This window comes from Myotis yumanensis, unplaced genomic scaffold, assembly GCF_028538775.1.
Source record: "Myotis yumanensis isolate MYYU_CA2020_CCGP unplaced genomic scaffold, mMyoYum1.0.hap1 SCAF_2, whole genome shotgun sequence".
NCBI lineage: Eukaryota > Metazoa > Chordata > Mammalia > Chiroptera > Vespertilionidae > Myotis > Myotis yumanensis.
The window spans coordinates 15,343,666-15,484,332 of NW_027223753.1; the positions used below are offsets into that span (position 1 = coordinate 15,343,666).

The 140,667-nt window shown below is 56.6% G+C and overlaps 1 protein-coding gene across 2 annotated transcripts; it reads right to left on the reverse strand.

The window, feature by feature from the left end:
* Positions 1-7,723: 7,723 nt before the first annotated feature.
* Positions 7,724-68,310, reverse strand: RUNX3 (RUNX family transcription factor 3). Of its 2 annotated transcripts, XM_070404379.1 has the most exons (6): positions 67,884-68,307; positions 35,356-35,624; positions 33,367-33,523; positions 24,966-25,070; positions 15,408-15,566; positions 7,724-10,586 (listed from the first exon to the last, which is right to left on the reverse strand). In XM_070404379.1, the coding sequence occupies exons 1-6, from the start codon at positions 67,939-67,941 to the stop codon at positions 10,042-10,044; spliced, it is 1,293 nt and encodes a 430-aa protein (XP_070260480.1). In that variant the 5' UTR covers positions 67,942-68,307; the 3' UTR covers positions 7,724-10,041. The 2 variants fall into 2 exon arrangements, with proteins under 2 accessions (XP_070260480.1, XP_070260482.1); XM_070404381.1 differs by lacking the exon at positions 24,966-25,070 and having other exon boundaries at positions 67,884-68,310.
* Positions 68,311-140,667: the final 72,357 nt, after the last annotated feature.

Genomic DNA, 140,667 nt, shown 5'->3' on the forward strand with positions numbered 1-140,667 from the left:
GGGAGCTTGACATTCCACAGGCATCACCCAGATCCATCATGTTGACATCGCGTGCGTGTTGGCTGCTAACAGCTCATAGCTACCCCTTCTCTGGAGAATTGCTTTCTGCCCAATAGTAGGGATCTTACCAGGGAGGTTACACCCCTCCAGGGGGTCAGCACCCATACTATCGGGCTGGCTGAGAAGGTGGGGGGGTTCAGTGGTGAAAGTCATGCTCCAGAGGCCCCTGTGAGACCAGAATGAGCCCAGTCTCCAGCCCAGACATCAGGGATTAGCTTTCTTCCCTGCTCTGCCCCACTCCCCTCATTTCACTTTGGAAAGCCCACCCCACCAACCCCCCAGCTCTGCTCCTGGGCAACTGACCTAAGAGAGTCCCTGACGATGATCTTATGATGGGAGCAGAGTTAACATGGCTCCCAGGGCAGGGCCGTGAAGGTGCCCTGCTGCCCCTGCCACGTGAAGGCAAACTGCATTGGCTCCCCTCTGTTGTTGGGCATCATGAAGAAAGTCTTTGCCAAATCAAGAGCTGATACCAAATTCCAGACACTCTGTTGACTTGCCCCAGTACAGACACCACATTTAGCACAGTAACTGAGATTAGGCTGCTCCTGTCTAAGCTCCTGGAATCTGCAGTCCCCTCTCAGAGGGACCTTCCCTGGTCACCTAGTGTCACTTTGTAACTCCCAGGCTTCCTCCATCATATTCTCCCATTTTATTCTTATTACTAGAGGCCTGGTGCATGAAATTCATGCATGGGTACAGTGCCTAGGCCTGGCCTGTGATCAGAACCATCTTCCCAGGCCCTGCCCCCCACTGCCACCCAACCCCGGTTCCCTGTTAGCTATCAGGCGATCAGAGCCTGCAGCGGGGTTGGGGTGGGAGGGGTAGGGGGGGAGGGGGAGAAGACACTGAGAGGTTGGCTGTTCTCACCCACTCACCAGTGCCCTGTCCCCTGACGCTGGTCACCCTCTGTGTGTGGGGTGACTGGTGGGATGGGGGCCTTGGCCTGGTGCTGCCCAGGTCTACTGCCACCCACCCCCAGATCCCTGTTCACCATTGGGCGATCAGAGCCTGTCAGCCAGGGAAGGGACTGAGAGGTTGACCAGCAGGTCTCGATAGGGTGATCAGGGCCTGCATCACCCTATCCTGTGTTGAGCGTCTGCCCCCTGGTGGTCAGTGCGTGCCATAGCGAGTGGTTGTTCTGCCATTCGGTCGATTTGCATATTACCCTTTTATTATATAAGATTACTATTTTAAATTATTTTTAATATATTTTTTAAATTAATTTCAGAGAGGAAGGGAGAAGGAGAGATAGAAACCTCAATGATGAGAGAGAATCATTGATTGGCTGCCTCCTGCATGCCCCTTGCTGGGGATCAAGCCTGCAACCAGACATGTGCCCTTGACCGGAATTGAATCAGGACCCTTCAGTCCACAGGCCACACTCTATCCACTCAGCCAAACTGGCCAGGGCTCCCATTTTATTTTTTATAGCTCTAATTACTACCTGAAATCATGTCATATATTTATTTGTTTGTTTATGGTCTTTCTCCAATGGGGGCGGAAGCTCCATGGGCTGAGGACTTTGACATAATTACAGCTGCATCCCACGCTCCAACACTGTAGAAAGCGCTTCCCCGGCCTGTGTCAAATGAATAAAGGAGCAGCCAATGTTCTTCCACGGGAAGTAGACAGACAGGCGTAAAGAGTGCTTTCTGTAGAGATTCTAAAGTGGAGGCCATTGCTGAGGGCCACTGGGTGGGAGAAAGCAGGTCAAGGTGGGCTGTCTTCCAGGTGCTGAAAATGCCCTTGGCCCCTCCCAGCCCCTCACTGGCTATTTTTTTTTTTTTGGTTGGGTCTGGCGCAGACCTCAAGGAAACATAACATTTTTAATAAAACCTCAGAGTCAACAAAGCCGAATGGTCTCGGGTGACCCTCCCGCCCGCCCCAGCTGTTGACTTTAGAAGCCAAGAGGTGGGGGTGTTGCCCAATTCCTGTGAAGTTCAGGGAGATATAAGCTAGAAGGGCCTGGCCCGTTTTATGTGAAAAAAACAAAACAAAACAAAACTCGTTGGGTCCTGGAAAGATTCCACCGCCAGCCAGAATCAAAGGTCCATTCAGAGCGACAGAACTCTTCACATTCGCTGCTAATGAAAACCAAATTTCTCGTCCCTCGGAGCCTTTCCAGGGGCTGCAACTGGAAGGGGCTGCCGCGCAGCGCCGGGCCACCCCTCCCGCCACCCGGAGGGCCCCACTGTGCTAAAATAGTTTTATGATAATATGGGGCTCGTATTTTTCTAATTTCAGGCGTCGGTGATTTAGGACTGAGTTGTTTTCATGGAAAAAGAACTGGAACTTGTGCGAGACGGGGAAAGCCTGCCACCTCGGCAGATAGCCCCACGGTGTGTGTTTCCAGGCCGAGGGCGCCCTGCCGCAGAGGCCGGGCCTCATTCACAGGGCGTCCCCATGAGAGGGTCCCGAGACAGTGAATTCTGTATTTTGACTTCAAAATGTGTGAAATCTTAGAATCACAACTCAGAAAGGCAAACAGATCACTCTCAGAAGCAGAGAAAGAGCCGTAAAGACTTGTGTCTTTTCTGCTTCTGCTTATAAAACAACATTTTCTTATTTCTCTCTCCTTTCTGTCTTGTTCCCCTCGATGATTTGTCTTTATAGCAAGCTAGAGGCCCAGTGCACGAATTCGTGCACGGGTGGGGTCTAACGGCCCACCCCAATCAGGGTGGGAGGGGCCAATCGGGGGCAGGGCCAGCCGGGGGGAGGGGCTGAGGGTGGTTGGCCGTCCAGCCCGCCCCCTGGTCGAATTCCCGGTGGAACTCCCAGTCAAGGGGACAATTTGCATATTTGCCTTTTATTATATAGGATATAAGTCATGGGAAACAAACTCAGGTGTGTAAGAAATATTACCTTTTTCCTAAAGTTAACTTAATTTTTACTTTAAGCCTCTAATACCTTTAGCTGATGAGAAACTTAAACTCAACTTTTTCAGGTATTACTCTGTCCTTATTAGGATTGAGAGGGGATTCTGTTCTTATGCCTCAGTTTTCTCATCTATAAAATGGGGATAATGGTAGCCCTTAATGGGCTGAGTTTAAAATGGTAAGATTTTCAACATGGGTTATCCGGGAAGGCTACCTGTAAGAGGTGACATATCAGCTAATGAGTTGGCTAAGCATGCTCTTGAACTCTGCTTAGATATTTATCAAGATCTAGTAGTTCAATATACTATACCTCTAACAAATGTGCTCATTTTAGACAACTTGGAAAATACCAGGAAATAGACTATAAAGGACAAAACAACTATAACCTGTCTTTCTAGTGATTTCATTCTAGATTACCTTTATTTCTATTTTTAACTTATATTAATTGAGATATAGTATATGCAATGTGTACCTAGCTAGAAAAACATGTTTATTCCTATGAAAACATTTATATATGTATAGAAAATAAAGGTCTGGATGGGAAATAAAACATCCGTAAAAATATTAACTATTGTTATTTTTAGGGGAGTGGGATTATGGGTAATTCTTCTTGTGCGCTTGTTGGCAATCTGTATTATCTACTTCTTATCCCACAATAATGCATTAGTGTAGTTTTAAAATCTAATATGTTCACCTGGGCACCTCGGGCTCAGAGTCTCACAGTCATTACATCTCCGGGTCACGGAGGAGAGTTGGGAGGCTGGACCAGACTCTGAGCCGGACCTTTCAGTCAGAGAGGCTGCACGTGGCCTCAGGTGTGTTCAGGGGTTGTCATGAGCAGGGCATGAGGCTTCACTACAAACCTGTGGGGTGAAGGAGTCAGGGAGCGGGCAGGGCTGTTGTCACTGCACAGTCAGAAAGAGCAAAAATATTACCAAGACCTTGTCCACAATGGTCCCATCAGATGCCAGGAGCTCTGAGAAGCGGAGAGACACGTAAACCCGCGGTGGGGGGCACAGGGTCCTTCCTGTAACGTCGGTGCTAAAGGTGCCTTCGGAGCGCTCCGCTCCGCTCCACATCGTCTTGGGCGAGCTTCATCCTCCTTTGCTCGGCCCATTGCGGCAGCCTGTGACCAGGGCTCAGCCCACGCTCCACACTGCACGGCAACCCCCTCGGACACGCACCCATCAGAACGTGCCTCCACTCCTCAGCTGGGCTCCCCAGTGCCCCGGACCAAGTCCAAGTCCCTCAGCGTGGCCTCAGCCCCCATGAGCTGAGCCTGCTCGCCTCCCCTACCCCATCGCCATTATCCCACCGTCCTCTCTAGCTCAGCCACAGCCCGTCCCTCCAGGCCATGAGGTTCCCTCTACTTAGAAGGCCTTCCTGCTGCCTCTCTGTGGGGTGACTGTCTACTCACTTCTCCACCTTGTCCCCCCCCCACCCCCCTCCCCCGTATCCCACGGCTTAGCATTGTTTTCCTGTCTGTCTGCCCTGTGGGCTCCTCAAGGGCACGGCTGTGACTTGTGCGCCTTTCCTCCTGCTGTCTGGCACCTGGGGGTGGGGCGTGGCTTGGGTCTCCGTTGGGTGAATGAGTGAATGAACCCTGGCCAAGGCCTCGCAGACACCAGGCCCACAGAGCAGAGGGGGGTGGTGCGGCCCAGACAGCTGCCACCCATTAGGACACCCACGAGGCCCACTGTTCCCAGCAGTGGGCAGGGGCACAGAGGGAGGGTGGCTCCAGAGAGCTGGCCCTCGGCTGGCCCCTCCCCTCCGCCCAGGCTTCCTCCTGGCCCGGCTCAGGGCGGGCTCGCTCTGCGGGTGAATATAAATATATAAAACAAACAGTGCGCGTTCGCTGCAAGACTAAAAATAGGAAGCCTGGAATCCGGCCGGCTCCGCTAGCCGCTGGGCCACACAGTGCGGTGCGAATGTGGGGGGATATGGCCCCTCACCTCCTCCCGGCTCCCCAGCCCTCGTGGGGGGAGGTTGGGAGCACCCTGGGTTTCCATAAGGAACAGTTCATTCGTTCTCTCTGGCTCCCCCCACCCTTGTCCGTCTGACAGCTCCTTTCATTAATGACCCCAAAATGAACCAACCACGGAGGCGCGGTCCCTGCTCACATGGCCAAGCTGGGTGTCTGGTGGGGCAAACAGCTGCCCCCCCACCCTGGGCCATGCTGGGGAGATCCGGGTGACTGTGTTTATGGGGTGCATCTGGGGCAAAGGAGGAGTGAGGCAGGCCAGGGTCTGGCCCCGCACTGGGACAGCCCCACAGCCGTCTCCTCGGCCCTCAAGGTTCCCTCCATCGTCTCAGGCCTGCAGAGCCCTGCCAGGACCTCTGTTCTCAGCGTCCAGGGTCCAGGCCGAAGCCGTCTCCATGGAGAAGCCTCGCAGTGCAGGGCTGCTCTCTGAGGCCGGGGGTGGGGGGGTGCGCGGCAGGTCCGTCTGGGGCCATTTCACTCCTCAGGAGTGGAGGCCCCCCTGGGAGCCCCAAAGGCCTGTACCACCTCTCCCAGTCTGTCTCCAGCCAGTCACGGGCTGTGGGGGTGTGGGGTGGGGGGCTCAGGGGGCTGTGGGACTGTGGGGGTGTGGGGTGAGGGGCTGTGGGGGCTCAGGGGGCTGTGGAAGCTGTGGGGGTTATGGGGGCTGTGGGTTGTGGGGGTGTGGGGTAAGGGGCTGTGGGGGTTATGGGGGCTGTGGGGGTTATGGGGCCTGTGGGGGTTATGGGGGCTGTGGGGGCTCAGGGGGCTGTGGGGGTTATGGGGGCTGTGGGGGTTATGGGGGCTGTGGGGTTAGGGGGCTGTGGGGGTTATGGGGGCTGTGGGGGCTCAGGGGGCTGTGGGGTTATGGGGGCTGTGGGGGTTATGGGGCCTGTGGGGGTTATGGGGGCTGTGGGGGCTCAGGGGGGCTGTGGGGGTTATGGGGGCTGTGGGGGTTATGGGGGCTGTGGGGTTATGGGGGCTATGGGGGCTCAGGGGGCTGTGGGGGCTATGGTGGTTGTAGAAACTTCAGACACTGCCCAAATCGAAGCGACCCCTAGAGCCTCTGGAATGGAGCTGGATCCAAGGGCCCCTGGACGCTGGAACAAGGTGGCCTCCTCACCTGGCCGGGCCGCTTCATGTCTAAGCTCCCGCTGGCGGCTCCGGGAGGCTGGGGTTGCTGGGCCAGGGATGCCACCCTTCCCTTTGAGCAGAGTAAACCCCTGCCCGGAAGCAGAACCTGGAGGGAGCATGGGACCGGCTGGCAATTCTGTTGCATACCTGGCACACAGTAGGTGCTCATGTAAGATCTGAATAAAAAAAGAGGCTCAGAGAGGGACAGGGCTCCCCCCCCCCCCCCCCCGCCAGCCACACAGCTGAAGGAGGAGAGAAAACCCCCCTTCCACATTAAGACCTTTCCCCAGCCCTTCCAGGGGCTGGGAAGTTCTAACATCTCAGCTGAATTCTGGCTGCTATGGAGGCAGCCCCTTCTCACCCTTGTCTGGAGGGGAATCCACGCTCTCCACCTGCTGCCACCTGCAGGCTGCTGTGGTTACTGCAGTGCTCCCCCCCAGAGACCTCAACCTGTGTGACCTGGGGTGAGGGGCGGGGTGAGTCCCAGCCTTCTCCGGGCCGGTTTCCCCAGGAAGCTGGGTGGGCTGGTCTGCACCTGGTGGGTGAAGGTGATGGAGCTTTGCGTCAGGGGCTCTGGAGAACACAGCTCCCCTCCCATCAGCGGTGGCATCGAAGTGTGGCTGCGGGAGGGGCTCGAACTGTGGTCCCCTCATCATCCCCGTCATCCCTACAAAGTGCCCGCAGATAAACTCACAGACGGAAGCAGCGTGTCCGCCTGCAGACGCGGCTCCAGGACCAGCCCCCTCACTCAGAGCACATCCCAGAGAGGAATTCTGCAGCCATGGCTGGTCCCTCGGGCAGAGGGGTGCTGGGGGGTGGGGTGGGGTTCAGCTGGGGAAAGGCAACTTCCTGTTGGGTGTTGGGTTTCAGGCAGACCGACCTAACTGCACAGGGCTAAGTCTTGGGACTCGCTTTTGAAGTGGGTACTTTCACTTGGAAATAAGGTCTGTTTTATGAAAATTCCCCTCCACCAGTCCTGACGGGCCAGGCAGGGTGGGCCAGGCCTCCTTGGCAGCCCCCCCACACCACACACCCACAGCCCCCACCAGCAGGCTGCGGTCCTGGCCCAGGGAGATGTGAAGCCAGATGACACCCTCTCTTTGCACCTCAGTCTCTTCATCTGCAAAATGGGGGAGCTGACCCAGCTGTTCACGCCGCAGTTGATGGCTGCTGAGTCGCTGCTCTTCCAGCTCGGGCCCGAGAGCGGCTCCCACCCAGCCTGCTTTAGGCTCCAGCAGCTCTGCCCTCCCCCACCCTGCGCGTGGGAACACGCTGCGAGGGGTGGTTTCTTCCATTCCCTCGTGAAAAATCCGGGGCCACGTGAGAGGGAGAAGGGGTGGTGGCACCTGAAGACCGGACATCCCCCTGGCGCCCCAGCCGCCCCAGGAGGCCTCAGTGGCCGCACCTGCCTGGGGTGGGCTCAGTGGCCATTCCCGATGGAGCGGACGCAGGGGGGCCACGGCGCTGGGGGTCTCCTCAGCAGGGGGCTTAGTCCTATTCCTGCCCAGGCCGAGGCCCTGCCCCATTCCTCCTTGGCCACAGTGGGGGGGGTGGGAGGGGTGTGTGTGTCTCCATCCGCCCTCACCCCCAGCACACAGCCCTAGGAGCCTGGCATTGGATCCTTCAACACACCTCAGAGTTATATTATTATAACAAATCAGTCACAATTCCGTTTACAGTTAAATAATACAGGAGTTTACTGCACAAGCAACTTGTGCATTAAAAACAAATACACCAAGCAAATTATAGTGCAAAGCAGTTCCCACCCCTCCCCGGCTCTGGGCGGTTCGATGGGAGATGTGAGGGTAGCAGGTACCAACACGTCAGCATGACAATGTGTCACACGGACCATACCCGCCACCAGGCGACAGCGAGATGGGGTCCGACCTCCGTCTCCGTGTGCTTCCTGTCAGTGTGTCCGCCGAGCATCCCTTTAAAGTAGCCTCGTCAGCGAGGACCCATGTCCACAAGCCCAGGCTGTCTGCGCCCGCTGTGGGCCTTAGGACTGGCACAGCTGCTGTCATGTCACTGTAAGCCAGGGGGTGGGGGGTGGGCCCGTTTCTTTCCTGTCCCTGCCTTTACCAGGGCCTGGATGTCAGGGAGGGGTAACCCCGGGTGGGACTACACAGTGCTGGGCACTGGGAACCGGGGGCCAGACCCCAACCACAGAGCACGGGAGCGAAGATACGAAGACGACGGATTTGTAGCTGCTTCCTGAGAAGGGGTGGGAGCGCCCCTGGGTGGAGGGAGTCAGCAGGAACCCCCAGCAGCGGATCTGAAGAGATGGCGACTGCTCTTTCCAGTGAGGGCAGGACAGGGGAACCAGCAGGAGGGGTCTGAGTAAGGAGTGAGCTCACCGGGACTTCCTAACCTGCCGGTGTGTGTGTGGGGGGGGTGGACGGAGGACGGGCAGGCCAGGTGCTATGACGGAGACACTTAAGGGGCCTTTCGCAGGGGAGACTTCCCATCCACAGAGGATGTGGCTGAAACAATGGCGGAAAACCACATGCGGCCGACTCCCGAGTTCTTGTGGCCTTTCCCACGTGGCCTTTCTAGAACCAAAGAACTCGGGAGCGGGAGTCCTTGCAGCCGCCCCTGGGGCAAGGCGAGCCTTCCCACCTGCAAACTGAAGGGGCAGCCCCGGGAGGGCGTGGGGAGCCCTTTCTCCCCTCTGTCCTGCCTTCACCTGGCCACGGCTCGGCCCCCTCACAGCCCCCCCACCAGGACGCAACACCCAGAGCATCCTCTCGGACAACCGTCTGAGAGCCACCGACGTGAGGCCCCAGCATCGCACCGGCCTTTCCCGGGGTCCCCACCAGGCCCGCCTTTGGGGGTGTTGGTGGGGTGCTGCCGAAGGAATGCGGTGGCCTCCTGAGGAGGCGCTGAGGTTGGCGACCACGGCTTTGCCTGTAAGAGGCCGTGTTTGAAAAAGTTGGAAGCTCTCCTAAAATTACTTTAAAAACTAGTCTTTGTAAGACGGCTGTGGACCATGGTTGGTTAGTGGAGAGCAGTGTGGCTGGGCCTTCCCAGGAGGGGGGTCGGGTGTGCACAGCTGGGCTGGCTGGACCGAGTGCGACAGGGACAGGGACTTTGCTCTCTGAACTCACCCCGGTGCTTTCTGTTAGAACCGCTCTGGCCTCTGTGCTCTCTCCGAAATTGCAATTCCGAGACCAGCGTGGGGTGAAGGAGGACCCAGGCCCCACCCAGAGAGCGGTGGGTGGGTACCTCGGGCTGGGAAAGTGCACGGAGGTGCCACCAGAGGCTGCAGGTGCCGCCAGAGGCTGTCTACACTGGGCCTGGGGCCCACAGGCAGCTGGAGGGGACGGGGCTGCTTAGCTGTTAGGAACTGTGGGGGGACTGGCTAGGGGGTGCTCTCGTCCCACTTGTGCCAGTGGTGTTTTGGAACTCTGGACGGGCCCTTTCCCTAGAACTAGAGAACTCAGACACGGGAGTCCATGCAGCCTGCACCCTTGGGCGAGGGTACAACGAGGGGTACCCCTCTGAGGGTGGGGGACCTTCCAGTTCTGCCTCAATTTGTATAAATGCGGAGGAAGGGCTGGGCCCATGAGGTGCAGGGTCTCTGAGGAAGGTGGGGGTGGGGAGGCCTGTCCAGGGCCCTGCAGACAAGAGGCCAGACTGTGTGGGCAAACGCTGCCTCTCTCTGGAGCAGAGATGGTCTCTGCCCTCGGAGACCCGGGTCCTGTGACACTGGGCACAGCCAGGTCACCAGGGCAGGAGGCAGCAGGAGGATGCTTTTCCCACAGGACAGTGGGATGAGATGACTAGGATCTGGGCTCGGGGTGGGGGCCCAGGGGCTGGTCCTTACCCCTCTGTACAAAGACACGGCTGGACTGGATGCTCTCGGAGCCACCCACCAGCTCTGGGCCCGGGTCTCATTCCTGCCTGAGCCTCGGAGCTGGGCCAGCCCCTGGCCGGGAAGGTTCCGGGGTCCCTGCCTCCGTCGGGAGAAGTCCGCTTTGCCCCGGGAGGTCAGTAGGGCCTCCACACAGCCTCGTCCATGCGGCCCGGCGTGCTCAAGGCAGTGGGCGAGTTGCTGTGGCTGCCATCGGCCTCCACGCCGTCGCTCTGGCCGCCCAGGCTGGGGTTCATGAGGTTGCCCGCGGCCACGGAGGCGGCGCTGCTGGTGCAGGAGGCCAGCATGCGGGTGGGCGAGCGGTCGCCCCCACCGCTGCTGCCGGCCACCATGGAGAACTGGTAGGAGCCAGAGGACGCACCGTAGTAGAGGTGGTAAGGGGACGGGTTGGTCTGGAAGGGCCCGCTCTGGTTCTGCGGGGCCCCAGGGTACGGTGGCGGGAGGTAGGTGGGGTGGAAGCGGCTGGTGGCGGGCATGCTGGCCACGCTGAGGCTGCTGATGCTCGTGCCCGAGGGCGTGGCGCTGTAGGGGAAGGCGGCGGACATGGTTCCCGGGTAATGCATCCTGGGGTCCGGGAAGCGGCTGTCCGTGAGGGTCTGTAGCGCTGGGAAGGAGCGGTCGAACTGGCGGGGGTCGGAGAAAGGGTTCAGTTCTGAGGTGCCTGGGGGACAGCAAAGAGGACCATCAGTTGCAGCTGGACACCACCCCAGCAGACTACTTATTTTTTTTTTAATAGATATTTTTAATTGATTTCAGAGAGGACGGAAAGGGAGAGAGAGAGAGAGAGATAGAAACATCAATGATGAGAGAGAACCATTGATGGGCTGCCTCCTGCACATCCCACACTGGGGATGGAGCCTGCAACCCGGGCATGTGCCCCGACCGGGAATCGAACCGTGACCTCCTGATTCATAGGTTAATGCTCAACCACTGAGCCACACAGGTGGGCCCTAGCGGAATTCTTTCAGAATGTCCTTGGTTAAGGGGGTCAAATGCAGGGTGACAGGAGGAGGCTGGGTTTCGGGTGGTGAGCACACCATAGGGTATATTACAAAGCTGTATGCCTGGAATGTATCGATCTTATTAACTAATGGTACCCCAATAAATTAAATTCAAAAAGCAGCTCTGGCTCTGCTCTTACTGCCTTGGCTGCTGGGGGGTGGGAGCCCTCCTGACCTGGTAACGGTCCTGCCTGGGAAGCAGGTGGGCAGGTACCCGGGCCGAAGGCGGCCACGGGCGCCTCCCGGGCTGATAGGGAAGGGGGCGGCTCTTCTCTATCTTCTGGAATCCTCTTCACAGCCTGGCAGTGCAGAGGCCTGTTGGGGGGAGGGGGCGTGAAGGTGGGCCCCCACCAGGGACAGTGCCGGTCTGGCCTGGCAGCTTCTGCCTCCCTCTCTCCTGTTAAGAGCCGGCAAGCCTGTGGGTGTGGAGAGGGTCTGAATGGCCCTGTGAGAGGGATTTGGAGCCTGCTTTTTCAGATAGGGAGGCTGAGGCACAGGGGAAGATTAATTTCCTGGATGTTGCAGAAAGGACTCAAACTCCTCATGGTTCCTCTGCTTTCTGCTTTGCTGGGCTGCTGTGCTGCCCACACCTCTCCTGCCGGGGGCTTGGTGCGGTTATGTGAGCTTATCCCTGTGTGGTGGGGTCAGGCCCAGAGGATGTGTGCCGCCCCTCCCCGCCGGTCCACACACACATACACCTCACCCTGGGCCTGTGTCTCAGGGCTGCCTGCATCTCCCTGGCAGCCAAGTGAGATGGCAGCCAGAGGGCCTCGGTGGCCTAGACCCTGCCCTTGCCAAAGACGCACCAGTGTCCAGCCCAGGCTCCGCACTGGACTCCAAGACAAGGGCATCTGAGCCTCTGCCTGCTACGTTTGCATTCAAGACCCCCAAAACCTCAGCATCCCAAGGGGTTCTGGGATGGAGGCTAACTCCCTTGGCAGGAAAACTGAGGCCCAGAGAAGGTGAGGCACTTGCCTAAGGGTCACACAGAGCACTGGACCTGGCACAAAACCCCAGGGTTCCAGTCCTGAGCCCCAATATGGGCCTGAGAGGCAGCTGTCCCGTCTCTGAGGCAGCACAGCACAGCACAACGGTTAACTGTGTGGCCTCTGCAGCTGGGTATCTAATCGGCTTCTGACACTTACTTGCTGTGTGTCCTTGGGCAAGTCACTTAACCTCTCTGTGTGCCAACCTTCCCGCATAAGAAATGGAGACAGTGACAGATCCTAGGAATTAAATTAGTTAATGCACGTACAGTGCTCAGACTGGGCACAGAGGGGAGGCCTGATGAGGGTTGGCGCTGCTGCAGCGGCTGTGACAGTCTTGCGCTGGGCTCCCAGGACACCCATTCAGGGCCCTGCAGAGAGGATCCCCTGACCCTGAGCCTTCCTTACGTCCTGGCCAAGGGGTGACTCTGGCAGCAGTGGGGGGTGGGTGAGCCCCCAGCAGTGGGGGGTGGGTGAGCCCCCAGCAGTGGGGAGTGGGTGAGCCCCCAGCAGTGGGGAGGGGGGTGAGTCCCCAGCAGTGGGGAGGTGGGGGGGTGAGCCCCCAGCAGTGGGGAGGGGGGTGAGCCCCCAGCAGTGGGGAGGTGGGTGGGTGAGCCCCCAACAGTGGGGAGGGGGGTGGGTGAGCCCCCAACAGTGGGGAGGGGGGTGGGTGAGCCCCCAGCAGGGGTCCCGAGGAAAAGTCTGTCTGGCACCAACCCCTCTATGCCACCCCACCAAAGAGGATTCAGGGAGACCAGCCTCTGGCCCTGGGCAGCTCCAGGTTGGCACTGCCACTGTGACTGAGGCGTGGCTGAGCACAGACAGCTGCAGGGGCCCTCAGGTCTCCTGCTTCTCAGATCTGCCTGAGGTGCCGTGACCTCAGGTGAGACCTGTGGGTTCTCTGGGCTCTGGGCTCTGCTTCCTCAGCAGCGGGCTCGCGCTGGTCCTCGCTGTGGGTCAGAACGGAATGATGCTCCCTGCTCAAGGTGGGGGGCTTGGAGGGCAGGGGTCCTCCTGGAATGTCTGGTACCCTCCCTACTGGGCTCCTTGGCTGGTCAGTGCTGCCTTGAAGCCTAAGGGGCCAGAGGTGCCTGGCTCCCCACTCTCAGGACCCCAGAGGTCTCGTTGGCGCCCCAAACACAGCCAAGCACGAGGCTGACCCTTCTGCTCTGAGCCCAGGAAGTGAGTGCTGTCCACTGACAGGAACCCCACTCTCAAAGTGAAAGACCCCAAACAGGGACCCCAGGATGACACAGCAGGGCTGCGGCCCAGGAAACAGGCCGGGCAAGGTGGACCTGGTCTGGTGTGCGCGGCCCTTGGCGTTCACATGGGCTCCAGGCTCTGAGCAGGGCCTGCCCAGACGGCCTGTCCCCTCCTGCCGCCCCCACCCCCGGGGTGGTGGGGAAGTGTCTGCCCTTAGGACCCCTGAGGCTCCTGCCCCCCCAGCCCCTCCCAGCCCAGTAGCCCCAGGAAACCGGAGCTGGCTGGCTGTCGAGCAGCCAATCCCAACACTGGAAGGAAATGTTTATTTTCTTCTCCAAATTGCCCCAGCTGCTGCGTGGTGGCTGAATGAGCCCTTTGAGCTGTTAGAAGCCCCCATTGTGGGCGGCCACAGCTGGGGGGGCCTGGGGCTGGGGTATGGAGGGGATGGGGCCTCGGCACTGCTTGCCAGTGACCAAAGCCGGGGGTCAAAGCTATTAACAGGCACCAAGAGAAGTGGTGGTGGGGTGTCCTGAGGGGGTGCCCAGGATGGAGTCTGAAGGCAGAGGCTGGCCCCACCAGAAGGGGAGGGCCGGTGAGAGGGCCAGAAACCCAGCCCTGCCTACACGCCTCTGAGGCAGGTACCTCCTTCTTCCCATTTTGCAGGTGAGAAAACTGAGCTCAGAGAGGTGAAGTGACTAGCCTAGGAACACACAGCCCGTGCCTGCAGAGGCAGAGTCCCAAGCCCGGCCCATCTGATTGCAAAGTTCATACTCCTTCCCGGTCCTGGTTGTCAAGAGCCCTTCTGCTCATGCCAAAGGGGCCAGGCCTGGGAGGGGCGGCCCGGCTGGGTTGAAGGGCCACATAGGCGGCCTCAGCCCAGTGCTGTGGGTGGTCAGGGAGGGGCGGGGGAGCCCTGCCTAGGGTGCAGCAGAAGGGGAAGGACTGGGTCAGCTGCATCCACACAGGCCCCACCTCTCCTCCCAGCCTCAGCGTGGAGGCAGGAGCTCTACCTGCTGCCTGGCTAGACCCGGCCCTTTGGGGCTGGACAGAGGGTGGGGAGCCTAAGGCACCGATTCCCCAGCCACTTCCACACAACTGTGGGAGCTGCTGAACAGGAAGGCTCTGTTCACCCCCACCTGCTGGATTCCGGGGCTCCCTGGCTGGGCCCCAACATCCCAATGGGCCCCAGGTCTGCCCCTGGCAGGGTAAGGACTGGAGTGTTAGGCTACTGCACCCGACAGACGCTGAGGGAGACAGGAGCACAGACAGCTTCCGGGCAGGGGTGGGCATGAGCCCGAGTGCAGAGCACCTCCCACTGCCTCTTGAGGTCAGGCCTCCGCCCCACAGCGCCACACCCAGCCCTTCCTTCTTGGCCACAGAGCTGCTGTATCTCAAACTCGCTAGCCCAGAGGCTCGGAGCAGCTGGACCTGGGGCCCCTCCCCACCTCACCAAGGCCCCGCTTCTCAGGCCAGACGGGAGGGCCTATGCTACGGGGCTACGTCAAGTCTGTCACCATCACTGATCGGCCAAATGGGTTCTAACCGGGCCCTGGAGGACCGAGAAAGAACGACACCCTCGGTGCATGGTGACGGCCAGCCCTCCTGCCTCCGTTCAGTACCGCCGCTGCGTGCGGCTGTGCACACTGGCTGACAGCCTGGAGAAGAGCGACTGTGCATCATCCAGGCATTTACTGAGCACCTGCTACGTGCATCTGTCTGCTCGGAAGTCCTGCCTGAGATCTAGCTCTGAGGGTGCCTGCTGCATCCACCAGGCAGTGGGGACAGAGACCGCTTTAGGGGCCTCGGCCCAGAGGCCTTTCTCCTCCTTTCTGTTTGGTCGGGTCCCTGGGCCACGGGACCTTTCCCAGGAGATGCTGTGTATCTCTCCAGGGCTGCAGCGTCCCTTACCGTTTACACACTTTGAGGGCAGTAACAGCACTTGAACGTGCAGAGGCACCCCACTCTCCAATGAGAAAGCTGAGCTTGGAGGGAGGTGCCTCCAGCAGGGACACGTCTGCCACAGGCTCCTTGGACAAGTCATACCCCTGTTTTAAAGGGTGCACTAGGAGAGTAACCCCATCTCCCCAGGGACACCGAGCTGATCCTGGGGCCAGGCACCAGCATGGCACGCGGTGGGAGTCAATGAATGTGGGCAGTCCAAATGCACGCAGAACCTCAGCCAGGCCCGGGCCGGAGCACCACCCGGGCAGGGAATGGCCTCCGGACGGGCTTTTGGCCTGGAGCCCCAGGACCACGTCCAGGTCCTGGCCCCTCCCCCCGCCCGTGCCGTACCTTGGATGGGGGTCTGGGCCTGGCTGTTGAAGTGGCTGGTGGTGCTGAGCGAGCCGCGGGGGCTGGGCATGCTCGGGGTCACCCGCATGCGCACCCGGTCCAGGTCGCCGAAGCGGTCGGGGAACGCCTTGGTCTGGTCCTCCAGCTTCTGCCGGTGCCCTGCAGAGCAAGGGGAGCCCGTCAGCAGCTGGTCCCCGAGAGTCTCGGGGAGACAGAAATGCCTCCTCCGCCGGGATGTTCTCCCCGAGGTCTAAGCTCGGGCTTCTGCACGAGACCCTCAGTCACAGCAACCTCCTCCTCGGGTTCTCCACAGACTTTCTGCAGAAAACGGCCCTAGGTACTGCCCCGGGGCGGCCACAAGGACCTACCTGCCTTCTTGAGCAGGGCTACCCACTCTCATACCTGACCCTCCACAGCACACTGTCTGGCAGGAGGGGAAGCTGAGGCCACAGGCATGGGCAAGGGACTCCAGCAGGCTCCCGTGGGGATCAGGAAGAGAACCAGGAGAGCTGCCACCTTCTGCCTCCCAGCGCCCCAGGCCCCACCCCACCCCCGGGAGGCGACCCTGGGATGAGACTGTCACTCCCTCCCGCCCCGAGTCACTCGGGACCCACAGGCCTTCTCCTGTCAGGCCTCAGACAGAAGGAAACGATTGCCAGGACACGGAGCAAAGGCCGTGGGTGCTTCTGACGGGAAGGTGGGGACAGGGACCAGAGCACCTGGAGGAAGTGCCAGCATTTCCCGTCACCTTCTTCCATGGCCCGCACAGGAGGAGCCCAGCCGCTGCTCCCAGGCCCGAGGGTGCTGCAGGCTCAAGGTGGCCATGCCCCTGCCTCGTGCAGCCAGCAGAGCCTCTCTCAGGGTCCTCGGAAGACATGGAGCTTACAGGGACCACACGACCACACACACACACACACACACACACACACACACACCCTTCTTCAATGACTTGCTTTACATTTCACAAGCAGCACACGAACATCTACAAAAATAAAAGCATTGCAGACAGGTCCGTGGCTCCTGGGAGCCCCCCTAAGCCCCTCCCCAGAAGTCCCCGTGTGGGGTCTTTCCTTCCAGCCTCCGTTTCACACGCCTGGAAACACAGAGCAAGTTTCTTGTGGAACTTTCCTGAATGGGCTCAGCCTGGCCGTGCCATTCTGTAATTTGCCTTTCCAGTAGCGTACCCTGGAGGGCCGCCTCAGTTTTCTGACCTGTAAAATGGGGAGGATAAGCCAGCCCCAAGACTACAACAGAGTTCCCACAGGAGCCCGAGGACTGCCCGCTATGCCAGTGGGCGTCCCTCGCGCCTGCTGCTCACATTCACTGGGCACTGAGTTTACTCGGCCAATCTTCTCAGATGGACACTCAGGTAGTTTCCAAATTTCCTACATGATCCCCGCACGTGCGATACTCCCAGGCACAACCCTGTTCACACCGTGTGTCGGGGGTTTGTCCAGGCAGAGGGCTGAGCATTCCGGGGCTCTGCTGCTCAGCCCGACAGGAGGCTGGCCATCTGCACCAGCGACACCGCGGGAGAGGCCAGGCAGGCCAGGGGCCCTTTCTCCTTTCACAGGCAAGAGAAACTGTGGCTCACGGAGGTCACAGAGTGAGGAAGGGGGACGGAGTCCCTGGATCCCTTGGAAAAGAATGCGGGGAGGAGCCCAGGGAGAGGGCAAGGCCTGCCTGAGGTCTTAGGGGTGCAGTGATGCGGGGAACTTCCTAGACTGACAGGGAGAGAAGAGAGAAGTAGGTGGGAGTTAAAACTGAATCCTCACCATCCTTCCTGAGGCCTGGGAAATGGCATCTTTGGGGAAAAGTGTCGACCACCATTGAGAATGAGGGGAGAGAGTCAGAGGCCTAGCAAGGGGCCTCACTGCTGGTTTTCAAAATGGGGGTGCAATGGGTTCCGGGACCCCAGACCCTGTGCTCTCTACACACCCCTGTCGCACGCTCACATGGGCCTCTGAGAGCCCGCAGAAATGGAGCAGGAGTCCTGGGAGCCACGCTGGGCTCAGCAAGACGCCAAGAGCCAGGGAACCCACTTCCTCCTCCTCCTGGGAGGCCCCAGGCCTGGAGTCCAGGGGACACTCGACAGCCGGAATGAAACCACTCGGCCTCCAGGCAGGGCCCCGCTGCTGCCTCCTAGGACCCTTGGTAACAACAGGACAATATGGGTTGGGGGTGAGCTCAGCTGGAGCCAGGGCCCCAAATGCAGATGCCTATGGGGGCTGGCAAGTCAGGTAACCGAGGCACATGGGATGGGTGGGGACGGGGCAGACCAGAGAGGATGTGCCTTGTAAGGGGGGTAGTCACCATCAAGTACAGCAGACTGGTGCTCTGATGGTGTGTGTGTGTGGGGGGGGGGGGGGTGGGGGGGGGCGGGATATGGGCTCAGTGTTGCCAGAGCTTCTGAAACCGTAAACCTGCTTTTATAGGAAATCTCCCATATTTTATATGTTGGCAATTAATTCAAATACTGAACTAAAAAAAAAAGCGCCAAACTGAGCACTTTGTAGGATGTGTCCTGCCCAAGGGCGGCCAGTTTGTACCCTCCAAGTTCAAAACTTCATTATCTGGTTAGGTGAGAAGGCTCAGCCACCAAGAACTGGTTAACGTGGTTTCCAGGGGCGTGCCGAAAGGCCCGGCCTCAGCCCTGGGGGGAAGAAACACCGAAGATGGCAGCTGCGAAGTGGACAACTGGGGGACGAATGGATTCAGAACCATCTCAAGGCAGGACGCGGCGGGTGGACCTGGAGGCCGCAGGCTGACCTGACAGCAGTTGGGTGCAAAGGATCCGGGTGTCTCAGCCACACGCTTGATGTGAGCCAATGGGGTGACACAAAAGCTGGTGCAAAACCTCAGGCCTTGTTATGATCCTCACGGGCGAATGAAGCCCCGCTTCTGAGTCACACTGTGTCCCAGGTGTTTACAGTGACTCTGCGGCCCAGCAGGAGGAGGGCGGGGTTCACAGAGGCCGGGGTTCGAGGCTGGGCCCTGCTGCTGGCAACCTGGTGGCCTCACTAGTCACACTCCCTTTCCTCCACCCGAGCCGCAGTGTCCCCATCATGACACCCTCCCAGGCTGTGGCGCTGGCCAAGCAAGTTCTGTGAACGCTCTCCACCCACACGGGTCCCCGCCACCGCGCCCGGAACTTCTCCCCCCGCTCGTTCCAAGGGAGGCAGGGCGGTCGCCCTCACGTTAGAACAGGACACCAAGGCCGGGTAAGTCGCGTCTCTTTGTGTCTGGGACGCAATGACAGGACAGCAGAGCCAGCACTGTCGTCCAGAACCCAAGAACTCCAAGTGCTCTTTCTCCTGACACTTTCCTTTCTGCTCCCATTGTACAGATGGGGCCACTGAGACCTCACGGTGAGACCGATGCTCAGTGCTTGGTCTGGGATAGAAATCAGGTGCTCTGGCCCCTGAGCACATGTTCCCACCATGCATGTTCTGCCTTCACATCGGACAGACTTGCTGGAGGAGGGGATGTTAGCAGCACATGGGGAATTGCTTCCTTGCTGCAGGGAGGGGCAGAGGGAAGCTGAGGCGGCTCCGCATGGCCAGGGTGCCGGAGAGTCTCAGCGCCACGGGCCCGGGCCTTCATGTTGGGAGCAGAAGGAACTTCCTGTGCCCCAGGGGAGGAGATGGGGCTGCGGAACGGACCTCTTTCATGTGGCTGCCCACAGTGGGAGCGGGCGGGGATTCTCGCGGTGCCTCCGTTTCCCCTGCACAGGCTGCTTACGGAGCCCCTCTGGCTCGGGAAGTCTCTGACTTAAGATTGCAGGGATCAGCGCTGGCCAGACTGGGACCCCAGAATGAGAAGGCAGGGTTGCTTGCTCCAGGGCCCACCTACCACCACTTCCTGCTGCTGCCACCGTGCCAGGGTTTCTCGAGTTTTCTCTGCCTCCACACTTCAGAGCCACAGCTCAGGCACAGCCCCGGCCAGGAATGCGTTCCTGTCCTTTGGGGCTCAGCCCAGGAGCTGCTCCTCCAGGAAGGCCTCCTCCCGGCAGGAGCCCCAGCCCCTCTGCAGGCCGGGAGCAGTGGCCAGCAGTGGACGGAAAGAGCAGCGCGCTTCTGGGTGCTTCCTCCACGCCTGTGTCTGAGCAGGTGACACGGCATCATCCCACCTGGAGGTTGACCACTGTCCCTATTTAAGGTGAGAAACAGCCTGGAGAAGGTCAGTGACGCTTCAGGTCCCACGGGAAGCACCGCCCACCTTCTCTTCCTGAGCCCATCCTGCAGGGAAGGAGCCTGGGCTGTGAAACCAGGGGCTCCAGACACGGTGCTAGGGCCCAGCCCAGGCTCAGGCCAGAGGGGCTCCCGCAGGCCCGGGAGGCTGGGCCTGGGGAGAAGATGACAGTATCAGTGGACTTTCTCAGGAGCCCTGCCCTGCTCTGGAGCTCAGCGCCGACAGGCCGGCTCCAATCACGCCCTGCTCTATCCCTCCCAGTCCCTCTTCCCTCCTGGGACTCAGTTTCCACACCTATAAAATGGTCATCATCTGATCAACTCCTGAGAGTGAGGAGGAGCTGAGGACAGAGCACTCTGTGGGGAGGACAGGGAGCACTCGGCGCCCAGGACTGGCTCAGGCTGCCTGTCAGCCTCCAGAAGCTGGGCTCTAACCACTGACAGGCCCTCCAGCGTCACCAAGCCTGTGGTGCTGCTGTGCGAGACTGCCACGGTCACCCCATTTTGCAGATGGGAAAGTGGAGGCACGTGGCCAAGGTCAAACCTAGAAAGGTCAGCACATTGCATGTAACTTGGCTGCTAAGGTCGTGGCCTCCAGAGACCTCCAAGAGAAGGAGAGCAGGGTTGCCTGGCATTGAGGTGCGACTGGCAAATGGCCAGCTCAGTGTCCTGTCTCGGTGGCACGGAGGGGGCCAGGAGGCCAGCAAAGGCAGAGGGCAGGGAGCAGAGGAGCTGGGCAGGGCCACAGGAACAGGGTCATCTGTGGGGAACAATGTGGGCACCCAGATGAAGCCACTCGGCCGCCTGGCCAGGCTCTGGTGCGGCCACAACCCAGACACAGCAGCCACTGTCTGCCCAGCCGAGGGGTGGGGCACCCAGGCCCTAGGCCCGCTCTGCGGCCTGTCAGGAGATTTACACCCGACTCTTAACAACCGCATGGAATCGCAGGCGGGTGCTGGGCCCCGGGTGGTCTGCCGTGAATCGGCCCCCTGTGAGCAGATGAAAGCCGGTCGGTGGCTGGCGGGGGGCCAGCGGGCAGGGAGGCAAGCTTCTCCTTCCCAGGCCTGCAACTGGGGTTTCCAGCGGCCTGGGCTTGATTAGGGAGCCAGGGAGGTCTAAGGTTAACCCCTTCCCTCCTGCTGGCACACTCCCCTGGGAATCAGGGGGTCCGGGGGCTGGGGCCAGGAGCCGTTGGCTCTTCTCATCTGGGGCATCCCTCCGCCTCCCCACACCTGGAGCTGAGGACAAAACCGGCAGCTTTAGCTTTTCCCGCCGCCACAGTGACTGCTCACCTCCTTCGGGCCCTGCTCAAATATCGCCTCTTCAGGAGGTCTCCCCGTTCCCCCACCCTGCCATGTCTCATCCCCACACGCTGCCCGCTCACCCCCGACTTTCTTTTCTTCACAGGACTTCATGTTACCTGAAATTAAATCAGCTAATCACTTGTTTACTTCACTTATTCCATAAGTGTTTATCGAGCACCTACGAAGTGTTCATTTCTGTATTCCAGGGTCTATACCAAGTGCCCGACAAAGCAGAGGAAGCACCCTCACCCTGTGGAACGTGTGCACGAGTGGGGGAGATGAGAAAGCAAGGAAAGAAATGAGTGGGCTACACAGCTTCTTAGAAGGTGCTCGAGCTCAAATGGAAGCCGGGAGGTATAAGGCGGTTTGGGGGGATTGCTGTGCCTGTGATTTGAAACAGGGCGATCAGCAAAGGGCTCACTGCAAAGTTTGCGGAAAGACTTCGGGGAGGGAAGGAGTGAGCCATGAATCTGGGGGTGCCCGGGGGGTGTTCCCGGTAGAGGGAATAGCAGTGCAAAGGCCCCGAGGCAGGAGTGAGACTACCCACTTCGAAGACCAGCCAGGAGGTCAGCATGGGGAGAGTGAGGAGGAAGGCGTTCGAGAGGAAGACAGAGGAGTAATGGGCACAGATCAGGCGGGGCCTTGTTGCCAGGGTGATAACAGAGCTGTTTACCATCTCTCCCCAGCCCTGTGTGTGAGACCCATCTGCTGGGTTCACTGAGGTGTCCTAGCTTCTAGAACAGTGCCTCCTCACGGGAGGTGCCTAGGAAAATATTGGTTGAAATCCTTCCATGTACATTTTTGGGAAGGGCCCACAGGCAAGATGCCAGGGCTGCCCTCTCTCAGCCTCGGGCAGGATTAAGAACCTGGGTCCTAGCCTTTCAGGTACCAGCACCTGCTAAGCCTGGAAGACGTGGAGCACGCAGTCCCCAAACTGTGGTCCACAAGAGTCGCCAGGCGCTGTCCTGCCTCCTGCCCAGATCCTGGATCCCGCTCAGCCACCTTCCTTATAACAAGCCCCCAGCGACTGTGAGGGACACCAGTATCGAGAACCTCAGAAACCAAGGCCACACAGGCAGGAAGCCACCAAGCCAGCCTTCCAGCCCAGCCGGCCACCTGGCTGCAGCTGGGGCACGCTCTGCAGGGCACTGGAGGGGAACGACCCGGCCACAGAACCCACAGCGGCCTCAGAGATCTGCAGGCTCCACTCCTTGGCTCCCTGGACCAGCTCCTACTCCCCTCCCACTCCACCACGGGGGGCACAAAGCAGGAGAAAGGCCCAGAAAGAAAATCCCGACATAAACCATGAGGGCTCCTGAACACTTCCTGCAGGAGGGCAGCTGGAAGCCGGATTAATGCCCACAAGAACTCCCCCGAGGAGATGCTAATATCGCCCCCATTTTACAGATGAAGGTGGGAAGGCCCTTCTAAGTGACTTGCTGGCCTGAGCCCCGGGCTGGAGCCCTGGGTGCACCGAAGCTCACCCTTGAGCAAGTGGCTTTGCCTCCTGGCCTCTCTTCCTGGGGCCATTAAGGATCAGTTAACTGAGGCTTTGCCCAGGGCCTGGCACTCGGCGGGGCTGGGTGACCGGCCGTGGGGAAACTGAGGCCCAGAAGGTCACAGGCGGAAGGCCAGGCTGGGACTGGAACCCAGGTGCTGGGGAGACCTGACCTGAGGGCTGGGCAGGGGCTGGGGCAGGGGAGGGGCCAGCAGGTCCTCGGGATGGAAGACCTGGAGAAGTGCCTGCCTCCCCCATGGCCATGGCTGCTCTTTCCTATAAATGAGCTTTTGTTAAGGTTTTATTGGAACAAGTCACTTTAAAACCACTGATCTGGCCTGTGCCACGGCCCAGAGAGGGGCACCATCTGCCTCAGGTCACGCAGCAAGCCTGGCCTCTGACTCCAGCTTATCTCCAGGCCTGGCTCCCCTTCTCGCTGCCTCTTCCTGTGCCACCCACTCCCCCACCAGCTCACGCCAAGAAGGGGCTGTCTCAGGTGTGGGGGACCCCAGGAGAGACGAGCAGGCAGGGGGAGGCCAAGTCTTCACCCTCATCCAGGGGCCTCAGTGGGGGCCGGTGAGCAGCTCTGGGCTGGGCGGGCTGAACATGGAGGGCTCTGAGGGATTCCAGGTGCTGCCCGGCCCCTGGGAACCTTCCCACCAGGCTCCACGCCCCGGCTAACATGCCTCTCCACACTGGGTGCTCACTGCTTTGTGCCGCATCAGTCACACTGAGCCCAATGGTGGCTCCCGTCCGTCCTGATTCTGCCCCTGGAGACTCAGAGTAGAATATCGCCTCCTTCGACAGAAACTTAGACCTCTATTGCCATGGCCTGGGGTTCCAGCAGCCACCCTAGTGGTGGTGGTGATGGGAGCCCAGGGAGATGGCCCAGTGCCAGAGGTAACAGAGCACAGTCCAGTGACTCACAAGGAGCCTCCCTCTGCTGCCACCTGTGGGCACTGACCCCCAGGCCTGCAGGGTGGGGGGTATTCTCGCGCTTCCCGAAGGAGGCAGCTGATGCCCAGAGAGGTCTGCAACTTGCCCAAGGTCCCCCAGCCAGGCAAACTGGCTTAGACTCTGCTGTCTGCACAAAGGCCTGTGACACACAGGGCTGGCCAGCCTTTATCACCTGGAGATGCTGGGGAGTCAGTGACCCGGCTCACCGCTGACAAAACTGAGGCCAAAAACAAGACACGACTTGTTGGAGCTATGAAGCCCAAGGCCAGGGCATGGACACATCCATGTCCAATCCTAGCAGGAATCTGACCAGACCCAGTGCCTGCTGGGAGCTGCCTGCCTTTGGGCCTGATGACCACATACGACAGCTCAGGGGAGGCCGCAGGAAGGAGTCCTGAGAGGCGGGAGAGAACTCTTCCAGGGCCAGCTCTGAGCCTTCCCCGGATGGGCCAGGCCCGATTCCCAGGAACGGAGGCGTGGGGCCAGGCCTGGGCGCCCTCCCTGACCACGCCCTGGTAGTCACACTCCCGTTGTGAGCCTTGGGCACTGAGAGACCAGGAGCTTGTCCTCCTGCCAGGCTTCTCCCTCCTGAGCTGGGATCAAAGGCTGTCTCTAGGATCCTGGACGCCTCCCCGCCTCCCGGAAGCTAAGACAGTGTGAGGCCCCAGCCAGGACCTCCATGTCCCCAGGCCTGAATTCTCTCCTCACTGGGACTGGGTGACCCTTGGCTCTGATATCACGAGGATCTCACATGAGACAATAAATGCGAGAGGGTTGTCTAAACTGCAAGGGGCCACAATTACAAAGAAAGACAAGGACAGGGTAGCTCTCAATGCACCAGCGAGCGTGTGCGAGTGAGGGGCAATCCAGACAAGAGCTCTGCTCAGAGCTCAAGAGCAGCCAGTCCAGAGATGGCAAGCAGGTTCTCTGCTTCATTCGTTCATTCATTCATTCACTCACTCACTCAATCACTCTTTCACCCAGTGAACACAGGCCTCTGCCCACTCCGTGGCCGCTGCCCCTCCAGTTCCCTAATCTGAATCTGCAAACCCCAGGCCCTTCAGCAGAAGCAATGAAACACAAACCCTCTTTGATGCTAAAATGCACGGACCAGGGCTCCCTACACACAGCAGGTGCTTGATAAATATCTGCAGAATCAAATTTGCATTCCTGATCTTGACACTGGGTCCTGGGGTCAGCATGCCCGGCCCCTGGGCGACCTGAGTAAGTCACAGACTCAGATTCAAAGAAAGAGTTTCCAAGGAGGGGACCCGGCCTCCTTCAGCTACTGGCGGAGGAAGCTGGGGTGGAGCAGAGCACACCGGCCCGGCCCCCAGCCCCATGCAAGTCCATACTCCCCAGAGGCTCCCAACGGCGGTCACCCCATGGCAGCGGGTCCGCTGATCCTGTTATCTCCCTTCCCAGCCTCCTCACCGGCCTCCCGAAGTCCAGGCCAAGCACAGAGGGTTTGGGGGTGTAGAGCAGAGACCACATCCCCGCCCCCCGAGTGCTCCCAGAACCCAGTGCCGTCTGTCTGACCTCGCTGCTGCCCTTCTCCCTTTGGACCCTCCTTCCCTCTCCCAGGGGACTCAGTGGCTCGGGCACTTACGTCTGGGCTCCCGGGGTCCATCCACAGTCACCTTGATGGCTCGGTGGTAGGTGGCCACTTGGGTGGGGTTGGTGAACACGGTGATGGTCAGTGTGAAACTCTTCCCTGGGGGGAGTGGGAAAAGGCAGGAGGTTGGTACCTGGAGCCACTCACAACACGCTGGTCTCCCCAAGAAGCCCCCTAACCTTCCAGAAGGGGCAGGCCACTCTCCTTTGAACCTGGGCAGAAGACGGGGCTCTGGGTGAAGTTCAAACTGCTGGGGTTGGCACTCAAGGCTCCAGGAGGTCTGGCACCAACTTTATTTTGCCTCCACCTCCCCAGGCTGCCCTGGCATATCCCTCTCTGTTTCTTATCCTGTTTGTGTTCCTTCTATGCAGAGACCCCTGTGATTTGGGGGTGGGGAGCAAGGACGGAGAGATTATATATGTGTATGTATGTGTGTGTGTATATGTATGTATGTGTGTATGTATGTGTGTGTATGTATGTGTGTATGTGTGTGTGTGTATATACATATATAGTCCCCCCCGAAAGTAATTAATGATTTTTACAGAGAATTATGAGAACATAAAAGATATAAAAAAGAAGAAAATGCCCATAATCCCACTAGCCAGAGATAAACACTGTTACAGCTTGGGTGTTTTCTCCTCTGATCCTTTTTGTGTGGGTAAGCACATTTAAAAAGTTGCAGTGATTCCAATATATATACATATATTTTGTACCCTGCTTTGTTTTTCATCTAACATCACATCACAAGCACTTTCCCGTGTCATTACAAATTCTTCATAAACTTCATTTTTAATGGCTGCAAAATATTTGAACTCATAGGAGCCTCATCTTTTATTCATTCATCTCCTTACTCTTCGGCATTACCCTGCCGCTGATTTCTTACGGTGTGTGCGGCTGGGGCTGGAAAAGGGCTGATTTGGGAGCTGCAGACATTTCATTTGTAGACACAACTGTTATTTCCAGGACTCTGTTCTATTTTTAAATAGGCATTTGGCTCCAAAGTCTCCATTCAAAATTCCTGAGAGGGGAAAAAACTTTTAAAATAATTTATTTTTTAACCATTTGAAATAAAATGAAAATGACCTTCTGCTTATAAGAGTCTTTGTCTGCATCTCTGCTGACTTCCTCAGCATAGATTCCAAGAAGTGGCGTGTGAGTCCATCGGAGCAGAGGGCTGGGACGTACTCAGGGGCACGATCTCTCGAGAGATGGGATGGCTCTCCAGAGAGCCACTGTGATGGTGTGAGGCCGAGTGTCACCCTGGCGCCATCGGCACCATCTATTGAGGTGGAAGATCTTTTAAATGCTCCTGACTGAATTAGTCTTTTTTCTAACACTAGTGAGAATGAAGCTTTTTATGTTTATTATCTGCCCTAACCCAACACAAATAATGGCTTCGTGTTCTTTTATAATTTTGTATTAAAGTTTTGGTGCCTTTAAAACATCATTCTGTAGCCTAGCCGGTTTGGATCAGTGGATAGAGTGTTGGCTTGGGGACTGAAGGGTCCCGGGTTCGATTCTGGACAAGGGCACATACCTCGGTTGCAGGCCCTGGACCTGGTTAGGGCTCGTGCAGGAGGCAACCACTTGATGAGTTTCTCTCACATAGATATTTCTCTTTGTCTTTCCCTCTCTCTTCCACTCTCTCTAAAAATCAATGGAAAAATATCCCCGGTGAGGATATAACACACAAAAGGCCATCCCTCCGTAATAAGCTCGTTAACACCTTCCTGTCCTGTTTGTGGCGATCAGCTGCCCCGTTCGTTCGCTGGCCTTTCCGTTTCCCTCTCTGGTTCTGAGCTGGCTTGCCTTTTCATTTCTTTCTCTGGTTTGTGATTGCTCCTATGTTTTTTATGTTTAGGCAGGTTGCCCTGGGTAACGGGGCCGATAAAGGTTTGCCTCTGATGAACTGTGTTCTCTTTACTTCCTACATCTATTTCTTTGATTCTTCGAGGGAAGACTACTCCATATAGTAGAAGGGAAGGATTTTTTCTCAAAGGGCAACCCCAGTTTTCCCAGCACCTCCCTGGAATGTGAGCACCCCCTGCCTGCCTGCTCTCCAGTACCATCAAAACCTCCTCCACACACATGAGATTGGGAGGATGTGGGGGAGCTTCGCCTCTGTCTGAGCACCCCCATCTCTGGATCCCGGTTACAGGCTTGGAGACTTCCCAGGGGCAGGGTCATTGGCCCGGGGCACCTGTGTCCCCCAGGGCTGCCCGAACGGACCCCTCTGCTGTCCTTGTGCCCCCAACGACTCTCCAAGGCGGCGGGTGGGTTTGATAGCCCACCTCACAGGTGGGGGATGAAAACTCGGAGAGACCGACAGCCTACAGTCCTCTTTGCATTGTCCATTCTCAGTGCTTCTGAGTGCTTCTAGGCCCAGATACAGGAGACTCCAGACCAAGGTCACCTGCCAGGCTGCTGGGGCCACACCCAGGGGCCCACGGGCTCTGAGACATCAGGGCTGGGAGGATGGGGCTCAAGTACAAGGGACTGGACCTGGAAAGCGCGGGCCCCTCTGGGAGAATGTTCCTGAGCCAGCCGGCGAAAGGCAGGGATGCAAATGCCCCAGGGTCCCTGCCCCTGGAGTCCCCGGTCAGGGGGACACACACGGCCCCTCACTCTCAGACCACAGGGGCACTTTCCGTGATTCCTGAAAACAGGACGTGCAGAAGGGCTAGGGAAATGGCAGCAGGTGGGCTGGGGCTCCCTGCCCACTCTTTCCGGGGACCCTCCTACTGCTCGCCCTCACTCTGAAGTCATTTCCCTCCTGGGCCCCCTGCCCCCAACCAGTCAGGCGCTCTCCGGGGGCCCCTGGGCCTCTCTGTCCATCACGTCCTCGGTCCACAGGGCACCGACTGATGAGGCGTTTGGGTGGACAGCGGCCAGAGGGCTGCCAGGCGGTGGGCCCCAAGCCTCTGAAAACCCTCCTTTTATCACCTCACCCCCCTCAGGTCTCCACTGAAAAGTCACATGCCCAGCGAGGCCTGCCCTGGCCGTTTTCTCTAAAGTAGGAGTCTTTAACTTGACTTGTCCAGCCTCCTCTAGAACTGAGTGTGGCCGAGAACCGGGATGGGAGAGAAAAAGACAGGCCATTGTATTGTCCCTAACCTCGAAATGAAATTTAGCAGCCCTCTCGAGGCTGAACATAGGCAACAAGCCACAAAGCATCACAGAAGTCCCTGCGACCTTGTCACACAGACGTCACAGGTATTTACATATCGCGTTACCGACGCTGCAGAATCCTCTAAATAGCTCCTACACGCGTCACCACCTCAAAATCATGGTCGTCATTGCTGGATCTTATTACTTAATATGCTAACAAAGCGGGCACATTTATCACAATTTTAAAAGACAGCTCGCGAACTATGTTTTACCATAATTGGTTCCCAGTGTCATCTTTTATATTTTATTTTGTTCCTTGAAAAACATTATCCTGAGACTGTCAGAGGGGTCCACAGGGTGGAAAAAGATGAAGAAGCTCAACCAGAAGCGTCATAAACCTTCCCTTGCTCCCTGACCGAATTTCCCCCAAATGCTTATTACTTCTCATAATTCATCTACTTAGTTGTCTGGTCTCCCAGTATTAGACTGCAAGCTCCCTGGAGACCAGAATTTTTGTGCTTTTCATGGCTGTTTCCCAAGCCCCTAGGACAGCATCTGGCATGTAGTAGGTGCTCAATAAATGCTTGTTAAAGGAATGAAGGGCAGAGATTACTGCTCCCATTTTATAGATGAGAAAACTGAGGCAGAAAGGCAAGGAGGAGACCAGGTCACACAGTCTCCAGGCAGAGGCCAGGAAGGTTAGAATATGATGGAGCCAGCCCCTCTACACAGATACTAAGGGCCTGCTGTGAGAAGCCCCTCTCCCCATCAGGCAGCAAACCACAGGACACCGGAGGTCACCAGCCCTCCTGGACAGCTTCCTCTCAGTTTCCAGGCCTGGCCCTAACCCTCCCAGGCACTCCCAGAGAGGCTGGGACCTGGGAGCAGGAGTGGGAGGGCGGAGCAGGTAGCAGGTAACAAGGGACAGGGACCCCTTGAACCAGGGGTGAGGAAAAGCTGTCTCCCCGAGTGGCCCTCACCCCTCTCTGTGCCTAGCAGCAAACCCATCCATTATCTCTCTTCTCCTCTTGGAGGAGGAAGCTGAGAAAACCAAGGAGGTGGACAACGTTGTGCAGGAACCCCGGGCAAACTTGCAACCAGCCAGGAGTCTAGGAATTGTAAATCAAGGCACTCCAAGGGCTGGCGATTGGAGGGGGAGCAGGAGGGGGAGCAGTCCTCGTCTGGAAATAGCTGTGCCTTGGGGCTCTGAGTGGCTCCAGACATTCCAGACACGCCTGGGGCCCTGAACCAATCAGCACACACGGCTGGGTCTGGCAGTGTGACCTTGGGCAAGTCCCCTTCCCCGTCCCTCTCAGCCAGGGTTCCTGTGGGAGGTGTCCCTACCACAGGGCTCATGGGTAGCAGGAGGGGACCTGTCTCGGGAACCTCTGCGTTTCTCAACATTGGCCAGGAAGCCGTCTATCTCCTCCCCACCAGTGGTCCCCCTATGCCTGCAGCTCACACCTTTCACCCCAAATCTCTTGCCACACACTACGGCAGGATCTTTTTAACCAGTTAACGACAGTTTGGGAACTGAAGCTCTTTTCACTTCCCGAGGTCGGCAAACCGCGGCTTGCGAGCCACATGCGGCTCTTTGGCCCCTTGAGTGTGGCTCTTCCACAAAATACCACGTGCGGGCGTGCACGTACAGTGCGATTGAAACTTCATGGCCCATGTGCAGAAGTCGGTATTTTGTGGAAGAGCTGGTATTTTGTGGAAGAGCCACACTGAAGGGGCCAAAAGAGCCACATGTGGCTCGTGAGCTGAGGTTTGCCGAGCCACAGTTTGCCGACCACTGACCTAGGCCCATGGCCGCCTCCTAGAGGGCCTTTGGGGGATTGTGGTGTGTGATTCTCAAGAGGTGGGATTGCTTTGGGGGGGGGGGGGGGGCGGGTGCACAGGGCTGTGAAATAGTCATACTTTCTGTGCATGAAAAACTTGCTGATAAAGATGATCTGAGCCATGAACTGAACTAAGTTTTGCATAAAACAAGGTAAATTTTTTTGTACACTTTTAACGTCTATTGAATTTCCCAGGAGGAAAGATAGTCTTAAAAAAAAAAATGTGTTCAGAACTTTACCAAGAATTGTTCACAAGTTCAGAAAATCATGTCATTGACGGCAGAGGGGGTTCAGACTGAGTCATGTACACCTCACAGCCTGTCACAGGCCACCTACCAGGGCCGGAAGCGCCCATCCATCAGACGCTGTGGTCTCGCCCAACATTTACATATTCAAATGGATATTTTATTATAAATCACTTTCCCCATTTTTTATTAGGGCTATGGAATTATATCGGCTTTGAAACTGCGTAGGTAGGTGGGCTACGGTATCTACATTTCACTGTGAGATGGCAAAGGGCGTTACACATTACTGAAGGGGGCGCTGCGCCTGGGAGGGTGTGGGCCTGGGCCTTAATCACGGCAAGGGACACCGATGACTTGGTTTCCTTCCCTTCCTGTTCCTGCTTCACACCTTCAGTCTAATCACGAGAGCTCTGTGCTGCTGGGGTGTGCATGTCTTTCCTGGAAAGGTATCTATCTTCCTGGAATTAAGATGGAATCAAGGAATTGAAAGGCAAGGAAACAAGCAGAAGTTTCCATCTGGCTCCTTGGCCCTGGCAGAGGTTGGAGAGCCAGGGCAAGGCTCTGGGTCCCCAAACCTGTCCCCACTCCTGAAATGGCCCAAACCGTCCGTGTCAATCACTGACTTGTTCTCTCCGAGGGAATTTCCCACTGGGCAGGATGGGCAGAGCCGACTCGAGAGGCTGCTCGCCACAGGAGCCCTGCCGCCCTCCTTCCTCAGCCACCCGCCTCCACTTCTCCCACTCAACAATTCACACCTTCTGGGTTTCCCCCACCCCCGCCCAAACCGCACCAGAATCAGAGAATCAGTGACTGTCACCACTCAAAGGGACTTCAAAGATCTCTTCTAGTCCCAGGCATTTGAAGTAACAAAATCTCTATCATGTATCCAGCTCGCAATAGTTGTCAACGGAGACACTTGTACCAAGTTCTTTAGCCCTGACGAAATCCCATGAGGTAGGTACCAGTATGATCCCCATTTTACAGATGTGGAAACTGAGGCACAGAGAGATTAAGCCATTTGCTCAATGTCATCCAGCAAGTCACCGGTGGAGCTGGGGCTGAACCCCAGGTCGGATGTTTTAGAGCCCAGGCTGTTGAATACCATGAGCCTCCCAGGCCTAGAAGTCCTGTCGACTTCCACAGGCATCAGAACCTCAACTGAGGCCTCTTCCTGCTCCCCAGGACCACCGAGACTGGGGAGAGGAGTGCAGCCTCCTGCATCTATTTTCCAGAGCCACAATCCAGCCTCCACTGTGCCTGCTCTAAGAGTGGGCTGCCCAGCAGGCCTTATGGGTGGGCACAGGTCTGTGGGCATAAATGCCACAAGAAAATAATTTTCTTTTTTTAAAAATATACTTTTTAAATTGATTTCAGAGAGGAAGGGAGAGGGAGAGAGAGATAGAAACATCAATGATGAGAGAGAACCATTGATCGGCTGCCTCCTGCAAGCCCCACACTGGGGATCGAGCCTGCAACCTGGGCATGTGCCCCTGGCCGGAATCGAACCTGGGACCCTTCAGTTCACAGGCGGACGCTCTATCCACTGAGCCAAACCAGCTAGGGCGAGGAAATCATTTTCAGCAGCAGAATGGCCAGGCAAGGTCTCAGGTAACTCAGAGAATCATCATCTCTTCTCTTTCTATATTGCACCTCCTAGAAGAGGGGGTGCGATGCCATGTTCCTGATGCCGTGCTGGGCCCCAGGGACTACGCTTCCCTTCTGCCTGCCCCCTCGGGGATGCAGCTATAGCGGGCCTCCCTCTCTGCCACCGCCACCTGGGCTGACAGACGGGGCCACCGCCCCACCGCCCAGCTGCATCCGAGCAAGCCACCGCCAGGCAGTGGCAGCTAGCGACTCTCCACTCTGGGCGGGGGCTGGGATTAAGTTGCAAAGGGCTTGAGATATTGGGGATGACAAAAGGGGCTTGGAGACTAATTAGGAGCAGCAATGAAAGCTTAATTCATAAAAGCAAACATTTTCCATCCATCAACCTGCAACCAGTTAAGGGCAACTGTTTGAAAGAAATCTGTGCATGGGGAAGGGAGCCAACAGGAACAGGAAATGTTTGAAAGAATGTAAACTATTTCAGTTTCATAAAAAGTAACAAGTAAACAGTTATTACATGCAAATAATGCCCTGGTTTTAATTAATGCTGAAAAGTCAAAATATGTTTGACATTTGTATGTATACACTGAATGGCTGAAGAGGAAAAAATGGTGCCCAGGTGCCCACTTCCTAGCAGGGCTGGCGGCTCAGAGGGACCTAAACCTTGAAAAGGTCTTGCTTATTGGTGGTGAAAAGCACAGTTCTGCCTCGGCCTCTGTGGAGGCTGGGGCCAGAGGGAACCTAGCTTACTTTCTTAACAAAGCTGGAGGGGCAGGCCAGGTGCTCAGGGAAGGGCACTCCCCAATTTTCAGCAGGCTGGTCTTAAAGGGCCAGGGAGCCCTCAAGTCTCCGTTCCTCCCCCTTCCCCTCCCCCAGGCAGGGTTTCTAGGACTTCTGCATCCAGAAGTGGTGATGGGTTTCAGGTCCTCCTACTCAACAGCTGTGCCTGATCCTGCCTTCCTTCATACTGCCCCGGGGGCAGGTCAGGCAGGTAGGGTGGCACATCGACCTTGACTCTGGGGCGGGAGATGGCAGCCTTTGAGCTGCGCTTTCCAGTATTCAGCATCCTGTACTGCATTCGTTTCTTTTCTAAACCACGTTAAGGCTCAAAGGGCTGGGGAAATTGTGGCTTTGGGAGACCACAGCTGTGGAGAGGCAGCCCCAAAGTGTGGGGGAGATTCTGCCCCAGTGGGGAGAGTGGCTGGGGCGCCGGGTCCCCGAAGACCAAGGATTTGTCCTCTAAACCGCCTGCCAAAAGACTTAGAAGGCCCTTTTTTGAGCCTGTTCCTCCTCCCCCAGCAGCTTTTGTGAGATCAGTGCACTCAATCAGGAAAGGGAAGGCATGGCGGGCTCCAGGAGTTAAAAAGCACCAGAGACTAGGGGGTGGGGGGGGGGGGGCGATGACAGCTTTTCCCTCACATTTTCAGGGGGGTCTAAAACATCCTAAGGGGTTGCAAACTGCTGTTTTAGACCGAATTGGGCATGGACCTGTTTCTGGGGCTCCCACCGGGACCCCTCATTCTCAGCTTCCTTCCCCCCAACCTTTGCTACGGGCAGTGGCCAGTGCTGGGCTGGCGCAGTCTCCCTCCCACTCACCTCGCCCACTGCGGCCCACGAAGCGAAGGTCGTTGAACCTGGCCACCTGGTTCTTCATGACGGCAGAGGCATTGCGCAGTTCGGCGGAGTAGTTCTCATCGTTGCCCGCCATCACCGTCACCACCGTGCCATCTGGCACATCCCCCAGTGCCACCACCTGAGGGCAGGGGGCAGGGGGACAGCTTAGAAAGGTAGCGGGAGGCCAGGGAAAGGGGGGGAGGGGCTGGGGCAGGCAGCTCCCCTAGGTGCCAGGCGCACTGCGGATTTCTCAAATGCGGAGTGGAGAGGAGGCTTACGAACAATAGAGACCGCTCCCTCCCCCTCCCCCCAAAACAAAAAGATCTCCACCTTCCGAACCAAAATCCTAGATAAATTGGTGAAGCCATGCCCCGGGAAAGCATCCCTTCCATCCATTAAACCTAAGGGAGAGCTGGGCACCAGTGCAGTCACTGCGACGTAGGACGCAGCTTCCTTCTTCCCTTTGCTTGTGAGCAAAAGAGGAATCAACACTGCCTCTAGCAACCCAGTCTCTAACGTTAAAAAAACAGTATCAACAACAATGATGAGGGGACCCAAATAATGTAAGAGCCGTTTGGGGTCTGATGTTTGGCCCCAACATGTGGCCTCAGCCCAGTGTGTCGGCCTCTGCGTAGCCTGAATTCGTTATGCAGGGAAAATGCAAAACAAGCTGTCCTTTTGAGAGGGTCTGTCCAGAAAACCCCTTTAAAGCGCCAAGGGGCTTCTGATAGCAGGAGGATGCACCTGCTGGGAATTTCGGGGTGGGGCTGGAGGTGCCCCCTAATATCGTCTCCCCCAAGCCTCACCCCTCGGAGCTCGGAGAGGCAGATGCCTTTTGAAAAGGAATCAGGCTGCAGACACAGTCACAGCCATGCATTTGAACGTGGCCACCGCGTGCAGGGACGAGGGATCCAGATGGTAAAAATTTCAAGGAGAAAATGTTTGGGGTCTGATTAAAAAGGCCAGATTTCCTGTCAACATCCTGTCTTCTTTTAATTTCAAAGATTCCTTTTAAGCTCCAAGTGACAGTAAAACCTCCGATCTGAGGATTAAAGTCACAGGGCCTCCGCCTGCCGGTCCCCAGGAGCTTCTCCCCACTGGTGTTTTAAGATGTCACCCGGGAGACCTCAAAGAGCCACTCATCCTTTTTTTTTTCCTTCCAATTTGGAGTCGTCTTAATGGGAGCAAGGCCGGCAGCCACCTCGGGCACCGCCACCCCCAGCCGCCGGCCCGCCCTGCCCTGCCCGTTCTCACGGCAGCTGCGAGAGGTTTAGGGGAAAACCAAGTCGTTTTCGTTTCATCTCGCTGCCCCCTTAAAAAAAAAAAAAATGAAAATGAAACAGTCGCCTACTCCCCGGCAAAGAGAAGCTCCTCTGCATGACTGGGGGCTGCCAGGGGTGGGAGCACCCCCAATCTCTGCCTAACATTTGGGATCCCCGCAGCAACCGGTTAGGGACAGTGTCTCTGGTCCCGGCCCAGAGCCGCGCGGTGAAGGTTTCTGAAGCGGGAGGTTGAGGGTGTGAGCAGGAAGTGTTGCTGAAGCTGTGCAGGAGGAGGGGTGCCGGCAGGGCAGGGCAGGCCTATCCACCCTCCGCACCCCACCTCTGTGTCCTCGCCCGGGGCCCCGGGCTCCGCTTCTCCCCTCCCCGCAGGGCTGTGTCCGAAGGATCCGGGTTGGAGGGGGGCCCCATCGACCCGCTTCCATATCAACGTTTCTCCCCAGGGCTCCCCGAAGGTGGCGGGGGCATGCCTTCCTACAAGTCACCAGTGCGGGGTGCACCCCAAAGGAAACGCCTGCGTCTCCGGGTGGAGCGCGCCCTGAGACCGACCGGGCTGGTGGCCCAGGTCCCTGGCTCTGGCTTCGGGGTCGCGAGCACGTCCCCTCCCCTCCGTTCCCCGGCCCTGGCTCCGGCAGCGCGGACGCCCGGCGCCCCAGGGACCGTGTCCTCCCTCCCCGGGCCCCGAGCTCACCTTAAAGGCGACCGGCAGCGTCTTGTTGCAGCGCCAGTGCGATGGCAGCACCGAGCAGAGGAAGTTGGGGCTGTCGGTGCGCACGAGTTCGCCCGCGTGGTCCGCCAGCACGTCCACCATCGAGCGCACCTCGGGCCGGGCGCGCCCGCCGGGCCCCACGGCCGCCTGCACGCTCAGCGCGCCGCTGTTCTCGCCCATCTTGCCGCCGCCGCCGCCGCCGCAGGGGAAGGCCGTGGAGGGAGGTGTGAAGCGGCGGCTGGTGCTCGGGTCTACAGGAATACGCATAACAGCGGCCGTCAGGGCGCCGGCCGGGCGGCGGCGGCGGCGCGGCTCCCCCGGGGCAGCCGGCGCGGGCGCCTCCTCCGCCGCCGCTGCCGCTAGAAGCGGGAAAGCAGAAGCGCCCGAGCCGGGCTTCGGGGCCCAGGGGGCGGCGCCCGGGGACGCCCCGCCGGGCCCGCCCGCAGCGAAGCCTCGCAGCCCCGACGGCCGCGCAGCCAGCCCGCTAGTCCCGCATCCTGGGCGCGCGGCCCCGGTGCGGCCGCCCCGCGCGCCGGTCCCGGCAGCTTCGGCCGCGGCGGGGCCCGCGCGCCCTGTGCCGCCGCCGCCGTCTTCCGCCCCCGCAGCCCGCTCGCGGCCGCAGCCCCACAACAAATCCTCGAGAATCAAGTGGCGGTGCCGCGGCCGCCCGCGCGCGGGGTTAGTACCCGGGGCCCGTGGGGCGGGGCCGGCCGGAGCGACGCGTCGCGCAGCCAATCGCAGCCCCCATCGCGGGCACCTCGGCGCTGGCGGGGGGAGGACGGGACCGCCGGAGGCCGCCCCACCCGGAGGGGCGGAAGGCCCCGCCCCGAGGAGGACGCGCGGGGTTGGCTACCCCCACGCGATAGCCCGGGGCTCCTCGAGGGTTCCGGGGAACTGGGCCGCGGCTAGAAATGAGTTTAAAACACCCGAGTCCTACCGAAGGCTCATTTGCCACTGTCTCCAGGGCGCGCCTCCCTTTCTCTCCCCCTTCCCCGCTGCTTGCCTGCGGCCGGGCCTCCCCCACTCCAGCTGCTTTCGGCCTGTGCAGCCTGCACCCCAGTGGGGAGCCGCGGGGACCCCAAGGCGGGTGACATCGCGCGCGGTGCTGCCCCCCCCCCGAAAGGCTTCTCACCGCCCCGCCCGCACATTATTTTGACCCAAGAGCTTCCACAGCACAAGAGAGTAAGTGCACACCAGCGGCCTCTGCAGCTCCCAGCCCCGTGCGGCTGTGATCCCGGCCGCGGAGGCCCCGGTGTGAACCGGTGTGAACCCGGGGACAGAGGGAAGGGTGCCCCTACGGGCCCGCATCCGGCTCGGGGGCGACTAACCCTGTTCCTCAACGCTCTCCTGCCACACAACTGCGAAGACCGCGCAGGCCTCGCTGAGTTCTTCGTGGTGGAGGTCAGCGGCTTGTTGAGAAACAGGATGGGCCTGGAAAATGCGAGTGCTTTTCCCTGATCTCCCTCCCCTACCCTCCCCCCCCCCCGCCCCCCGCAACACCAGCCCCGGTGCTTGTAACCACGGTCCTGCATCGTGGAAAAGGACGCTAGTTTGTAGCCAGAAGAAAACGTGTGCGGAGAACGGGAATGGCTGCAAAGTTTCAGAGGGAATTTACTTCCTCCACGTGGATGCAAACTGGCTCCCGCGGGTCCAAGCCCACGTCTCCCCGGACGGTGCGCTCCGGCCGCCGCGCCGCAGGAGCGCAGGCAGCTCCGCCGAGGCGTGGTCTGCGCGCCGGCCCTGGCGAGTCGCTCCCACTCCCCGGCGCGGCCCAACCGTTCCCGGGGCTTCACGTCAAACAATCCCTTCCTCTCCTGACCCCTGAGCCAGGCCGGCGGGCCTGGGGACCGGCTACAGAGGAGGGGGGAGCAGGAAAAGATCAAGACCCATTCACTCTGGAGGATGGCCCAGACGCGCTCCCTGGAGTGCGGGGAACGCACTGGTGCCGGCTGACCCCGCCGTTTTGGAGGCTGGGACGAGTATTCGTTGCTCCGGGCCCTCGACAGGCGCATAACGACGAATTTCCAAGCCCCAGGCGCAAAGCAGCCTCAACTCCGATGGTGACCGCAAGATCCCGCCCTGGGTCTGACCCTGGCCCAGCGGTCGCCATTGCGTCGTAGACAAACGAAATCAAGCCCAGTGTGCACGGCAGAGCAAACGGAATCCGGGCCGGCCTCGACCCTCCGGAGCGCTGGTCCCTGCCCCGCTCGGAGCCTCCGGTCAGGTCCTCGGGCCATTTGGAAAGCAGGGACGAGAGGGCCCTTGTCTGGACTTTCCAGAGAGCCTTCGCCGAGGCCCGCGCGCTCTCGGGAGCGCTGGCACTAGCACCGGGACCAGAAGAAAGCGGGGGACCTGGGCCTGGGTGCGTCCGGCCTCTCCTCTCGGTGCCGCCCAACGAAAGGCCCACTGCGCCGTAGCCAGGTAGGGCCCGGGCCAGGTAGGCGGTCGGCGCGGGCTGCCCTGGAGCGGCCGTGGGGCCAGGACCCCTTCCTGTGAAGTTTGTAAATTCAATTTGTCTAATGGTTTCGGTTTGCACCCGTGCCCTTACTCGCCCCTCCGCCTGATTTCTCCCTCTCATCCGACGGGTGGTTTACAAATGGGTTTCCTGAGAATGGGGCTCCTGTGGGCCTCGGCACCTGGCCCAGGACCCGGATCAGCACCAGCCCCCGGGAGGGCGCTCGCTGAGGTGCGCGCGGGAACCGGGGGACCCCAGTTGTTGGCGCTCGGGTCCCCAGCCGGAGGTCGCCGGAGCCGGCGGAGCGGGAGCAGTTCCGGGAGCCACCGCTAGTTGGCGCCTGCACTCTGCCAGCCGCGGAGCTGCCCCGCAGGCCTGCGCACACATGTGCGCCAGCTGCGGTCCGGGTGTCCGGGCACGGGGGCTCTTCTAAGAGCTGCCCTTTCTGGACAGACGTCTCGCCGACCCCTCATCGTCTGTGCGGCCACGTCTCGAACAAACCTTACTGGAGGCTGCCCTCCCCGCCCCCATGGGCATAACACTTTGGCACTCGCGCATCCTGCGTTCGCATCTCAGAACCCGGGGGTCCCTGCACCCTCCGATCAGCAGAACATTCTTCCCTTTCCTGTCCTGTTCCGGGGGAGGGCGAGGGTGAGTAGGGCGCACGGAACAGACCAATTTCGACCTACTTCTTCCCCATCCTGGACTAACACACCTAGCGTTCTCTCTCCCCCCACTACTTCCTCTCCCCTCTCCCATCTCCTTCCCTCTCTCCCTCCTCTCTTCCTCTCTCTTTACCGTGGGAAGATAGTTGGACAGTTCCCACTCCCCTACCTGGGACACGTGGATACCCTCTCCCTTTTCCATCTTGTAGGGACAGCCATCTCTTCTCTCCCTTCCCCTCTAGACTGATGGGCAAACACCCTGCTTTCTCCCAAATGGCTCTCACCTAAGAAGGCCCTAAGTTGTCCGCAGCAGGGTGAGGAAGACAGGAAGTCTGGTCCTACCTTGGCCGAGAGCTGGGTAAACAGGGACCCAGCCTGGGGCCTGCAGAGCCCTGGTTCTGGGGGGCCCTCCTTCCCCCAGTGTCCTTCTCCCCTGGGAGAGGCTGCGAGGGTGAGAATGACCCTGTGTCAGGAAGCCCTCCTCCTGCCCCCAGAGACGCGGTGTCTCGGGGTGCACTCTGCATGCTGTCCTGGTGCTCCCTAGTTCCTGGAGAGTCCTGATGCTTGGGGAGGGTGAAGGAACCCCCATATGTGCCAGACAATGAACATACATGGAAAGCCTTCTAAGAGGTCCCATGGTTGCGGAGGGAACTGGGGTCTGCAGTTTCACTGCCTGAGTTTGACTTCTTCCACCATCTACTCTGATCTAGAAAATTGCTGAAACCCCCTTGAGCCTCATCTGTGTTCTCTGAAAGTCGGGATAATAATACTGGCCTCCTCGTGTGTCAGGTGCTTAGCACCGACCTGGGACATAGGGGGTGCTCCGTCCATGCGAACCGTCTGTCGTTACACTGTTAAAATAAGACCGAATCCCTCCTTGTCAGGGGCCTTGGGCAAGTCCCCTCCCCGCTCTGGGCCCCACTCTTCCCAGTGTGAAGTGTCCAATTCTCATGTTCAAAGCCTGCCAGGTCCTGGAGCCTAGTCCCTGGCCATCCTGCCCCCTGGGTTCGCCTAGGGGCTGCCTGGGGAGGTGAAGACTGTGGCCTGGCTTCTGACAGGGGCAGCGGCAGGAGGGCTTCCATCACCCATCACAGGGCTGCCTGTGGCTATTGACAATCCACCTTCCCCGGCCTCAGACCCTCACTCTAGAAACCCACTGGTCCCCACCCCTCCCCCCCTTCCCCCACAGGCAGACATTTTTCTAAGTAGGAACTGGCCTCAGCTGACACTGACAGCCTCCTCCCCCTCCGACCCTCCCCAGGAGGCATCTATTCCCTTTATCCGGAGTCTCACAGGAGCCCCATCCAGTGACCAGTGCAGAGGACTGTCTCCGGGAAGCTAGCGATTTCTCCCACTCTGGCCTCCACATCTCAGCTCCGGAGGGATGCGTATCACCGAGTCACCCTCCTGCCTGGCGCCCTAGAACTCCAGGTGGGGCGTTGCTATCCCTCTCGGAGCCTGTTTCCTCTCTGCGAATGGAGGTTGCTCTACTAGCTCCGTGTTACAAATCCGAGGGATTCAAGGCCCCATCTAGGAGGGAAGAGGCATTGAGTTTCACCGGATCTAAAATTCCATCAGTTGTTCCATGTGAAAGATAAAGAAAGGCAATGCTGCTAATTAAACCAGCACTCCCCGGCTCCTGGTTTCAGAGATATATTCATACATATATGAGTATACATGTATGTTACTTATCATAGGGATTATATGTAATACGATACATAAAATGTATATCAAGTTAGAAAGGGTCATAAAAACCCGTATTATGCTTGAAGGGTTGTTTCCTCCGGGTTGGGGTCCCTCACCCCAGAGAATCCAGCTCAGAGCCATCCCTCCCGGCAGCCTCTGGAAGGTTCCAGAAAGTTCAGGCAGACAAGTGTGCTTCTCAAATTACACAGTGTTTTTTTTTTTTTTTTTGGTTTGTTTTTTTGGAAAGGGCCAGACTCTGAGGGGAGGAGGGGGAGCTGGAGAGAGCACTGTGGTTAGGATACAGCTACTGGCTCCGCCATTGATGGGCTGTGTGACTTTTGCATCGCCCTGGCCGGTGTAATGGGAAGAACAGTGACAACCAGGTTTGCTGAGGTGTCACCGTGTCCGGGCACTGTTTGGGCTTTAAGTCCCATCCTCACAGCAATTGGATGTGGGAGGTATTAGACCCATTTCAATGAAGAGGAACATGGCTCAGGGATTTCTGGGCTGAGAACCCCGACAGGCTAAAAGCCCCATCTGGCTCGCAGTTTGGGGAGCTGCGGCGCCACCTGGCTATGCACATCCTACTCCTTGATCAAGAAAGTAGTGGGAAGAGCCAGGTATACAGATGTTGAAAGTGCTCAATACACGTGGTGGGGGGACTAGCGGCAATGCAAGCGGTCGGGCAGCTGCAGACTTGGAAATGAGCTGACCCTTCACACCGGGGTGGGAGGCAGGGAGGGTGCTGCGGGGGCCCTCCCGCCGGCTGCTCTCCTTCAGCCTGGGAGCCGCCTGCGGAGGGAGACCCAGTTACAGGCCCACTTTACAGAGGAAGAAGCGAGATGGAGATTGAGGTTGGGCAAGGCCAGGGGGCCGCATGGCGTGGCCCAAAGAGGGCTTTCTGACCTTTGCCAGCTGGGACTCCTGCCCACCAGGGAGAGAAAGGGCTCCTCACATCCCCTCTAGTGGAGGAAAGACAGAAGGACTTCAGGTTCAAAATGCCTCCAAACCTTAGCCAGGTGGCAAGAATAGGAGCCAGTCAGAAGCCAATTTTTGGAGTAGGCCTGGAACCACAGGAGTAGGATCCTGAACTCTATCAGTGTTTTTCTATCAACAGTTAAGCTCTCATGGCAGGCCAGGCCTCACCCCACACTTTCTACGTATTTATGCCTCAGAGTAATCTTAGCATAAGATTAAAAAAACCCTGAAGACAGAGAGGTTGAGTCATTTGCTCAAGGACACACAGCTGGGAAAGTGCGGAGCTGGGATTCCAACCAGGCAGCCTGGCCCCAGAGCCCACGTTCCTGACCACCACGCTCTGTTCTCATGGACGAGAATCAGATGCTTGAAGTTGCAGTCATGGAACAGAATTAGAATCCTGGCAGGAGAACTGTGGGCAAGATGCAGAATTGTATAATGTCAGACTCAACAGGGCTCTGAGATATCACCTCCCAATCTCCTGTTTATCCACTGGCGGAGCAGAGGCCCAGGGAGGGGAAGGCTCCCACTCCAGGTCGCAGCCTAGGCCAGGGGCAGCGTCTGGAACCCCCTCCTGCCACCTCCTGCCACCTCCCTGCGGCCTCGTCTTCAGGGCAGGCCCTCCTCACCCCACCGCCCACCCAGCGGCTGGGGGGCTCAGCCAGTCCCATTAGGGGTTTTCCACCTCCCCAAAAGGCCCTAATGACTGTCAGTCCTTGTGAAGCCTTAATTAATCTCAGAGGCCGGTGGCTCGGAGGAGACCGGGGGCTCGGGCCTTGCGCAGATGAAGATTACGGCTCCATTTCATGTGGTGGCGAAGGAACGCCTCAGACATTCCTGCCAGCAATAAAAGCCACATGGCTTTCCAGCGTCGCCCTTGGAAAAGAAAAAAAGCGCAGCCCGCTGCGGAAAGAAATCAGCTCTGTGCTGTATGCATGGCAGGAGATAAAAACGGGCATAACGAGGCGGGGAACAGTTGGGCTTTTATGCTGCCTCCCATGGCCACGGCGAGTGGCAGGGCCCGGCAGCCGCGGCCCAGCTGCGGCCCTGGGGAGGGTGCCCTCGGCGCAGGGATGGAAGTCACAGTGCGAGGGCCTCGGCCCCTTCCCGGGAGCTGGGCTGGAGCCGCCCCAGATGCCCCACAGGCAGGACCAGCTCCCGGCCTGGGACCCAGGCCGTCACACAGGGCCCTGCTCTCAGAAGGGTGCCGTGCTTGGCCGAACGCTCTGCCATCACTGCCTTGAATTTCTTAAGACTTTTTGAACAAGGGGCCTGCGGTTTTGTTTTGCACTGGGCCCCCCCAATGATGTAACCGGTTACCCCATCAACCAATTGCCACATGTCTCCCGGCCCCTGCCACCTGCCCAGGCCTGGGGGGCAGTGTTTCTGAGCACCTGCTTTGCTTACGTGGTCTGAGATGAACTTCAAACAACCTTGTGCACTGAGCAGCTGTGGAAACTGAGGCTCAGAGAGGCCTCCAGGTGGCAAGAAAGCCCAGATTTGGAGCCAGGGACTGAAGTCAGTGTCTGACCCACTCCACATTCTGCAATATCCCATCTTCGCCATTTCCCCGGGGGAGGGGGGTGATGCATGTGTCAGGCTTTTTTTAATTCCAAAATGACAGAAGGGATAGCTGAGGCCAAGGTGCTCATGGTCACACACGGACACTGCCGAATGGGGCACCCAGCACCAGGCTGTGCGGCAGTGAACCTGGGCCTGGGCCTGGGCCTGGGCCAGGCTCCATAGGGCCGGGGAGGCGTGTCCCAGTTTTACGGTTGTTTGTTCCACTTATGCATTTATTCGCTCTCCCTATGTGGCTCAGTGCCTCCGTCAGGCCTGGGACGTAGCAGGAGTCCTGGCCCCTGCAGCTCTCTGCTCTAAACATCTGCAAGTCCTTCTCTGTGACTTCCCCTGCTCTCCTATGCTCAGTTTCCCCTGCCACTCTCCTTGGTTGGGGAAGCAGTTGATTGGGGCTGAATGGAGCCTAAGGACCATCATGACCTGTAACCGGCGCTGGGCCTGAGGCTCATGGACCGAGCTGCTGGGTGACCCTGGGAAAATCCCTTCCCTCTCTGGGCCTCAGACAGCCCATCAGGGAGATAAGTGCATTGGACACACTTGCTCCCCCGGGTCTAGAATTCCATGCTCATCCATGGAAGGTCTGGGAGGACGGAGGCCCAGGAAAGGTTAGGGACTTGCTCAGGGTCGCACAAGATGGTCACTGGCGGTTGGACCGACTCCGAGGGGCTGCCTGCAGGCCCAGCTCTTCTCTGCAAAAGCCTTGGTCTAGTCCCCCTCCCTCATGCCCAGCCCACCCTAAGCACCCAAGCCTGGAATCCATGGCTAAGGGTCCTTGGTAGGAACCAAAGACTCACTTTAGAAAAAAAATGTGCCTGAGGATAGCAATGTCTTTTTTCCCCTCATTCACATTCAGGCCTCTCCAAGCCTCAGTTTCCTGTATCACTGTTTCCATAATAAAGGGCCCTTTTCCACTGGTTATAATTCGGCTAGAAAATGGGGAGGAAGGATCAGACTCTAAGCTCTGGGGAGCAGGTGAGGGAGAGAGTGCTGGGAAGCCAGGGTGGGAAGGCTCCATGGGACCCCTGGCACACAGGGTGTGCACACACTCACACACACACACACACACACACACACCTCTTCTCGTGGGCACACCCACAGCACACATGCTCATGGGCATACCCTCTCACACACACTCACCGGCGACTCACACTTCTATGTGGACAAGCCCTCATGGAGGCAAGCACTGTTACGATGCAGCCACACATGTAAACACGTGTAAATGTACGTGTGGACAAAGACACTCATAAGGAGACATGCACAGGCCCAGTAAGGTAGACGCAGGCACAGGCACAGGTAGGCCTTCATTTAAGGCTGCATCGACGCACACACGGGCAGACACACACACGGGCAGACACACACACGGGCAGAGGCACACGTCAAGGTCATGTAGACAGACCAGCCTGTGGACGGATCCACACACAGACTCTGAGGCACGTGCGGAATCAGGGCTGAGAACATGGCTCTGTAATCCAGGTCAGCCCTGGGCGGAGTGGAACCCTGGCCATGCAAGTTTCTGCTTCTCCTTAATTCAGGGGCATTGGCTTTCAGGCAGTTTGTCGGCCTCAGGTTTGCAGACACTCCCCCAGCATCTGCCTTTTAACCTTTCCCGCCCCTCCTCCCCCCCAGATGTCTAGGAGGCAAGGAGAGTCTGCCCACGGCCTGGTCCAGAGAACAGTGGCTGTTACGAGGGTGGCTGTTACGAGAGGGTTGCACGTAGGGTTCCCTGAGAAGGGGATGTGAAGGGGCTGCTGCCAGGCAGTGGGTGCTTTGAAACAATAGTCGTCACAGTTCAACAACCCCCCTGTTAGGGCCCAGGTGACACCTCCAGGGACCTCAGCATGCGGAATAGTATTGAAACCATGTCACATGATGAACTGGTAAAGCAACTGGGGACTTGGTCCTGGAGAAGAGCAGGCCTGGAGGCTGAGAGCTCCACTTTCAGATCCATGAAGAGCTCCTGGGTGGCAGGAGACCACATGGGTGCTGGGGACGGAACTAGGGCCCGTGGGTATTGGGCAACATACGAGGAAAAGGAGCATTGAGAGCCAACCAGAGAGAGAGGATGAGACACATCCCTCCAGAGGCAGAGAGCTTCCCGTCATGGGAGATATTCAAGTTGAGGCCAGGATATTGTAGAGGGAGTTCAAAGTGTTGGAGGGGGCAGGAGGCTGGACCAGATACTGACGTCCAGCGCAGGGTTGGCTCATAGCAAACATTTATTGATCAAATGAGACCGTGAAACCAAAGCTCCATTTATAACCTGATAATCTGCAATTCAGTGCATAGCAGCTCTGAGTTCCCACCCTGGAGTCTTTACCTTCTGGCTGTGTGACCTTGAGCCTCCTCAAGCCTCAGTTTGCTTGTTTTTTCATCTGTAAAATGGGGAGAATCAACCATCTTTCATGCTCTTCTACCCCCAGCCCGCCCCATAAAGCTTCTTCAGTAGCTTAACAGCTCACATCCCTATCGCTGCCTTTTAGTGCAGCCCACCATGTCTGCTCTTATAAGCAGAAAATGACACTGAAAGCAAAAAGCATCCACACATGCAAGAGAATGGTAATACAAAGGCCAGGAGAGTGGTTCTCCCCTCCCACCATAGCAGGGGGAAGGTGAAGAGGGAATGTGATTTGGGAGGGGAGACTGGTGGGAGTCCTAAGGTTCTATCAGAGGGGCTTTTAAAAAATACATTTTTTATTGACTTCAGAGAGGAAGGTAGAGGGAGAGAGAGATATAGAAACATCGGTGATAAGAGAGAATCATTGATCGGCTGCCTCCTGCACGACCCACACTGGGAATCGAATCATGACCTCCTGGTTCATAAGTTGACGCTCAACCACTGGGCCGTGCCAGCCGGGCTGGACGGGTTTGGTAAAGCTAAGTGGTGGGTAGATGAACATCTGTTTTATTATTTTTTTCTAAACAATCTTTATATTTATGGTTACCATATTTTACAATAAAATATTTAAAAAGGAAAGCAAAAGATAAAACATAGAGAAAGCTCCCTTCCCCCAAACCTCTGAAAAAAGAATGGACAAAAACGCTGACATTTGCATAGTCACAGCAGTGCCCGTGGTACAGCAATGCTGTGAGTGTTTATTCTTGGCCAAGTCACTGTTTCAACCAGGTGGTCCTGTCCACCAGGTCACTCTCCGCTGAATCATCTGGTGGCCCCTGAAGCCATCCTCATTATGGCAACCCCCCCCCGGGGGGGGGGGGCGTTTTTGGATACTCAGCTGCTGCTGAGCAATCTCCCTATGAGCCTCTTAAATCTTACCAAAGCCTTTCAGGTACATCATTGGACTAGTTTATAGGTGAGGAACTGAAGTTCATCCAGTAAGTCTCCTGAACCCAGCCAGGAAGGGGCAGAGCTGGGATTTGAACCAAGGTCTATTGATGCTGAAATTGTGCCCTGCTATCTGTAGCAGGGCCAGGCCCCTCAATTATAATAGCTAATGCTATCTACACTTCACATGTATTAATTCATTTAATCCTCGCAGCCGCCTTATGTGTAAGGTACTCTTATTATCGCTCCCATTATAACACTAGGAAAACTGAGGCACAGAGAGGTTAGTATCTTGCCCCAGTTTACACAGCAGGTGAATGTCAGAGCTGAGCTTTGAACCTAGGCAGCCTGTGCTGCCTGGCCTGGCCCATGGGGAGCAGAGACACCCTGGAAACAAGGCACAGCTGTTACCCAGAGTCCGCAGATGACCCCCAGGGACCACAGGTCAGCAAGGGTGGGTGGGGGGGGGGGTGGAGGCATGCAGCTGGGGAGATCTGCTCCCAGAGTGACGCCAGCCCTATGCCATGAGCTGTGTCCCCTCCGTGCTGACTAGGCCTGTGGCCCGTGGGGAGGTGCTGAGGATGTGGGCAGAGCCGAATAGACACCAGAGCAGGCTCATAAATCGCGCCTGGCATGTCTAGGCCACAGGCGCAGACACTGGGCACCCTTTGTCATTTGCTGTTGGCATGACTCTGTCACTGGCAGGAATGTGTGCATCTCTGGCTGAGCTGGCTTCTGGGAGGGGGTCATGGGATGTGCTCAGACCCAGGGTAGCGGGGGCTGGGCCCTCTGACTGCCCCTTTTCTGGTCCTCAGTCAAATCAGGGTGACCTTGAGAGTCTCAAGGTCTTTAGCTCACTGAGGCCTGGCCCCCCTCAGGGGCACAGGGGGAAATGTTCCAGTCCTGTCCCCTGGGAACCCTGCACTTGATGGGGGAAGAGCTGGGATGGGCCGGAAAAGGAGAAATAAGACACACATGGAGGAGGAGGCACCAAATTCATTCAGTCAGCAAACATTCATTGCGCACCTACTATGCGCCAGGGGTTCTTCCAGGTGCTGGAGTTACAGCAGTGGACAAGGCAGCCAGGGCGCTCCGTGGAGCCTGGATTCCAGCAGAGAAGGCAGGAGATAGAGAAGGAGGCAGATAAGTAAACACACCAAAACTCAACAGCGTCTTCTGATGGTGAAGAAAACAGACTGAGCAAAGGGATAGTGAGGGGCTGGGTGGGCGGGTGTGGCGAGCGGGTGGTCACTAATACTTTAGACAAGGTGGCCAGGGAAGGTCTCTCAGAGGAGCTGACATCGAAGCTGAGACCTGAAGGTTGAGGAGGACGTGGGTAGAGGAAGGGAGAGGGATCTGCCGGGGGTGGGGGTGGGGGGGGTGGTCCACTGCTTGGCTTCTCCCACAGGCTTTCTGCCCCCTCCTCTCCACCGGGCACACCCACCATGTCTAAAACGTTCTTCTCCCTTTTATCTCTTTTGCTTCTCCCACAATAGCCCCAGATGGGGTGAATTTTTAAAAAATCCTCAGCCAAAGATATGTTATATTGATTTTTAGGGGGGGGGGGGAGAAACATTGATGTGAGAGAGAAATATCGATCAGTTGCCTCCTGTATATGCCCTGACTGGGGATTGAACCTGCCACCTAGGTAAGTGCTCTGATGGGGAATCTGACGGCCACCTTTCAGTGCGCGGGCAACGCTCCAACCAACCGAGCCACCCGGCCAGGGCCAAATGGGGTGCATTTAAGTAGCCCGCTGGCTGCTGCGGAAACTGAGGCAGAGGTGGGTGGGGCTCACAGAGCATCACTCAGTGTCTGGATGCCCGGTCCCCACCATGGCCTGTAGCTGCTCTGGCCACCCCCTCATCTAGCATGTTCTTCACCCACAAGCCCAGGCAAGCTGCGGCCAGAACGGAGTCAGGCTGTGGGCACCGCTCCCCAGAGGTCACGGGGCTGGCACCGTGGGCTGCTGGGCAGGGCCGGGAGGGGCTGGGCGGGGGTCCGGAGCGGAAGGCGCCCAGCGCTGATTGGAACAAGGTGGCGGCCCTGGGAGCCCAGCCGGGCTGCATTGATCTTGCCCGGTGTTCCAGCCACCAGGCGGGGCCAGTGCCGGGCAGGCTGCCGGCTTTCCCAGGTGTGGGGACACCCTGGGGGAACGGCTTTTCATGTGGTTCTGGGGTAGGTCTGCCACCCAGCACGTGGGGGAGGCCAGGGCGTTGGGGGGCATGCTGCCGGAGGGGGGTCTGGAGACCCGGAGTCCCACAGCCAGCCAGCGTCGGGCTCCTGGAGACACGGTCACGGACTCTGTGCTCCGAGAATGTTCGGCTCTCGGTCGTCAGAGCTCAGGTTTATCCGAGCGCCGGCTGTGTGCCAGGCACAGCTCTGCGCATGTTCTGGGGCTTAACTCCTCATCCTCACTCCACCCTAGGAGGTGGGTTCTAGGATTATCCCCACTTACGGACGGGGAAACTGAGGCTCGGCCGGGTTGAGCAACCTGCCTAGGGTCGCCCAGATGGAGGTTTTGTCTGGAATGTGAGACCCCAAGCTCAGAGGGTCTGGGAGTGTGGGAAGTGCAGTGGCCAGGGCTGGGAGGACCGTGAAGATCCTGAATCCAACTGAGTCCAACTGAAGATCCTGAGTCCAACTCGCTCGTGCTGGAGAAGCAGGTTGCGGGGTGGGGGTGGGCGGGGAGGGGGGCCATGGCTTCTCAGGTCACAGGTGACCAATAGCCAAGGGGAGTCCAACGTCGGGAGCTTGGCTGGTCCCTGAGGGCACTGGCCCCCCTGACCCTCAGCCAAGACCTAGTCTCCTACGGTCACCAGCCTTCCTGGTTGGTAGCCAGCAGTTTCCTGCTAGCACACTGGACGTTCTCTTAAACCCCCAATCCTAATCCCTCATGTTGCAGGGAAACCTCTCCCTTATCCTCTCGGACTCAGAGGAATTTGGCCTTTGAGGTGAACACTCTTGGAGTGGGTGTCAGCTTAGCAGAACGGAATGGTGCTGAGGGCAGGGGTTGGGGCCGTTGAAGGCCAGGAGTGGGGAGGGGCATCCCTGATTCTTCCTTCCAATCAGCCCTGGGGGGCTCTGCATGACCAGCCCCTTCCATCTCTCTGTCCTCATCTCCTTCCATTCTCCCCTTCCCTCACCCTGCTGTAGCCACACTGGCCTCCTCTCTGGGTCTCGACACACCAATCCCACCCCCACCGCAGGGCCTTTGCACATCCTGTCCTTCTTTTTAAAATATTTTTATTGATTTTAGAGAGGGAAGGAGAGGGAGAGAGAGATAGAAACATCAATGATGGAAAGGAATCCTCGATCGGCTGCCTCCTGCACGCCCCACACTGGGGATCAAGCCCCCAACCTGGGCATGTGCTCTGACCGGGAATGGAACTGTGACCTCCTGGTTCATAGGTTGACACTCAACCACTGAGCCACGTTGGCCGGGCTGCCCTTATTATTCTGTCTGCATGGCTCCACTGTCCACCTCATTCAGGTCCCTGTACCCCCTGTGCGATGCCTTCTGGGAGCTTCTGCGGTAGGCAGAATAACAGCCACAAAGATATCCACATCCCAACCCCTGAGACCTGCGAATAGGCCACCTGACAAGGCAAAGGGGACTTTGCAGGTGTGACGAGGGCTCAGGACTTTGAGATGGGAAGGTGGCTCTGGGTTATCTGGGTGGTCCCAGCATACCGTGAGGGTTCTTACAAGTGGAAGAGGAGGCAGACAGAGGGAGACGTGATACGAAAACTGATCGGAGAAGCAGAGAGATGAGGACTTGACCCAGTGTTGCTGGCTGTGAAGACCGAGGAGAGTGGGCAGCCTTAGAAGCTGGACAAGGTGAGGAAACGGATTCCCCCAGAACCTCCGGAACACAGACAGCCCTGCCAACACCTCCATCTCAGCCCAGAGAGACTCACTCGGGGCTTCTGGACCCCCCAAGCCGTGAGATAATAACTGAGCTGTATTAAGCATGGAGATTTGTTACGGCAGCAATCGGAAACAAATGCCCTCTCCCCTGGTGTCCGTTCCTTCAGCACGTTTGTCACCGCCTGATAGTCATACCTTTGCTTAGGAATTGTTGTCTCTCTCCCCCGTGAGAGGGCAGGGTTTTTATTTTGTCATTTGGCATTTCATTCCCAGTTAGAGTTGCCAGATTTATTAAATTAAAATACAGAACACCCAGTTAAATTTGAATTTCAGGTAACCAGCAAATGCTTTTTTGTTTTTTTGTATCACATTGTCCCGAATGCTGCATTTATTCATCATTTGTCTGAAATGCAAGCACTCTGAGTGTCTTGTATTTTGTCTGGAAACTCTATCCCCGGTGCCTAAAAAAGTGCTTGGGTTCACTCTAGGATCTCAATAAATATATCTGTTGAAATAAATAAATGAAGGAATGAACACTAATTTCTAGCTTAAAAATCCTTTTGGCTCTCAGGATGCCTGCAGGTATACGTGTAGATGATAGCAAATAACAAAAGCAACCACCCTCATAGCCCTTCGCACACGCCAGACACTGTTCTGTGCGCATTACAATTACTTACTCGCTCAGGTCTTGCGGGAACCCAATGAGGTCATTAGCCCATTTTCCAGATGAGGAAACTGAGGCCCAGGAGGTCGGGTGACTTGCTCAGTCACACAGCCAGTCAGTGACAGAGCCAGGCAGTTCAAGACCCTTGAAGAACCTGGCTCACAGGACATCCTAGCTTTATCTCCGGACACACTCCCCTCCACACGGCAGATTCTTCAAAGGCCCATGGCGCGTCTGCACGGGGTGCCCTCCCCGTTCTCTGGCTGCAGAACTCTCGCTCGCACACCAAGCCCTGTCCTCGTGTCCCTTTGGTGCGAGGCCATCTCTGACCCTCCCAGGAGGATTTGGCCCCCTCTCCCTACCACCCCCACGGCCCCTGGTTGGAATGCATTTTAAGGACTTGCTGTGGCGCCCTTTTCTCCCCCAGACGGTGACCGCCCTCTGGACAGACATGGGTCACTTTCAGGTCTTTGGCCACAGAGCGTAGAACCGAGCCTGGCTGTAGGGGGGTTTCCAGGAACCTTCGAGGCTGAACAAATGAGTGAGTGAGTGAGTGAGTGAATGAATGGACATCTTTCCCACTCTGGGCCTCAGTTTTAGAGTCTATGAAAGGGGAAGAACAATCTCTAACAACCACCCCCCCTCATCTCTTAAAACAAAACACATTGTTTTCTGATTATAAGAATAATACACATTCATTAAAGAAAACATTGGAAAATAATAAAATTATGAAGAAGAAAATTAAAACCACCCCTCGTCCTGCCACCCAGAACAGTTGTTAACATTTTGGTTTTGAGACTTCTGGTATTCGTACTCTACGTATAGATTTAATTTCTTCTCTCCCTCTCTCCCTCTCTCCCTTCCTTCCTCCCTTCCTTCTTTTATGATGTTGGGATCATATAGGATATGCTGTTTTGAACCTGCTTTCGAAATGCAACATATACTGTGCATCTCCCCATGTCGTGAATCCTGTTCCTGATGGCAGGGGACGTGCCTGCACTGATGGGGCGCGATGGGGATAGAAGTGGGGAGACCCCCCCCAACACTGGCGGGACCATTGTGGGGTCCCCTCGTGGTGGGCTCTCTAGAGTGTTTCTGGGCTTCAGTCGTGGGGACACTGCCGGGAGCACCCTGGCGCGGGTGTCTCAGCCACGTCCCTGGTTCCTCCCGTAGGACAAGTTCCAGGGGAGCCCAGTGTGGGCCTGGTCGGGCTCTGCAGCCCCACTCCCACCAGCAGCCTCGGCCTCCTGGGCTTGGCAGGAAACCGCGGAAATTATTTGGCCTCCTTTGAAGAAAAGCCCCATTTACACCCAAGGCCTCCCTGGTTCCATCTTGGCTGAAAATATCCATTTATTCAGCCATTTGTTCACATTATGGGCTCGGGCTCATGGTTTCCGTCTCAGACACTCGGTTCCAGCCTCAGAGAGGACCACAGACTGAGGGCGCTCGTGACCTCAGGCCTGTGTAGTCATCACACTTGTTCATGATTCATTGAACGCTCCTCGTACCCGGCCCTGCGCCTCCTGGTGTGTCCTCACAGTCACCCTCAGAAGTCGGCTGCCTCGTCTTACGGGTGGGGACGCCGAGGGTCTGAGAACTAAGGGGCGTAGCTGAGGCCCCGGAGCAGAGAAGCAGGGCCCGGCACCCACCCCAGGCTGGGCTGACTGCGGGTGCGGCTGCCTCTCCCGCCCTCCCAGGGCTGCACCTGCTCAGACCACTGATTCTGCCCATGTAGGTTACTGAGCTGCGGGCCTTGTAATCTGGGGGTGCAGCGACCCTGCTCCATTACACCTGCTGCCTGCTACCCGAGGGGGACACAGCTCCAGCCTCACCGGGAAGCAAGGACCGAGCTTTGTCCCCAAAGCTGTCCCCTGCCCTGACTCCACATGTGTCCTGGGAGGTCACTGTGCCTCCTCTTCTCCATCTGTAAAATGGGAGCTCAGGGACTCAGGTGGCCGCCTCTTGGGCTTGCGGCGGCTTGAGCAGAGCCGAGGTGATCCTGAGTCAAAGGGAGAAGAACTCTGTCAGACGGGCCACCTCACCACGGGCGGCCAAGCCTGAACTTTGGGGGGTTGGAGTGGGCAAGTCTCAGTCCCAGGCTAGGCTGGGAGGACCTGACAACCCCAGATGGAGCCTTCCCCCCCACTCCCTCCAGCCTCCCCAGATGGGCAGCTATTTTTTAACCGGCCCCACAGGAAGAAGAGGCCCGAAATGAGTTCAAGGGGTTAACCCAGGCCCCTGGGGGCCCTTCCTATTTGCATCCTCTTTCCCCGACCAGCCAGGGCTCGGTGTGGCCTTCGCCTGGAGCCCCTCGGAGCCTTCCAGAGCTCCCAGAACATCCGCCTGTTGGAGCTGGAAGGTCCTGTTGGCCCAAGTGTGATGGGTGAGGACACAGAAGCCCAGAGAGGGCTGGCCAGGCTGCCTTCCCCACTGCCGTCTCTGCTGTGCATTCCCACAGGGCCAGGTCACACCCTTCCCCACCTTCCTGGGGTGACCCTGCCCCTCCCAGCCTCAGTTTCCCCACCTGGGGCCTGTCCCAGACAGGAAACCTCCCCGTCGGTCCCGGGTCTCCTCCAGCAGCATCAGCCCAGTGGACGGAGCCCGTGGACAGTGTCTGGGGACCCCCAGAAGAGAGGGACTTCGTAAGCAGAGAAGCGGAGACCAGCCTGGGCAGGGAAAGCAGCTTCAGCCTGGGCTTCCCTCAGGCCACACCACCAGGTGTCCCTTGGTCCCCACAGGCAGGGGTTCCTGAAAAGTGGGTTGTCTGTCGCCGTGGGTGCGGCCTCTGATGTGTGTTATCCTGTGTGGGGGTGTGTGCTCCCATGCGGGGTGGGGTGGGTGAGCATGGGGGGTTGGCGGGCACAAGGTGAGGGTGGGACCAGACTTTGGTTGCTAAGCTGGTGACAGAGGCCCCACCACACCCATGGTTCCTACCCAGAACCTCTCTGCTGGTGCTGGTCTAGCCTGGAGGTGGGATGCATAGGGAGGAGGGGCATATCCAGGGGAGAGGCTTGTGTGGGAGAGGGGTGTGTGCAGGGGAGGGGTGCATGTTGGGAGGGCACAGAGCCCAAATGCTGTGAGGGCCTCTAGGAAGCTGGAACCCCAGTGAATGCTTGAGGGGAACTGACTTGCTTCCTTCTATTTATTGTCTATTTAAAACAATACTCTTCATAAATAACATTATTCACACACACACACGCACACGCGCGCGCGCACGCGCGCGTGCAACACAAGTAATATGAGCACAATGAAAAAGAACTTGGAAAATACAGAAAAACACTTAAAAAATGTTGAAGCCTGAAATCTTAGAGCCAGAGTGAGTATCTTTGAAGGGGTAGGGGGTGTTCAGGGTCTTAGTAGAATCATACTTATTCTCACATACTGAGCATTTCACATGGGCTGCCGGCGGAGCTGAGCACTTTAAATGTTGCCCTACCTACTTCTCCCCATTGTACAGATGAAGAAACTGAGTGAAAGGGAGGGGAAGGATATCCCTCGGGCAGTAAGTGGCAGAGCCAAGATTTGAACTCAGGTCCGGTAAGCTAGCTGTTCTCAGGGCCCAGGCCTTGGATCTCTGGGCAAACTGTGTCCACTTATTCTTCCTCCTGCAGTATTTACCAAGCCCTCCTGTGAGTCAGATCTGGCTCAGTCCTGGGCACTCAGCCGTGAACAAGACAGACACAGCCCCACTCAGCCCCCACATGGCCACAGACCGAGCCCCACCCTTGACCACAGCTTGATTCCAAATCCAGGTTGTGGCTGGTTGAGCTACGATCCCACCTCCCCCAGTCAGTAGAGACCTCCATGAGCTTTTCACAGGCCACAATGTGTCTAAAAGCCAAGGTCAGGCGATCCCCCTCACCAGGCCCATGGTTCACCTGGACAGGGAGACCCTCCACCACCCCCTCAGGCCCATTACTCTGGGCCAAGACTCCTGGGGTAGGGGCTGAGCTGCGTCTGCCCCAGGCCACCCCGACCAGGGCGGGCGTAGACGCTCAGCTTCCCTCTCGCATTTGGCCAAATGGGCCTCTGCATGGGCTGCCCGGGGAGCATGAGCTGTTGCAACACCCCGAGCAGCCCCAGGCAGCATTGCTGCGCTCAGGGCAGCCACTGGGGGGCTTCCCTGGCCCCAAGTCCTCAAACTGGGTCTCCTCTTCCTGACAAAGGCCCAGAGGCCCCAGGATACCGGGGAACGGAGACTCCTTCACTCGCTTGGGAAAAAGCAGCATGGCGGGTCTGGTCTGGACTCCCCACCTGCACCATGTCTTTGGGGGCCCTGCATGTTCTCCCCAAACCTCAGTCAAGACCAGCTACCCAGCTGGCGGCACCCAGTGCAAAATGGAAATACGGGGCCTCTGATCGGAAAGAAGGAAACAAGCCTTTTTCGTCCCCCGCCGTCCCCAGGCCTGCCTTGTGTTTTGTAGCCTCTCTTCCTTGGACCTGGGATCTTGTGGGGTGAGTGCAGACCTCACAGACACGGGGTCCCCGCCCCAAAATGCGGCAGATGGGGCACAAGCCCCTGTCTTCCCCAACCCGCATTCCGCCCTGCCCATGTGGGGTCCCTGCTGCATCAGACATCACTTCCAAAACACCAATCCAGCGATAAAATGATTAAGAATTTCAAGACGGCAACTGCAGAGCTTTGAACCCAAGTGTGGGGCCCCCTTCTGAGCGTGGAGCCCTGTGGCACCCCCTGGGTTGCAGCCTGTGGACCTGGTCCGCCTGGGGGAGGGACCCGGCTCAGACAGGAGGGCCGGACACCGGCTCGCAGCCTGCAGGGTGTGTGGTGTGTGCTCAGGCACGTGTTCAGGAGCGGCGTTCCTGCGCAGGGCTGTGCCCATGGGGTCCCTGCGGCAGGGTGAGCAGAGCCTGCGTTTGAACCCCAGCTCCTCCACTTATGAGCCCTGTGAACTCCGGCTCGTGGCTTTGCTTCTCTGGGCGTCCCTTTCCTCTCCTGCACAATGGGCACAAAAATACCGACCACGGGTTGTGAGAAGCAGCAGTGATGCACATGAAGTGCCCGCCTTGATGCTGGCCCTCGGTCAGTTTCAGAGGTGACTTCGGGCAGAGGAATGCCCTGCCCCAGGCAAGCATGGGCGCCCGTGAACAGGGGCAGAGGCCTGTCTGTGTGCATGTCCCTCAGCACATGCGGGGGACCTGAGAGGGGACTTCCGAGGGACTTCAGCAGAACGCCCATGGCAGTAGGCCCTGGGCATGATACTGGACCAGACAGAACCTGCACTAGGTGGGAGGGACCCCCGGGAGACCTGGGGTCCAGGGAGAGGGGCCCAGGGGGTAGCCCCCACCTCACTGCACTCACTCCACAAGTATCCCAGGAACTGCTGTGAGAAGGATAATGAGAAAGAAGCCCTTTGCTGTGGGAGTGGGCAGCCACGGGAGTTTGCCTGGCTCCTTGGGGTGCTCTCCAAGCTCAGTGTCCAAGCTCATGTCCCTCTCAGTGCCTCAGTTTCCCAAACTATGCTCTGGTGAAGGAAAGGACCACCACCCATCAAGGGCCTGCTGAGGGACCATGCATGCGGTGTGCAAATCTCCCCTCTCCTGCTCCTCACATGATTACCGGCCCTCCTTCCCCGTGAGAAACCTGACTCTGATTGGCCAGGCTCCTGGAAGCGCCACCTTCTTCCCAGGAAGGGGGCCAGCGGGAGCCAAGGGGTGGCTCCTTGATCCAGGAAAACCTGGATGAACTCACGAACTCGATCAGCTCCCGTGCTCGGTGAGGCACACAGGCCCTGGATGCAGGCCACACAGGTTGTTTAGCTTCTCTGGACTTCAGTTTCCTCATCTATAAAAGGGGCTTAACCGTAGCAATCGGTCTTACAGGGCTGCGAAGAGGAAGCGATCAAAGACGCGTGAAGCGCGTAGCCTGAGCCTGCCACTGGTAAGAGCTATGCAAGTGTTGGCTGTTGAGTTGACTATTTAAGAGTTGAGTTGTCACAATTTCTACTTCCTGGACAATGATGCATTTACCAATTCCAATTCTGTGCTTTCCCTTTTGGTATTTAGGACCCAGAATATTTCCCTTTCAAGTCTCAGACGATTTCTTAGGTCCTTGGAAAGGTAATTCTCTGCCGCCACAGAGCCTGTAGCCGTGCTGGATTTCATAGCTCGCCTTCGAGCAGCTTTTCCCAAAGTGGGCTCCCCGAGGCACCCCAGCGCAGGGGGAGAAGCTTACGTTCATTAGCATATCAGAGGCTCTGAAAAGTTCTGCAGCAAAACACCCTGTTGAACACTGCTCGATACAGCCATTCCCAATCTTGTTGGCCACAGAGCCCCTGAGTTTCTGCTTAACACCTGATAACATCTGCTGAACACATGGTGGGAGATGCCCCCCTCACTTCCTTGTTTCTAGGAAATGGCAGAGAGGAGGAGAGCTGCGAGTCCCTCCCTTCGCAGAGATAAGAGGTTCCCTTCCACAGAAACCGTCTCCGGTAACACCGCGCTCCCAGGGCTCAGCCGGGGCCCCCTCGCTCCCACCTGCACGGCCTGATCCGGTCCCCACAGCAGCCTGGGGCGGTCACCGGCGTCGATATCCCCATCTTACAGATGAGGAAATTGAGGTTCACGGAGGTTAAGTGGCCACACAGCCAGTAAGTGGCAGATCCGGGAGACAAACCCACAGCTTCTGATTCTAAACGCCACCTTCTTTCTGCTGTGCATTAATAGGAAAAATAAAAATAGATCCCCGTTCTGCCAGGGTCAGCCCTCCCCGGCGATATGCTTTAAAAAGACTAAAGCTATTTTCTCCCCCATAACATCGACTGTGTTAAATGTTCAGTAGCTTTCTTCTGGTTGCTAAAAGCATCCATTCTTGTTGTATGTAAGACTTTGCAAGCACTTTGAGTTGGCAAATGAGAAACTCCACCATCTCACCCCAAGAGGCAACCTGGGTTAACAGCTGGATAAGGGACTCTTCCCAGCTCCCACACGGTAGCTGCTAGCCACCCGTGGCTATTTCGATTAAACCAATTAAAACGAAACGACCGAAAATGCAGTCCTGGGCCGGCGCATTCCAAGTACTGGGTATTCACATACTGCAAGGGGCTACGGCAGCGGTTCTCAACCTGTGGGTCGCGACCCCTTTGGGGGTCGAACGACCCTTTCACAGGGGTCGCCTAAGACCATCGGAAAGCACATATTGAATATATAATTACCTATTGGTTTTGTGATTAATCACTATGCTTTAATTATGTTCAATTTGTAACAATGAAAACACATCCTGCATATCAGATATTTACATTGCGATTCATAACAGTAGCAAAATGACAGTTATGAAGTAGCAATGACAATAATTTTACGGTTGGAGATCACCACAACATGAGGAACTGTATGAAAGGGTCGCGGCATCAGGAAGGTTGAGAGCCCCTGAGCTACGGGATTGGGCGGTGTGGACATAAAACGTTTCCGTCCTCACCGAACGTGCGATAGGACCGTGCTGCTCTGCTGGCCCATGTGCACAGTGATTATCAATAGTCTTGATGAGGTTAGTGGATGCGTCATAAGTTGCTGCATGGCCTCACCCACGGAGGGACGAGAACCTCCGCAGGCAAAGGCCAGGCGCTCGGAAAACTGGTCTGGAAGGAAATACGCCCAACGCTAGTGGTTTTCCCTGGTGTTGAGATAACAGACTTTCATTTTAAATTGCCAGGCCCTTCCGGCGAGCTGCAGCCTAGACGCAGGTGTGGGGGGATGTTGTGGATTCATGTTTCCCTCAATGTTCTTGCTTTTCTAAAACCTTCAAGGCATGATTTCGCCCAAGGCTTAAGTCATTACTGTTTAACTGTGGACTCATGAAGAATGGGGAACCTGCCCAAGTCAGATGCATAAAGACCAACGCAAGGAAGGCAGGCAGGGATTTGCTTCCAGGCCCAGGGCCCCTCCAGCCCACGGCTGGCGGAGGCAGGGCCCTTCGTGGGCATACAGGCCGTGCAATCACACGGGGTCCCTGGCTGAGGAGAGCCCCAGGCTCCATTGAGTGTTCTGCTGAAACCATCCTGGAATTCTCCATTTTTGAACAAGGGGCCCTGCATTTGCCTTCTGCACTGTGCCCTGCAGATTGTGTCGTGGGCCCTGGTCCTGGGGTTGTCCTCAGGAGAGGTCTCATTCTGACGGCTCGAACCGCTGCCCTTGTCCCCGTCAGACCACAGACGGTGCTCATCGGTGCCGCACTCCACACGCCTGAGAACAAGTGCACTTCGGCTGCTCGGATGTGTGTCTAGACTAGAGAGTGATAAAAATAGGGCTTGCGACTGGTGCCGGAGGGCCCCTGTGGTCTGTGTTCACACACACACACACACACACACACACACACACACATGCATTCGAGGTGCAGGTCTACACTGGCCTATTTCAGAGAGCAGCACAGTGCATTATGGGATTCTCTGCCCCACGTCACTGCCCGGCTCAGATCCTGCCTGGACCTCCACTTCCCTGAAGGCCATGCCCAACCTCCAGGCCTGGCCCACCTCACCTCCTCCCCAACCTCTTCCATACCTCTGCCATGCCATTCACTCTATCTAGGCCACCAATGTTTCTTCCTTCTGAGAGATTCCTATTCTAGACCTATATCAGAGTCCACCCTTTCTGGGAAGCCTTCTGGAGGTATTTGAGAAGGGTCTGATGGTGCTTTGGTGGCACACAGGAGGAGATGAATCACCTTGCCTGGAGCAATCAGGGAGGGCTCCATGGAGGTGGTGAGTCTGGGCCTTAAGAAAGAAGAGATGTCTGCCAGGTAGAAGGGAGAGTTTTGTTGGGTGGCTTGGAAGTCAGACAGACCCTGTTATGAATCGGGGCTTTGCCTGTTATTAGTTGCATGAGTTACTTCCCTTTGCCGAGCCTCAGTTTACCCATCTATGAAATGGGGATATTATCAATAACACCTACTCCATGGATTATTGTAGAGATTTAGTGAAAAGAGATAGGCTTGCAGAGGAACCACAGTGCCTGGTAAGTCATCAACAAATGTGGTCCCCTTCTCCCTCCCTCATCGCCTTTTCTCCTCTTAAACGTTAATTTCACCGCATTACTCTGAGCCTATTTACTAATTCATCTCTGCAGAGGAGGCATCTGTAGAAGTTCCAGAAGCTGAGATTCCACGATAGAAAGGACACAAGCCAGAGGTGTGCTGGCCTCTCTCCCTGGGGTGCTTTCCTGAGACAAACTCTCCACTGTCACTAGAATGTCAGCTCCCGGAGGAGAGCCCTTTATTGGTTTTGTTTGCCCCCGGATCCCCTATGTAGAACTGTGTGGCCCGTATCACATCCTAAGCCCTGAGCACTAGGAATGTGAGAACCCAGGGAGGCCAGTCCTTTCCAGGGAGTCTGTCTCCAGACTGGGGGTGCACTGCAAGCCACAGGCATTTCCTGAGCACCTGCTGTATGCACGGCAGACCCTTGCTCCACAGCCCGATAGGGCAGGGCCGGGAGTGAGAGGCAGACACAGCGACTTGGGAAGAGGAAGGGGGGGGGGGGAGGGGTGGCCAGCAGGGCCCTGGATGGGCAGGAATAGGCCCAGCTGCAGTCCCGAGGGGAGGCCTCGCTCACCTGCTCCTGGGAGGGTGGGGCTGCCTCTTCCTCTTTCTTTCTTTGAAAAATACAACAGTTTCCCCCCCTAAATCTACAAGTCATACACGTTCAGTGTTTAGAGGACTGGAAAACACACAATCACCGAAAGAATTAGAAATAAGGCACTAGTGCACCGTGCCGCATTAACTATGATATTTTAGTGTTTTCCTTCCCGTGTTTTTTCTAAGGTGGCCTGTTCTCTTCCCCTTGGGAAGGGATATGGCTGCTTGTAGAGGAGGACCAGGCTCTCCCCTAGGCCCCCTACCACCCCTAGGACGGGGCTCCCTACTCCACCCATTCTGGGCTTGACACGTCTTCCTAAGACATGAGGCGCGCAGAGCTGTGGGGGGCGTGTCCGCAGGTCTAGCCTCGGGTCCCACTTCCTCCATCGGGGAGAGCAGGTCTAGCCTCCCCCACTGCTTTCCCATGGGGCGGCGGCAGAACGTAGGTTCACTGAGGGAGGCTGAGGGCAAACTCTCAGGGAGCGCTGGCCCTCAGCCACCGGGCACCAGGCAAGTTGAGTGTGGGGCACGGCCCTCTTCCACCCTTTTCATCTCACCCTCGTGTCTGTTCGCGCGCCCCTTGGTTCCAGCCACCTTTCCTCCCTAACAAAGGTGAGCAGACCAGGTGGACTCAGAGTCAAGTACGCATGCGAGAGGCCCTGCGTGTTGAAAAAAAGCCCAGATGGGCAACGCTTCAGTCCAAAGGGGCCGGGTGCTCCCGGTGGCGTTTTAGTCACCATGTCACAGTGAAGGATGTTTGGAGGGGGGTCGGCTTTGGTCACCTCTGCGAATCCTACGTTATGGCACCCTCCCTTTCCGCCCACACGCAAGTCTGAACCTTTTGCCAAAAACATTTTTCCCAGACGCAAGAGAAAACCCCAAAGAGGAACCTAAACCTTCGTGCTGCTGCTCCGATTGGACGATTGGACGTGAGAGCTCAGGCTCTCACCAGCAAGCGTTTCAAAGAACAGGCCAGACGGCGAAGGGGGAAGTGAAGGGAGAAGCTGGAAGCCTCTGCGGCTGCTCAGTCCTTGGTTCATTCATTTATTCGTCCATTCATCCTCCTTCCCTCCATCCTGCTACCCGGGCTGCCCCCCTGACAAAGGGGAGGGGAGGGGTGTGTGAGGGCGGGGTGGGAGCTCCGAGGCCTGGAGGGGAGAAGGAGAAGGACCCGGGACGCTCCCCAGCGGGGCTGGGCCTTGGGAGGAGAGGGCCCTGGTTTCTCACCTTTCCCATTCTGCTCTGAGTCCCAGGGCCTCTTTTGCCCAGGAGGAGGCCGAACATAAAATAGTAATTATTAAGTAGTGAATATAGCATTTCTGGAGGGCTTGCCTCTGGCCCAGGCCCGGTAGAAGCACATAATGTACATTATTGCGTTAAATCCACCCAACAAGCCTTGAGGGGGATACTGTTTGTTCTCCCCATTTAACAGATGAGAAAACTGAGCCCAGAGAAGGGAAGCACTCCGTCTAAGGCCACGCAGTGAGAAAGCAGTGGGGCCTGGGTCTCCTACAGGCATTTCATGTTGCCTCCTCCCCAAAGAGCACCCTCTTCCTCACCCCCATCTCCGAAGCCATTGACAAGGGGCCTAGCAGTCCCTCTACAGTCTCCCCTGTGCCCACTGGGGGGAGGGGGTCCGTATTGGAGAGGGAGCAGGGGGGTGAGCCAAGGGAACATCTGCCAAGTGCAAGCGATCAAACTGGAGGCTTGCTGAGGGGCCCAAGGGGCTAACCGTGCTGCATGAGCGCTCACTGCCTACCAGGGGCCATCCCAGGGCGCCCGGGCCGGTCACATTCACCCTGTGCAACCCCCTTTGAGGTCAGTGCCCCCGGCCTCATCTCACAGAGGAAACAGACTCAAATAGGGGAATTAGCAGGTCGGGTCCCCCAGGTATGAACAGCTTAAGTCTGGTCCGACTCCACAACCATGTGCCAAGCAGAGGGTGGAGCCCAGGGAGCTGAGAAAAGTCCGCTTTCCTGCTGCTGAACGCGACCCCTGGCCGGAACTCCGAACCTCTCCTGAATTTGCTCACGGTTCCTGATTCTTGTGATTCTCAAGGTCTGACGGAGTCTCACTCCCACTCCCAGTCCCAGTTCCTGAGCCCTGCTCTTCCCCCTCTCCCCCCATGGCAGGTGCTTCCTCCAGGAGGTGCTATTTCAAGGCCCGTGATGGAGGCCTGGCTTCCAAATCCACCGAGGGCTAGAGCCGGCCTCCCTCCCCTGTGTACTCAGCACTAAGGTGGGAACCACTGGCTGAGTCCCAGGCTGGCCCCGGGACCGGCAGCTCGGAGCCTGGGCTCCCTGTGGCCGCAGGTGGGCCTGGGGAGACTCCTGTCGAAGCGGGTGGAGCTCAGTTGTGGAGGCTGGGTGAGACTCCCCCACGCTGAGGGTGGACTTGAGGAAGGGTCTGGAGTGAGAGCTGGTGTTGCAGCTGCCCCACGGAGCCCCGAGCCCAGCCTCAGCTACCTCGTGATGGAGGCGTCTGGTCGGGCTGGAGTCAGGGCCCGGTGCTATCTCCTGCCTCTCAGAGCCTCTTGAAGATCAGGGTTTCAGGCCCAGTTGCTCAGGGGCATCCATCTCGGCCCCCCTCCCCTCTGTAAGCGCCCCACCCCCTCAGGTAACCGAGCAAGCCTCCGCTTTGATGCGGCCACCTCAAGGCGGCACCGTCAATGGGCCCTCTATGTGCCCAGTGGGGCCGCTGGCCGTCGTGGGCGCGGTGAGCCTGGACACACAGTCCCACTGTGTGGGGCCCGCTCCTGCCTGCCCCGACCCTGTGGCTGGTGGGGGGCTCCCAGGAATGTCCTTCCAGCCTGGGGGGCACTTTTGACAGGCAGGGTGGTCCGGGGAGCCGGATGTGTGCAGGGCGGCCTCAGGAGCTGCCATCAAAGGGTCGGGGCAGAGGTGGCGCCAGGCGAGCGCCATGGTGGTCGCGGGATGGCTGGCGGTCGGTCCATTCATCTCCCAGGGTTGGTGGGGGATGGGGAGGCCGCCACGGATGCGCTCCTCAGGGTGACCCACCATGTTGGGGTGCCCGGGACTCGAGACTTTCGGCGTTAGAACCGGGAGAGTCCCTTGCTGTTGGTCGCTGCCCGGAGTCCAGGAAGGGACACAGTGACTGAGCCCTCTGGTCTGGACAGCTTCCTTCCTGTCCAGTGACCCCTGAGTCAGACCATCCAGCGAGGCCTGCGGGGCCTGCGGGGCCATGCCGTGCACCCCGGCCTCCACACAGGCCTGCCGCACCCCTCAGAGGCCGTTCTCCATTTCTCCCAGGCGCCTTCCGGGGAGGAGCTGCCGGCCACTACCCAACAGCTGCCCAGAGAGACTTGGCCCGACAGCAAAGACGTCCCCCAGCCTCTGCCATGCCCTCAGCAAGCCCAGGGGGCACCCAGAGTCTTTACTGCCTCCACGCCTCCGCCCAGGCCATTCCCCTGCCTGGGACAGCCCCCTCCCCCCACCGCCCCAACTGTCACCTCCTACCCTGCAAGGCTCAGCCGAGTGTCACTACTCCAGGAAAATTATTCTTTGCTCCTAGGTGGGTTCGTACCGCTCTTTGATCTCCAGCCCCACCCCCCACCCCCGTCCCCCAACATGTATTACACCCCAATACACTTTCCAGTTTACCCATCTCTTTCCATGAGCCCATGAGCTCTTCGAGGGCAGAGCCTGGCCCAGTCCACCTCCCTAGTACCCGAGCCCCCAACACAAGGCCAGGCTCGGAGTAATGGAAACACTGACTGAGCGCTTACTCTGTGCCCGGCAGCTTACTCATTCCGTTCTCTCCAGGGCTCCATGAGGTTGGTAGAACCATCACCCCCATTGCACAGATGGACAAACAGAGGCACAAAGAGGTGAAGTGACTTGCCCCAGGCTACACAGCGAGTGAAAGGCGGAGTCAAGATTTGAACCAGGAGAGTCTGATTCTAGAGCCCATGCTTGAATCTCGCCACTCTACTCCTTCATAAGCTTTTGCGGCATTAATGAATAAATGAAAAGCTTGGCCTCTCCAGGGTCTTCTAAATCCTGCCCCTGGCAGTTGAGGGCCATTGTCTCTGGTTCTCTGTCCTGGGGAGAGCACTTTTGCCTCTGGGGGTGAGCTAAGGGTGCTGTCAGGGGGGCCTGCTGTGAGGGGCCACCTCAGGGGATGCAAAGAAGAGCCTCACAGGCCTTCAGGATGAAGGTGCTGGCCCTCACCAGCTGTGGACGGGCCCTCAGGCATCCTAAGGCCGTTGCCTACATTTGTCAGATGGGAAACCAAGGCCCGACGAGATGAGGGGACTTTCCCGTAGGTAGTCACAGTGTGGCCGAGCCACAGCCATTAGGCCCCAGCTCCCCCATTTGTCAAAGAGAAGAATAGGTCCCCCTTGTCCCGCCTGGGAGAGTCCCGGGAGCAGAGATGGGGAGAGGATTAAGTGTTGAGGCCCAGCGGCTCCCCAAGCACCCTGCTCTCCCAGGCCTTCCATCTCAGGGTCTGGAATGCTGCCATCAGTCTGCCCACTCGTGGGGTTCAGCACTGCTCTCTGCTCTCCTCCTCACCCTCTTCTCCACAGTGAGCTGAGGGGAGCTCTGGCTCTTGACTCAAAATGAATGCTCCCTACTCTCCCGAGTTAGACAAACCGGAGGGGGGTGCGGGGGGAGTTATTGGATGTTACTACAAGGAGTCAGACTCGTCAGGGGACCAGGGGTCTGCCTCACTGCTTCCTAGGGACCCCTTGTCACTAGCTGGGTGTGAAGGCGGGGGGAAGGGTAAGACGCTAGAGCATCACCCCACAGTGCAAACGAAAGAGCAGTCACCTCCCTGTGGTCTGGGGGGACACAGGGAGCAGGAGCTTGGTGATGGTGCTGGCGACCAGGCTGGTGGGGGTTGGGGGCGGGGGTTGAAGACAGTGAAGGCCACACAGGGCTGGGCATCAAATCCAGCTCACTGCTCCCTTTTACCTACGAAAGAAAGGCAGCCCAGAGAGGTCAAGTGACTCAGACGGAGTCACACAGCACCTGGGTGGCAGAGGCAGGCAGGTACAGGGCTCCTAGTCAGTGGTACCCAAACCTGCCCAGACTGTGCATCAGAATCAGCTTGGGGGACGGGGTTACTTTCAAAACCACCCATGCCCAGGCGCCAACTCAAGAGATTCTGATTCCGCAGCCAGAGGTGGGAGTTGGGAGTCCAGGAGGCTAAAAGCTCTCTGGGTGACGTCCCAGACGCAGTGGCTGCATCACCGCCTACTGAGGGCCTGGGTTCCTGCTCCGTCAGAATTCAGGGGGTCTGGGAACTTGGGCAGGAAACACACAGAGTTCTTTCCTTTCACTGGCCTCTCACTGACATGTAGCATCTTTTTCCACAGGGTCTTTGTCACCGTGGAAAGCACAGATATTCTCGTCTCATTAGGGTTGTCACAGGATCTCCAACTACTGTTCACGCTCCTCACTCATCACCGCTGTGTCGCGGCAGTCGCTGGAGCTCCGTGAGATCTGCTCCCCGTGTTACTGACGGGGGGTCACGTGGCCACGATCTCACAAGCTTGCTTTTTTACAGTCCGCTAGCGCCCTTTCCAAAGGGTTGGTTTCCTCTGTGATCCTGCGGATGTTGTTTTATGCATCTAAACATGCCATTCTGAGGAGTCCGGAGACTTCCCGAGGCTCCGGAAAGGTCTGTGGGCCAGCAGAGGTTAAGGACCCGCGTGGGGCGGCGTGGAGCCGAGCTCCGAGGGACCCAGAGCTCAGAGCTCCCCGGGGACCGATGGGCAGCTGCAGCCCCGGGAGCCTCGGGAGCCGGGAGCCGGGAGACAGATCCCTGACCTGAGCTGTGAGCGGAACCTGGAGAGCAGGCGTGGGCAGGACGGAACCTCTCCATGAATTGCAGGGAAAGCCTGAGACCCCAGGCCCAGGCCTAGAAAACACATCAGGATCCCTGTGACCAGAGACTAGCCTGCTCTGCCAGGGGCCTCCTGCCTCCGGCACCCACTGGGCCACCATCCGCCAGCTCCCCACTCCCTCTCCCTGTGAGTCGCCATCTCCCATCTCCTGGGCTACACGGCGTCAGGAGCCCATGCTAGGTGGGTCAGCCCTTTCATCCCGTCTCCCAATGTTCCTTTGTTTTAGACTCTACATTTCTTCATCTTGCTCATGGCGGGGGAAATAAACACAGATTACAAAGACCCAGCAAATGGTTTTTATAAACTCTTATTTTCTTGCCACAGAACTGCCTTTAATTAGCTCCGAGGACTACAAAGGGAACAGCGTTATAATAGGAGCAGCTTAAAGGAAAGAGCCCAGGGCTCTTGGCTCCTGGACGGGCTGCTGCTGTCAGCAGCCACCAGCAGGTTTGGTGGGAGGGCCCCCGCTCCCGGGACGGCAGGCCCCCCTGCCCCCCACTCAGCCCCGTCCGCAGCCGCACAGCCTGCCTCAGCTTCTCTCCAGGGAGGAGGGACAGGGCCTACCATCAGGCAAGCCCTCTGGACAATAAGCACCCGATTGTGCCTCGGTCCCTGCCCAGAGCCAAGCCACCCAGGTCCGGTTGCTAGCAGCGGGCAGAAGGGCAGACGAACAGTCAGACTGACTTCACCATCTCAGCCGGGTAACAGCAACACAGCCCCCCAAACCCTGGGCTTCTAGAGCCTCCTCAGCCCCTTTGTTTCGGGGGGAGCTGGTCTCCATGTCCAGCCCAGAGGCACTGCCTTCAGACACAGTCCATTCCTAGCCTCAGACCTTCAGCATGTCACAGACAGAGGGGCCTCTGTTTTTGGCACAGAGAGGTTAAGTAACTTGACTAAGGACTCTCAGCAAGACAGCAACTGAGTGGGGACCCAAGCTCAGGGACTCTTGACCCCCCAATCTCAGGTGCCTCAAGCCCATCTGGGCGCCTGCTTGGGAAGGGGTGGGGGGAAGGCAGTCGGGGGCTGTCTGAGGTCACAGCACATCAACCCCACAGACCAGAACGAGCCAGAGAAAGGCTCCCCCTGAGTTCCAGCCTCAACCAGAGGTTCTAATTGGGGGTCCCGGCCCCCTATCCTTGCTGAAGGACACAACCCAGACATCTGGGTCTCTTTGGGAACGAATGGAGGTGTAAGCTGCCCAGAAACACTTTCTCGTCTCTGTAACCAGGTTTGCACACCTTCCCGAGGCCGGCTCCCCCCACGCGAGGCCGTTTCAGTGCCATCCAGGGCGACACGGTTCTCAGTGAAAGCCCCCAGCCTCCCTCTCCTCCCGCTGCTCCCTCACCCCAGGACCGTCCGGAGGACGCGGGGGAGAAGGTCCTCAGGCGGGTCTCACGCAGGGGCAGCCTGGCTCCTGCCTGCCCCACGGCTCCTCCCTGCCCCACGGCTCTCAGAAGCTGGCCCGAGTCCGTGGCTGCCTGAGCCCAGGTGGGGGATCCAAGCTCCCCGGAGGGCCAGAGGCTGGGGCTGCAGGGCCCGGGAGCCCCGTGAGGGAGGCAGGAAGCCACGGGTCACAGGGACACCCCCCAAATCCTCGACCCCAGAACCCTCCAAGACCTGCCCTTTGAAGTCTTGAGGTCTTGTGGTATCCATGGCCCCCACCGCCAACTGTCCCCACCGGCTGAGGGTAAAAGTCTACTTCGCTCCAGGAGACCACCCACCCCCCTTCCCACCTCGGGTTTAGGTGGCGGATTTAGGTGGGCAGGCTGTGCCCTTGAAGGCAGCCAGGCTCCTCGGCGGAGGGCTGTGATCCGGGGCCTGGCCACGGCTCCCCACCCGCAAGGACCGGCCCCGCGCCCTGGGCAATATTACTCACCGCGGATGAAGGTCGGCGTGTAGGTCGGGAAGGAATCGAAGATGCTGTTTGATGCCATGCCCCGCGCTGAGGAAGGCGAGAACTCGGCCCTTCAGGGGGGTGGGTTGGGATTGATTTGGTTGGCTGTTGTTTTATTTTTTCCTAGCTACTTTTGAAAATAAAGGGGGTGGTGGTGGTGTTGCTTTTAGGTTTTTTTGTTTTGTTTTGTTTTGTCTGTCCCCCCCCACCACCACCCCCCTCCTGTTACAAAAAAGAAAAAAGGAAAGAACGCGAGAGCGTGTGTGAGCGAGAGAGGAAAAAAAAATCCCCAAGGAAAGTAAGTTTCTGTTTGTACCCAAGAATTTGGATTCTCGGTCCCACAGGAATGTCTAGCCACAAATTTTCAACAGAAGCGTATGCAGAGTGTATCATTAGATGGCGGGAAGGGGCCTCGGGCAGCCAGGGCGGAAGAGCTCGCAGGGCAGCGACAGCAAAGCACACCAGCACCAGCGCCTCGGGGAATGAATGAATGAGGCTCGGCCCCCTGACGGAGCCCAGGCTCCAGTGGGTGCGAGGGTGGCCCGGGGGTGGGGAGGACCGGGAGCCAACCAGCTCCTGCGCAGGGCCCCGCAGGCAGCCGAGGGCCTGGCCTTGTGGTTCTGTGGTTGAGGGACCAGGCCTTCACAGTGTCAACCCAACCTCAGCTCACAGGATGCAAGAAGCCAGCTCGCGGCCTTGGCCCATTGGCTGGGCGGTGGTCACCGGGGCTGTGATGTCACGGCCTCTTAGAGGAGCTTGTGGCTGCCTTTCTCTCCTTTGGGGGAAAAAAAAAAGAAAGAAAGAAAGAAAGGGAAAAAGAAAGAGAAAAGTGATGGCTTTTATTTGTGGGGCTGGCCTCAGCACGCGGCCCAGAAACAGAACTGAGAGCAGTTGGTGCGGGGGCGGGCGGTGGTTTGGATCCTGTGGGAGACTCCTTTTGAATGAAGGCCAGCGATGGCCTGGGCGGGCGAGGAGCCCCGCAGGGCCCTCACCGGGCACCGGGAGCCTGGACGGGGCCGGGGGCGGGGGGGCGGGGGGAGGAGGGCTTCCCTCCCTGCCGCCCCTCCTGGCTGCAGCCGACACCACCACTGTCCACCACCACTATTGCCAGAGAGGCGTCCACATGTGTGGCTGGGTGGCACTTCAGGGGGGTTTATGGGAGTTGGGATTAAGTACAAATGGGAAACACATGAGCGGCATCTCCAGTGCTCACGCCTCCCGGGCCTGCCCACCGAGAGGGCTTCCTTGTGTAAGCGGGCAGCACGGTGCCTCGGCCTTCCGCGGAGCTTGGTCCTGAGGCCCGAGCGCGTTCGTGAAGGCCCTTTGCTCATTTTGCTCTCCTGTGCCTCCCCTTTGGGTTCCCGGCTCCAATCGAACGTGCCCGGGCTTTCCTGCCTCGGGGCCTTTGCTCATGCTGTGCCCCCTCAGCGTGCCTTTCGTCAGCCCCCTTTTGAGTCCTTCATGTCCCAGAGGGTTTGAGGCCCAGAGGGACTCAAAAATAGGCAAGACGTGGGAGATGATTCAACCCTACACTTCGATGTTCCCAGAAGCTTGGTCAGGCCTGGGGGGAGGGTGGTGGCTTATACTATTTCCCGTGCAAGCTCTAGTCTCTCATTTCACAGGCCAGAACACTGAGGCCCAGGACGTTGAAGTCAGCTTGTCCAAGAACTCATAGAACTCTGAGTGGGACCAGAACACCAGTCTCTGACCCGTCAGCCCCGGCCCCAGTCATGACCACAGAACCCTTCAGTGTCCTCTAAGCTAAGTCCTGAGCCTTCAGAAACCCCCTGCAGCCGGCGCTGCCCCCGGACCTCTCCAGGAAGCCCACACTTGGGGCTAGGCCCCAGCACCAGCCTCAGGCTCCTGGTGGCCTCCAGAGGCTCATGGAGCAGGAGGAGCATCCGGGAGGAGGAGGGGCTTGTCCAAGGTCCCACAGAGACCGGGTTCTGCCCATAGCTGCACAGAGCCCCCTGGGAGCAGGGCACCCTGGGACACTCGCTGTCTGAGCCGCATATGGAGCTCCATGAAGGCTCAGTCTTCGGACCCGGAATGGCGAGATGGTGGTGGTGGGGTCCTAACTTGTCCAGGGAGGAGGCAGGTTTATGGCGAAAACCTCGGGGCCCGCGAGCCGCATTTCTGGGTTCCAGTCCCAGCTCTGCTGACTCCCAGCTGCAAGACCACGGGCGGGCCACTTCCTTTCTCGGCCTGTTTCCTTCCCTGTAAAATGGGGATAACACGTTTCTCAGAGAGACAGGCAACTGGCTGAGGATACCATCCACGTCAGTTTCCTTGCCTGAGCCTCAGTGACGTCACTCGGGCTCCGTTATGAGTCAGCGTAGGTAGGGAACCATCACAGCCGTAGGAGGACAGGCTGTTCCCAGGCAAGCTCGCCAGCTGGCCCGGCCCAGGCCGGGGGTGGGCTCAGTCGCACGGTCGGACTGATGGGACCTGTCAGGGGCCTCGCCTCCTGGTTAAATTTGGAGCGTGTGGAGTCCGCCATGTTGTGGACTAGATGAGAGACCACATGGCTGGGAAGATCCCCTTTAACAGAAGCAGAAACTGAGGCCCCGGGAGGGGCAGAGACTCGCCCTAGTCACAGTGAGTCAGTGGAACCCCCCGCCCCCTTCACCACCCCCCCCCCCCCCACCCCCCGCCCTGGGCCCTGCTTCCCGGCCCAGGAGTTCTTTCCACTTCACCAACACCACCTCCAGTTTCTAACATACCACCCTACGCACTCTGCTGGTTTTTCCACACGTAAGAGTGGGCCCCCCATAACACCTATAACTTGGTTACCCTGAGGGACTCCCCCTCCCTGGGAAACTGAGTCCAGGCCTGGGAACAGGAGGGGCCCAGGGGTGCATCTGCTCGGGGTGGCTGAGTGCGTTCCGGGGCGAGGTAGCAAACACGTACTGGCTGCCAGGGTTCATCCTTCCCCCAAGGGCTCATAATCTCCACTCGGCCCCTTGAAAGCATGTGCCAGACTTTGAGCAAACCCCTGCAGCCTGCCCGGGGAGCAGGAAGAACATTCCGGAAGCCTGACTTTGGTGCCTGTGAGTTAGGAAGGACATGGTGAGCAAAGGCTTTCTTCTTCTGAACCTGCTTGTGGCAGAACCTGTGACGTGGGGCCAGTTGCAGTACCCACCTTCCAGAATGGCCAAGAGGACTCAGGGAGAACATGCCCCGAGTGTGCCTGGCGCCCCGGAGGTGCCCGGTTTCTGGGGTGTCCCTTTCCTTCACCTTCTGACTGTGTGTTCTCTTGGCAGGCAGCGGGCAGTTGGGTTCCCCCTTGTTCTCCATTGGAAAAAATTATCTGACACCACAGAAACATCTGAACCAACTAGATTAGCTTAATCCCAAAATCTGGTTGAATAAGAAATCATAAAAAAAATAGTACTTGTGTTCCTTAAACTTTCAATTTTAACTTTAAACGTATAAACGTGCCTGACATGGCCTTCCTCTTGTTCATCTGGCTTAAGTCAACCCTGACAGCACCTCCTACAGCAGCGGTTCTCAACCGGTGGGTCGCGACCCCTTTGGCGGTCGAACGACCCTTTCACAGGGGTCGCCTAAGGCCATCCTGCATATCAGATACTTACATGAGGACTCATAACAGTAGCAACATTACTGTTATGAAGTAGCAACGAAAATAATCTTATGGTTGGCTCACAACATGAGGAACTGTATTTAAAGGGCCAGAAGGTTGAGAACCACTGTACAGCTTCCAGTGTGGGCTTCTTTCACGTGGAGCATGGACGTCAGGATGGTGTGAAGCCATCCGCACCCGGTGGCACCTGGAGTGGCTGTTCTCCCCCAGCCTTTTACACTGTCCCGCCCAGACTTCATTCAATTAATTTTTTCTTAGTAACTTGCCTTTACTGAGTCTTTCCAAGCCATTCCGCCTCGTTTCCACAGAAACAGACACTCTGGTTTTGTGTCGTATCATCGATAATGGGGCCCGTCAGGCAAAGAGAGGCCACTTTGAGTATTGGAAACCGAGGAAGTTAAATCAGGGGTTATAGGCAACCCAGGTGATGGAAGAGCTCTTCCCCCCAAAAGACGGCGAGGAGCCCCAAGATGAGCCACCGCAGAGTCACTGCCACCCTTGGGCAGAGGGACACAAGGAGAGGCGGTGCTGCCAGGGACCCCCAGTGGAGGAAGGATGTGGTGGGAGAGCCTAGCATTTGCTGGAGCTGCAGGGGAGACCCAGCCACTGCAGAGATGCCCCGGAGACCAAGAGTAAAGGGGCATCTCTCTCCCTCCCACCCGTCAGCCCCTCCCAGTGCCTCCCGTTGGTCAAACGGAGCTGGAACCAGCTGACTATGTGAAATCAGACCCCGGAATTATAGCGCTAAATGGGGGTGGGATAGACAGCATCTGAGGGCAAGCTGGCCTCGGCCTGGCATAATATCCAAAGAAGTTCTGTAACCATGAAAACCAAACGGGCCTAAACAGGCTTGGAAGCAAACCCAACTGATGTTTGGCAAGTTGACCGCTCAGGGGGCTGGTGGGAGCAGGAGGTACGGGTCCCAGTGAGGGACCTGCCGGGTTCCAGAAGAGACCTGCTCAAGGCCACCCAGTTGGCAGGTGGCAGAGGCAGGACTCAAACCCAGCCTGCCCTCTGCCTGCTTTCTGGCTCCTCGCCCCTCCCCCGCCAGCCCCTCTCTTTCCTGTTGTTTACTCTGAGAACTGCTCACGGTGCCCCCTTCAGAAGCAAACCCCACCCTTCTCCCACTCCACCTTCCTGCCTTGGCCCCTTCTCCAGGACCCTCCGCTGCTGGCCTTACTGCCAGCCCAGGGCAGCTGCCTCCTCACACACCGCCATGGCATTGAGGATAATCTGATGACAGTTTTAACCACTGTACCTGCCTCACCAGGGACCCCAATGGCTCCATTCATGGCCTCTCCTCCTGCCTGAAATTCCACCATTAGTCACATTGGGTTTGGATGCATCAATCCAAGTATGGGTTTAGCCATAAGTCTTCTGTTAAAGAGACAGGGGAGCAACGAGTCTTGGAGGGGGGTAGCCAACTCGGGAGAACAGCACAGGCTGGGCTCCCCCCGGGTCCCCCTCAGTGGGCATGCTGCCTCTCTCTCTCTGCAGACTTTCCCAAATCTTAAAAGCATGATCCACGGGCCCCTCCATACCACTACCACCACACACAGAGCAAACCAGGCAGACAGATTGAGATGGGTCTGCCCATTTTACAGCCAGGTAAACTGAGGCTCGCAGAGCGAAGGGCCTCACACAATCACATGGTAAGTAAGGAGTTCAACTGCAGGTCGGCTGCTGCCACACCCAGCCGTTCCCATGCCCGGGGCATTTCCCTTCTCTCTTCGTCCAGGTGGAGGAGCTGAGCCGTGGGGTTGGGTGAGCCGGGCTCAGATCCCAGCTTTGGCATTTCCTACCTGTGCAAGGTCAAGGGGCCTAGCAGAACCTCACTGCACTTACCTGCATGATGGGGACAGTCCAAGTCTTCCCTCTCCCCAGGGTGTGCAGTGGGGAGGGAACTCCGGCAGGGCAGCAGGCCCTCAGCTGGGTCAGCTCTCCTGCTCCTTTTTGGTTGCTAATAGCCTGAGAGCCCTGGTGTAAGGGGTTGTGTGTGTGTGTGTGTGTGCGCGCGCGCATGCGCACGCACAGGGGAGAAGGGCAAAGCTGGGCAGCGGAGGGCATGTGGCTGATTCACAACTTCCTGGGTCCTTGGTGCCCCCCAAGTTGCCCTCCCAACCAGTCCTACCAAGGCCCTGCTGACCGAGGCCTGACTCTCTGGACTCCTGGAGGCTGGTGCCAGCACAGGGCCTCGGGAACCTGGGTCCTGGCTATAGGACAGGGCCCTGGGGAGGTCACCCTGGCCCACGTGTCCTCCCTACGATCCTGGTCAGCCCAGAGGCCTCCCTGTTCCTTTGAGACCGGAAAGTCTTGCCCATCGAACACTCCCTCCCTCAGAGCCCAGGCCCCGCCGAGGAGGAAAGCAACTCCAAGCAGCAGCTCCTTTGGCTCATAAAATGGATCTTTCTCTGGGTCTTCTGGTGGAATAACCTATTTTTAGCATCAAAGAACTCTGCTAGGGGCTTAGACCTGCTGAGGGACCAGCTTTGTGTGACCACAGACCCGGTGGAGGCGGGCACTCCCCAGGGGTGGGGCAGGAGGGCCGCCACCCACAGGGCCAGCGGGGGCGGGTCCTCAGAGGCCAGACTGGCCCAGAGCTCCTGCCCTTCCATTCAGGGTTGGGGGCTGGGCCTGTGCCTCTGCCCCCCACCTTCACCCCATTTCCTCTCAGTGCATTTCCCCACAAACCTAATAATAATAATAACCATAGCAAGAATCACAAATGAGCACTCACCATGTGCCAGGCCCTCTTCCAAGAACCTTGCATAAACTAACTCCCTTCTTCCTTACAATAATCTGATCTGTGAACAGATGAGGAGACTGAGACTCAGAGGGAACTGACTGGCCCAGGTCGGCCCAGAGGGGCTGGCTCAGGATTTGAATCCAGGCCGTCCATTGGATCATGAGTGCGTCTCACTTCACAGATGAGAAAACAGAGGCTCAGGGGAATGGGTGAAGTTGCTCAAAATAACCTAGATCCCAGATGGTGAGGCCAAGGTCCCTGACACGGGGGTGTGACACGGGGGTGTGACTCGGGACCTCTGTCCCGAACACTCACCCCTACTGACCTCTGGGTTTCCAGGGTGTGGCACCTATGACCTCAGCGAATGCTCCCAGCAAATGGTGTGTGTGTGTGTGTGTGTGTGTGTGTACTATCACTCTCCCACCTTTCATTTTACTGACGGGGAAACTGAGGCTCCAAGAGGAAAAGGGACTCTCCAGAGGTTGCCGAGCTAGGAAGTGGTGGAGTTGGGATTTGACCCTCATCTTCTGGAGTTCCTGAAGCCGTTGCTACAAGCTGCCATCCCAGTCCCCATTTCCCACCGCCCCAGCCCCTGCTGCTTCCTTAGGGGAGGGTGGGGGGTGGGGGAGCTGGGCTCCAGGACAGGCACAAATTGGGCTGTACTTTTTAAAAAAATGATCTGGTCTTAATGTTTCCGCCCCCCTCCCTTTCTGTCTTTCATAATGACCCTGTTTGCAGGGGTGTGCCGGCCGGCAAATCTGCTGACCCAGGCAAAAGGAAGGGGGTGTCATTATGTGGTTGGGAAATGGTGGGGCGTTCTGTATGCCACCGATCTAGCATCCCAGGAATTTCAGCAGCCCTCAAGAAAATTAGAGAATTAGCTACTATGCAGGCCCTGGCTACCTCGTCACTGTGTGTGTGTGTGTGTGTGTGTGTGTGCGCTCGCATGCTTGCTTTTTTCTTCACTGTAAACTAGAACGCTTTCAGATCTGCACATAAGACGCAGCACTGTAGGAAGAGGAGCTGCCTAGGGTAAGGAGAGAACCCAGCCGATGAGGCCACAGGCCAAGGCTGACACTTGGGAGAACCAGGCTCAGAGAGGGGCAGGAACTTGCCCTAGGCCACACAGCTAAGGGCAAGCTCAGTATCACATGACTTGTGGCCCAATGCTCTTTCAAGATGCCAGGCTATGCAAGTCACTTTTCAACAAGTTCTTTCTCCTCCCTGGGTCACTTTTCCTCATCTGTGAAAGGAGGAGTGAGATCATTATCTTAGTTGGGTTCCCCAAAGACAGACCTGTATCTAAGGAATCTACACTAATAAAAGAGAAAGATGCAAATCGACCGTACCTTCACGACGCCCACCAGCCAATCAGGAGTGAGTATGCAAATTAACCCAACAAAGATGGTGGGTTAATTTGCATACACAGGCTCAGAGCAGCTGGGGGCAGGGTGGGATGTTTGCGAAGATGCAGGCATCCCGCCCCGCCCCCAGCCGCTCTGGGCCTCTGGGCAGCTTGGGAAGGCCAGAGCAAAGGCGGAGCTGGCAGCCAGGGAAAGGAAGGCCCATTCTTGCATGAATCTTCGTGCATTGGGCCTCTAGTAAGGTATAAGCAGTTTATTGGGGAGGTGATCCCAGGAAGCAGGGGTGAGGGAGAGAAAGAAGTGACACAGGAAAGGGAAGGCAGCTCATCCAAGGTGCCAGGAGGAAGCAGCTTACTGCTCTGGGCAGCTGGAGCTCAACCCTCCTGGGGTCCCTCTGAGGAACTGGGTGGGGCACCACGCACAACTGCTGCCCTGGGGCCCAGGGGGTGGGTGTGTACCCACTAGCTCCCATCTCTCATTGGTTGTGGATTGCTCTGGAAATGATGACTCTACTAGAATTCTAGCCGCTCCCCCTGGGCAAAGCTCCCTCAGGGCCAGAGGACACAAGCATCTTCATCAACCCTTCCGAGGTGCCACGCCATCAGGGAAGCCATGTGTTGGCACAGTAGGTGGGATGCAAAATCATTTCCTCACCACTTGGGCCAGGGCTACCTCTGTCCATGCCTCAGATGTTGGCCAATGGTTTTTAAATAGTGTTGTTGGAAACCTGGGAGGCAGTGCCTTTGGGTGCCCCCTGAGGAGGGATGTGCCAAGGACGAGGCTGAATGGAGGGAATGGGGCTCTGTCCTCTCCACCACTTTCAACTTTGTCTGTGCTTTTGTTAGCTTTCTTCCCCCCTCAAAGTTATACATGCTCATAGTTTCAATAGTCCAATGTTTTTATCAGGCCCTTCACCACTCCTCAGAGAAAGTCACTTCTAACTCTTTCTTTGAGTATTTACACCATTTCCCTAAATAACATGCTTACTAAGCTCATTGTGAGTTTTTACTTCTGGACATTATATAGTGACTCTCATGGAGGAGGATTTGGTTCTTTTTGCCCAGCCCTCTCCTTACCATGCAACCTTTCTATCTTCCCAGGATGGTAGTTATTTGGGTTAGATTAACTGCTAGTGTTTACCTTTTTACAACTGGGTAAACACTTTTCACAGCTGAGTCATATAGTCTGCTCTGATTACACTTCCTTGACTGCACAGCTTTTCTTTTCCCTGGAGTTGTAATTTGTTTAGCTTTTCATTTGCATAATTTTCTGTGTACTTACCACTAATTCATGCCCAAACTGTCCAGTTGTTGTTCACATGTCCTATTGGGAAATTCAGTAGTAGAAGGTATTCTATTCATGTTGTCTTTTTTGAGTCATTTCTCCTGGAATTCTCTTACCTGCTCCAGTCTGAGCTGGTTGCTCTCCAGCCTACTGCCCAGCTGTCAACCTGATGAACTCCCTTCACTGTCATCTTGGGACTCTTTTGGCCCCTCTTACATTGGAGCCCTTGTTTCCTGGATTCTTTCTCAGTTTACTTCCTTGTTTTGATGGAGCACATCTTCTAGAAGCTTCCTAAGAAAGGGTGCATAGGAGGTAGGTTTATTTTCAAGTTTGTTACCTTTGATGATACCTTTAGTGATACTTCATGGGTAGTTTGGCTGGGTATAGAAATCACGGTTAAATTAATTTTCCCTCCTCAAAGGTATTTTTCCATTGTCTTCTTGTTTCTTGTGCTGCTATGGAGAGGTCTGACGACAATCTGTTCTTAATCTCTGAGAATAGCTTGTATTTTTCTATCTCTCTGAAAGTTTTGCAGTTATTTTTGTTGTTGTTGTTCCAAGTGTTCTGAAATTACACAATGAGATGCCTTTGTGTAATTCTATTTTTATTCATTGTTCTGGACAGTCATGGTGATCAATCCTGGGTAGTTTTCATGGATTACTTATTTGATCATTTTCTTCCTTCCCTTTTCACTGTTTTCTCTTCCTGCTGAGACTTGTAAAATTCTAAGTAATTTAAGATTCTAATAAATTCTAAAATTCTTATCCTTTTTATTGTTTATTTCTTTGTACTGTGTTTTTTGGGAAGAGATACCTTCACCTTTTTCTTTTAGTGTTTCTGTTGAGTTTCTCATTTCTGTTATAATCATTTAAATTTGTACTTTTTGCTTTTGTAGTTATTATATTTCATAACTGCCTATTCTTATTATATGGATGCTGTACTTTCCTCTTATCTCTCTGAGGATATGGATAGAATTAAAAAAAAAAAAGATTTCATCTCCCAGCCTAGCATGCTTCCTCTAATTTACTTTTCCCCCCTTTTATTTTGTCTTGTCTTTCCTGGCAGGGGTTTTCTTCATATGGCTAATGATGCTGGGCCATCTGTCCTATTTAATAGCAGGGTCCTGAACTCTGAGTGGAAGCTCTGTGTCACTGTGTGGGGCTGCCCAACTCTGAAGTTCATAGAGGGGTCTGGCCAGGTCATTCACTTAGTCAGAATCTTTCCTTGTAGTCTGCTCAGATTGCGTGGGGTAGACTCTTCTAATCTGCTTGGAAGGTGTCACACTGGCTGCCATATTCTGGGGCAAGGGCGTTGCAATTGCATGAGTGTTACGTTCACTTGATCCTCTATTTACAGAGCTGTAGCCTTTGCCCCCTCCTGTCCAGGGTCCCTCTGTTTTTCTTTCTCCAATAAATAAACTTCAAATATTCTTCTGGGCTGGGGAAGAGTATCTGGGGGTCCAGCTGCATCCTAAAGACTTTCAAATATCCCTCCCGTTCTCAGTCACATCTTCAACCCCATTCTGGACAAATCTCGTTGCCAACCCCTGGGTCTTTGGCGGTTTTGCTGTGTAAGGAGTTGAGTTGCTTTCTGGCTTTCCCCTATATTGTGTGTCTGTGGGTTCCTGTCTCTTTGGCCGGCCAACTCCATGCTTCTCACACAGACACTTTCCAGGTTCCTACACTCTGTTGTTGTTACCTTCCCCCTGTTCTCTTTGACCTTGTAGACTTATGCCTTAAAAAAAACCCCAAACCAAAACACACACACACACACACACACACACACCCCACCAACAACCAACCAACCAACCAACCAACCAACCAGAACAACACTTTATAGATAGAAGGCAGAGGTAAATGCACACCTTCAACCTACCCCCGTCTGTTCCCTAGATTGTGGGGAAGAGTTTGTTTGAAATAAGGATTCCAGAACATATCTTGTTTGTGTTGGAGAAGACTCAATTTTTAAAAGAGGTGAATTCTCCAAATTAATTTATAAATTACATTAGCAATTCCAATTGAAACTCCAATAGGATTTTTAAAAAAATATGTTTTTATTGACTTTTTTTTTTTAGAGAGAGAGGAAGGGATACGGACAGAGAGAGAGAGAGAAACATCATCGATTAGCTGCCTCTTGCACACCCCCTTCTGGGGATCAAGCCTGAAACCCGGGCATGTGTCCTGACTAGGAATCCAACCGTGACCTCCTGGTTCATAGGTTGACGTTCAGCCACTGAGCCATGCTGGCTGGACCCCGATAGGATTTTTTATAGGACCTGACAAACTTTCTAAAGCTTATGTAGAAGAATAACAGGCCAAGAAAAGCCAGTTGTATCAAAGAGAAGCAAGAAAGGGTGGGGGTAGGGGTAGGGTTACTCCGCCAAATATTGGGATCCAGAATACATTACAGCCATAAAGTCAGAGAGGTACCAGCATGAGACTATACAACTGGGTCCGTGACACAGAAAAAAGAACCCAGAAACCGATGCCCCTAAGAGGGTGCATCTGTCAGGGTCCTGCAGGAGACAGATGGAACCCTCAGAGGTTTAACCGAGGAGCGTTTAGTGAAGCAGCTCTTTAGGGCTGTGTGTGCAGGGTTAATGGAGCCGGCAAGGGATGCTGATGCACCCTGGTTCTAGCAGCAACGGGAAACCATCCCCCCGGGGTTCAGGAACGCCACAGCTCTAGGAGACCGGCTGATGTGGGGAAGAGGTGCTGACCAAACCACGGCTGGCCATGTGGGAAGGAGCACCTCCTGCAGTGCCTCCCCGGCTGAGCCCAGATGGGAGGCCGGCGGGCACGGAGACCACGCGAGGCAGGCCACAGATGCCAGCCTTCGGGTGCCCAGCGCAGAGGGCAGATCTGAGAGGGGATGGAGAATAACCAATACACATGGAAATAGCCAAGAACCTATAGGCACTCCACTCAGAGGCCCCACAGACAGCCCAAATGTCACCCCTCCCCAAGGGGCTTCAACAGGTCCCCCTTCTCCTTCCATGAATGGCACTGCCATCCACCTGGTCACCAAGCTGGATCCTGGCTCACGTTCCACTCCACATTTACTATTTAATTTACCTTCAAAATAACCCTTATACCGCTTCTTGTCTGGTGGTCTGAGCAACTCATCGTGGCTGATAGGTGGAGGGGTCAGTATGCTGCCTAAGGGTTCAACAACCTCCCATTTCCCACAGGAAAGCCCTGGTCTTTCCCTCAGCCTGTTTCTCCCAGCTCCAGCCTTCCAGACCACGTGTGGTGTCTCCGTCGCTCTAATCAGCTTCCCATCCCCATGACTTTGACCCTCCTGTCTCCTCCCTGCCCTGTCCTCCATGAAACCACTCCTGCTCCAGGCTCCTTGCCCTCTCCCTTCATAGCTCTAGCTGCTTCCGTTCCATGTCAGGCCCCCTCCACTGGTCTATGAGTTTCAACAATAGGAAGTGGGCCCCCAGCTCCCAGAAAAGGCATCATGAGTGTTTGTTGAATGAATATATGATTGAGTGACCAAATTAGGGATCAAAGGTATGCCCTCCTTTTCCGAAACACTGAAGAACAAGGGAGTGTGGGCAGCTGGGCTTGACAGTCAATGCCATTTACTCAACAGCTATGTGCCCTGCCGTTCCAGTGGGTCACCCCCGTGCTGGTGCTGTGGATGTAGTAGTTAGCACAGCAGATGGGATCTCTCTCCTCGTGGGACTTAGAGTTTGATGGGGGAAATAGCTTCCAACAACCAATTTCACAAATAATTATTTAATTTTAGTCATGAAGTGACATTTGCACAGAGTCAGGAGTGGTGGCAACCCAAGTGTGGGGCAAGGTTTGTGCAGAGTGGGCCTGGTGGCGGGAACAGCGTGGGCCTAGGACTGGAGTGGGGCATGAGCGGGAGAGGAGAGGCAGGGCAGGTAGGCGTGGCCAGCCCTGGGTGGGGGGCGGGGTGTTGAAGGGAACCAGAGGGGTAGAGAGGGTTGGTAAGTCTTGGAGTGGGGGTGTCACATGAGCAGATTAACATATTTTCAGTTTTCTCTGGAGAATGAGTTGAAGGGGGAGTGAGGACTGGGGTCCCTAGACTGTGCCCCCTCGCATAGCATGGGTGCAAGGACTCTCAGAACAGGGTCCTGTCCCTGGCTTGGAAAGTGCCCTCCAAGTTTCTTGAGGGGCTGAGGGGAAGCTGCCCTCCATCGCCAGCTCCCACCCCACCCCTGTCCCTCGAGCACAGATGTTCGATGTCCACTTTCAAGGAGACAGGATGGATAGATTGAAGACGCTGAAGTTGCCTCCCTGAGCCCTGGGGCAGGAGGGGAGAGCTGACAGGTGGGGGGTGAGCTCTGTTCTTGGTGTGCACACTTCACCTTCACACGTCTTCTCCCTCGTCCTCACCCCCACCCGCTGACCAAGGTGTCCCCATCCGTCCCCATTTAAAAGGTGGGAAACCGAAGGCTCAGGCCAGGCCAGTCAGTGACCCGAGGGCTGGGGGAGTAGGGGCTGCTTCACAGGCCTGAGCTCTGGCCCTGGGGGCTCCCTCCAGCCTGGACACCCTGCCTGGGCCCTGACTGAACCGTCCCTCCTCTCCCTGTCGTTAGGTTCCTCTCCCTCCCTAGTGACAGAGGGAACACATCTTCAATGCTGCACAGTTGGAAAGGCTACAGAAAAACTAAGTTACCCCAGTCCTATGACGACCCAGAATTACGTAAATACCGCCAAATTTTGCTGTAATTTTCTCTTGAGTCAGTGCCTGTCTTTTCCCCTCTCCCTCTTTCTTTCCCCAGATGGCATCACCACGTCTACATCTTCAGGAATCTTCTTCCATATGGACAGATACTGTTCTACAACAGGCATTTCTACCCGGAGGGCACAGCTTCGAGGGGCCTGGGGACCCCTGAAAACCACCAGGAAAATCATGCAAGATGTGTAGTTTCCAGGAAGAGGGTCTCTAGCTTTTATAAAATTCCCGAAGGAGCCTAGGGCCCAATTAAAGATCAAGAACCCCTCCTCCACCCAAGGCCCATATCGGAGACGGGAGCTATGACTGCGAAAGGCCAATCATTTGAGCCAAGAATGACTCTGGGTTTGCGGCCTGGAGCCTGGGTGGCTGGTGGGGAGGGACACAGGGGTGGAGCCAGCTAGGTGGAGGGCATGGGGTAGAGCCTCGAGGAAGATGGCAGCATCATGCCCACGTTCTCACGAGCCTCCTCCCACATGGAGACATGCTGCTCCACCCCTGGCACTCTTGCCTGGCGGGCACAAGCTCTGGGGCCTGTGAAGTTCAGAGTTGTGAAGGGTGCAGGTTGGCCCTGCCATCTCTGAGAAGGCTTCCCCGAGGAGGTGCCCAGCAGGCAGGTAGATGTGCAGCTCTGGAGCCCAAGAGAGAAGACAGGAACTTGGGCACCACCTGCCCACACAGCCGTGGAAATGTTGGGGTGAAGAGGTTCGCCAGCTGTCTGGAGATTCAAGATCTTCAGGGAATTTTTTTTTCACCTCCCACCTGCCTGGTGCCGCCCTCCTGGAGAGGCTGCCGCTGTCCACTCTCCACGTTCAAGGCTGTTTCCAGGTGCTGCCCCCTCTCTTCCCACTGAACCCTCTGCTCCTCTGGGCCATCTCCTCCCCAAGCCCCTCCCGTTTCCTGGTCACACCCCTTCAGCCCTCCCAGCCCTGGGCCTCGGGAGGGGCGTTGTCCTCTCTGCCCCAAGTCTGAAAGGATGGATAGACTGGTGAATGGATGAGTGAATAAATGAGTATGGTCTGCCTTCTACTGCCCCTCCCCGCACTCACCTGACATCACACCTAATTCATTACCAACAACATCCTGGTCACCCAAATCCAATGGTCCCATCTCAGACTCTCTCTGCAGCAATTCGCCCCCATTGATGACACCTTCCTCCCAAACCCTCCCCTGGACCAACCCCTACATTCCCACTCATTTTTCTGGACTCACCTTCGCCTCCCCATCCTTCAGGCTGGTGCATCCCCGCCCTCACCGAGGCTGCAATCCTGTTCCCAAGGCAGAGGAGCCAGAAACAAGAGCGAAATCAAGACACTTCCCTCATCTGCTCTGTCAGCTCTGCACATTAAGGCACATCAGATAAGCATCTTGTCTTGTATGTGGTCGAGGTGTCAGACGGGCCGGCAGCTGTCTGCTTCCCTCCGTGGTTCTTGCTGCTCAGCTGGGCCTCAGGGAAGCCAGGGGAGGCATGGGCACATGCTACTCACTCATGGAGCCCGGGCTGGGGTGGCATCCCCGGCCCCACTGCAGCCCCAGGAGGTGCAAAATGCCTGGTTCTCTCCTGGTCTGCAATCTCTCGTGGCTCCCTAGGACCCACAGCACCACCTCCACGCTCCTCAGCCCGGAGCCTGAGGCCTTCCGGGCAATCCTCTTGCTACTTCTCATCACGCGTCGCACTCTGGCCGGGATGGAATATGGTCTGCACTTTCCAACCTCCACATCGTTCTTCACAGGGATCTCGCCTTCTGGGTTCTCTTCTTTCCTTCTGCTGATTGTTGTCAATTGTCTAAGTCCTGCTGGTCCTGCACGATCCAGCTTCAATGCTCCCCCTGTAGAGGCTCCTGGCTGCCAACCTCATTCTTCTGTCCTTGTTGCAGCCGAGATGCCCGTTGCTGCTTCTGTCTGCCCCTCCGCCCCTGGCACAGTGCGCTGTGTGGCATGAGCATCAGTAAAGGCACTCACTGAATTTGCTACCCTGCTCAGATTTAGCTCGCCTGCATGCAGCACTTCCACATGCACACACGCGGCCTCACTGAATCTGCATGAGGAGGTGGTGATGTCCGAACCACTGCCCCACTTTCCATGTCAGGAAACGGAGGCTCAGAGACGCCCAGGAACACCCCGTAGTCACACAGCCAGCAAGGATCAGAGCCGGGATTACTCGGAGACCGTCCGAGTTCAGAATCCGGATATTTCGACTCCCGGCCTTGTCCTTCCAGCTCGAACCTCTGTGACTCTCCCGCCAAATGGGGTCTTAGAGGAAGCAGAAAGGAGTGGTCTGCCGCTTCCACACCGACTTTGGTCTCAACCCATTCGTTCTTTATTATTTTTTCTTGTAACAAAAGAAACGTGGGTCCCGGTCTGACTTTTCAATCCAGTGCTCTTTCCAAGACACTGCCCTGTCTCTGTTGCAGGTGGAGTCCTTGAGCCAGAGAAGGACATAAAGGTCACTTTCAGTCAGGGCTCTGGATGATTTCAAGTGACAGAAATCCAACTGTGATGGTTAATTTATATGTCAACGTGGCTCGGTGACAGTGCCCAGATACTTGGTCCCACACAGGTCTAGCTGTGGCTGGGAAGGTAGTTTTTAGATGAGAGTAACACTTGAGCCTTAAAGCAGATTGCTCTCCATAATGTGGGTGGGCCTCACTCAAGCAGTTGAAGGCATTAAGAGGGGAAAAAGGCTGACCTCCCCTAAGGAAGAGAGAATTTTACCAGCCAACTGCCTTTGGACTTGAGCTGCGACAGTAGCTCCCCCCTAGGTGTCCAGCGTGCTGACCCACCCTGCAGATTTGGGACTTGCCAGCCCCCAGATAGAGCGAGCTGAACTCTCTCTCTCTCTCTCTCTCTCTCTCTCTCCTGTGTTGGCTTTATTTTTAATTTTTATTTTTTTGCTTCATTCTTGAGCAGGCTCTCCTCAGGAGGTGCAAAAAAACCACACACACACACACACACAAAAAAACTGCCCACAGTTCTAACATTGTCTAAGCTTAGCAAACCATAAAAAGGGAGGGCTTTTTAAAAAAATAAAAAAATTTCTAGCAAAAGTTCTGGGTTGACACTCATTGGCGTGGCTCAGGGCATGTGACTATCCCGGAGCCAACAGCTGAGCCTCTGGCTGACCAGGAGGCGAGGCGGCCCTCTTTTCTGTGGTCTGACAGTGATGCCTACATATTTGCCTGCTTCTTGCCTCGAGGCAGGTCCAGGAACGGAATCAGCCTGAAATCAGAACTGCAGATCTGAAGAAAAAGCAGCTGGTGTGAGGGAGCCAGGGATTCCTTTGAATGGGGTCAGGGTGGAGCTGAGCTTTCACCATTTCTTTGGGGAAAGTTGGGCTGAAATGGAAATCTCCAGGGAACTGGCTCCTCCCCACCCCTCGTGGGGCTCAGGAGTCCTTTGGATCCTGCCTCTGCCCAAGGCTTGAATCCCTTTTATAACTTTCCCAAGCGGTTGTATACCGCCAGGGGCAGGGAGCTCATCCCCCACCAAGGCAGCCCAGGCCATTCTTGGCTAGCTCCGACCAGAAGAAAGTTCTCCCTGAAGCTGAGCGAAAGTCTGACTCTGCACTTCCACCCATCAGTTCCAATTCAACTCTCTACCTGCTCCCTGTTCTGCCTGCTCCTCCCTTCCGGCCCCAGACCAGCACTGTGCTAACCCTGCATCCACCCAGGGCCCCCCGGGCCCCAAGTCAGCCCTTCTGCCAGCTGTTCTCCAAATGCTGAGCTGAACGCTGACTCATCTCACGTCCACCTCTGTGAGGTGGGCACTATTGTGCTCTTTTTATGGAGAAGGAAACAGCCTCAGAGGTGGGAAGGGGCTTGCTTAGGGTCACCGGACGAATACGGGGCTTAGTAAGAGGCTGTCTTTGGCTCCAAAGCCCCTGTTCTTTGCCGTCAGGCTACCCTGCTTTCAGCTGTTCCTCAAATGACCTGGTTTCTAAAAGCCCCTCTCTCCTAGGAGCTTCCCCTGGCCACAGTCCAGGGGATGAAAGCTTCTCCAAGTTGGATACCCAGGACTGAATGGTATTGGTTACGGCGCTCATAGCTCCATACTATGGAAATAACTCTCAAATGGCTAAATTATTGGCTCGTAGAACTAAAATGCCAGGGGGGTATGGCTTCAGGTCTGGCTGGATCCAGAAGCTCGAACAATATTATCAGAACTCAGGCTTATTCTCCTTCTGCAGCGCTCCATGGTGCTGTCCTCCACCTGGGCCTCATTTTCAGACAGGCCTCTGCCCTGAGCAGCCTTCAGAAACCAAAGGTTTACAGTTTATCCATTTAGCAATCCCAGGAGGAAGAGCTTCCCCTTCTCAGAGCTCTAGGCAAAGTCCCAGGACCGGCTCTCCTTGACTTGGCTTGGGTCACGTGCACTTCCTTAAGCCAATGGTTCGATGCAGGGGCCAGCGCTCTGACTGGCCAGGCCTGGGTCATGTGCACATCTCTGGAGCTGTTTCAGCCCATCCAAACCACACGGACTGAAGGTATATGTGTGTGTTGGGGAGGGGGTTCCCCAAAGAATAAAGGTGCTCTTTTCAGAAGAAGTGAGAATGTTGGGCAGTCGGCACAGACATAGAGGTTCACTTATGAACCAAACCTTCCCTCTTGTTGGTCTGGGGGTATGTGTGAGCCTTGCAGGAAACAATGTGACTCTCGCCTCCTTCCTCTGGGGGCCCGACCTTCAGTCATGCAACCGAAAATTCCCGCATCAGTTTTAGCAGCCATGTCACCCAGCCAACGCACCTCTGAGCTTGGGCTCCCTGCCTCACACACCGCAGCCTCTTCCTGCTGCATTTGGGACCTGAGCCCAGCAGTCTTACACGTGTCCCTCTGACATCTGCCCTGTCACACTCAAATAAAAGCTCCACCGAGGCTGGGCTCTCTGTCTGTCTTATTCTCCCTTGTGTCCCCAGCACCGAGACCAGTGCTGGCTCATTAGACCAGGGGTCCTCAAACTTTTTAAACAGGGGTCCAGTTTACTGTCCCTCAGACCGTTGGAGGGCTGGACTATAGTTTTTAAAAAAAACTATGAACAAATTCCTATGCACACTGCACATATCTTATTTTGAAGTAAAAAAACAAAATGGGAACAAATACAATATTTGTATTTGCATGTGGCCCGCGGGCCGTAGTTTGAGGACCCCTGCATTAGACACTCAATGAATGTTTGCTGGATGAATGAAGGAGACCAGCTTGTGGCTGCAGCCAGATGGGACAATATGGCTACTTCGGGGGTCTGTAGGCTTGGTCCCTCGCTGTCAGGTTCACATCACAGCTGAATACCAGCAACTACCACGTGCCGAACACATGCCACCCACTTCACGTCCACTGTCTCACTCAGTCCTCAGCCCCTCAGAGCCTGGTGAGGCAGCTGTTACTTTCTTCTTGGGCAGAAGAGGAACACAGGCCTAAGACATGAACCCGAACAGAGGCACCGGCTGGACCCCTACCCCAGTGGCTGCCAGTGGTAACCGTGGCAAACACAGACCGAGTGGGCTGGGCCTGTATCATCTCCACTCTTTATTCTTTACAGCAACTCCGAAGGGTGAATGCTATTCTCTCCCGTTTAACCAATGAGGAAACGGAAGCTCAGAGACGTCCAGAGTCATGCCCAAGGTCACAGAGTGGTAAGCGGCTGAGCTGGGATTTGAATCCAGGATCGTTGGATTCCAGGTTCTTCACGGCCCCCCAGGCCTGCCGCCCCAGCAGTGTCTCCCCCACCAGATGACTCACATCTGACAACCACACCGGCACTGATCTAGACACTGGGGGTACAGCCAAAGCCCCAGGGTTTGTAGACGGGACAAGATCCCTGCCCTCACACCTAGCACTAGTGGGGGGGTGGGGGAGGGGAGAGGTCAGAGAGAGAGAATGAACCACAAAGCACAAACTAAATGAAATGCATCCGGTGGCAAAGAGCACTGAGAAGGAAACAATATGCAGGGTAAGAGGACTGCAAGTTACCCGGCGATGAGGGGACCTTGGAGCAGACACCTGAATGAAATGAGCACGAGCGGCACTGTGATCAGAACGAAGAGCTTTCCAGGCAGAGGAACAGCACGTGCAAAGGCCCTGAGGTGGGAGCACGTGCTGTGCTCCAGGAACGGTGCAGTCCAGTGTGACTGGAGCTGGGGACGGGGAGGGGGCAGGGAAGGAGTGGAGGATGACGCAGGCCAGACCGGATAGGGCCTGAAGCCCGTGGTGAGGGTTCCACCCGTGGTGAGGGTTCCGCCTTCTCTCCCCAGGGCGGTGGAAGCCACTGGAGGGTTGTGAGCAGAGGCGGGACCTGATCTGCTCAAGATCAGGTGATGCAGCACCGCACGGAGGGAGCATGGAGGAGGGGAGGCTCCTCAAAGGAAAATCCTGAGGATGTTTTCCCAGGAAGGGAGCACGGGCGCTGAGGGTGCCCGAACCACAGGTGTCCATGGCGGAGGGGCGGCAGCCGCCCCACTGTGCGGAGGAGGCTGGTGAGTGGGACGAGGGGCTGTTCTGGGGTCAGCCAGCCTGGTCTCCAGTGACCCTCCTCCCACCTCTTGCTCCCTGTGCCCTGCCAGTCCTTGCAGACAGGCCTGCCAGATGCTATCACAATGCCCTGTCTCAGGTACTCAAGGCCTGACCTCCTTCCAGCTTCCTGACCACTCCCTGGCCACTCAGCTCCTCATTGCTTCTGCACATGCTCGGCCCATTCCAACCTCAGGGCCCTCGCTTGCCCCATTTCCTCCTCCTTGCATGTCCTCCTCGCCGTCTCCACGTGTTACAACTCTGCCAGCCTGCCCAGGGGACCCCACTACATTGGCACTGGCTGCTGTGGGCCGGTCTCCCCCACTTGCCCGTGAGCCCCTAGAGGGCAAGGGAACATGCTGTTTTTCTGCATCCTCATCACCTCGTCTGGGCAGGAAATATTGACTGAATAATGAATGATGGATGAATAAATTACAATTGAATGATGGGAGGGAGGAGCAAAGGATGGAGGGAGGGAAGAAGGAAGGGGGAAAGGAGGGAGGGAGGGAGGGAAGGACAACCCAGTTCAAATGTGCCCTTCCCTGGGAGCCCCCTGGTTTCCTTGTTTCAAAGCCACGTGTCATTGATGTCTTCGCATCATTCACAGATGTGCTCCCTCACCTCTCCTCCTGGGATTCCAGGGAATGTGTCTTATCTCTTGCTCCCCATTCCCTTTCCATGCCCTCCCCCTGGCATGGGGTGCATACAAAGGGCTTCATAACTGCTGAATTAACATGACTAGAGGTCTTCTAAACATAGTGTCCTCCCTTACCAGGAAGGCCAGTAATCATCTACTGAATGAGTGGAAGGCTTAAACCCGTCTTTCTATATAGCAGGGGAAACCTTAGACAGGAAGGGGAAGTGGAGAGGGTAAAGGACAGGCTTCCGCCGTCTCAAGGGAAGAAGGGGATAGACGTTGGTTGCCTGTTGTGTGCTTCCCCGGCATTCCTGTGAGATGGGTGTCGGTCTTCTCATTGAACAGGTAGAGAAACTGAGGACCGGGGAGGTGGAGTGACAAGACCCAGGTCACACAGCTGTTAAGAAACGCGGCTAGAATTGGACCCCAGGCAGTGGTATGCTGGTGGTAAACTGGCTCTCAAACCAACCAAGAAAACAAAGCCCTGATCTGCAGTGTTTTCCCATTTCTGTGGTGTAAATACTCCCACCAAGACTAATTTCAAGCGACCAACATTCCCAAATATTTCCCAATTGCCCCCTGCAAGCTAGCAGCAGCCAGCACCAGCAACCACTGAAGGTCTGTCTGACCCCAGGTGAGGCCCTGGACTGGGTGGGGGTGGGAGGACAGGCCAACAGAGCTGAGATGGGGGTGAGAGAGACCCTGGAGATGGGGGTAGGGACCCCCACCAGCCTCACATTCCTCCATGCCTCTCTTGGTCGTGCTGACTCCCCTTCGCCCACTCTGTTGGCTCCTTCTGATGCTTTCCCACACCGACCAGGTCTCCCTCCCAGAAGCCTCTTTGCCTAGCCTCTCTCTCTGATTCTTTGTCCCTCTGCTGTGTTTCTCCTCCCATTTCTATCTGCAGGTTTCTCTACCTCTCCTTTTCTTGAACTCTCCCTCCCTCTCAGGAAATATCTCAAAGTGTGTTTAAAAAACAACACAGCGACTGACTTTACAGGTTTTTTTCCCCTCCTCTTGAGAACAGGACGTGAGAAGGCCAGGTTGAGTTTCCTGTGTGAAATGATGTGTGGGGTGTCTGAGCAAAACAAGGGTCAGGCTGTGGTCCTGGAGGAGCCCCGGTCAAGGTCCCCCGGAATCACGCCTTGCACGGCGCAGCCCGCGGGGTGCCCAGGCCACCCCCGAGCACCCTGGGGACAGGTGTCCCGGCCATGTGCTGGGACAGAGCGGGGAGAGGCAACAGAACATTCCAGCCCACACCGCAGTTCCGCCCCGTTTATTCAGGCTCTCACCACAGGGCAGGAGGGAGCCCCTGCCAGTCCGGGCCCTGCTCCCCCTCTTCCCGCGGTGGGTGTGACCCAGGGCCAGTCCCTCAGCCTCTCCGAGCCTCGGTTTCCTCCCCTGTGAAATGGGGATGAGGAGGAGGACTGTGGGGTCTTGCTAGTGAGACTAAATGTAGGTAACACACCAGCAGGATGCCTGGCAAGTAGGTGGAGCTGAGGTAACATCAGTGATCTGTCCGGAGGGGAGGAAGCGGAAGGGAGGCGCTCTGTATGAAGGCTAACTGAAGTCTACCCTGTCCTAAGGCAAAACCATGATAAACTGAAGTTCTCGTGATAGAAACTTCCAGTAATGGGCTGCACGGCCTTAGTGCCTTAACCCACCCGTGCCTCGGTTTCCTCACCTTTAAAATGGGGCTATAATTGGACCTACCACATAGGAGTACTGCATGGATCCAATGAGTTAATGCATGGAAAGTGCTTGAAACCATGCCTCATGCATAGTACCTGCTTCATCAGGGTCAGCTGTTCTTATTAATTTACACGTCCCCCACAGCCACTGTCCCAGGACATTGTGACCTGCCTCGGTTATATGTAAGGAGGCCTGTGATGGGGACCGTCTGCATACATTCAACCTTCACCCCTCGGTAGGACTTGGGGGTAGTAACAGTCCCCACCCGCAGGGCGTGGCTGAGCGGCCGTGGGCAGTGCTTGGCAGCGATGGCGGTGATAATTCTTTCTCTTCCTGGTGGCTCAGATTCCTCGTGCGGTGAGCACCAGGGTGTTGCCTCTCTGTGCCACATCCTGACCGGGGGTGGTCCAGTTCCTGGGGCTCAGAAGGACCTGGCCACACCCCCACCTCCAGGGCGGCACCTCATCCAGACCTGGTCACCCAGGGCTCCCCTGATTGGTTTCTGGCTGGGCATGTGACCCAAGCAGGGCCAATGAGAGCTCGACCCTCTGTCGAGGAGGAATGGAGATGGTGTCCGTTCCTCCCTCCGTGCCTGGCATTGTTCAAGCAAGTTTATGCCTGATGTTGATCCTTCTCAGCGTTATTCTCCCCATTTTACAGATGGAAACAGGAGTCAAGAAGCCTCATTTGTGCCACTGACTCCCTCGGTGATCTTGGGGAGGCCCTCTCATTTATTTCTCAGCAGTTGCTTAAGTAGGCAAGTACTAGGGAATAATAACCGCTAACATTATTGAGCCCTCATTATGCGCCCAGTGCTGCTCTAAACAATATACATCTATGGGAAATGCTATTCCCATTTTACAGGTAGAATAACTGAGGCACCAAGAGTTCACACAACTGATAGTGGTAGAGCTGCAATTTAAACCCAGGTGTCTGATTTGTTGTCCATGCCCCCTCTGCTGAGCTGGGGCCTGCATCCCGCCCTCACAGAGCAAGGGTGGTGGTGGCTCTTGGCCCTCTCTCTGTTTTCCTGGTTAGTTCTGGCTCTAAGGAGGTAGAAGGAGCTGTGCCCCAGATCTGTGAATCCAGCTGTGTGGCCCCTGGTGGTCTCGCCTCCTCTCTGAGCCTCCGTTTCCCTTTATCCGTGAGACGGGTTCTCCGTGAAAATGCTGGACGTTCTTTCCACCTCCTTGGAATGGCTGGCTCTTAGCACCCCTCCGCCACCCACCCCTGCACCCTCCATCCCTCCCCTCCCCAAACCCTAGTCCCTCCTCTGAAGACCCACTCTTACTGGTAGTGTAAGTGGTCTGTATAGCTCCTGGCTGCCCTCCCCTAATGGGGAGAGGAAGACAGCTGAGGCCGGCGGGATGCAAAGGTCCAGGGTTGGTATAGATCCACCGCCCACCAGCCACACAAGCCTGTCTGGCCTGGTGAGGGCCAGGGCTGTGTCTATTGATCGGTACTGTCAGCATGGGGAACGCAGTTGTTTTCCACCAAATCTGAGATCGATGGAACTCAGCTTAGCAGATGAGGATGGAGGGCGTGGAGCCAGGAAAAAGTTACCCTTGAGTTTCGGAAACAGCTTGCTTGAAGGGTCAGCTGGCATGGCAGGACTGCAGAGCATGCTGGGAAGCCCCTGAGGCCTGGGCCAGGGGGCACCTTCTCAGTTCAGGGCCAACCCAGACGCTTTGACAACTTCGTGTATCAACTCTTTGCTATTCTCCTTCAGCCCTTGCCCCTGAAGCTGGTGAGTAGCCTGGTGGTGCGAGTCTGACAGCCCTGGGCTGGGGTCGTCCATCTGGTTGTAGCCCCAGCTCTGACACGGACCTGCTGTGTGAGCTTTGGCTAGTCTCTGTTCCTCTCTGCGACTCAATTTCCCCACGCGTCAAAGGAGGAGGTCAGACCAATGAGTAGTCAGGATAGGCCAGCTCTGTCCTTGGTGGTGGTGGTGACAGTATTCCCTCCTGTCTGGGAATATTGCACTTCCCAGGGAGGGTTCATGGAGTGAGCATGGCCTTTCTGAGGGGCATAACTGGCCCATTTCACACCCTGGCCCTTGCCATCCCAGAAAGTCAATCACTATCCTTTCTAATCACTCATATCCCCTCCTGGCAAGTTCCCTTCAAAAGGCCTTATGATAGCCAACCCCTAACCACCAACCCCCATCACTAAGGCCTGCCCACGTCTCTCAAGGAGGCCGTAGCTCTCCGTGGGGCCAGGGACTGAGCCCTGGGTCTTAGCTATCATTGAGGGGGTGGGGCTGCCCCCTAGGAAGGGGATGTTAGGAGTTGGGTCTGCAGACAGCGTCCTTATGATGGTCTTCGGAGCTGGGCTCCAGTATGTGCTGGATGAAGACCACTGGGATGATGGTCTGGGCTGGGTCCTAAGCCTTCAGTGTCCCTGCCTGCTAAAGGGGCTTACTGAGCTGGGACAGCATTAAGGGCCCTTCCAGGCTGATGTTCTCACACGTGTTCTCTCTCTCTGTTCTCTTCACATTGTCCTGACTCCCCTCCTTTCTCCTCTCTCTGCTGCTGATCCCCTCTTGACATATCCTCTTACATCCCACTGCTGACTCCCCATGGCCTCCTGACCCACACTAGCCCTTCTCTTCCCTGCTCCACTCTACACTTTAAGATGAACCTTCAAAATCATGTGCCTGATCAGATCCTATTCTGCTCAGCAACCTCCCTGGCTCCCTGGTGCCCAAGACATAGAGATCCAGTCCTCCAGGCTACATTCAAGGCCCTCTATGCTCTTGCCCAGCCCACTCCTCCATTCCCATCCCCAACACTCCCCGCCGTGCCGTGCCGCCAGCTCTCCTGCCACAACACACTGCTTCCTCTTGTCAAGGAGGGCCCTGGCTTCCCAACTCTGGGTCTTTGCTCTTGCCTCTCCATCTGCCTGTAATGCCTTTCCTCCCTTTCTTTCTGCCAAAAATCCTGCCCCTTCTTCACGATCGCCACGTAGGTCATGTCACCATTGTACCTGCTGTGCCCCCTCAGAGCTCTGCCAGCCCTGGCTAGAGCCTCTCGCACCCTGTGGGCCTGGGTCAGGTTCGAGGTGGCCCCCATAATTGGGGATCTCCTCCCAAACTCTGGGAGATGGAGAGGGCCCTGAGGACAGGGCCTAGGCGCTCTTCTTCACCACTCTCTTCAGGCTTGTTTAATTCAGAAGAAAACTAGCTGCTTCATAATAACTTGTTGAGTGGCACTGGGCTGGGGTGCCCTCTCAAGAGAGAGCGTGAGCGTCTGAAACTGGGTTGAGTTAAATAGAGATGAACTGGTTTGGGAGGATTTGTCCTACACCAGACAGAGTTAAGTTGAGTTAATTGGGCTGGGTTAAGCTGGGGTCAGTTGGATTAGTCAAACTGAGTTAGTGGGGTTGGCTTAGTTGGTTTGGACTGGTTAGGGGTAGTGGCCTGTTTAGTTAGATTGTGTTGAATTACTTGGCCTGGGTTCCCGGCTGGCGGGGGAAGCTGGGTTTGCTTGAGTTGGTAAATTGGATTGGTCTGGACTAGTTGAGCTGGACTATTAGGTTGGCTTTGTTTAGGTTAGTTCAGTTGGGTTGATTTGGGCTAGTTCGGTTGGATTTGGCTGGTTAGTTGGACTCAGCTAAGTTAGTTGTGTTAGGCTGCTGAACTGAGGCTTAGTTAGTTTGGGCTGATAATAACCAAATGCCATGGACTGTGTGGCTTAAACAACAAACATTTATTTCTCACAGTCCGGGGGGCTGGAAGTCCAAGGTCAGGGTGCCAGCAGGGTTAGGCTCTCGGTGAGCGGAGGACCTTCTTCCTGACTTGCAGATGACCGTCTTCTTGTTGTATCTTCGAAAGATGGAGAGAGAGCTCTGCTTTCTTCATCCCTCATGAGGGCACTAATCTCACGGTGAGGGCTCCACCTTCATGACCTCATTACCTCCCAAAGGCCCGCCTCTGAACACCACCACGTTGGGGATTTAGGCTTCAACATATGAGTTTAAGGAGGGGACACAAGCATTCAATCAATCATAGGGAGTTGGGTTGCTGACTTGGGATGGGTCAGTTGAGTGGGCTAACTAGTTGCGTACGCTGGATTAGGTTGGTGGAGCAGTGCTACTTGAGCTGGTCTGGTTGGTTGAATTAGGCTTGGTTCGATGGATTGAGCTCATTACTTGGGTTGGGTTAGTTGGTCAGGTGATTGGTTTGTGTTGGTATGGGCAGGGTTAGTTGGGGAGAGTTAGTGGGATGGGATAAATCATTTGGGTTTTTAGAACTGGGCTAGTAAATAGATTGGGTTTGTTGGCTTGTCTGGCTTGGGATAGGCTGTCTTGGCGGCTGGGTTATGGCTGGCCGGGGCTGGCCTGGGTTCCCGGCTGGTGGGGGATTAGCCGCAGTGCTCTGAGTTCTGCTCAGCCTCCAGAGCTGAGCGGGATGGGTGGGTGGGGCGGTGGGCGCCTTGGCCACAAATAGCTGTGGGGAACACAAACAGTTTGGTGTTCAAAGACCTCAGTGGTGGCGGCTGTAACTTTCCACACGGCCCCAGCAAGCACGTCTCTAGGCCTCATGTTCGGTCCCAGCTGCTGCTTCCTCTGTTAACAAACCACAATGTGGGGGGCGGGAGAGGTGGGGAGCAGGGGGGCTCTAAGCCTCTCCTTGCCAGGCATCCCCCAGCTTACACGCGAGGTGTTCTCTGAGAGAGGGGGATGGACCCCGTACAGGGGGGAGGGGCGTGTATTCCCTCTCTGCAGCCCTGGGCAGCTGCTGTGCTGGGCCTGGCGGGGGGAGGTCAGACCAGGAAGGACCTGAGGAGGAAGGAGCAGAGGTGGGTGAGGGCTACACTATGGGCCTGGGAGAGCTCAAGGGGCCCTGGGACGTTGGTTTCTGCACAGCTGTGGTGAGAGCTGGGCTGGACATACGTTCATCATGCATTCATTCGTTCATTCATTCACTCAAAACACGATTTCTTGAGCCCTCACTGAGTGCAAAGACCTGGCAGGCAGAGTCAAAGGCAGGTGTGATGGCGAAGGCTACAAAGACAGGCTTAGGCTTCCTGAAGGGCTGCGTGACCCTGCCAACCCCTGTCTTCTCTCCGCCTCTGCCCAACCCCCTCTGTTCTCCTTTGAAGGCACCCACTGTGAGCAGCTCAGAGCCCTCCTGTGCCCAGACAAGATAGACTCTGTGGGCAGAGGTGTGAGCGTGGCCAAACCCAGACAGCAGGCCCTGGCACTCCCCACCTAACACTCCCCTCCCCTCCTCCGCCCCTGCCTCGGGCTTTGCACCACACCGCACCTTCCCACCCAGGCCAGCCAGTCCCTGGGAAGGCAAAGCATCTAAAAGCAAAGGGCCTCACAGGTTGTCAAGTTGAAGCCCACACTTTAGAGGCGAGGGAATTGGGCCCAGAGTCGGGGCGTGCTTTGCCTGGGACACACAGCACACTGGCGGCAGAACGAGGACTTGGGTCCAAATAGCTTGATTCCCCGAGGCCAGGAGCAGGCACGGGGCTCAGTGGAAATTCCGTGTATTTTCTACCTAAATAGCCCTAGGCTTGCTGTTCACCTCTTTGTGGCCTTGACTAAGTGTCTTGGTCTCTTAGCCTCAGTTTCCTCCAGGGCCATGGTTCTCAGACCTGGTGCTTTTGCCCCTCAGGGGAGCATTTGGAAACGACTGGAGACATTCTCAGTTGTCACAACCAGGGCATACGGCTGGCACCCAGTGGGCAGAGGCCGGGGACACTCAAAACACCCTCTAGTGCAGGCGTCCTCAAACTACGGCCCGCGGGCCACATGCGGCCCGCCGAAAACATTTATCCCGCCCGCCGGGTGTTTTTGCCGCCGCTGCCTGTCCTGCTTAGCAGCCGACTCGTCCCAGGCCCGCAGTGCTCATGTGTGGAATGTCTGAGGGACAGTGAACTGGCCCCCTGTTTAAAAAGTTTGAGGACCTCTGCTCTAGTGCCTGGACAGTCCACAACCAGGAGTGAGCGGCTCCAAATGGCAGTAGTACCAACGCTGAGCAACTCTGCTCCACGATGAGCCGCTGTCCTGGGACTGAGGGGTTCCCCGGGACGTGGGACTTCCTGTCCTAAAGCTGAGACAGTCCAGGGCACCCAGATGGCTGGTCACACTAGCTTCCTCCTCTGGAAAATGGGACCCTCATTCCCTCCCCACAGGTTCTGCATGACGAGGGCTCAGCACAAGGCCAGGCCCGGGTCTGCACTCGGAAAACCGAGTGGGTATCACTGTCAAGGCGCCTTGCCCACCAGACTCCTTCCTCCTGAGGGTCTTGGCTCACTTTCCCTGTGGACACGACTTCTCCCTCCTCTGTGCCGGGGCCATCCCCAGAGGCTCTCGCACTGCGCTCCTCCAAGAGGCTGTCTCAGAACGGTCCGCGGAGAGACCTCCCCTCACTGGGGCCTCCAAGCACACTGCCTGCCCCACCCAGCAGAGCACCGGCCCATGGGGGCCCTGTTCGCTGTAGTGGGACTGAAGGTTAAGGGTCTTTCTTCTTCCTGGGTGGTTTAAGTCATTGTCCTGCAATTATCTGGCTCCCACTTGTGCTGTAACTAGACAAGAGCTTCCAAGTTCAAGAGCTTTCTGCATCAGGAGGGTGTCTGTGCCTGGAGCCCAGCTTGAGGCCTGGCACGGATGAGGCGAGCAAATGTCCACTGGCCAGATTTCACCAGGTGCCAGGATCCACCCTCTGCAAGTCCTGGAGACACAGTCTTTTCTGCCCACTCCTCCTGTCGTGCCTGGCCTGGGGCTGGGCACACGGCAGAGGCCCAGCCGGGCCTGGGTTCTAGCAGCCTTAGGAGATGTCAGAATGGAGGTCAGTGGTGTGGCAAGAGGTTTGCAGCACCCGATGGGTGTGAGCGCATCCTGGTAGGTGGCATTCACACATAGGACATGTTTTCTTTATATAAAAATGCACTTTGAACAAGAACATTTTTTTAAAAATGCACTTTGGCTCTTGAGGGTGGAGGTGACTGCTAGAGGTTGGCAGGGCCTGGCCGCTTCCCTGCTGTGTAACTCTGGGCAAGTTTTTTAAAAGTTATCTGGGCCTCAGTTTCCGGTCTGTAAATAGTGCCCCGCAACCCGGGGAGTCGGGAGGATCCAATGAGATCTTGCTGTGGAGGGCCCGGCGCACGCTCAGGACTCCATGGTGTCAGCTGCTCTGATCATTACAACTCTCAGGAGGTGCCCAGGAGCCGCGAATTCCTCTCCTTTTCCTTTCCCATCCTGCTCTCCGCCCACCTGCAGCTCCCTCAACCCAGGGCCTCCCCAGCAAGTCCCCTGGCTCTGGGCACTTGTGTGGTCCCTGGCAGGGACCTGACATGGGACAGGGGCTGCGGGCTTGTCCTCGGGCACCTTGAAGGGGCCCACCAGGACCTCCAGAGCCTCTGCCCCGGCTCTCCTGAGTTGCCCCTCCCCGTGCTCCGCCATGCCCACTGGAGACGGGGTGAGCCTCTCTGCCCAGGCTCGGGCAGGGCGGTGGACTTATTTACTCTTTGCCCATGCTGGTTTTTCTGTACCTGAGGTGAAGGCCTGCTGGTTACCCATGTTTCCGGCCGGTGCTGGGGTGACATGTCTTCCAGCCACCCTGCCCTGGACCCCCACCCCCACCCCCTTGCCACCAGCTTCCCTTCCGAGTCCCCTCCCCTGGCACCAGAAATCAGACTCAGGAGCCTCAGGGCCCCTCAGGCTTCCTTAGCGAAGTTGGCACCCACCGCAGCTGGCCCGGTGGAGGTGGCCGCAGACTACACACTGGTCAGCTTCATGGAACATAGCAGGCCACTGTCCTGCAGGCCCAGCCAGGCCACTGATCTACAAAGAGATGCTTTCTGTGTCTCTGCCTCTGCCCATTGTCGGGGGAGCGCGCCCTGAGCTTGGCTGGGGCAGGGGCTGCCTGGAGCGTCCTAGCTTCTGGCTTGATGACTCAGGAAGAAACAGAGCCACACCCCACAGGCTTGGGCGGCGGGGCTGCTCTGTGGTGAACTGTCCTCCCAAAGATGCTTGTTTTCCAAATTTCAGTCATTCCTGTAACAACTTCACAACTTTGCTTACTCTAAATTCATACAGTACATGGTATCCCTTATAGGTATTTTCTTAACATATGTTTTGAAAAATATTCATTCTTTTTACTTAAATAAACTTAGTCTAATCCTAACAGATCTTACCTGTGGAGTCAGAGGTTTGATTCCCTAGCCAGTGGTTCTCAACCTTCTGGCCCTTTAAATACAGTTCCTCATGTTGTGACCCAACCATAAAATTATTTTCGTTGCTACTTCATAACTGTAATGTTGCTACTGTGATGAATCGTCATGTAAATATCTGATATGCAGGATGGTCTTAGGCGACCCCTGTGAAAGGGTCGTTCGACCGCCAAAGGGGTCTCGACCCACAGGTTGAGAACCGCTGGCCTAGACTTCCCCCTAAGCCTAGTAAATAACTATGAAATAGCAAATGTTGGGCGGTGCCCCAGGTATCACCAGTCCTCCGGAGGGTTATCCCTAGGGGAGTCCCCGAGCCCATCTCTTGTCCCGAGAAGACACAGCCTGGCCCCCCTGAGCCACTTCCAGCTACAGGAACCCCCAAAGCTACTTAAAATCATAAGCACGGATGGGGAGCCGAACTCCATTCTGCACAGCCGACGAGTCCCGCGGAAGCTGGGAAGTCCAGCGTGGCTTAGCTCAGGAAGCAGGACTGATCAGCATCGCCCCGTGCACCAGCACAGCACTAGACAGTTTGCAGAGCCCACGCTCAAATCTCCCGCTCACCATGACCAGCCTCAGCCCACAGGATCCAAAAGGACGGAGCTGGGATGGATGGTCCAAGTCACAGACTGTCCTCACCGGAAAGGCCCCCCGACGTCTGGCCTGTCCCCCCAGCGGCTGCTCTGTGAGGCGATTTTGGTGGAGCACCCTTTCCCATTCCTGCTCACGCTGTGATCACCCCCAGGGCAGAAGTCTCAGAGGTTCCCATCCAGACAGGAAGCCTCAGGGCCAGGCCACAGGATCTAGCTGGAGTGTCAGAACGTTTGTGGTAGACAGCCTGCTAAGGTGGCCCCCGAGAGTCCCACCCCAGAATATACAGGCCTGTGTAATCCCGTTCTCTTGAATATGGGCAGAGTCTGTGCATGTGACCTGGAGCTCATCAAAGGGAGATTTCCTGGGTGGGCCTGACCTAATCAGAGGAACCTTTACAGGAGGGTGAAGTGTCAAGGGTGAAGTGCTGGCCGGGAGGACAGCAAACGGTCACACGGTGACTCGCTTGAGGGCTGCCATGTGGCAAGGATGCGGGCAACCTCTGGGAGCTGAGGGCAGTCCCTGGGTGCCAGCTAGCAAGAAAACAGAGCACCACCCCACGGTGACAACAAACTTAATGCTGCCACCACCAGTGAGTGTGGAAATGGGACTTGAGCCCCATTGAGATTTCGGCTCCGCCCATCCCTCGGTTTGAGCCGGGTGAGACCCTGAGCAGAGGGTCCAGCTAGCTCGTGCCTGGACCCCTGACCCACGGCGACTATGAGATAATACATCTGTTTTGATTTAAGCCGCTCAATGTGTTGCACAGCAAGAGGAAAGTAACACCATGTTTTTGTTTCCTTCTATTTATTTTTGTACTTTCTTGACATTGGTGTGGACTTGACTAATTAGTGTGGAGACGGGTTTCCTTAAATTTTAAAAAAGTTAAATTAATTCGATTGTAAAATAGCATGGCAGATTTCAAAATGGCCCAAATCCTTTGGCGCTCATGTCATCAAGAGGTGGCTCTATGTCTCCTGTCCTGGAATCTGGGTGGGCCTGTGTCTGTGTCCACCAATAGAGTATAATGAAAGTGACACGAAGCGGCTTTCATTTTGGGTCCTAAAAGGCCATCGTTTCCGTCTGGTTCTCTCGGGACAATAGTGTTTGAGAAGCCAACTTTCGTGAAAGCCGTCTGACTACCCTGAGGACACCACGCTGCAGAGGCCACTGGTGCTCCAGTCGCCAGCCCAGCTGAGCTGCCTGCCGTGGGAGTGGGCCCGCTGGGACGTCCAGCCCGGCCACCCCTTCGGATGAGCGCAGCCCCTGCCGGCATCTGACTGCCTCTGCACAGGAGACCCCCAAGCGAGAAGGGCCTTGCTAAGCCCTCCCTGAACTCCTGACCGCAGCATCACGAACAAAACAGCCTGGCTGTTGTAAGCTGTTACGTGTTAGGGGAATTCGTTATGCAGCAAGAGCAACTGGAACAATTAGTGACACATGCACGTGGTTCAAAAATCAAAAAGTACGCGATTGTCTGGGATCAGCTGTGGCTGAGGCCTGCTCAGAGGCTGGGCCTTTGATGAGCGGCTGCAGCCACTCCCCCCACAGCCTCGTCGATGACAAACATTCACCGAGTGTTTACTGCAGGCCCTGCCCTGTGGGCAGCTGAGGCATTGCTAACAGAGGCAGCTCGGAGGTGGGTCAGGGAGGCTCAGGATCTAATTTGAGAGAAGGGCGCATAGATGCAGCTAAGAAATCCCAGCATGGAGTGCACTGCAGGCCCATCAATGGTTCTTGCAATGAACTGGCTTGCAGGCAGCCATGCTGAGTACTCATTCATTCATTCACTGATACACCACGTGGGGCACCGTGCTGGACCCTGTGTTCACTGAATCCTGGCATTTGCACCCCCATGCCGTATGGAGAGTCAGACTGCGAGTGAGGCCAGGAAGAGGTGGGAGCATTGTGGGCTGGGGAGTCAGCGAAGGCTGTCAGTGGAGCATGTGTGGACGCATCATTATTTAGTAGCTAATTCCTTAAAGTTATGTGGTCAGTATATGCCAGACACCATTCCAAGTACTTCAGAGCATTTCATCTAAACCTCCCCAAGCCAGCAGACGGCGTTACTGTTATCTCTGTTTTCAGATAGGGAATCGAGGCTCCGACTGGTGAAGTACCTTGCAGGAAGGTGGCAGAGGAAGGACTGGAAGCCAGACCTTTCTGAGCCCAGAGCCCAAACCCTTATCTGCCACCCTGTTCCACCTTCCCGAGGAGCAGCAGGACTGAGCCGGCAGAGAGGACGCTCTGGATGGCGGGAGATGGCAGGAGCAAAGGCCTGGAGGCTGGCGTCTGCTCCCTGGAGCAGGGGAAGGGGAAGAGGAGGAGTGGGGGTAGAGCAGGGCTTGCTGCCCATCAGGACGTCGGCATGTGGTTGTGATGTTTATGGGCATGCCCAAGCCACCAAAGCCCAGTTCTCCTCCCTTCCTTCCTCCCTCCCTCCCTCTCTTCTTCTTTCTGTCTGCCTCTCTCCTGGATCCTGCCTTTCTTTGCAGGGATTATTTTTTTTAATATAATGTAAATGAGTACACACACACACACACACACACACACACATTTATTAGAGGCCCAGTGCACAAAATTCGTGCATCGCGGGGGGGCGGGGGGGGTGGTCTTTCATCCTGGCCTGCACCCTCTCCAATCCGGGACCCCTCGCAGACATCCCTCTCACAATCCGGGACCGTTGGCTCCTAACCACTCACCTGCCTGCTGGCCTGATCCCCCTAACTGCTCTCCCCTGCTGGCCTGATCGCCCCTAACTGCCTCTGTCTCGGCCCCACCACCATGACTTTGTCCGGAAGGATGCCTGGAAGGTCGTCGGAAAGACGTCCAGTCTAATTAGCATATTACCCTTTTATTAGTATACATATATGTATGTGTGTGTGTTTGTACATGTATATTTAACTAAGTAAATGTCTGTAATCGTAACTGGCATCCCCCCACTCTAACCCGCCACCCCCAATTTGTTAAATGTACAGCGAAGCCAGAGTTGTTTTCTGGTTTCCAGCTTATGGATCACTTGGCCCAGCAAGGCCTTGGAGACAGTTGGGTTTAGGAGGAACAGCCTCCCTGGAGGCCAGAGACACACCACCCAGGAGTAGGGGCCTCGAGAACTGGGCTAAGAGGTCAGGCCCTCAGGGCAGGGCACCGTGGGGCCCTCTCCACCCCCGTGAGGTAGTCCCAGGCCTCCCTGTCTCCTGGGAGGCATGAATGTGCCTCGTCTATTGGAGCTGGAGGGGTCCTTTGATTTCCTGTGCAGACGAGGCCCAGGGAGGATGGAGCACTGGTCCAAGGTCACCAAGTCAGAGTATGCGCCTTAGACCCCAATCCAGACCTCTTTTCTCGGCACTGGGCTAGTTCATGCTTAAGGATCAAGGATCATAAGAGCTCCAGAGTGTCCCCATGTCCGCCCACAACCACTGAAGGATTACCTGTGAGGAGAAGTAAGTGTCCTGAGCCAAAGGGTGGTTGGAGAGAGAATGGTGAGGTTTCAGGCGTGGGATTCCAGGCTTTCTCCATGTGGGGGTCACATTACTAGCAGACCAGCCTTGAAATGGGGTCCTCCTGATGCCTCTGAGGGGGATGGGAGGCAGAGAGGAAGGGAGAAAGCAAGGCTGATCTGTCCTTGGGAAAGCCATGAGAGAGCTGACACAGAAGAGTCAGCCGGTCAGAGGGACGCCTGGGGCTCTGGGAGGAGCACTGGCCAGGGGTCAGAGGTCAGGGTCTAGTGCAAGGAGGCCGCTGCCTTCCCCTGTGAGCTTAGACATTCATTTCATTTACTCTGTGAACAGTTGCTGAGGATCTACATGCTTGGCCCTGTGCTTGGAGAAGGGGAAGGGGGAAATAAAGCTGACCTGGTCAGTTACAGGAGTTCACCGATCAGCAGGGGAGAGAACACTTGGGAATACTGTTAAAAGAGAAAGTTTGACTAGGACCGGGAGGGAAAGTAGACAGGGAAGCTGTGGGGCATTGGGTGGGAGTGATGGGAGAGAAAGCAGGTCAGGTGAGACACGGGAAGGGTGGCCACGCACGGCACAGCAAGGCAGAGGCCTGCTACTCGGCTGGAACAGAGTCCCAGGGAGGCAAATACCACTTGGAACATGTTCTTGGAACCAGGTCAGAGTGGGTCTTGAATGACCAGCTCAATATTTTTATTAACTTTCTTCTTAACGCAGCAGGAGCCATTGAAGGTTTTTGAGTGAAGGCCTATTGATAGCGTGTGAAGCAAGAAGAGTCATTTTTTTGGAAATTTCGTGCCTCTTTGCTTCTTCCAGGCTCAGCTTCTTTATCAGTAGGTTGAGGGAATTGGACTAGATTAGAGGTGGCAGAGACCTGGCACGTGTGGCATTACTTCCATGCCTGCATCCATGCAGGCATCACTAGTCAATCCCCGCACTTTCTCCCATGGAGCTCCATTTCAGCTCTACCATCGCATGGGATTGGCCTGCAGGATGGTGCTGATAGGCCGGCTCTCAGCCAGGTGATGAGGTTGCGGCTAACTGAAGTGAAGGCAGCAGCACTTTGCCTCTTACAGAAGAGCTTTCGTGCCAGCTCGCCTTCGGACCGGCTCGCCACTGTTACTGGCTGCAGAGAGGGGAGGCTTACACAAGGCCAGAGCTTTTTGTGGAAACCTTTCCCGGGTTCCAGCCCAGCACCAAGGGCTCCCTCAGCCCCACTTCTCAGCTAAAGCCCATGTCCTCCCAGGCCAGAGGAAGGAGGGCTGATTTAGGGGCACCCCCAGCCTTGCCACCGTCCCCGAGGCTGCGGGGGGCTCTCTCCGGGCCCCGGCTGCAGCCCTGGTGGTCCTAGTCACCAAGTGTGAGCAGCTCCTGGAATTGCTGGCACAGGACAGACGCCCAGTTAGTTAGAAAAACATGTGGCTTACTCTTCCCTCTCGGGCCCCTCCAGCCGCCACCACCTTCTAATTCAATTTCCCTTGAAAAACAATGGTTTCAATGAAGGGGGAAACAAGATTTTCCGAAACTTCGTAAAGTTTTGCAAAATAATTACCCCCCAAACTGGCAGACTCCCCCGCCTTCCTCCCCGAATAGATGCCTCTAGGACAGTTGTACAGACCTCAGGTCCCAGCTGGATTGGCCCGGGCCACCCCCTGAAGTTGCCCACCCCAGATCAGATCCTGGGCATCAGCTGGGCATGGGGCTCATGAGGATCAAAGCCCTCCCTTCCAGTGAGGACCAGCCTGGCAGGAGAGGAGGGAGGGTTCTGGCGTCCCCCAGGCCCGGCTGAGGCAGGGCCAAGCCCCTGGTGGGAGCTCCTGAGCTGGCTCCACCATCATGGTGCCGGCTGTTCCCATGTTACGTCCTTCTGATGCCTCTGAGGGGGGTGGGAGCTGAGCACCAGGAGGGGAAGGAGTCTGTCTGAGGTCTCAGTGGATGCAGCAGAGAACGGAGCCCAGATTGGACCCTGGACCCCCAAACATTTCATCCCAGCTGCCTCGCCTGGAAGCTGTGGGTGGGCCTCTGTCATTGAGGCCTCCTGGGAATATGGCCCCGCGGTTGGTCAGTTTCCACCTTGGGCCACTGCCAACCCCTTGGGCAAAGTGGGACTCTTCCTTCTTGCGCCACTTCCTCGGGGGTGTTTAGTGAGGGGCCTGGAGTGGTCCTGCTGCAGCGTTGGCCCTGCTGGCACTCGTGGGGGGCTGTGGCCCACCCCTCCATCAGGCACACTGGTGGGCAGGCAGCCAACCCAATCCTACCTGTCAGCCACGAATGGAGAACTCACTGCCTCTCAAGGGACTTGGGAATCTTAAGACAGTTCCTAGAAGAGGCGTAGGAGCTCCTTCTCTTCCTACAACGACATCCTCTAGCCCTGGGTTCCATTGGAGGAGAAACTCAGAAAGGGCACCTAACCCCGAATTCCCATGGCAGCCCTTTAAATTTGGTGATTTCTTATTGATCTGCACTATAAGTACATACTTTGTAATCAGAAAAAGAAGTCATTAAATTTAAAGCAAGATTGCTATCTAACTTTTACTTCTGTGAGTTGATGGTGAGTGGGCATGGGGGAAGAGCCATTTATCGATGCTGCTCTGTGCCCAGGCTTATGCATTTAGAGGAACTGGAGATTGGCTGGGGTCCACTCTGACCCTCCATCTAATCTCTCCTCCTCAGGCTTTGGAGGGATCTCGCTAGGTTAAACCTTCACCCTGGTTTCCTTTTCTGGCTTTGTGGCTCTGGGGATGAAGTCCAAATCCCTACCACAATCCCCTGTAGGGCCCAGCCTTGCCCCTTCACGCCCTCTCGTCTCACACCAGGGACCCCTCGCACCCATCCCCAGGTACACGTTCCCTCCCTTGGGCTCGCTATGACCCCCTGAGCCAGCTGGCCTCGTGCAACAGGCCTCCCTCCCTGCCTGCAGTGCCTCCTTCATCTCCTCCTTCCCTTGACCATCCCCTGCCCGCCTAGAGGTGCTCAGAGCCCCTGTGCCTGTCCCTCCTCCAACCTCATTAAGTGGCAATTTGACCTTTGCTTACGGAGTGATCGGATAGAGCTGGGCTCCCTGCTGGACTGCAGGTCACAGGCTACCTCTGCCTCGTCCTGGGACACTCTGAGCCCAGGGAGCCGAGGGCCTGGCACCGAGGAGGCATCAGGGAGAATTTGCTAAGCGACTACATGAAGGTCTCTTCGCAAGCGATGGCAGGAGGGGAGGCTAACACCGACGTCGTCGCCGGGCTCGCGGGCAGCGCTCCTCCCGCTGCTCTGAGTGCGCAGTGGGAGTGAAATGGTTTCTTAACCTGGATGGCAATGCCTTGGCCTCGCGCACGCCCACGAGCCGTGACTCAGGTTGTATAAAGTACAATCAGATGCTCTCTATTTTCCTCTAACGAGTTCAACTTAGGAGCCACAGGAGACCTCTTGACGCCTACTCACACCTCAGCTCAGCCAGAGGGTTTTCTTTATTTTTTAAAAAAATATGTGTATAACAATGGAGGTAAATGTTCATTGAAAAAACTGTGAGCTGTTACTGCAGTGTGGTGAGTGCAAAGTGGCAACCCTGCTGCCATCTCCCTCCCAGAAGTTACTGCGGCCACCAGCTACGTGTACACCCTCTGCACACGTAGGATCATACTGATCACAGATAACATGTTTGGGGTTTACTCTCCGCCAGGCTACCTTTATACACAGTGTCAGAAGAGCCCCCTAAGACGGGCACTTCATTTCCGTCCCCATTTCATTGATGGAGAAAACGAAACACACAGAGAGGTCGAGTAAGCTGCTTGAGGTCACACAGCCAGGAAGTGGCAGAGCTGCGATCTGAGTCCAGGCCGGAGAGGCTGGGTGCTGGGTGTGGAGACCTCATGGTTTATACGGTGTCTGCACTGAGGTCTGAAGGCACAGCTATTCAAGTGTGGAGTTTGGGCTTGAACCTTGGCTCTGCTCCTTCCTAGCTCTGTGACCTTGGGCACATCCTGCGCCTCAGTTTCTTTATCTGTAAAATGGGGATCACGGTAGTTCGACCTTCAGATGGTTGTGAGTTAGGGGATGGAAAGTGCTTTCAGATCATTTCTGTCAACTTGGGCTATAACAGTCCAGAGCTTGGGCGTCTGATGGTCCCGAGCTCAGATCCGGGCGCCGGCGCTTGCTGAGCGACACCTTGGACAAGTGGCTCGACCACACTGAGCCTCAGGGACAAGCATGGGGCAAGCAGGCAGTGAGCGAAACAGGCCTGGCTTTCTCTTCTGTGAACACACTGGTGCTCACACCTTGGAGAAGTGAGATGGACTGAGATGATGCGCGATGCTTGGCCCTAAGCCCACCTTATGATCTGGGTTCGAGGACCCCTGGTGGTCCATGAGGTCCGGAAGGTTGGCAACCGCTGATCTAGGTGATGTCAGCTGTGAATGTGATCTCGTCTCATTTTTGGGTTAATTCTCACCTGAGGATATTTTTTTTCCCTTATGATTTTTAGAGAGAGTGGAAGGAAGGGAGGGAGAGAGAGAAACATCAATGTGAGAGATTGGTTGCCTCTTGTACGTATCCCAACCGGGGCTGGGGAATCTAGCCTGCAACCTATGTTCGTGCCCTTGACCAGGAATGGAACCTGCGACCCTTCAGTGTGTGGGCTGACGCTCTAACCCAGGGGTCCTCAAACTTTTTAAACGGGGGGCCAGTTCACTGTCCCTCAGACCATTGGAGGGCCGGACTAGAGTTTAAAAAAAAAACAACTATGAACAAATTCCTATGCACACTGCACATATCTTATTTTGAAGTAACAAAACAAAACGGGAACAAATTCAATATTTGTATTTGCATGTGGCCCGCGGGCCGTAGTTTGAGGACCCCTGCTCTGACCTCTTAGCACAGCGGCCAGGGCAACGTGACCTTTTCTCCCGCCACAGCTTCACGAGTTAGGACTTAGCAGCACCACTTACAGGTGAGGAAACGGGACCTCCTGAAGGCAGTGACTTGTTCAAAGTCGTGTTCCTGGCGTGTGATGAACTCAAGCAGGAACCCAGGTCTGCGGGCTCTGAGGCGGCCACCCCAGCTGCGCTGTAGCCAGCAGCCTCCTTCACACACCCCACCCCTCACACCAGGCACCTCTCACCATGGCTATAAGTCCTCTGGCCCACAGGGACGCTGGGGGCAGTGAGGAGGGGTGGGGGCCAGAGGCTGCCGCTGCCCAGAGAGTCTAGACCAGGGGTGGGCAAACTTTTTGACTCGAGGGCCACAATGGGTTCTTAAACTGGACCGGAGGGCCGGAACAAAAGCATGGATGGAGTGTTTGTGTGAACTAATATAAATTCAAAGTAAGCATCATTACATAAAAGGGTACGGTCTTTTTTTTTTTTTTTTAGTTTTATTCATTTCAAACGGGCCGGATCCGGCCCGCGGGCCGTAGTTTGTCCACGGCTGGTCTAGACTCTCCAGATCTTGGTATTGGAGAAGTGGACATCCTTAAACAGGTCGGGCCCCATCTCTGTCCGACCCTCTGAATATGCCCGAACCAGCCTGGTCCCTGCCAGCCCAGGGGTCCTCTGGCCTCTGCTTGCACACCTGTCCCTGGGGGGCTTGGTGCCCCGGGGCCCCCTGCACTAGGGGACAGCGCCGGCTCCTGGGACCACACAGGAACACGGCACAGGGCTCAGGCAGCTGGTGGGAGAGCATCAGCTCCAGGAAGCCCACTGCCTCCTTCCCTTGTACCAGGGGCCCACGAGCAATGGAGGCCCATGTCCCAGAACTGTCGTCCCCACACAGCCTACCCAGCCTTTCCTCTGCACGTGCCAGAACTGGCCCATGGGCCAACAGCCGCGGGCCTGTGATGGCCACTGACGGAGACACCGCGGCGCCGAGCAGGGCAGCGGGCTGCCCACGCACACCAGCAGGAGGTGGCAGAGCTGGGCCCCGATCCCTACGCTCCGGTGACATGTCATCGCCAAAGGGCCCCTCTACCCTGGCTGCTCAGTTGACCCACCTGTGGTGGGTTTAAATCAGTGGTTCCCACTGGGGGGCACACGCCCACAGGGGGGCAATTTGATTTTTAAAAGCACAATTTGAGAATGAGTTACTAACAGTGAATTTTTTTTTCATTTCTTATGGTTCTAGGGGCCTCATATACAATATAGACATATATATTGTGACATGTTTATGCATTTCAGTTCTCTATTATATGTTTTGAAACTTTCTTTGCTATTTTTTCATACCACTTCATATTATTATTATTTTTTTAAACAACTTCTTAGTGGTTTCTTCCTCAGTACTTCAATTGTCCTTTCGTTCTTTTATTTTTCTCTTTCATGAATGCCATGTTCTTTGGAAGCTTGTTTAGACCAAGTGGATGACCTTTTAGGCTTCCTCCACGTCAATAGGCATTCACTTTTTTAATAATAACAATTGTATGTCACGGGGTGGGGGGGGGGCATCAGGATTTTAGAGATGTTTAGGGGGGGTGTGGCCAAAAAAAGGCTGGGAACCACTGGTTAAATGGGCACTGTATGTGTATGAAGTCTGAAAACTCCCTCGAGCAGCCAGGGGTGAGAATCGCTGAGGGGCCCAAGCTCTCATTTTATAGGTGGGTGACCAAGGCCCAGAGAGGCCAAGCCACTCGTCTAAGGTCACACAGTCAGTCAGTGGCACTAGAACTGGGTCTTAGGGTCCCTCAACCCAGCAGGACTCTGACGCTTGTCAAGACTGAAGCACAATGAATAACTGAATTGGGTTGGTCAATGTGCTGCCCACTCACACGCCTGGCCACTAGCTCTCCCCGCCACCCCCAGCCCCGCCACAGGCCACAGCTGCCCAGCCCCCAGCCGGGTTTTCTCTGGATTGGCGGGCTCCTCTGCACTCAGAGGCCGAGGGAAAATCCACCAGGGGAACCGGTGGCAGGTGTGGGGTTGCGGCGCCTGTGTCTGTGGGTTTGTCTTCCTCTTACCTCTCGTGAGATGGGCTGCAGAGGAGAGACCAGTGTTCCTTGTGGAACAAGGAGGGGCCACACTTCTGCAAAGATGCTGCGGTGAGGGGGGCTGGGCACAACGCCGCCTCACTCCCTCCCCAGCTGGGCGGGTCTCCCTGGCCTGAGCCTGCTGCTGCAGGTCCACCATTTTTCTGGACATTTTCGAGCTCCCGCTTGTTGATCATCTACTATGTGTCAGGCGCCGTGATGCGATGTGACTTGCTTAAAGCCTGAGTGTGACCCTGAGTCTTTGCACTTCGCCCCACACTGCCCTACTTTGGTAAAATAGTGCTAATGAGGCCTTTTAGAAATGCCTCACTGTGCTCCTGGCAGTGGGTGGCAGTCGGTTAGGAGCATGGGCTCGGGAGCCAAACTATCAGGGTTTAAATCCTGGCTCTGACCTTTGCTGTGTGACTTGGCGCAAGTCACTTACCATCTCTGTGCCTCAGTTTTTGCACCTGTAACATGGATTAATGACTTCCTTCCGAGGAGAACAGTATGGATAGGGAGGGGTGTGATGGTGGGGAAAGTAACTTTTAGTGGAGAAACCTGACAAACGCTACCGCGGCCAGGGGTCAAGGTTAACGTCCACAGGAAAAGGTCATGTGGATAGTATGTGCCTTTGTATGATGTGATGAAAATACACGTTTCCTCTGTGGTCTCCTCGTCAGATTCCTTGACACCAGTCTAATTGTGAGAAAACGGAGAAATTCCAATAGAGGGATGTTCTACAGGATCCCTGACCAGCATGTCTCAGAACGTCAAGGTCATTAAAAGAAAGGAAGGTCTGAGAATCCATCAGAGCAAGAGGAGTCTAAAGAGACATGGCAGCTAAATGTGAAGTGGGGTTCTGGGTGGGATCTTAGAGCAGAAAAAGGAAATGAATAAAGCATGGATGTCAGTAATATCAATTCATTGGTGCCACACACACACACACACACACACACCACACTAATGACAGATGTCAGTAATAGGGGAAATGTGCAGAGGGGGGGCGGGGTAAATGGGAACTCTTCGTACTATCTTCTCAGTTTTTCTGTAAATCTAAAACTGTTATGAAAACTGGAGCTCATTTTTTAAAAAAATATATTTTATTGATTTTTTACAGAGAGGAAGGAAGAAGAATAGAGAGCTAGAAACATTGATGAGAGAGAAACATCGGTCAGCTGCCTCCTGCACACTCCCTACTGGGTATGTGCCCGAAACCAAGGTACATGCTCTTGACCGGAATCGAACCTGGGACCCTTGAGTCCGCAGGCCGACGCTCTATCCACTGAGCCAAACCGGTTAGGGCTGGAGCTCATTTTTTGAATGGAATTAATAACAGTTCCTGCACCGCATAGGGTAGTTATAAGGATAAAATGAGTGGGTGCGTGGATATCACGTTGAATAGTACCAGCTCACTACTGAGCACTCAAGAAATGCTTGTCATCATTGTTATCATGACATGAGGGCGGGACCCCGGCACCCACACTGGCCGGCCGGGACGTGGCCGTGGCCGGCTCTCTGCTGCCGGGAGCTTCTCCTGCGATTCCGAGAAGGCGGGTCTGGCTTTTCCATGGCTTGGTGTCTCGGTCAGCTCCTGTGTGCCCCCCAGGGGCCCAGGACGGGCAGAGGGATGGAGGGGGCTGTGTACGGAGTGGGTATGAACCCAGCCCATCCCTGCCAGCTGGTGACCTTGAGCAAGTGAAGACACCTGTCTGAAGCTCCACTCCCTCTCCCATAAAATAGGGTGTTTGCCTCAACTTCCTGTGGCCTGGCATGGCCGCGTGCTCAATCGTAGGAATAGATCAGGGGCAGGGTGGGCTTAGGGGTCAGACGAGGGTCCTGGATGGGAATGATGCCCACGGCGGTCCATCGCTCAGCATCCCCGCAGCCAACCCTGCAGAACTGCCCTTCTCGTGGCCTCCAGATGGTTCCTCTCCCCCTCATGTGGGGTGAGACTGGGCTCTGGGCACAGGTGGACCCCAGAACTGGGGGCAGATGGCTCTTCCGGTTCCGTAGGAGAGGGGGGGGGGCTGACTGGGAGCTGCTTCTCCCCAGAGGAACGAGGTGGGGTTCTCCTAGGGAGGAGAGAGACAGCCAGGTGCACACACCTGGAGTCAGGCAGTGGTGGGTGTGAAGGGGCGAACCCCCATCTCCTGAGACCTGAGAGCCCCCGCTTTGCCCTCTGCCCCAGCCCTTCACAGTCCCTACAGCTTCACCATTCGTAACTCTGGTTTTGGGGGTTTGAAGTCCATGTGATGTCCTACAGTCACTTCATTGTCTTCGACTCCTTGGCCTTGAACGCCAGCCACAGACCAAGCCCTGATTCCTGACACACAGCCCCGGCCACACACCCAGCCCTGACCCTGGTCTCAGATGGACCCAATACCACAGCCACAGCGTCCTGACCCCAGGCAGCCATGTCAGAGGCGTAGCTGTGGGTCCTGGAAGAGCCCAGGCCGCTTGCTGCTCTAGGCCGGCCTGCGGGGCCCCGGGGGTATCGTCCCCGAATGGGAAGGCCACCCATACGACACCAGGACAACCCAGACACACCCCACAAAGACCTCGGCTGGCTCTCAGGAGACGCAGCTGCAGCTGGGCCCCGCACCAGGCCCTGCATGGCCCTGGACACGCCCCGCCCTCCTTGGCCTCAGTTTCCCCGTGCCCCTTGGGGGATGATGGATGATCTTTGAGGGCCTTCCCAGCTGACAGTAGGTGATTCAGGAGACACAACACGCTCTTGTGGGAGTGTTTCCCGATTTCCTCTCACTCTCACTTCCCTAGTCTGAGTCTCCCCCACTCCTCTCAGGCCTCAGCCTCACACTCAGTGGTTACAAACAGCCCTTGGGCCACCCAGCCTTGGCCTCAAGACCCAATCACCACATCCCAGCTGGGGGGCCTGGGCAAGGTTCTTAGCGCTCACCTCAGTCTGCTCGCTTGTGAAATGGGGGTTCGAGTGCTGGGAAGACCCGTGCAGGGCTGGGAGGGTTTGGGCTCAGCCTGGCATGAGGAAAGGGTGAGTCGCTCAGAGGCAAGCATTGCACCTTGCACAGAGCTCCTGGGCTTCTCTCGATTCCAGCGGTGATTCAAGCTGCTGTAACACCCTTGTCTTCCTTTCTCAGTGGGGAAACTGAGGCCTAGAGAGGCCACGCTCCTTACCAACGGGGAAGCAGCAGAACCCCATGTTTCACCGCCTGCCCCTCTTCCTCTGCGCTCCGTGGAAGCCACCGGAATCCCTCATAAGCCTGGGAGTGTCGCCACGAGCCTCAGTTTCCTCTCCTGCAAGAGGAGGGAGTGGGATGTCCCCCCCGGCGCCCACAGCTTCTCCCTCACAGCTACCGCAGCGGACGGGAGCGTGCCAGGGTTGGAGGTCACGGCTGGATGGCAGGCCTTGAGAAACCTCTGGAATGTGGGTTTGAAAGTTTGGGGCCCGTTTTTGCTACAAGAGCCCCCCTCTTCTCCCCTCCTTTCTTTTCATGACTTTTCACCAACTGTTTCTTCCCTTAATCCAAACCATTGTTTTTCCAGGGTGAGATGCAAATCAAAGCCACATGCTTCCCCCAGCACACGCACCGCTGCCAAATGGAAGCGCGTTCTGGGGAAAAACAAAGGCCCTGCCGAAAGGGGTCTGTCTCCCCGTGCGGACCACCGGGCAACGGGGAGAATCCGGGGCTGCGCGCCAGCTGCCTGGGGTAGGCTCAGAAGGTTCCAGGTCTACCTGTGTCTCAGACCCGGAGCGGAGGAGGGGACTGGTCCCTCCATTGGGAGGGCAAGGGCCCCTTTCCCTAGTCTGTGTCTCCATCTCCTGAGCCGTGGGCACATGGGATGGTGCCCGGCCCCTGAAGCCCATCGGGGGAGGGGGGTTGGGTTCGCAAGGTCAGCCCAGCAGGGCTTGGCCACTTAGGTGACTTGAAGCGTGTGGTCTAGTGGGTAAGACACCTGGACTAGGAGTCTGGTTCGTGTCTGACTCTCACTCACTTCCTGTGTGACCCTGGACCGTTTCTTAACTTCTTTGAGCTTCAGTTCCCTCATTGGTAAGATGGGGCTCTTGCCAGACCTCTCTCTTGGGGCTGTGGTGAGGGGGGTGCCGGCGGACGGCCAGGGCGAAGCAGGTGGAGCACCAGGCTTCTCGGTGCAGCTCGCTGAAGCAGGTCCGGAAGGGGCGTCTCAGCGAGGGGGGGGGGGGGGGGGGGGACGCCAGGCACCGTATTGAGCCAGGAGGCAGAGCAGGAGGGGTGGGGCCAGGGAAGCAGGTGCGTGGCACCTGACCTCAGAAGGCCTTGGGATGGAGGGTCATAGGACTTTGGAAAGGGCCGACTGTCCTACTGTAGGGAGTGGGGGTGCTGGGTGGGGTCACACAGGGGGGGAGGTCTGGCCAGTCCCCAGAGGCCACTCTCCAGGGGTTTCCCCAGGCCTGGCCTCTGTTTTGCATAGTCTGGCTCTTCCAGGTGGGCCCCCGGGGTAGGGAGAGGTCAGGAGAGCAGGGGTGAACCCTCCCCCCCATACAAAGAATTCATCCCCCTGGTGTGTGTATACATAAGGCTTGGACACCTGTGGGTGAGCACATTCATACACAGAGATGTCCAGGCACACAGACTGAGACATACATGCAAATAGACACACGCTAGACCCACATGCAAAACAAAGACCCAGACAGGCCCAGGCACACATTTCCACACTGAGGAGTGTGCATGCATCCAAACACATGCACACAATGCACACACGTGCACACATGTGCACACACAGTCGCGGTGAACAAGGGCCAAGGAGCGCAGGCTCGCAGAGGTCAGCTGTCTCTCTTCCCCTTTATTCCCTCCACAAGCACAAACCGAACACCTACAAGTGTCAGCCACTGTGTCAGGCCCTGGGCACAAAACAGACCACTCCCCACTCCTGGAACTCACATTCTAGTGAGAGAAAAAATCAGTAACGGGTGTCGAAATGGTGATTGTTCTTCACACAGTCACGTGACGTAGTTCATTTGATCCTCACAAGGACCCTCTGGAGTTGGGGGTATCTGCCGACAGATGAGGAAGTGGGAGCCTGCGGAGTGGCTGGGCCTGCAGGAGGTCCCAGAGCCGCCAAGCGAAGCCTCACTCGGAGGGGTGGGGACAGGGCTCTGCTTCCTCGCAGTGACCTCCATACTGGCCGGAGAGGCTCTGGGGGTGTGCCCCCCGGGGAGGGGGGCACCAGGGCCTGCGGAGGGGCCTGGCTGCAGCTGTCAGCCCAGCTGTGACTCTGGACCAGCCACTCTCTTCCCACTTCACCTGCACCTGCTGGGAGATCAGTCTGCCCATTGTACAGAAGAGGACAGCGCCCTTATAAGGTGGCAGAGCTGGGTATTGCGGGCAGGACCAAGGTCCCCTGGGCCTCAGGGTCAGACACAGAGAGGAAAGCACTTCCTGCTCACCCCAGGGTTCCAGCCGCCCCAGGTCCCCCCTCCCTCCCCAAATTCATCAGTCATGGAATCCTCCCTGACCCTGGTCCTGGCTGAACACAGGTCTGGGCACAGGGGTGGAATGAGTGACAGACCTCAGCCCACTGCTGCCAGCCAGTCCCCTTCATTTCAGGCTCAGCCCTAACCATCAGGCAGCCCAGCCTGTGTGCTCCATGTTGCTTCCCAAGTTACCCAGAGAGGCGCCACCCAGCACTGCCTGGCCTGAGAGAGCCAAGCTCCTTCAGTGCCAGGACAAGAGAGAGAGTAAGCAAGTGGAGCTGCAGACTGGCCCACCTCCCCTGCAGTGGGGAGCTAGAGGGCATCATTCCTTCAGCCCCTCCCTTGGTGCGGCATCGTTTCTGGGCCTCTTCGGGCTGGGCATGTGCAGGGAGGTGGGAGCAGGAGGGAAAGCTGTGGAGTGAGCCTCCCATTGGCAACCACCCTCCTGAGGAGGCAGCAGCTGCCCTCAAGCCCTCATGTCCCAGAGCGTCTCCGTCATCGGATCCACTTGAGGAAGCTGCCGATTCCCGGGCCCTTCCCAACCTGCCGAATGTTTGTCTCACGGCTGGGAACCTAGAATCTGTATATTTTCAAAGCCTAGAGGTCTAGGTGAGAAGCCAGCACTAAGGACCCCGGCCCAGGGCCCTGATGACTCTCCGCTATGTTTCTGACCCTAGTGGGGTGCCGTCTGATTTAATCCTGGGTCCCTCCCAAGGATCCAGTAGGTGCTCAGTAAATGCTTGTGCTGATACCGGTGGGCTGGCCAGGTGTGTGGGCCTACAAAGATCTCCACCTGGATCTCCACTGACCTTGGGCAAGTCCTTGCCCTCCTTGGACCTTGGCTCAGATGGCCTCGAAAGGCTGGCACTCAGCCACTGCTGGCCCCCAAGGCTGCTTGCACCCCAGGAAGGCGACCTGACTCCAGCCCGGGAGGGAGCCTGACAGAACTCCCAGTTTGCCCTCTGAAATGGGCCCCCGCCATCAAGACCCCCTGAACTAGCCACCGCCTGGACAGAGGGTATTCTTCCACGCCGAAGGGGAGGAACCTTTGCCAGCCTCGGAACCCTAGCCTGGGCCTGAGGGCTGGGCTGGAGAGAAGCGAGGACCCCCGGCCTCTCCCAGCCCCTCCCGTCCACCCCCACCTGCCACCGCCACCGCCTGTGCAGAAGCTGAGATGGTGGGCGAGGAGCAGGTGCTCAGGCTCCCACTTCTTAGAATCCCTTCAAGGCCTGGGTGGGTGAGCTCATTTACGGGAAAGGGGGTGGGGGTACTGCTCTTCTCACCCGGCCTTGCTGGGGGGCGGCAAGTGCGTCAGCAGCCCCGGCTCCTGGCCTGCCTCCGGAAACACCGCCCAGGGCTCAGTCACGAACCCAGGCAGCAGGCGGGGGGGCAGCCTGAGCATTGAGGGGGAGTCAGGTGACCTGCAAGGAAGCTAGGCTGGGGGCCTGGAGGCTGCACAGGGTGCAGAGTGAGGTCAACTTCCCCCTTCCCCGGTTTGTACCCCAACACACCCACTGCCCAGCTGGATGTCTCTCCAGCTGGCCACCCACTGCCCCCTGGCCCACCATGGGCTCGGGACCTCTGCTGGCCCACCCTGGTGCCCAGGAGGCTTGAGCTCCCCGCAACAGCCAGCCTCCGGGGGGCTTCAGGTCCGGGTCCAGCAGTGGGTATGGTGGAGACCCCAGCCAGGGCCTGGTGGGGAGAGCCCTGCCTCCCGCCCCTCCTGCCTCCCTCCCTCCTCCACTTCTCTGCAGCTATTTAAAGCCACTGGTGGCGTGGGAAACTTCTTCAGATGTGCGGTTTCGTCTTTTTCAGCACAGGGACCGACCGGGCGTCTGTTCTCTCAGTCTGGTGACTCATCCAGAGTGAGAAAGGCCTTTTTGTTGTTTGACGCTCGCTCGAGGCTCTGTGGTTTGAGAACCTGGCCCAATGGGGCCTTCCCTCGCTGGGACTCCTGGAAGGCCTTGGGAGTGCCCGGAGCAGTCCCCTTGTCTCATCACCAGATCCAGGAAGCCCAAGGGGCTGGGGTCAGCGGCTATCAGGCTGGGAGGATGCCCATCCTTGTAAACTCGTCACAGCCACCACCTCTTCCAAGAAGTCGCCCCTGATTCCTCCAGTAACTCAACCAATCTCCAGCTTAGTGACTCGGTCCTCTGCCCTCAGTCTTCTCATCTGTGAAATGGGGCAGTGAATCCAAGCTTGCAGATCTGTGGGACGATGAACTGCACAGCATGTGGCATGTTGTCTGACACACAGTCGGTGCTCAGTGGATGGGGTTTATGAGTAACGAGAGCTGCTGACGTTGGTCGAGTGCTTCTTTTGTGCCTATCACTTTATATGAACGACCCCATTTAATCCTCCCAAGAACTCTAGGAAGTGCTTACTAGTATCGTTCCCATTTTACAGATGAGGAAACTGAGGCGCAGGAGTCAAGTAACTTACACGTGATCACATAGCTAGTAAGTGCAAAGCGAGACTCAAACCCAGGCGATGTGACACCAGAGCCCCAGCTGTCACCACTGTGCCAGCCTGTCCCAGGAGCTTGGCACGTGGTGGCTGGTGAAGTTGGGACTTGCAGGGCCCTAAAGAGCATAAGCTTCTGCTTAGAGCCTTTGTACATGCTGTTCCCTCAACCGGAGGCACTGACTCCTCCCCCACTTGCCTGACCATGTCCTCCTCAAGCTGGAACCTCAGCTTGAAGGTCATATCCCCCTGGAACCTCCCGGGACTGGCTCTGCTCATAGCACATGACACCTCTCTGCATGCTCATCATGGCTGCAGTTAAATCAAGATTTGTGCCATTTTCTGCCTCAGTCCCTAACCAGTGTCCCCGGGAGCCTGTCTGGCCCTGCACTGCTGCATCCCCCGGGCAAGCACAGTACTTGGCACATAGTAGGACTAAGTCCCACCAAGGTGTCCAGTGGCACAGCAGTCACCGGGAAAGTTTTCTAAGAACTTCTCTCTCCTGATACTGAGGTCCTTGGTGACCTCTGGAAAAAGCAGGCCCTTGGACCTGCTGTTCCACAAGGGTTTGGGGTGACAGGATTGTCCCAGAGGGGTCATGCAGAGGACCTATTTTCCCAGACAGCAGGTAGCCACCCCTCCATGGACGTGGGAATCCCAGGCTATTTGCATATGGCCGTGGAGCATGGTGGAGTAAGAGGGAGGGAGTGTGGCCTGTGTCCCCACCACTTCCTGCCACCAGGCAGTGGCTGGGGCCCCAGGGGGCCCAGAGACCACCAGGGCCAGGGTGGGTGGTGTTGGTCGCAGGGTGGGGCTGGGATCAGAGAGAGGTGGCAGGGGAGAGGTGAGTGCAAAGTCTTGGGTCTCCAGGGCCTGGGGGAGCCAGGGCCCCTGAGTGACGGGCCGGCTGAAGAAGAGCAGTTACTTCTGGTGACGTGTGGTGGGTGCCTCGAGTACTGCCATGGACGCTGAAAGCCGTGGCCTCAGACCTGGATCCAGCAGCCGGGCCAGTGGGGGTGGTCAGCTTATCTGACCACAGGGCAGTCGTGCCAGCACAGAGCAGAGGAGAAAGGACAGGCGGCTGCACCAGCAACCCTCCAGGTACGAATCGTGGAGAGGACGGGAGCGGCCGCACCAGCAGGCACCCCGTGGACCACAGAAGCGAGTGTTCCCTTTGGCATCGAATGCTCTAAGGACCCTGAGGATGCACACCGCTCCCAGTGGCCTCGAAGGCCTTTGGAGAGGCAGCAGCGGCCTGCGGGGGCACGAGGAGCGCTGGCAGGAGGAACAGGAAGCTAACGCTGGCAGGAGAGTGGCCTGGGCGCCCAGGTGGAGTGAGGAGAGCGGGGCCATCTGCGGCATAGGCGTCGTCCTTCCCAGTCCCAGAGCGCCTCTCACGCCCTCTCCTGCCTCCAGGCCTCACCCAGCTGGGAGCAGGGACTGTTGCTCCCCACCCCCCACCAGCGCCCCACGGATGAGAATGCAGGGGCTCAGAGGAGTCCGAGAATTTGAAAGCTGGGGAGCCAGGGCCTGAAGCCCAAGCCTCAGGCCTCTTCACACGGGGGACATCCACCCCGACACTCAGAGGCTCCCGGGAGAGGCGGGAGGACGGGCGTATGGGGAGCGGGAAGCTGCAAAGAGAAAGAGCCGTGAGGAATGGAGATGCCTGGCCCTGCGCAGGCCTCTTTCAGCCTCGGTGCCCTCAGCTGTGCAGCCAGACACGTGGCCTCCACTGTCCCCAGGAACCTCCCAGCCGGTGGCTCTGCACTAGGAGGAGTGGCAGTGGCGAAGGCAGGCGGTGGGTGACCAGGACAGGCGGCCCCTCCTCCAGGCAGCCATCACCAGGTGGGTGTGCGCGTCACCTGTTTGGCCCTGGCCAGCTCTGGGGTTTGAAATTCGGACAGAAAAGATGAAGATTTCTTCTCCCCAGATTCTGCTCTTGCATTCATTTGTTCACGCAGCAAGTGTTTACTGAGCATCTACTAGCTGCCCTGAGCCGACCTGAATCCTGGCAGGTCACCCTCTGAGCGTGCTCCATCTCTGTCCTCTGCTTACGCTGCTAACCCCCCCATCAGCCCGGGGAGGGGGGGACCTGGGGTGGAACTCAGAGGGGTCGTGGTTGTCACTGAGAGGGAACGGGGCTGGTGGTCGCCAGCTGTGAAGTCGACGTGGGTTTTTCGGTTGAGAATCACACCCACATTGGCCACCGTGGGAAGGAAGACGATGGGGGCCTGATGCTGCGTGTGCTGGAAACACCGCAGGGCGGCGAAAGGTTTTCCAGGCTCTGACCTCAGCTCGAACAGGCAAGATCCTAATCTAGTGAAGGCGAACCTTTTGAGCTCGGCGTGTCAGCATTTTGAAAAACCCTAACTTAACTCTGGTGCCGTGTCACATATAGGAATTTTTTGATATTTGCAACCATAGTAAAAGAAAGACTTATATTTTTGATATTTATTTTATATATTTAAATGCCATTTAACAAAGAAAAATCAACCCAAAAAATGAGTTCGCGTGTCACCTCTGCCACGCGTGTCATAGGTTCGCCATCACTGTCCTAATCACTGAACTGTCAGTAGGCGTCCTCCACGACCCGGGTCCGGCTTTGCCAGTGGAGCAGCGCCGGCCCAGGCGTGAAGCCCGCCGCCCTCGGAGAGCGCGAGGAATATCTGCGGGGCACTCGGTGCGCCTTTCCATGGGTTTACCCATTTGGTTCTCAAAACTGTCCTGGGACAGGTGCTGTGATTCTCACTTTACAGACGGGGGAGCCGAGGCTCAGAGATGTCAAGTGACACAGCTGTGGCCACACGGCCAGAACTCAGAGCTGCAAAGCTCAAGCCCAGAGCCGCAAGGCCCGTGATGGGATGCCTCAGGGGCAGGGCATGGCCCAACAGGAGGTGGGGGTGGGTGGGCAAGAAGAGGAGCCTGTGGCTCTGGAGGACCAAGCACGGCCCGCACCCCCACTGGGGGCTTAGAAAATGTCTATTGACAAATAATCCTGTTTTCATAAAAACCAAACTGGGAGGGGTGGGCATAAAATAGATACCAGAATAAAATGCACCCAGATGTTAATATTCTAGTGACCAGGATAAGGAATGAGTTTTCTTTTTCTTTTCTGTGTGTATCTGTATTCTCCAAATTTGCTACAAGACGTTGGAAAAAGCCCCAGCAACAATAAAGGGAGAAACAGATGCCTACCCCAGAGCTGTCCAACTGAGGGGTGGTCTGGGAGGACTGTGGTCTGCAAGACAAGCTCCCCAGCGAAGTCCAGACCCAGCGGCCTGGCCGGCCTCCCAAGTTCTCATTCAGGGTCAGAAGACACACTTTGAGCATCTTGGCGCCCATGTAGGTAGGGGCGACACGGGAGCTTTGTGGACTAGTGGTCAAGGATGAAGACTTTGGGGTCAGGCAGCTAGGGGGCCCCGGCTCAACCTTCACCTCAGGGTACAACCTGGGGCAAGTCATCATCCCCCTGCGCCTCAGTCTCCTCATCTGGAAAATGGGGCTTTAGATGGCTGTCATGAGGACTAATTTAGATCATGTGTACAGATTACCTGCCAGTCCCTGGCACACAGTAGGTGCTCAAACAATGGTAGCTCTTGGCCTTTGGTCTCTTCTTCCCAGCCCCGGTGGCCTTTGGGCAAAGCCCTGGCACTCCAACGAGGAGTTGGCTGGCAGAGAATTGGGTCTCACCCCCTTGTTTAGACTCAGGTGCAGAGTCTGAGGTTCAGGGAGCGGAGGAGGTGAAGGCAGGATGGACTCCTCCCTCCACCACACCCAGCTGCCTCTCCCAGCCTCAGTGTCCCTGTGCGGAACGTGTGGGGCTTAGGTGCTCTGGGATATCTGAGATCTGCGTCAGTGCCCCCTGCTTGTGGCCTTAACACCTTCCTTGTGGTGGCCTCTCCCCTCCTCCCACCACGCCCAGCCCCACCCGGCTGGGCTCAGGACCCATGGAAACCAGGAGGAGCGACAAAGTTCTCCTTCTCTCTCTCCTTCTGAGTCAGCCCACCACACCACCGAGGTGACTCAGAGGAGACAAAGCTCCAAACCACACCGGTCCATCCCTGGAGAGGGGGCTTCACCCAGCGCCTGCTTTCCCAGGGTCCGCCCTGCCCCGCCTATACCTCTCAGGCAGCCTATGGAGACGAGGTCAGGGGCCAGAGGGATGGAGGGATGGATGAGGGGGGAAGGGAGCAGGAGAGGGCTGGGCACCAGGCCAGGCCATGTCTCCCAGACCTATTCCACGACAGCCCCAGCCAGAAAGTCTAGTGTGGAGAGAGCGAGAAATCCGTGGTTCCCCGTTATTCACATTTGTTCAGTTTGCTCATCTAACAAACATTTGTGAAGTGCCTACTGTGTGCCAGGCACTGGGCTAGGCTCGGAGGCATGAAATAAGTCAGACCTGGTGTCCGCTCCCCAAAGGTTCCTGGTCTGGTGGAGGCAACAAACAAAAAATTCCCAAATAATTAATGACATGAATGAAACTCTTTGACATAAAATTACAGACTATCTGCCGGTCTCTGGCACATAGTAGGTGCTCAAACAATGGAGGCTCTTGGCCTTTGGTCTCTTCTTCCACGCCCCAGTGGCCTTCGGGATCTGTGAATACAGAGAGGTCACTGAGACAATAAACTCAGCGGTTCCCTTACATTTTAACTAGAGGAAGAAATCATGTATCTCCCCCGAGTGGGGTGGGTGGTGGGAGGCCAGGGAGGGGAGTGTGATCCTGAGGGATGCTGAAAGCGCCACCCACTCCAGTGGCCTCCCTGCCTGCCACGTGCCTGCCACTGTTCTTCTGGGAAGCACGGTCCCTCTAAAATTCAGGACCAGGGAGAGACCCTTGAGAATGCAGGAATCAGACTTGGATTCAAGGATCCCGCTTCTAGGCCTCGGTCCGCAACCCGCCTTACTTTGAGACCCTATGCAAGTTGCCCATCCACTCAGCCTCAGGCGTCTCATCTGCGAGGGGGTGTGTGTGGGAGGGCCGGTTCTGGAGATAATTAGACGAGCTAATATTTGCTGTGTACCAGACATTGCACCAAAAGCTTTGCATATGTTACCTCTTCAGCCCTTACATCTGCCCTGTGAGGTAAGTGCTATTCATAGCAGAAATCTCTTACCCAATGAGAGCAAGACAGGTGGTTTGTTAATAGAAGAAATATTTAAAGCAGGACATCTTCGGATACATAAAATGAGCACTTTATTGAACGTAATGCTGGTGCGTGTACATTGGTTAGGTGATCTTTTGATGCAGAGCCAAGCCTCTCTGAGACCCGGGCCTGCGGCCAAAGGATTACCTTGTGCCGCTTGCATTGCACGAATCTGTGCAGCAGTTTGTGTTCCCGTCTGGGTCTCTTTAGCGTGGAGAGACTTCACAGATGCCCGGGAAGTGACCTATACGCAGAATCCTTCTGGATTTGTCATCATGTCCCCGAGTTGCCACCTATACGCATTTGTGTGGGATTTTAACCACTGTTTCTCCTCCCAGTTGTCTTTTTGTAGTTGTCTTGCTCACACCCAACTCAACAGCATTTTTTCTTTCATCAGAACTTTCCAGAGCCCTTTCTTAGTTCTCGGGGACACAACCCTCTGGTCCTGCTCTCATTCCAGTCCCACTGGTGTAGGAATGACAGCGGGCAGCGACCGGTCTGGACACAGCCCTCACTGAGCCAGTAGGAGAACCGTGCCGGCACCGGCCGTGGCCAGCCAGCCCGGGGCATTCAGAACGCAGTAGCACAGAGAGGCCAGCCTGCCTTTCAAAGGAAGGGAGGTGTTTGTCAACCCAGAGACTCGGTTAGATGGGGGCCTGTTGGTTAGGCAGTTTCTGCTGTTGCGTCCCCATTTTCAGGTGAGGACAGTGAGGCAACGAAGTCATTTGCCCGAGGCCACGGTTGGCTGAGCAGGGCCAGGATTTGAACCGGGGCCTGTCTGGCTCTGGGTTCTTTACCCCTACAGTCCGCTGCCTCCTTAACCTGCTGATATCCCGCGAGTCTCTGGCTTCCGTGCTAGAAGCACTAAAGGATTTTGTGATCTTCCACGTGGGACTCGAGGGGCATTTAAAAGTTTTGAGTGCTGCACCCATAGAAGGAGGATGATGGCTACTCATAAGGGCCGCGTCCCCCTCACATCTGTCACCAAGCCCAGGGCTTATGAGAGTCTGTGGAGCCGGATGGGAGCAGGCACAGGGCTGGGTGCTGGGAGGTGCAGACGCCCCCGCTGTCCCCCGAGAGCTTGGTGTCTGGCAGGATCCTTCCCAAGTCTCTCACACCCGAGCCTCCACCGGCTCCGACTTCCTCCGGGGACCCCCGGGGACCTCAAATGTGCAAAGGAGGCGGATTTCGGAGTCACACACATCTGAGTTCCGGTTGTGGCTCGGCCACTTACTGGCTGTGTGACCCTGGGTCAACACGACCTCTCTGAGCCTCGGTGGGAACGTGATGCCTCATCCCAGCCCTCGGTGGGCGGACACCCACGGGCGCCCAGCCCACGGGGCGGCCGGGAAGGAGCCGCTCCCTGGAGCCTCTGGACAGAGGCCCGCTGGCAGGGAGGGCCCGGCTGCGGACAGGGGACCGGGAAGGCAGCTCCGAGCAGCTTCCGACCGACCGTTGGTGGCTGCTAGAGGGACTCGGCGAGCGGGGGAAATGAAAAGAGGCCAGACGCTGTCCAGGCCGCAGCAGCACGAAAGGGGCGGCCCACTGAGCCACCCGGCTCAGAAAGGGGAAGGCGGCCCAGACCGGGAAGTGGTCGGCCGCTGATGACCACCTCACGGGGACCGCGCCAGCCCGGCAGGAAGTGGTGGGCCTCCCACCCCCACGCCCGGCCGCCGGCCTGAGCTCACACTTGGGAAACAGCTGGGCCTGAAAGTCCCTGCTCTCCCTCCGGTGGGTTCTGGGAGCCGCGCTTTATTCTTAGAAACCCAGCTCCAGTGGGGCCCCCTGACTTGTGGCGGGGGGTCTGCAGCCCTGGGTCCTCCTCCTACCACTTCCTTGCGCTGAAACCTTGGCCAACTTGCTTCCCTGTCTGGACCTGTTCCCCATCTGTCCAATGGGGTGATGCTCCCCCACCTGCTCCCTCAGGGGGACAATGAGAATCGACAGTCGGAAAAGGTCAGCTGGAAAGTCCCCGGAGATGGAGGCTGAAGCGGGAAGGCGGCTTGCCACGTTAGCAGTCACAGGAGCCTCAGCGGCGGGGGCACCTCGGGTTCTGGAAAGAGCACTGGACCCGGAGCCAGAACTAGGTTCAGGGCCTCGCTCAGCTCCTGCCTTGCTGTGGGACCGTGGGCAAGGCACCCAGTCTTCCCGAGCCTTTTCCTGCACCGTGAGACGGAGCCTTACCACCCAGGGGCTCCCCTAAACGATGCAGGTGGGGATGCCTTGTAACCTGGAATGTGCTGTGACCATGAGCAGCTTCTCTTTTGTTGTTTTAAATATATTCAAATATATATATATTGATTTCAGAGAGGAAGGGAGAAGGAGAGAGAGATAGCAACATCAATGATGGGAGAGAATCATTGATCGACTGCTTCCTGCACGCCCCCCACTGGGGATCAAGCCCACAACCCAGGCATGTGCCCTTGACTGAAACCGAACCCCGGGACCCGTCAGCCCACAGGCCGACTCTACCCACTGAGCCAAGCCGGCCAGGGCCATGCAGGGCTTCTTAGCTGAGGTTGAGCTGGGCCGGAGCCCGGACCTCATGCTTCCTGCTCTTTGATGGACCCCACCCGAGGCTCCATGTCTAGGGAGTGGCGTCCAGGCCCCAGAGAAGCCTCCTTCCAGGCCTCTTGGGTCAGAGGTGACAAATCTCGTTCTCCGATTCCACTGAGTCACTGCTCCTGGAGGCCAGGTGTGAGAACTCACCTCACCCACGTCAGTCACCAGAGATGCTATCGCCACTGACACCCACCCCTAGTGTGTGTGGCTTTTACCGGCCGACCCCACCTTTCCTGCAGGCCGAGAGGGCCCTCCAGGACACCAGAGCCCAAGCAGCCTTGCGAGGGGGGCTCGGGTGGGGAGCGGCTGGACCAGACAAGGGCAGCCCTGACGCACCAGGCCTCCCCGGTGCCGCCTGGCGCAGGTGGCCCAGGCCCAGCTCGGGCTTCGGGAGAGAGGGCCGCAGACCAGGGGGTCCTGAGTGACGGAGCTGGCAGAGAGCTAGTGATGAGCCTGTCTAGGGGGCTGAAGTGGGGTCCATGAATCTGCAGAAGAGCTGGAAACCTGATCACACATGGACTGTGGTTGTGTGTGTGGTTGTGTATGCATGTGCTTGCATGTGTGTGTGGTTGTGTGTGTGTGTGTTTGCACTTCCTGAGGGCAGGGCCCAGGTTTCATCAAATCTCAAAGCAAACTTTAAAAGTCCAGGACCAATGTGCTTTCTCCCCTTTCCCATTTTACAGATGAAGAGACCAAGGCACAGAGAGATGGGATCTCTCACAGCCTGATAGGCAGGATGCGGCAGGGGACGTGGTACTCCTATGATAACCACCTTTTGGGGCTCAGAAATAGTCCCTGGGAAGTTCAGAGGGCATATCCATCCCATCCCGTCCTGAGATTTGAGGGTCTGAGGGAGGCTGGGCCTGAGGGAGCTTGGGCTCACTCAGGACAGAGGAGGGTTAGGTTAAGCTACCATCACCACCAAGAGCTCCTACCACCAGCAGCAGCAGCAGCAGCACCACATCACCATCATCACCACCAGCATCACCACCTTCACCACTTCCACCAGCACCATCACTACCAACAGCAGCGCCACCATCAGTACCACCATCAACTCCAGCACGGCCCCCGGCCTGGGCTCTGCCTTAAAGGCTGCGCTCGGCTTCTCCCTCGCCATGTGGTTAGGGTCTCCCCGGCTCTGCTGTGGGAGCCAGGATGCCCGGCTTGGGCGTCATCTCAACCCTGAGGGAGATGCTTCCTGAGGGCGGGGTGAAAACCAGCGTCTGCGCTCTAAGGAGGGGGTTGGGGGGTGGGGGGTGGGGCGCGTGCTGAACCGAAATGCCACTGCGCAGCGGGCCCAGCTGACTGACCCTCACAGAAGACTTCCTTAGAGACAGGTGAGCTCCTACCCGGTTAGGATGGGAAAACCGTGCGTGTTGCTCCTTCTATCTTTCCACAGACGTGTGCTTATTATTATTTAGTGGACACCTATCCAGCACTGAGTGCGCACTGTTCTAAGTCCTTTAGATATACGAACTAATTCCATCTTTGCAGTAGCCTTAATGAGGCAGGTAGTAGTGATATCCTTGTTGTATATTTGGGGAAACAAACCACAGAAAAAGTCAAATAACTTGTCCAAGTAAACGGCAAGGTCAAGATGTGCACCCGGGCACCCTCCCAGCAGAGTCCATGCTCCTAACCATTACGCTACCCTGTCAGATTGGAGAAGCCTGGTGCAGGACAAAAAATAAAACCCCCATGCGCAACCCCCTGCAAATGGCTGATCTCTTTGAAGGCCTGGGCCGTCTCATTTTCACTGCTGTCTTCTCAGAGCCTGGCACTGGGCCTGGTACACAGCAGGGGGCCCAGAAGTGTTGAATAAGGGAGTGAATGGATCACTTTGGCCTCCAAAGCCACTTGGGAGGCCACTCACTGAAGCTGTCGTTATTCTTCCAGCCAACAGAGGGCAGCATGTAGAACAAGGTGAGCCCTTCCGCTCACGGCCAGGAAGAAGGAGTCAGGAGGAAAAGGGAGAAACACTTTGTGGCAGGTAGAACACCATTCTTGATCAAAAACAAATGGAGACCAACACTGGGTCTCACCACGTGAGAGGATACGACGGCTGGTGTTCTTACTTGGATGGCTGAGGAGACTGAGGTCCCGAGATGGAGAGGTTCCGACCCAAAGTCACATAGCAAGCGAGCGGCAGAACCACACTCAGGACCCAGATCTCCCGGGCTCTGTCCCCCGACGGAATGGTAGAGAGCTGTCAGGCTGGCGTCCAGACCAAGCCGCCCTCGCCTGCCAGGACCAGGTGGGCTCCAGAATAGCAGCCGTGAAACTGCCGACCAGGGGCAGCCCTTTATGCACATCGCCAGGTTGCCCCCTGGTGGCTGTAACGAGCAGGTACCCAGAGCACGGTCACTGCTTTGTCAATCCATTAGCCAATAGAAGGCCTCTCCATCTTGCTGGATGAGGCCTGGCCTCAGGCTGTTGGGAAGACAGGGAGGGGACCAAGAGAGTCAGGTTCCAGTCCCGCCAGGGACTTACAGTTCAAAGCATGAGGCGGGGCGGCCCCTGGAACAACACAGAGAGCAAGGGTGCCTGCGTGCCAAAAATGCCAGCCAGTGGCCAGGCTGTGCGCCCAGCACCGTGCTCAGGACTGTGGGTGCCCCGTCATCCTATGGGGAAGGTACTCATGTTCTCCCCACTGACTGTTAGGAAGCAAAGGCCCCAGGACAGGACATAATTGTGCTCACAGTCACACCGTTAGGAAACAGAGCACCTGGGAATCGAACCCCAAACCGGCAGATCCCCCCGTCTAGGGCTTGTCCCACTGCCCCATGCGGTAACCGCTGCAGTGCCAAGTGAGTGTGGCCAGCTCAGACTTGAGTGGTCTTCGCAGGCTCCTGTGCGGGGGCGGGGCCCCACCGTCTCAAAGGCCAGCCCAGCGCCTTATGTGGTTGCATCACCCGTTGATGATGACAGTCACCACAGCAGCAAACACCATCAGCTAAGTCTCCAGTGCTGGGTGTGGTGGTTTCAAAGCTTTTCATGGGCATTTATTCATTCATTCGCTTCACGGGCATTCAGCACGCGTCTCCTGTGCTCCTGCGTTTTAGGTGTGGGCGTCACAGCCGTGAACAAAACAGAAAGACATTCCTGCCTTCAGGAAACTTGTATTCTGGGCAAGGGAGACGGATAAGGAGTTAAATAAATAATTCCCATATATCGTGTGCCAGGTGGTGATGACTTCTGGAGGAAAATACAGTAGGGAAGAAGGAGGGAGAACATTTGGGGAGGGAGTGGAATTTTAATCTGTGTGGTCAGAGGAGGTTCTCCTGAGATGGCATTGGAACAGGAAGCTGAAAGAGAGGAAGAAGTGAGCTCTGCGGGTGCCTGAGGGAAGAGTGTTCCGGACAGGTGGAACAGAGAGTGCAAAGGCTCTGAGGCAACGGTCTCCTTGGTCCATCTGAATAGGTCTTGAATTATAAACCACTGCTCCCATTTCATAGATTCCCTTGAGTTAGGGAGCACTTCCCGAGTCTGGTAGGAAAGAGGCAGGGCAGGTAGAGAAACTGAGGCCCAGCAAGGTCATGCCCAAGGTCACATAGAGAGTCGGTGCAGAGCTGGGACTCAGACCCTGGTCTTCTGCCTCCCATACCAGGGCTCATTAAAAGTTCTCTATTTTAAAGGGATACACCCCGTCTGGCACCCTCAGAGATCAGTGTCCCCAAAGAACTAGGGCAGGAAGCGGGCTCCAGAAGGGCTAGTCCACCAAGGAGCGGTGCTGAGGGCCCGAGTTGGTGGCTGTGGTCAGCCTTGGTGGGACTGCAGACCGAGGAAGGCCCTACTGCGTCACCCGGTGTCCCCCAGGGGAGCCCTCCTACTTAGAGGGGGCTGCACCTCAACCCACTGGCAAGGAGAGGGGCTAAGGGACACCAGCGACTAATCTTAACCTGACCAGCCTCTGCCAGAAACCAGAGGTCAGGCTATGGTTGGGGTCAGAGGTCAGCCTGGGTCTGAGGTTTGTGGTTGGATCAGGGTCAGACAGACTATAGCTGGGGTCGGTCTGTGGCTGGGATCAAAAGTCAGTCTGTGGCCAGGTCAGGAGCCAGGATATGGTTTGATTGAGGGGTCAGTCTGCGACAAGAACAGAAGTCAGTCTGTGTTCAGATCAGGACTCTGCTCATCAGCAAGGTCAAAGGCCAGATGGTCCAAGGTCAGTGCTCAGCCACGGCCAGAGTTGCAGGAGCACCTGAGGTCACAGCCCAAAGTGGACGACCTGCAACTCACATCCTGGTTTAGGGTCTGCTCCTGGACCAGCCCAGGCTACGGTACCAGCACATCACATACATCAATCATCTCATTTGCCTTGACAACCGAGAGAGGTAGGTCTTCCCGCCTCATTCCACACAAACCAGGACTCAGAAGGTGTAAGACCCTGGCCAAGGATGGCTCAGCAGGGAAAGGGCAGATCTGGAATTCCTCCCCAGGACGGTCTGTCTCCAGAACCAGCATCTCAGGATGCTCTCCACCCCTCGGGGATCTCCTTAATGATGGGGGAGAAGCAAGGACTGAGTGTGGGGAGAGGTAAGGGCTGGTGACTCTGCCGTCACACAGGCAACGGTCCCTGAGCAGGCCAAAGGCACTCCGCTGGGGGCAGGATGCTTGAGCTGGGTGCTGAAGGGTGCGGAGGGGTTATCCAGGTGGCGAAGAAGGAAAATGCACGCCCGGCCGAAGAAAGAGCATGTGCGACCACCCCTCCCCCGACAGGCCTACTGGAGTCTGGCCCCTGGACCACTGGAGAGGCCGCTCCTGACCACACGTTCAGAATGTGTGTCTGATCGCTCATCGAGCAGCCATGCCCCCTTAGCAAGCTCCCCTCTCCTCGCCGTGCCTCAGTTTCCTTTTGAGGGCAGGGACGTTAGCCTGTTCATTCGCTACGATGCCCTCCGCAGACAGTGCCTGCCGCGTAGCACGGTCTCCGTGAGCGTGACTGTTCGTGTGATTCTCGCTTTGACCCGTGCCACTTGGCCCCAGAGCGCAGCTGTTTCACCAGCACATTATGCCCAGCAACGTGGGGCCCAGGGCCTAGCTCAGGCCTCCATGGGCAGAGACAGGCCTCCTGGTGGGCACTGATTCACACCCGCCGTTAGCGGCTTCTGATTCTCTCCCTCAAAAAGAACCACCTCTGCCCACCAAGAACAGGCTTTTTAAAAAATCTTCACCCAAAGGCATGTTTATTGATTTTAGAGAGAGAGAACAAGGGAGAGAGAGAGAGAGAGAGAGAGAGAGAGAGAGAGAGAGAGAAAGAGAGAGAGAGAAAGAGAGAGAGACAGAGAGGAACATTGGTGTGAGAGAGAAGCATGGCTATGAGAGAGAAACATTGATTGGTCTCCTCCCATATGTTCCCCAACTGGTGATCGAACCTGCAACCCTTTGATGTACCAACTAAGCCACACAAGCAGGGCAAGGACAAGCCTTTAACGGGTCTTTGTTGCCCATTAAAGTAGCTCAAAAGCTCCAGCTCTGGAGCCCGACAGCCTGCCCCACCCTTGCCTCTCAATGTGATTTGGGGCAGGGTACTCAATCCGTGCCTCAGTTTCCTCACCTGTAAAGATGGAGATAGCCCTAACCGGTTTGGCTCAGTGGATAGAGCGTCAGCCTGAGGACTCAAGGGTCCCAGGTTCGATTCCGGTCAAGGGCATGTACCTTGGTTGCGGGCACATCCCCAGTAGGGGGTGTGCAGGAGGCAGCTGATCGATGTTTCTCTCTCATCGATGTTTCTAACTCTCTATCCCTCTCCCTTCCTCTCTGTAAAAAATCAATAAAATATATTAAAAAAAAAAAGATGGAGAACGGTATCGCTTACTCCAAGAATTGTGAGGGTTAACTAAGTGCAGAGTGTGGGCCTACTGCGTGCTGGCCCATTGCTTCCTCTCGTTCTTGCAAAGGCCCAGCCCCTGCCCACGGACCGAAGGGCTGAGCAGAGATTAACTCCTTTCCTGGAGGTCTGGCCCCGCCCCTCCCACTATCTCAGAGCCTTGCCCACACAGGGGTCCCACCACATGGCCCTCAATCAATACAGCTCACTGTGGCTTTGGGGTCTCAACCACTAGCCATGAGAGTTGGGCTGGTCCAGACCACAGGTCCAGCTGGGCTGAGAGCTGGTGGAGGTGACAGTGGTGGGGAGAGTATGAGCGGGTTCCCAGGAGCCCCAGGCCACTGCTGTGGGTGCACGGCAGGCCTTAGTCGGATGCCGCCAGTCCCAGGAGGTGAGGGGGGGGAAGGGCAGGGCTGTGGGGAGGCAGAGGGCAGTGGTTCTGCCGCCCATCTCAGCCATGCCACCGCCTTGCTGGGCAACCTTTGCCAAACCACTTCTCTCTGAGCCTCATTTCCTTCTGTAAGTGGGGATGGGGCAGCCCCCGCCACCTCTGCCTCAGAACCATTATAAGGGAAAAGTATCGGCGCTCTGTGTGGTCTGGTCCTGAGGGCTGGGCCCTGTGCTACCTGCTTTACAGGTGGTGTCTCATGACAGCCCATTTTACAGATGAGGACACTGAGGCTTATATGTTCCTAAGAGCTTTCTTGTTGGGGAGGTCAGTTTAATTGTGAAATGAAGCTCATTTAACAAATGGGGGCACGGAAGCTTGGGAAAGTGACCAGTCCGGCCTAAAGGCTCCCGGAAGGAGTCCAGGTCCCAGGTTTCAAAGGAAGTTGTTTTCTTCCCAGACCTAAACCTCAGCAAAGACATTGCCTTCCCCTCCCAGGCCCTTTTGCTCGCTGGAAGTCAATGTGGGGCTATTTTTCTCACTTTGTGTTTTTCAAGACTGTCACCAAAGGGGCAACTGGGACCTGCTCTGAGAGTGTTGGCTCCCGCCCCCCTGGCCAGGCCAGGTGTCCCTGAGAGCAGTGGCCTCTCCGCATGGCCGGGACCCCTGCAGGTTCTTTGGGGAAGGGGCTGTTGAGCCCCCTCCCCACCCAACTGCAGGGCTGCAGGAGCTTGGAACATCGCAGTCTCAGCCCAGAGCACCGCTGGCTCTCACCCCCTCATCCAATGGCTTTCTGCAGACCCGTCGGGGTGAGGCTGGTGGTGCCCAGACCCAAGCCCACAGCAGTGGGGGCTTCCTGGGAAGGCAGCATTTCCTGGGCACTGGCTCTAGAGGGGACACTTTCAAAGACCCCTCCAGTCCCCTCGGCACAAATCCCTGTCAGCCCAGCCCAGCCCCCTGCATTTCGGAGACCCTGAGCCCATAAGACTAATATGAATAAGGGACAGGGGAGGCGAGGAGAATGGCTGCTCTTTATTCAACCCTTAATAAACATCAGGTGCCACACTAAGCACTTAAAATATATTTTATTGATTTTTTACAGAGAGGAAGGGAGAGGGATAGAGAGTCAGAAACATCCATGAGAGAGAAACATCGATCAGCTGCCTCCTGCACACCCCCCACTGGGGATGTGCCCGCAACCAAGGTACATGCCCTTGACCGGAATTGAACCTGGGACCCTTGAGTCCGCAGGCTGACGCTCTATCCACTGAGCCAAACCGGTCAGGTCCACACTAAGCACTTTAAATACATCAGCTCACTTTCATCCCAAACACACCTATGGGGTAGGTGCTGTGATTAGCCCACTTTATGGATGATGGAGACTGAGGTTCAGAAAGGTTAAGCAACTTACCCAGGGTCACCCAACTAGAAAGTAGAGGGGCCAGGATTAGAACCCACTGCTATATCAGCCCCCCAGGCATGGCCCAGCAGCCCCCGCCGCAGCCCCTCCTTAGCCCTGGACACAGCCATCCTACCCTCAGGGAACACTGTCCTCCCCGGCAAAGTGGCAGCGCTGGCTGGGCATGAGGCAGGAGGGCAGTGTGTGCTGTCACCGAGCTCCCAGCCCCGAGAGCCCTCCCTCACGTCCCGTCCCCACTGGGACCAGGACTCCCCACTCCTGGAGCAGGGCTATTTGGGTCCCCTCACACCCTCACCTCCCCAGCATCCCTCCTGCCATGCAGAGCTGGGCTCTCCGACCACAGATCCCCTCAGGATTCTCTTTGCCTCTAATTCCCCAGGCCACCAGCAGAGCTATTACTCATCTTGTTTCTATTATTCATTTATTCAGTGGGTTTAGGGGCAGTCAGGAGGCCCCGGGGACTCGGGAGTGACTGGATGGGCGCAGGGCCAGGCCCGGCCTCTGTGTGAACACTAATGCCTTATCAGGGCTCGGGAAGGTCAGCATCGGGGAGGCCTGGGCTGCATGTGGCCACTGTGGTCAGTCCTGGGGCAGGAGCCAGTGTCCAAGGCCACCGCTTGCCCTGGCACCAGCCCCTGGTCATCAGGAAAGGCTGGAAGAGGAGGAACTGGGGGCAGGTGACCCCCTAGGGACCCCCAGGTTACCCAGCAACCACAGGGACAGGCAAGAAGAGCCCTCTGTGGAAGCCCCACACTGCCCCCCCACCCACCACCACATACACATCGTCTCCCTGCCCTCCCTCCCTTCCCTGCCCCTGAGTCATGGAGCTGCAGGAGGGGAGGCAGGAGGACCCAGGATGTGAAGTTCAAATATGAACAGGCAGCCCGACCAGCATGGATCAGTGGTTGAGCATCGACCTATGAATCAGGAGGTCGGGGTTCGATTCCCGGTCAGGGCACATGCCCGGGTTGCAGGCTCAATCCCCAGTAGGGGGCGTGCAGGAGGCTGCCGATCAATGATTCTCTCTCATCATTGATGTTTCTATCTCTCAGCCTCTCTCTTCCTCTCTGAAATTAATAAAAATATATTTTAAAATAATAATAAAAGAAAAACCCACAAACATGAACAGGCAGCCCAAGCACCCCTCCCCCATCACCATGACCATCATCCAGGTCCATGAGCAGCCGCTTCTCGCTGCCCATTTATCTCTATTTGCCACTTGCCACCCTTTCCTGGGGTCCCTGTGTCCCGAAGGTACACAAGGTAAGAGTCACAGCCCCTTTCATCCCCTCCCTGTAACCCCGAGCCCCTCGGAGGGAGCCCTGTTAACAGCTTCACGGCTGTTCTACGGACGCTTTCTGTGCATTTAAAGGGCCTACGTAGATATTATTTAGGTCTACCCCTGTAGGATCTACTTCACACAAATAGGAACATGCCGTACACACCTTTCTCTGACTGGTCTTTCTTCTTAGTAGTGTGTTGTTCCATGCCTGTGTGTGCAGACCTATCACAGAGTTAACCGTTGTTAACCATTGCAGATTTTACCCTGAAAAGAAAACAAAACAGAAAGGCTGAATCATTCCTATGCCATAGCTTGTCTCTGAAGTACATGAGTTAAGAAGTAAAGCCCCTGAACATGGTATCTTTCGTATCCTTTTCCCAAGACGATCGAGACCACACTGTATAGAGCAGCGGTTCTCAACCTTGGCTGCACATTAGAATCACCTGGGAATCTTTTTTAAATCCTGATTTCTGGGCCTCATCCTCCGGAAATTCTGTTTCTCTGTTATGGGCTGGGGCCACACCATTAGTAACAAAGAAACAGAATTTCCGGAGGATGGGGCCCAGAAATCAGGATTTTAAAAAGATTCCCAGGTGATTCTAATGTGCAGCCAAGGTTGAGAACCACTGCTATAGGAGGTGTGCGTGCATTCCAACACGCACACGTGTTTTCTGTGAAGCAGAATCACACTGTTTGAGTTGCCCTGCAATTAGCTTTTCCATTGAGCGGCTGTCCTGGTGACGCCTCCCGGTTCGTGCATCCTGACGTCACTTGATTCTGTGCGACCTCTGAGTAGCGCTCCATCGCGTGGCTACACCCCAACGCGCCCACCATCGCCTTCTGATGGACATTTCACTTAGTTCCAGGCTGTTGCTATTGCTGAAATGACCGGCCCTCCATGTGCCTCTGGGTCTGAAGTCTGAGGGATTGAGGCCAGTTTGGTGAGGGGTGGTCACAATGTAAATCTGATCTCCCACCCCACGCAGGCCCGTGACCCTGCCTCCTCTGGGCAGGGACTCAGCAGGCTTCCGGGGACTACCGGTAAACAGGGGTGCTCCCCTGTCTGCATTCAGAATTGCGTTGTCCACGGCGACTACCGCCCTGGTTTGGAGCGAGCTGAGAGGCAATTTCCATGCTGTTCCTCCCGAACCCCTTGCCCCCTGCCCCTCAGCATCCTTCCTGCAGCAGTGCGGTCACTCAGGGTAGGGGTGGTTACCACAGGACCCTATATAGCCCTGGCCGGTCTCAGAGGCCAATCAGACAAGTGGGGGGTGGGGGCGGAAGGGGGAGCTTCCAGGCACCACCTCTGCTAGTTACACCCCCCAAAGTACCACCATTCCGTGGTCTCAGGGCACGTCACCTGTGCTGGGCTCAGCTTCAGTCTCACCTTGAGTGTGAAAAAGTGGTGGGTGTTGGACTTACTGACCAAGTGTGAGCCGTGCACGTAGGGACGGCCTTATGGGACTTGCTGTTGGATCCCTTGTGCCTAGCACTGCCCGGCACACGGTACCCTACAAGTCCTGTCACCTGTCCCCTCCAACGTGGATTCAGTGCCTCTTAGGGCCCAAGTCAGAGAGAGCAGCCGGCAGAGAGCTGACGCTGAGTAGCCCAATCATTGCATTACTGTCCCACGCTGGCCTCGCTGGCTTGGTCATGGGGAGGGCGGGAGGCGGCGGATGCAATGCCTGCAGGACAGTGGCTCCTCTGCCCCAGCTTCCTCACTGAGTCTCAGTCCCGCCTGTTTGCCCAGCTGCTCTGTGGAACTGGGTTCTGCTTTCCTGCCCCTCCCCACCCACCTCCACCTGCCATTCACTCAGGAAACCAAACCAGAGACAAAGGAAAGAGGTGCGGAGCCCCTGCCAGTCTGTCTGCCACGCCAGCAGGTGAGGAGGCGCCCAGGACCTAACCAAGAAAAGACGATTCCGGAAAAATACATGGGCAAGGGTCTGGGATTTGGAGTCAGGCTGTCTGGACTTGTATCACTGCCCAACAAGGGGCAAGTTCTTTCAACTTCTCTGAGCCTCGGGCTCTTCCTCTGAAAAATGGGGGTAGCAAGAGCAGCCTCGCAAGGTGGTCTTGGAGGTTACATCGGTGGTGGGCTAGGCCACGCGTCTCCTCAATCTGCACCAGTGACAGGGAAGTGCTGCTGTTTCCTCCTGTCCAAGGGGGTCAAGGTCTCCCCCCCAGGGCCTGCTGAGCGCTCATCGACCCGGCTGCCCTCATCCATCTGGCTAGGGCACCCTGGGGATGCTCTTCTGCGTGGACAGGGCACCCTCTGCCCCTGGGTGGATGCCCTTTGCCAAGTTCACGGTCTGGAGCAGTGGGCCAGCTGGCCTCCTGCTAATGAGCTCCTCACCCTGCTCAGACCAGCTCCTCCCACCCACCATTGATCCCTGACCTCCCCAGGGAAGCTCCCTCCTCCACCCCTGCCTCTCCGAGGCCAGGCGGCTGCTGTCACTGCCCGCTCTGTGCTCTCCATGTCTCTGACTGGGTCTCGTCTGCAGCCCTGGACCCCAGCCATCCCCCCTCTGCTGTGTGTGTTTCAGGGCCAGGGCTGTGGACAGATGGTCTGGGTTCAAATCTCACTTTGGCCCCTCCCTAGCCATAATGGACCAAATGCTTGTGCCCATCTTCCCCAATTCATATGTTGAAGCCCGAATCCCCGTGTGGCTATATTTAGAGATGGGGCCTCTAAGGAAGTAATTAAGGTTAAATGAGGCCATAAGGCTGGGGCCCTGATTCTATGGGATTCGTGCCCTTATGAGAAGAGACACCAGGGAGCTACTTCTCTCTCTGTCCACGCATGTGCAGGGACAAGGTCACGTGAGCACACATGTGATAGTGGCTGCCCACCAGACAAGAGAAGAGGCCTGAGAACAGCGGTTCGCAACCTGTGGGTCACGACCCCTTCGGCGGTCGAACGACCCTTTCACAGGGGTCGCCTAAGACCATCCTGCATATCAGATATTTACATTACGATTCATCACAGTAGCAACATTACAGTTATGAAGTAGCAACGAAAATAATTTTATGGTTGGGTCACAACATGAGGAACTGTATTTAAAGGGCCAGAAGGTTGAGGACCACTGCCTTAGACTAAAATCCGACTCACCAGCACATGGGTCTGGACTAAGGCCTCCAGAACAGTGAGAAGTAAGTCTCTGTTGTTTCAGCCACACCCTATGGTGTTTTGTTACAGCAGCCGAGCAGACTCAGACACTAGCTTTGTGAGCTTGGGCAGGTCTCTTAGCCTCCCCGTGCCTCAGTTTCCTTATATGTAAAGTGGAAAGTGAATGCTGGCTCCGTAGGGCAGCTGTGGGACTCCATGTGTTGAGGCTGTAAGAACATGTGACAGAACTCAGCCTGCATGGGGTCCACACCAGCAGCGATCGTCACTCTGCTGTCCCCTAAACACACCCTGCACCTGGAATGCCCTCCTCCCCTTCCCCCGGGACCCGGATCCTTTACGCTCTGCTAGGCCATCACTGGGACCCCTCGCTGGCCCCCCGCCCATCCCTGTCCCCCAGAACAGCTCGAGGCCCTCCCGTGCACAGGGAGCCTGGGCACTTTCTCTCCCCGGATGGGTGCATCCTGTCTCCCCCAGCACACACAGGCCCAGGCTGTGCTCTGTGCCTCAGTTTACTCCTTTCCCAGGAAACCAAGTGCAGGGACAGGTGCCCGGGGGGTGCTGAAGAGCAACAACGCCGCCGATTCCACCACAAGAAACGTACCCCAGGCTGTCCATTCCACACGCACATGCCCCCTCCACTAAGTCTGCCTACTCTGTGAGAACCTCCTGGCCCTGTCACCTCTAATCCCAGTGACGCCAAGTGCTGATGGACACACGGTATGGACCCCTGGATGTGCACAGCCTTGTGCAGTCCTGCCAACTTCCTGCTGAGGGTAGGACAGCAGCAATCCCCATTGGCGAAGGGAGAAGGAACCCTGGGCTCAGCGAGGTGAGGTGACTGTGGAAAATGATGGGCTGGCATAGGAGTCCCATGAGCCCACCCTCCACCTCCACACTCCACCCCACCGCCAGGGTGACCTCTCTCCCAGGCCAGAGCTCAGCCTAGAATCTTCTGAGAGTCTTGGCCCCTCGCATAGCTTCTGCAGAAGCGCTGTCTCCAGCTGCCTTTCGATGTGCCCTCCGCAGCCTTCACCCGCAAGAGGCATGAGAAGCTGCCGTGGGACATTCACTAGTGCGCACACGGAGCGATGCTGAGGACACCAGCCACCCGTCCCCGACACCCCTGCCCACAGAGAGCTGGGTTTCCCCTGAGGAACTGGGGGGCTTCCTCCTTGCTGACACCAACCGTGATGTAACTGACCATATCTTCCTTTTTCGCCTTGGCTGCTGGGAAGCTCAAAGTCAAATTTAGAACCCAACTTGAGCAACTGTCTTGCCCTTATGGGGTTATTCTTCTCTGTGAGCTTGCCTCTATTTTTATGTTACTATTACCTGACTCTCCATTTTGACCCTTCCTTCCTTCTTTCCTTTCCCTTCCTTCTTTTCTTTTCCTTCCTCCCTCCCTTCCTTCCTTCCTTCCTTCCTTCCTTCCTTCCTTCCTTCCTCATCATGGGCTAGGTTCCTGCCCTGGGAGCCTGCTCTAGACCAGGGAGATAGACACCTGAAACATGTATCTATATATATAAAAGCCTAAGCCAGCAGTTCTCAACCTGTGGGTCGCGACCCCTTTGGGGGTCGAACAACCCTTTCACAGGGGTCACCTAAGACCATCAGAAAACACATATATAATTACATATTGTTTTTGTGATTAATCACTATGCTTTAATTATGTTCAATTTGTAACAATGAAATTGGGGGTCCCACAACATGAGGAACTGTATTAAAGAGTCGCGGCATTAGGAAGGTTGAGAACCACTGGCTTAAGTGATTGTTTGACCGTTCGACCAATAGCTATGATGCACACTGTCCACCAGGGGCCAGACACTCAACACACAGGCAGGGAAACTTGGAACAGACTGATGAATCTCAGAGGGAAGCAGAGAGTGGGGAGGGTGGGAAGGGATTAACCAAAGATCTTATATGCATACTAGAGGCCCTGTGCACAGCCTGTGGGGATTGGGCCAAATCCATGCACTGGGCCCCCGACATCCCCCAAGGGGTCCCGGATTGCAAGAGCACAAGGCAGGATGAGGGACCCCACCGGTGCACGGATTTATGCACCGGGCCTCTAGTATCATTATAATAGGAGAAGCAGGATCCTGTGGCAGGAGTGCACAAGCCACGGTCTCACCCCATCAGGGCTCGGGGAAGCCTGTCTGAGGGCACGGCCCTGGAGCTGAGGTCTGAGGGGTGAGTGGAAGTCCCTGGTCAGGCACAGGGATCAGAGGGTGGCAGCGAGGGAACAGCTGAAGCCCTGCAGTGAGAAGGGGCTTGCCCTGGAGGGACTGAGCCAGGAGGGCCTGGGGCCCAGAGCTCAGAGATCAGGCACAGTGGCTGCAGGGGGAGGCCGAAGAAGTGTGCAGGGCCTGCCTCGCAGGGCTCGCTGACCAGCTTGCAGTTTATCCAAAGAGCAGAGGCGAAAATGCTGTCGTTATGTATAATCAGGTGCATGCTTTTGTGATAAATATAAACCCCCTGATGAAATGAGAAATTTAGACGGCAGAGCCACGCCGATAGCAATGAGTCTCCGCGGCTGTTTTCTTCCTGGGGGAAGCAGGTAGCTGCCTCCTTTAGGGGAAATGATGGTCTCCCAGGTGTGGTGGGTCTAGGACAGTGATGGCGAAGCTTTTGAGCTCGGCGTGTCAGCATTTTGAAAAACCCTAACTTAACTCTGGTGCCGTGTCACATATAGAAATTTTTTGATATTTGCAGCCATAGTAAAACAAAGACTTATATTTTTGATATTTATTTTATATATTTAAATGCCATTCAACAAAGAAAAATCAACCAAAAAAATGAGTTCGCGTGTCACCTCTGACACGCATGTCATAGGTTCGCCATCACTGATCTAGGTGAAAACCAGATGTTGAGAGGGGGGTGGGAGGTGGGGCCGGGGAGGCGTATATGAAAAGGGAAAATTCTAGTGCTGGTCCCACTTATGGTCTTGAGCGAGTCCCGTCACCCCTCTGGGCCTCAGTCTCCCTCTGTAGCTGACCAAAGCGGCTCTATGAGGGCCCCACCCAGTCAAAACTTTGTGCCTCCATAGTGAAACTTGGAGCTGGTCAGACAGAGCCCCCTCACAACAGGCCTCTTCGCCAAGTCCAAGATCAGGGTCCCCAGAGAGCTTCCACCCCCAGCCGTCCCCCAGCCCCTGACCCGCCCTCCCCAGAAGTGGGGAATGGCGACAGAGAGTCGTGACGAAGCCATTAGGGCCTGGGCTCCATCACAGATTTAATGATGTTGTGTTGCTTTAAAAGCCAGGCTGCAATCCTGCTCTCATGCTCCCTGGAGAGAGTCCTGCCCGGATCCCAGAAGGACCCTGGATGGGCAGCAGGGCCCAAGCCCCCACCACCACTGGGGGCAGGAAGCCTGTCAGTCTGCCCCAGCCTCCAGGCCTGATC

Coding starts and splice junctions, on each gene's coding strand:
- RUNX3 (XM_070404379.1), bottom strand. CDS start 67,941: ATGGCATCAAACAGCATCTTCGATTCCTTCCCGACCTACACGCCGACC. Junction 33,524..35,355: donor CGCTGCCGGTCGCCTTTAAG/GTGAGCTCGGGG, acceptor CCCTGCCCTCAG/GTGGTGGCACTGGGGGATGT. Junction 15,567..24,965: donor TGGACCCCGGGAGCCCAGAC/GTAAGTGCCCGA, acceptor CTTGCTCTGCAG/GGCACCGGCAGAAGCTGGAG.